The 144179-nt window shown below is 39.2% G+C and overlaps 2 protein-coding genes and 1 long non-coding RNA gene across 4 annotated transcripts; all 3 read right to left on the bottom strand.

The window, feature by feature from the left end:
- Window positions 1–74966: 74966 nt before the first annotated feature.
- On the bottom strand, window positions 74967–75528 carry LOC128502471 (uncharacterized). Its single transcript, XR_008355119.1, has 3 exons — window positions 75489–75528; window positions 75217–75279; window positions 74967–75090 (listed from the first exon to the last, which is right to left on the bottom strand). It is a non-coding gene; the product is annotated as an uncharacterized LOC128502471 (long non-coding RNA).
- A 4474-nt stretch (window positions 75529–80002) lies between these two features.
- LOC128502470 (nodal modulator 1-like) lies at window positions 80003–100320 on the bottom strand. Its single transcript, XM_053472315.1, has 31 exons — window positions 100102–100320; window positions 99075–99164; window positions 98807–98852; window positions 98064–98164; window positions 97625–97731; window positions 97334–97406; window positions 96462–96614; window positions 95538–95675; window positions 94503–94592; window positions 93846–93951; window positions 93459–93609; window positions 93137–93314; window positions 92504–92645; window positions 90287–90418; window positions 90057–90193; window positions 89200–89287; window positions 89006–89069; window positions 88087–88182; window positions 87500–87709; window positions 87079–87161; window positions 86209–86368; window positions 85369–85495; window positions 85167–85280; window positions 84566–84693; window positions 83937–84078; window positions 83446–83529; window positions 82796–82906; window positions 82536–82637; window positions 81936–82055; window positions 81001–81093; window positions 80003–80711 (listed from the first exon to the last, which is right to left on the bottom strand). The coding sequence occupies exons 1-31, from the start codon at window positions 100231–100233 to the stop codon at window positions 80580–80582; spliced, it is 3630 nt and encodes a 1209-aa protein (XP_053328290.1). The 5' UTR covers window positions 100234–100320; the 3' UTR covers window positions 80003–80579.
- A 14622-nt stretch (window positions 100321–114942) lies between these two features.
- LOC128502469 (multidrug resistance-associated protein 1-like) lies at window positions 114943–143221 on the bottom strand. Of its 2 annotated transcripts, none has more exons than XM_053472314.1 (32): window positions 143187–143221; window positions 141906–142185; window positions 138835–139011; window positions 137596–137721; window positions 136632–136769; window positions 136283–136408; window positions 135752–135813; window positions 135126–135257; window positions 134264–134485; window positions 133552–133729; window positions 132690–132851; window positions 129465–129557; window positions 128720–128923; window positions 128157–128303; window positions 127278–127365; window positions 126462–126528; window positions 126246–126372; window positions 125369–125545; window positions 124914–125081; window positions 124165–124351; window positions 123857–123929; window positions 123684–123777; window positions 122598–122805; window positions 121780–122090; window positions 121309–121508; window positions 120853–120979; window positions 120195–120296; window positions 119921–120067; window positions 119239–119397; window positions 118870–119036; window positions 118218–118412; window positions 114943–115107 (listed from the first exon to the last, which is right to left on the bottom strand). In XM_053472314.1, the coding sequence occupies exons 2-32, from the start codon at window positions 141945–141947 to the stop codon at window positions 114999–115001; spliced, it is 4515 nt and encodes a 1504-aa protein (XP_053328289.1). In that variant the 5' UTR covers window positions 141948–142185; window positions 143187–143221; the 3' UTR covers window positions 114943–114998. The 2 variants fall into 2 exon arrangements, with proteins under 2 accessions (XP_053328289.1, XP_053328288.1); XM_053472313.1 differs by lacking the exon at window positions 114943–115107 and adding an exon at window positions 117579–118029.
- Window positions 143222–144179: the final 958 nt, after the last annotated feature.

The raw sequence follows: 144179 nt of genomic DNA, 5'->3' as shown, positions 1-144179 counted from the left end.
CAGTTTGGAGACAGCCCAGAGCTGAAAAAAATGATATAAAAATATCATAATTGTAACATTGTAAAGGGCAAAGAAAAGTATCGATGCCCATTGATTGCCTTGCCAATTTCTTTATAATGATATATAATGTGATAACAATGTTAGCTTGGATACACAACTACAGCTAAGGTAGCAGATGACAAAACCTCTGATTATAATTTGTAATCACCATAGTGCCGTAGAATAATAAAATTGTAAAACAAAATTAAAAAAATATATATTTAATTCACCTGACCAATAATTGAGAATAAGAAAAGCAGTCATATGAAGAGATAATCAAATGGTTAATATGCAAAAAAGGCAAAATGTGGCTAAAATGTATATAATAATAATAATAATAATAATAATAATAATATATATATATATATATATATATACATACAAAAATTTATAAAACACAGCCTTTATTTTACTTTTTTGTTAACCATTTCTTTACTCTACAACACTGGCAATTTCAAATCCACTGCAAACCTAATCAGCAGATTTCTCATCTGTAAGCTCACTGCTGTTGTGTAAGTAAGATAACATTGTTATCACATTTAGCCTCCTCAATCCAAACCTGATTTAATGCAAACATAAAACAGAGCCAAGGTCTACCTTGAAATGTATTTATTTTTTTCTTCTTAAACTGTAAAACCTCAATTTGTTATGCTGCAGGACCTGCACTTCTCTAAACTGCGGCGCAATAAAGGAGAGGCATAATGTACAGGTGATGAAATTTGGAGAAAAAAAATCCGTAAACTATCACACAGGGCTCGGGGATGACAATGATAGCGCATTTCATCTTATTAGGTGAACTGAGTAAGCACTGGAGGTTTAAATGTAATTTCATTCCTGCAATAGCAGCAGCAGATGTATTATATATTTACTGTAATTTAAGATCAATACTGAAAATATCACCAAATATCCTCCTGCAACTGCAGCCTTGTATATAATATGTTTACAAAGCAATCTGTTATACCTTGGGGAGATGCTTTCTTGAGATAGAGATAAAGATGGTTTGTACAAGCTGGCCGGTATACATTACAAGACAACTGGAAACACTGGAAAAATTGGTAAGAACCCCAATGTGGAAATGAGTATAACTGCTAATGGGTGCGCAGTCAATATAGAATGGCTTCTATACAATGTTGCAGGTAAGAGGGCAAAGAGACTGGGGTGACCTCCTCATCACCAGAAGACCTTCAAGGTGCCACTATTGGGGCAGATTAATTTATTTAATCGTGTGCGTCCGTGGGCTGGATACATGTGGACGTACGCAAGTGTAAGAGCAAAGTGTATGGCTTCAAAGTGTATCCAGCTTTGGGCATATGTTATTTAGTGGCCACTAGCCTTAAAGTACCAAGACCAATTAGTTCCCCCATGGTGGTGAAGGTCACCTGTCTGCCTTCTTCTTTTCTCTAGTGTATTATTATGATATATTTGCAGGATAGTAGTTATCAGGAAAGACTAAATATCTCCATGCACATAGCTGGGAGGAGAGAAGAGAAAAGGGAGATGTGGTAGAAATATTTAAATACTTAAAGTGACTTAACTAAGAAGGGAAGTTTATTTCAAAGGGAAGGAGCAATCTTGGAGCAAGAGATTATAATATGAAACTACAGGGAGGCTTAGATGCAATACAAAGAAGTTTTCCTTTACTGATAGAGTTGCAGAGGTTAGCCCGGTAAGGGAATTTAAACATGCATGGGAAAGGCATACACAGTATCTATTCTTGAACTAAGACGAGCTGAAGGATTGATGAAGGTCTTAGACTCACAAGAAGGAAAATCGGACTCTTATTTGCAGTCAAATTCTATTTTTCGGTGTTGGTTTAAAATGGGTTTGTTTTGTAACAACAGGTTCTGACCCTGCACACGGAATTTATGTTTCTTATTATAAATGTATAAATAAGATTCTATAACTTACTGTAAAATAAAGTGTGTGATCTTATTTACCATTATTGTCAAAGCGCCTCTGCAAAGAATAAATGACGTTTGCTCATGCAAGCTGCTTGCTTGTACTGGGACATTTTTATCAGAGTGATAGAAGCAAATGAACAGAACACAATGGCATGGGTGAGATAATTGGAGATTAATCAATAGGATATTACCATAAGAAAAATGTCTACATTATACCCACTCTTCATAAATTTCATACATTGATTTCAGCTTATGCCCCATTCTTGTAGTCACATTCGATTCTACATATTGTTTGTCTAGATTTTGCCTGTTATGTGACAATGGTGCCTACTATCCACATGGGTTCAATCAATAATAAAATTACACTTTTGTTTGCAAATTCTAGAAACAAAAATGAAAAACCTAATCATGTCTTTAATGATGATGATAGTTGTGGTAAATGGAAAGTCATAACTAAAGGCTTTCATGGGGACCCAAAGATCCCAAATCCAATGTACCCTCCATATCCTATAAACTAGAGGTTTAATATATATTCTGCCTTGGTTAATGCTATAAAGAGGTAGTAGGGGAAGAAAGATGACCTTGTGCGTATTATTACATTACATTATATATATATATATATATATATATATATTAGAACATGTTGGTTATGTTGTCCCAGATGGACACTGAGCTGTAACATTATTGTATATGTAAGTGATGAGACCCTATATGAGATGCTGCATCATCAAACCGCTAGCCATCAGAAGAGTAACACGTTGGTTTAGAGGATCACCACGGTTCTGTTCCCCTGACCATGGGCCTACTAAGCAGAACACATGTCTAAGGTAACGACTATTATCCTAAAATTACTCCATGGAGGACAACAGTTTAAAATAAAGAAGTGCACATCGGCAAACATCAGTTCTTCAAGGGGAAGTTTATAGACCGCGCATTTGCTGCGTTTCCAGTGCGTCTTCTAGCTGGAATGAATACATAAGGAACCTACAGGATCTATAAGGACGATAAGTGATTCACGGCGGAAATGAAAACATAGTGTGTACAGAAAAACACAAACTGTCATATGTGTGCACAAGGCCTTAGAGCACCAATTCCGAGTTACCATGGCAACTGCTATATATCCTTTACTATGTCAAATCATTGGCATATACCAGAGCCAGTGCTTGCTATCCTTGCAGCAATAGCGTCTTTGCCGCAGCAGGAATTGTGTTCAATGAAGCACGGCGCCTTGCACTCCATTTCAGCTAATAACACAAAAAATATAAACGGTATGTTTTCTGCGCAGGTAGAACTGACATTTTCATATGTACACATTCACACATGCTATTTTTTAATAGACTGTTCATTAAGAGATTATTAAAGCCGGATACCTTTAGAGCATATTGTCAAATCAAACCAGTGTTTATATGTACAAAATGGGGTCTTAATGAACAAAGGCATGTTAGTGACAAAGAAATTATCCAATTATCCAAAGGAAAAAAAAAAACAATTTGTCTGGTGACATGCATCACCGAATTACACCGCTACAGTCGGAAAACAGTGGGAAAGCCCTTATTTTATTATCACACGCAAATAAATTAGGTATTGTGACTTGTATTGTAATTCCTTTCATTGAAATGCCGAGGCAATTAACAGCCGACTGAATTTAAAAAGAACGAGTAATAATAATGTCAGCCTGCTTAATAATAACCATCGCTCTGTGATGCAGATATGGATAAGGGGTGCTAAATCTAAGATCCCTGTTATGAGCCACCCATGACTAATATTGTGTCCATTTCTCAACCCCACTGCTTTTCCTGGATGTTTACTCCCCAACTTCCCTAAATACGTCATTTACTACTGTGGTATGTGCGGTAAACAAATTCATGTGGTACAATAATGTACATTTTTACTGTAGTTTCTTGTTGAAACCATTCAGTGGGGCTTCTTAATGTATCCCCTCTGCGCAGAAGGGGTATTTGCTTGAAGGTCTTCTAGTTTAATGGGGACGAGGGGTGGTTGTAAGAGGTCAGTCTGCTAACATAGATGAGGGCTTTGGAACAATGACCAGCATTGAGGAGGAAAATAAAATGGCGGATAGGTTCCTTTTACTTCTCTTTACAAAAATGATGTAGGACTATTCTGGTGATATTTTATGAGGCACCCTACGTGGAGCAGCACCGTTAAGGAAATGCAATAATTAAAATAAATTAATGAGTGCACACTCAACCTTCCATGGGTTTTTCTGGGTGGAAATTAAATGCTTAGACAGAGCTACTACAAATCCAGACCCATTTTTAAGACTTTTCTAAAATGGGTCTGGATTTGTAGTAGCAGGTAAGCCTTCGTATCTGCGAAAGTGATGCTCTAATCAATATCAAATGCAATATGCAGTAGACTGAAATGCATGCAGCACTGGATCAAAAAGCTGGGACTGCCACTGGAGATCCTGGGCAGTCGGAAGGTATGCTTGGAATATATCCAACTGCTTCTCATGTTTCCGGGGTTTAAAATCCTTGTATCTCTGCTTATTTCGCTGTGTTCCACTTTGATTAAGAAGTACAAGGAATGCAATGAAACCATAAGTAAGCACTGTACTTAATTGAAGAGTTCTTCAACTGAAAACTCATGATCTGGACAGCTCATTAGTCCCCCCAATTTTTTGGCTTATAAATAATCTTTATAGTAGAGAGGAAAGACATGTCTGCTGTCACTATATATTAAGAAATTACCGGTGAGCGCATTGACATTTGAGACGTATTGATTCGATATTACAAAAATGCCAGGTTTGGAAAAAATAGCTTAATTGATTTTATTACTTGAAGGGAAGAAGAAATAAACAAATGTACTTTTGTTTGGAGGATAAAAACAAATTATCGGTTGCATACAGCTTGGAGCTGAATTAAGCACTTGAAGTTTAGGCTCCCCAGAGCGCTGACAGAGCAGGCAGAGATCAATACTGAAGTAATTTACACTCTAGATTGTAGTCTCTGCTTATTAACCACTAATTAACCTCCGTTCTTCTTTACAGCCGTGACTAGTAACTTTTTTTGCAAACTTCACTTTTATGTGTAATGGCAGCCAACTTTTAAAAATATAATAAGCATATCTGATATACTTATATTCTATCATATAGAATACATATTGGAGACGGGGGCCTAGTTGCAGGAGAAAACGTTTCTGTTTTGGACAAAAGCCACCCCAAGTGGGTTGAGAACGAGGAGGTTGACACAGTGTTGTGGAAGTGAAAGTAAATGAGCAAGCCAAATGTTTAGCCCCATGTTGAGATATGGGCACAGTCCGTTACCATAGCTAAAGCCTCAAGGGTACGAGTTCCCCTTCTGTGCTGTAATATCAACTAACGTACACCTATTGGTGGTAGATCATGTCAATATGACCCTTTTTTGACCCTTTCATAGTTTTTACTGCAAGATCATCTTTATTTTACCAGTCAGTATCTATTATAGGGGGAAATGATAAACTATTCCAAAGAGTCATATAAAATCTAAATAAAGAATAAAAAGAGATGTGCAGATTTAACCCCAAGGGCTACAAACCAACAAGATAACCAACATATAGCACAGATCGGGATTGTTAAATCTCACAATAAAACCTGTTGTGTCTGTGTGTTTCTGCGAGATAATTAACACTGTCAGAGTAAATGTTTTCTGACTCCATTGTGTACCACAGCAGAATTTAGCTTTTTGTTAAATTTCTTTTTTTAATATATTTGCTGATCCCTGGCAGACTGCGGTCTTAGCTCGAACACCCGAAGTGGACAAGCTAGATAGATAATTTAACAAAAGCTGGTGGCCAGCAGACTAACCATAGAGAGCACCTCAGCTATGAAATGGTTAACAAGCATTAATGTTTTGGAATGCTGGTGACAGCTCAGAATATCTTTACCTATTCACAATTTATGGCAGTCATAAGAATCAGTATTAGGAACATATGGCTGCCACCACCAGCAGGCCAGTGCAATAAGACCTTTGAGATGGACTATTAAAGGATTAAGAATGGGAGAGCATCATGGCCAGCTGATTTATGAAGTTCCCAGGCAGTTTGCTGTAGTATGCCATTTACATTGTTTTCTAGTCCCATGCAAAATGCTCTGAAAGACCAAAAAAAAAGGGAAAAAAAATAAATGATGTCTCAACCAATGTGATGATTTATCATTTGTTGTCTTGAACACCTTGCAGTTTGAGTAGGAACATTTCTCTGTCTGCTAGATAGCTTTGTCACTCTCCCTAATAGATATCATTGCCCTTCCATAATTGTCTGGGTGAAAATATGGAGACTTCTTTCCAAAGTGCTGAAGTCAGCACTTTTTCCATTTGTTATGGGCAGTTTTGTGCCAAAGATTGAGCGTGCAGCACTTCTTAAACGCACTAGCGACTTATAAATGTGTCTTCTAAATAACTATAGCAAAACTGTTGTATTTCAGCAAACTAATATGTCTAGTTATTTTTTTCTGAAAACAGTGACGGAGTGTCATTATTTTAATGAGTATAATGCCATTTAACTGTGTCGCGGAGAAAGATACTTTTCTAGCTCTTTAGCCCCTTTGTTTCTGTTTATATTTCTCTCTTTTCTTCTATGAACTTGCTATCAGGAGTACAGGGACTGGCGCTGACCGTATGAGTTAGAGTACCGCTGATGCTTTGTCCTGTAGTAGTAGGGTTCATTGGTCAGCCTCTGCTAGACAGGACAATGTCCCGGTAAACTTAAAAGAGTGGGTCAGTGGGCTCTTTTCCATTGAAGGGGAACTCCGACAGGGTTTTCTTGTTGGTCACGGTTGAGCTGTGTAGTCAGTAGGATACCTAGTGCGCTTAGCTAGTTAGGTAGGTGAGATGTGTGTTGGAAATCTTATCTAAAGTATTCTACAGGTGTCCTTCGTTCCTGGTTTTAGTCTCGGTGCCCAAACTGCCATCTTGTCAGGTTTTCAGCATTCTACTAGCTTTTACTGCTTGAAGTTTATTGTGTGAATGTACCCTTAAGACAAGGACAAGAGTGCTTAATACTTTAGTAGCAAAAATGTAGGTAGGACGGTGAGAAGAGAAAGAATACATTGTGGGGGGTTTTTGTGTCATTTTCAAGCATTTGTTTAGACTCTCCAAGAATAAATATCTCACGACAAAAAGCATACATCAATACACCAACATTGCAAATACTCAAGTCAACAGAATATTGACACATATGTACATCTTTTCCCGGATGATTAATTTCAAAGAAAACACATAATAATATTATGAACCTTGATTTAAAAAGCCTTAATTTGTTGAAATTAGCGTTTGTTGAAATTAGCACCGCCAGAAATTCCTGAGATTCCAAGAGAAATGACAGATGCTTCAAATTTCAGCACATTAGGTACAAGTAATATAGTTTTGGCAACAAAAATAAAATAAGCCCCTAAGCCCAATATGCAATTTCCACACGCCATATGGCCGTTCAAATGTTTCATCCACTGGGATGATTTCAGGTGTTCCAATAAACAATTTTGATGCTATAACACATAAAAAATTCTAATATTTCACAAAAACTATTCTTTTTTTTTGGCTGATTTTAATGCTTTTCATAATACCCAATTGAACCAAAATGTTTTGGGTTTTTTTTTGTTAAATAGCATTGTACTTTTATAGGATAATGCCACAAATTGATGTTTATTTGTATTATGTCTCAATATGCAAAATTATAAGTACAGGCTTAGAATTGTCTAAAAATCTGTATCTACCAGTAAAACAAGGGTATTGGAGGATCTGTAGTTCTATATTGTAGGGGCTATGTGTAAAACTAATTCTGGTGTAACGTTAGAAAAATAGTAAAATATGTTATTACCATAGCAACTAATGAAAATGCTTAACTGACTTCAGATATATATATATATATATATATATATATATATATATACAGTATATTTATTTATTTATATATATATATATATATATATATATATATATATATATATATATATATATATATATGTATATATTTATACAAAGAAATACCGTTTGGAGAACTTTTGTGGATAGGAAAATATTTACAATATTTGAAGTCAAAGACATTCATTTACGAAAACAAACAGATAAATGTCTTCATTAAAAATTGCAATGATTCACTAGCTCAAGGTAATTAACACAATTTTTGCAAATTACCAATGACTAAATTCAAACAATTAGAGTTCACACTTGCTTGTTTGCCGCAGTATCTTGTTCACGCTTGCTGCAGCAGATTTCGTCTCTTTGTTACAGGGTTATTATAAACTTACTTAAATCGTATTAACCGACTGTAGGTAGATGGGAGTTTGGGGAAATGAGTTACCAATGGGAGATCTCCTGATGCTGATATATTGTGCGGTTATAGTGGAAGTATAGGTTCCATCATTTAACATAATATTGTTAAACAAATAGCGTTCCACTGCTCCCTTTTAGTGAAAATTAGGTGAAATTAGTAACCCCTCCTTGGACGTTCCAATGTAGGGACATTATACATTATATTATGCAAGGATTTTCAACACAGTGAAAACCACTTATCCAACAACATAATAAACATATTTGATCATCTAATATTACCTAATAAAAGAGTCATGGTTATTTTTATACATAGACTGTGACATTTTGAAAACCATCAGAAAGGTTACTTAAACACAAATTGATTGGAATATATAATCCCCGCATAATTATCTCAATGAGAAGCAACCTTAATCCTGAATAAACACAACAAAATACATTGAGACACAGCAATGACCATCCGTGCTAAAAATATGGCTGTGAAGTGGCATATTTGTTCATAATGCACTTTGTAGTAATTCCTACATTATAAGGTTCTGCTGCTTCCTCGACAAGGCTGTCGGGAACTGCAATATTCCCGAGAACAAATTATGCAACATTCTTACCCAAATGAGCTTGCTGTCATACTGCTAAATGTCACATTTCATTATATGCCATGATCAATCACTTTGATGGTTTACAAGGGTAATTTGTGTCATTCTAACAGTTAATTATGCATAGGAATAAAGGCAAACCACCCTTTCCATTCCAACTGCACGTTTGACGTTCCAGGTGTCTAGTTTTTTTTTTATTCAATTCAGTTATGTTTTTCCAATGCTAATATGTCAGGGTTAAAAAGGACAAATCACGTATAAGTAATACATAATAGAATGCTACAAACTCAAATATCATGCTATCCTACTTCTACGACCAGGACCAGACTGACAGTGAAGGGGTGGCCCCAACAATTTACGGCCAGCTGCCGTCCGATGACGTAAGTGTGGCGTACGGCTGCTTATTTGTGACCACATGTTATGTTTTCATACTCCCATAGAGCACAGGAGGGCATATCCTGCCTGCGGCTGCACACTGGATGGGGTGCTGTCGGCCAGCAGCCGGCTGTCGGCCGTTTGCCCAGTGTGCCACATGGCCATTCTGGGCCTTTCTCCCATCATTCTACAGTCCTTAGCTTCCTATTGAAAAATGAAATCATGTTTTGCAATTATAATAGCAAGTTTGTTGTAAAGTTCTGTTTTTTTGGATTGGGGGCTACAATTGTGGCACTTTCTTGTGGTTCCACATAGTAAATAGTGATAGACAAATTCAAAGATGCAACTTAAAAGTAAAAATAAAATAAAGTCTGACATCTATCTGTTGCTGTTTTTTCAGTAGATAGACTTTATATGATATATATATGTTATATGATAGAGATATGTCCCACTGAAAATTGTCTTGTAACCCAGCCGTTTTCTTATTGTTGGGTTCTATGGACACGTGTATAAGGACTGTCCTACAGAAAACAGGACACTTGTTATATGCTAAACTTCACAGAGGGTTTCTGTGTGTTTCTTTACTAGGGTATATGCAGTTATAACACACCCAATTAAGAATAAACTGGAAATAAACTGAAGCTGACACTGAAAACTTGTTTTAGCTCATATATTTTGATAGATAAGGCTAGGCTGAGAATATTGTGAGAATTCATTCTGCGCAGCAGCGAGAGTGAATGAGCGGCCATCTAGCACTTTATTTTCTTCATATTATACAGTTTTTACTTAGAAGATTTTGAAGCACGCACACACCTCTATAAACCTGGGATAATTACCAATACAGAAGACAGAGGGTCGATCCATAAATCAATTTTAAACAAGTCAATCGTAAGATTCTTACACTTACTCTTTGAATGGAAGAAGCTGTGTAGAAAATGTTATTGACTCTTTTAATTGATAAGTTTGTTGTGATTGAATTGCCGCCCACCCGTTTCTTCAATTAAGAAATGTCAAATGACTTCCTTAAACTTTTGCCGAAACAAAGATAAATCTTGTCAATCAATATTCTGAACGGAGTAGGAGCGAGCAGAATTTAAACAAAGGCAGTGTATTGTTTGCTGAGTAATTATGAATAATTTAGATTTCTGCATATTATGCAGCGGTTGATTTTTCATAATTATAACTCGGCTCAATTTCACTGTTTTGTTCTCACTTTATAGGAAAAATGTGAAAATAAATCATGCAGCATTACTGACGTGCCAATCAGATTTACCGCCGAAGGATGAAAAATGTATAAGGCAAATTGTGGCATATAATGTTTTAGTTGATTCAGACTATTGTTTCTACAAAAGCTAATGAAAAAAAATATATAAACCCCCAAATAAAATGTAAAAAAAAATTGTAGCTACTTCATCTCATACTCTGTGTCAGTTTGGTTGCCCAGACATAGCAAAATGCTCCATTTTTGGCTAGCTAGATGATATGGAAGACCAAGTTGAAAAAGTTACAAGAAGAAGGATTTTAGGGAGTACAATAAGCTCCCAACTGTGTGGCGCTGAACATTTGCCTATTCATATTAAAAAAAAAGGCTCGGGGTCATTAGTATAAACAGTTTATGCCTATTGAATAAAAGCAAATTCTGAAAAAATGAACTATTTTGTGAGTATGGCCAACAACTCAGTTGTTTCCTGGGGTTTCTTACCTGCTTGAGTCTGCTGATGTATTTTTTCTACTGCAAATCCATCGTTATGGCTGACATGAATATATCCAAGGGATTGATGGAACCTACGCCTCGTCGCCTCAGACACCTGGAGGGCGGACTTTGTCCCTGTAGCCTGAACAGATAGATTATTCCCAAAGTTCTCTGAAGCAGAGACATAGAACAGGACTTCATAACGCATCCAATTTACAACAGGACCTGTAGCAACGCAGATTTCATTATTACATTCTGTGGGTTATATCACATTCTAAGAGCTAGGTTAACAATTTCACTGAGGACACTTGCCAAGGCCCAAGATGGGACTCAGGTGTCCCTAAAAACTTTTAGAAAACACTATGAGATGTCCTCTGGGGTTTAAGCTCAAGCCAACTTGCCCCGTAATGTGAAAAATGCTAATTCTCCCAGCATGAATTTTGGTGAAAATGACTGACGTTACTTCTGCAATAAATTTGTTTTACCTATCCTTGGATAACGTAGACCTGACCGATTCCTGTCATATAGATATATAACAGTAAAGCCGTACCCAGCTCACATCCTGCTGTTTCTCAATTTCTACGACCAATTGAAGATTTAGATAAATGAGACTAAGGCTCTTCTATCATTTATTCATTAGGGTAGCTCTTGCCGTGCGATAACTCATCTGATCATTGTATAATTTCCTTTTTTTTCTGGAAAGGTATTTGTACAACTTGTCTTCATACCAAATTTGAGGCTGTATGTTACAAACCACATTACCCGCTGGAAGGAACTAATCCAGAGTGACATTTCAACCAGGAATGTGCCAATAACTTTTAAGGATAAGGTCATCAACTTATGACAACTCCAGAAACAATGCTAGAGCTACAAGAATTATTTGAAAATATATTAAATGATCAAATAGTGTATTACTTTTGAGGTTGTTTGCAATTTAAATGTGATGCGTATTTGGCAGCTTTAATTTTGTGCATAAATTCCCCAAAAAATGGTCAAGCTCCCAAGGAGTCAATCAACTTCTTTTACATTGCTAGGTTCACTTTACGTAAGACCGTTAAACAAACAGGTGGATGATATCTATAATAAGTTCTGGAATACATATGAATATTGGTGGTAAAAGAGAGTATTTTGCTTATGAAATTTGTGTAGTTTTGTTGGAAAACAATTAGAAAGAAAGGCTCCTTCAGGAAAAAAGGTATTTCTCAATTTGAAGAGATTTTGACCCAGCTAATGTTCCATCTGCTTCAGAAGCGATGATTTATTGGCCTTAGTGTATGAAATCAGGCCACAATGTTTTTATATGGTTTTTTTTTCCTTGAACATTTCCAAAAGATCTATTGCTACAGATCGCAATAAAAAACTAGAGCAGAAAAAATCATTTTCCTCCTCTTGTCATTTTTCTCCTTCCAAAAGCCGGATTTTCATAATATGGTTTCATGCCAGCAAAATGTTTCATGAAACTCAATCTGATCTATTTCCTAATCCACCTTTGTAGCTGCATGGCACCCAACTTGTTGAAACGAGTGCTTTCAAGCAAAATCTTTGTATTGATTCCCAAAAATGATGCGGATGGCTTACCACGCCGAGAAAATCTTCCAAACTTTTGACTGACGCGGTGCTGTTGGGTCTTCTTAATTTGGTTTTCAGTGTACTTTGCATCAGGAAATGTCTAGGCCGGATCTGCACACAACCTGAATAGAACGGAATATCTTAACATTTAAATGATTAGAAGCTAATATGTCTTTATTAACACAGAGGGATTTAAAAGTCACTGCTAAAAAATGCAAAAAAAAAAATCTTCAATCCTGGATGTTAATTGTTGTGTCATTGCAAGGACCTGATATTTTTTTTTACAGTTGTCAGCTACTCATGAACTAGTGAGAAACATCATTGCTTTGTGACTTAAAAAAAATAAAATTAAATACCTGTCTTGGATCATTGTTCGTAAGTCAGATGTGTGGAGCATCAGCTATAATTAGACGGCAAACTCGGCCCAATTAACAGCTAACTTATCAGCTATGAAACCAGAGTTCATCACTAAAGTATGTGTTCACACATCTGTACTCTCAGAAAAGTTTCTGGTAAACTTGCTTCTATGTTTGTAAAAAGGGACAGTTTAATGTCCCCGGGGAGCTATTCCAAAGAACGATGCTGATTAATGTACGTTAAGAATACTTTAATAATATTTTATTTAAAAAGGTAATAAATGCATAACCGTAGGGAGGAGCTGCAGTTCCACCAGGGCCCGGTAATTCTCGTTAGTCCCCATGCTTGTGCTGTTCACTAAACCAGTGCGTGTCAGGAGATTTGTGCGTTGGAATTGGGACACCGTGAAAGCGTCCCTTTAACCTACCATAAAACTTAATCTAGAGGTTTCATTCCCCAGGGTTTGCATACATGTAACTTCTCAGCGGCATTCATAGTGAATCACATTGCTTTATCGCATGCTGTTTACAGAACTCTTAAACAACATTACCATGACCCTCGAGGACTGTTTGTTATATGCTACGCATAACATAAAGAAGACTCGAACATCATGGAGTCATTTCTATTGAGCTTTTCACTTTTCTATATAGGAGCGTTGTATTGGTCATTTAACCTAATATATTTGGTTTCTTTCCTCATACTTGTAAAAGTGAAAATGCATGGCAAGACCATGTAAATGACCATTTTTAAATATCCCTTTTAACTGTGAAAGGTACCACAACCACTTTATTCAACAAAATCAACTCATCTGGAAGAGTTCACGCTATTAGCAAGAAAGACAAGCCCTGGATACTAAGAGGAAGGGCTGCACGACTGGGCCTATATTAACTATGAGCTTGCTGGCCAGTCTGGGGTCATCTAGGGGACATCCTATGGGGTCCCACATTCTTATGGGTGGGGTTTTGTGTGGCTATTTAGGGACCGTTTTCCCGCCACTTCTCAGGAAAACCTGAGATTTTCCCGCCCTCCCTCCCTAAAAATTTTTTTTTGCCTGTTTATCTGTCTGTTATATGTATGGCAGAATTTCTGAGATAGGTATGCTGAATTTTACAAAATGGTTGTTATACCAACATTCATGTTTCATTTAATTTCTCCACGGGTTCAGTCCCTGGGGGAATTTGAGGGGTAGGGTGTTCCGACCCAACGGTCTCCGTTTGGAATTTTGCGGGACATCCCTACAAAATGTTATTGGTTATTTACATGTTATTGATGCATAACCTATCTCTTGTTTTGAATGTATTTTCTTGAACTTGTCACAGCAATAAAGCGCTGTGGCCTTCATTTTCCAACGACCTCATGTCTCCTGTGTTTTTATTTATTTATGTTTTGCGGTATGTTAATATATAGTGCGCTAGTCATGCCACTAATGCCACAATTTGACCACTAAACAGACTTACATGATGGTCATGAGTTAGTGGTCAATTATAGCCCAACTAATACACTCAACAGCAACCCTCCTAATGCAAGTCAGTCACTATTATAAAAAAAATATAAACGAACAAAGATACCCAGACAGCAACGCCCCAAAGGAGAAGACTAATGAAGTTATACTTGAAAATATTGTTTTGTATTTGATGTCAGTAACAGAAAATCCCTTTGCCTGTCCACACGGTTACAAGTTATTCTAGCTTTAGAACATTTTGACATCATTTTAATGGCTTCTGTATCAAGTCCGACACAAGCTTAAATGCAGTATGAAATATTCAAAGGCTGTTACGGGACTTAGATATTTGATTATAAAACAAGAAGACCAATAGAGCTGCCGTTTGCCCCGTGCTGTATATTTTATGATTACAAAATGATGTCTTCAAATAAATGTATTTATTTATTTAGCAATCAACCTGACAGCTAATTACCATGGTGCCGGGAACAGAAACCCAACCAAGTGTTTTTCTTTTCATCTGTAGCTTTATTTGCACATTTTTTTCATTTGTTTCCCTTTGGGAACACAAAACACTCCCTCAAAACCTCACAGCAGACAATCAAAACAGATTTTAATAATACAAACACGAGAGTACAGGCTGAACTGTCAGATGAAAAATGATAGCTAGCACATTGAAGCAAATCCTTCGAGAGTAACTGTCTCTGAGGACTGGTAGGCAATGCAAACTCAACCACAGGCGCTCTTTAAATCCAGAAAATCTCTGGAAAAATATCACACTGAATAAAATTGTTCTGTGCATCTTACACCTTAACCCTTTGACCTATCAGAAGACAGCGTAGTTAATAATTGTTACGCTTCTCGTCTTTCTTCGTGTAGTAATCCATGGGGTGAGTGGTTCCGGAATGCCTTCAGCATTAATGAGTTAAAGGCAGAGCTCATAATGGCTTCTTTCCTATTGATTCACTCTTAACAAAAAAAATTCAGCAGTTAATGAAACTAACTACAACATATATATATATATATATATATATATATATATATATATATATATATATACGGAAACCACAGGGCCCTTGTGTAAAAATTACCCCGGGTCCCCCAACCTCATAGAGCAACATAAGCCAAAAATGCCACAGTGCCACCTTTGCCTTAAACAGCTTGAGTGCCCTTTCCCCCAAGCAGTTTATCAGTGCCATCCTAACGCCCAAACAGCCTGTCTGTGCCATCTCTGTCCCCAGCTTGTCAGTGGACCCAAACAGCTTATCTGTGCCATCATCGCCCTCATAAAGGTTTATATGTGCCATCATTGCCCCCAAACAACTTGTATGGAAGGCAGAAGGGCCCTTCCTAAACAATCTTGAACCGGTACGAGGAGACATGAACAAAGGGCCGCAGGGGTCGCCCTAGGCCCTCTAGAGGGATGGGTCTTATCACAACTGCCACCGTTGTAACCCCTGTAGTTACGCCACTATATATATATATATATATATATATATATATTATTGTTGTTTGTTTATATAAAACTCTACAGTATTTAATACTAGATAATAAAGCCTGCGGTACTGCGGACGGTATGATCATTCTAAAAAATCTCTTTGGGGTATAAACCGATTTACTTGAGGGTACCAAGTAACCCTGAGTAAGACTGAGTAAGAATTTTCCCTTTGACTGCCTTTTCAGCTGTAGCTCTAGAAAAAAACTGTAATACAACTGCCCTGGACTAAATAAGAGTCTGGACAAATATAATCCAACTTTACTTAAAGTCTTGAATTTGGAAGCAAGCCAGCTATTTGAATGTAATATTTAATTAAAATCAACTTGATATGTTGATGTCTGGGTATCTGCATTAAGGGGACTACAATTCATACTTGGATTCTGGGATTGTGGTGGTGTTATAAGTAGTATGGCTTTAAAACTGGTGTGCAGCAAAGAATATACGTCAAGTGTGCCTGTAAATAAACAGGCACGCAGAAATTTCCCTTGGTGTCCTCTCTGCATGCATGAAACATTTTGTAATTTTGCTATGTATCTCATGCCTGATGGAAGGGCTCCACTTGCCCAATCTTATTTATACTTAAAAACACTGACTCTCCATCACTCATACAACTCTCAGTCACATACATACATACATTAAATCAGGTTTAGTGCTGGACATTTATCATAGCCATGAGATTCCTGGACAACAGTCACTCTTACATGCATGTATTCCTCCTAAAAAAATTGATTACATTTTTTCTAAAGAAAAAAAAAAAGCGTCAACACATTTATCTTGCTGTTCTATTTTCCCTGTAAAATCATACAAACCCCCCATCCCAGTGGCAGAACTAATCTTAATGCAACACAATTGACTTTAAAGCGGGATTCATCAGATAGCAGCCTAGGACCATCTAGATGCTGGAATGTGGTGGCAAGAAGATCAATAAATTAATCTCTAATATGCCTCTCGTGTGCCATAGGCCACTAGATTGAAATTTAAATTACAGTTGCTTTCTAGTATGCCATATGGATAACAACACCTCAAAGTATGTTAACATATATCAAAAAGCGTGATCTGGGAGCTGTAAAACTTTATTCTTTACAGTCTTCAGAGTATGATTCAACTGTAATCAGATGAGATTGAAGCTGTGACTCTTGAAGCATTCCCCCTTCTCCTTGGCAGGTGAATCTGTGATTTGTATTCTATGATTTTAAATGAGATTCACAAGATTCCTACGTGGGTTTGATTGATATCACACACGAGGCCACTCAGTAAAATGATACAGTATAGATCAAAGCATGGGAGATCATTTTCACAGAAATGCATGTAGCGAAGGTGAGTTATGATTCTTTGTTTCACAGTTTATGGAACACAATTTCGTTTAGAGCTTAAATCTGTCATTTCAGCATTGTTTATCAAAGTGCATCCAATACCCTCTTGCCTGAGGAACATTGTCAAGTCAGAGGTAGAAAACCAAGCAGGGACAGAAAGACTGCGGGAAATATCCATCTACAAAATAAGCCAACATACGATGGCTCTATACTTACAGTACATACATTTTTGGGCTTCATCGGTCCACTGCGTAGAAGGAACTCAGCCGAAAACTGTATATAAAGGATGTCACAAGATTCTTTAAATATGTAGTGAAGTGAGAAGACAGCTGAATGCACTGAACTACAGTTATCCAATGAACAGTGAAAGGAATTACGTGAAATACACACAGCGAGGGCAGCTTGATGGTTGAAGTTTGACGATGAGCAATAGACGTGCGGAATCGATGCCAACGCCAACCCTTAAAGGTCTTAGACAAACGATGCTTTATGGAAATCCCCACACAATGTAATTAATACGCGGTTTCATTTTTAGAACTGTGATGATTAAATTGTGGTCCCTGTGATCCCAAAGACCCTTTATAGAGAGTGTAAAGTAGTTGGTTTATGTAAAGAAAATCCATGGACATAGGAAAGGATGGAGCTGAAGGGTGCAGATTTATTTTTACAACTAGAATTAAAATTAACAACAACTATAGATAGATATATGTATATTTTGATTGCTGCCTTTAAGTAAAGTTTGTCCAGCAGTGGCATGTGTCTATTATCTGTACTTGTCAAAAATTACTCATACTCTCAATAGGCAAAGGTTATCAAGGGTTTTGAGGGTCTTTCAGGAAAGAAATTAAAATGTGTAAGTAATACAAAAAAACAAAACATTTTAGCGAAGGACACCAAAATTACCTGGCGTGATGCGTATTATTACTGGTAACAACCAGGTCTGTATTTAGGTAAAAGAGGCAGCTGCGCCTTGGTCCAGGCTTAACCTGAGAGACCCATAGCAGCTGTCCCTTGGGCCGCCTCAGCTGCCACCATAGTTAGGAGTAGATGAGTTTGGGATGGCGCAATAACACAGACCTCTTCACTAGCACATGGTGAACATATCATATCCCAGCCCCGGCAGGCGGGAGGAAGTGGAAAGGAGTGTTCAAGAAGTTGCGCAAACCTCCAGTGACTTAATGACACTCAGTGATATCGTTATTCAACGACCTTGAGTGTTTATTGCCAAGCTGTACGCAAAGATAAAATACGCTCTGTATGGAAAGAAAAGGTAATAATTCTTTTGTTACACTTTTCAGCATTCATCTTGCTGCTCCACTTAATAAACCCAATCCCTTAACAAGTATTAGCTCCTGTGTGAATTTCAAAAGGAAAGATATTTGATCTATTAAATCTCCCCTTGTCAATTAAAATATTAATCCCAGAATTGTTCTTGTCTTCGGTTTTTCTATATTCGTGTAAAAACCCTCAGGCATCTTTAAGTCCCCTATAAGGGAACTTATGCTCAGAGCAATTAAAGGAAATTGGCTGTGTTCTTCAGAATTTAAGTATACCTTGTCTTAGATTCTAACACCCATAATTTAGTGAAATATGACCAACCACCATTCAAAATAGCAACCATCTGAAATATTAAGTGGTTAATTATTTCTTCGCCGTTTTTTGGTTAATGTGGCAGTATTCAAAAGTTTGGTTTCAAACTAGGAAGACATCTATCATCTATCACTAGATTATTTCCACTGCATACACAATATTAAAAAGAGCAACAAGAGTTTCATATCTGGAGCTGAAAACATATAGTGATGGGATTTAGGCGTCCATGTCTACGCTGCATTAGATCAGTTTTTGTTTGGTTTTATTTAATAAGCTTGATGGAGGTTTACATGCTTTTCCCAACATATAATGCTGCTTTTGGATATGGCAGGTGTGAGGGCCATTTAACTGACCGGTCTTCAGTTCTTTGAAAGCACAAAATGTCAACAAGCAGGGAAGGGGGGTGCAGTTATAAAGTGGAGAATAAAGAGTGACAGACGGGGTGGAAAAGAAGTGAGAACATTTTTAGGGAGAGAGGAAAAGAGAGAAGATGTAGTAAGTAGGAAGGATGAAAGAGAAGCCGTCTAGAAAATGAGAAAGGCTGAATGGATGGAAAAGAAGAAAATGAAATGTCAAACAAAAGTTTAGTACACAGGGAAAAAACATTTGTGGGGTATGGGAGAACATTGTCAACAAGCTCCAGAAATATTAATGCACCAAAGCTCCCACCATCTTGTTTTGGCACAATATACTTCCAGTACTGAGTCACAAGCCTAGACCCTTTCTGTAATTTGTCAACTGAGACTATATTGGTAATCATCTGGTTACAACATTTATGTAATTCTGTCACCAGTGTTGTTGTGGGTTATTTTAGAATAGTTTGTCAGTTTTTTTTCCTGATGATTTTTTGTGTGTTTCCACATACAGCTCTAGACTTTTCTAGAGTAACAGAATCATTTGGCAGTATTACTCAATGGCTAGGTTTACTCTGCGCTCCTTTTATACTCCATGCAACCTCATGCAGTTATTGTATGATGCATGGGGTTGGATGTTTAAAGGTACACGTGTTTCATTCATAAAAAATGTGTTCCATTGTATTAATGGATCATTTCGCCCCGCCACTCCCAACAATGATTATTCTTTTTCTTGGATATACCACATCTGCACATTCATAATGCTTTTTAAAAATTAACTAACTTTCGGCATCATTTCCGCATTGTATGGTATTGTTCTTGTCAATGTTTTTATATTTTCAGTCATCAAAAGTCAACAAAAGTATCAGACAGCCGTGTTCCTTCGTCATCTTCCATATAAACATGTCTTAAACAATGATGTCTAGATAACTAACACCCTCCTGGTATATGCACAATACAGAGTATTTCTAAATGTCTCATGTACAAAATAAAGCAGGAACACAAATGATTAAATGTTTAATAGGGTAATGGGGTCAGTAATTTGATGCATACTTCCTAGAAAACATGCACCTACAACCAACAGAAAGATAATACTTATAATATTTTACCGCTTGCATTTCTGACAACTAATTAAAATGGGAATAGCTGCTCTAATTGAAAACCTGCTTATAATCCCTAGATGACTTTACCTTTTTATATCTTCTTGCAGAGCTGACCTCACCAAAGTGCAAATGTTCTGATTAAGCAAAAAATAGGGTTTTGGCAAGGCGAAACACAGCTACATTTTCAAATAAAAGTCTGCACGCAATGATGCTCCGCAAGATTTACAAAAATGCCAATGTTCCAAGAAGATAAATGATAGCTTTCAAAATTTAGGGCATAACACATAAAACGTACACAAGCCAATATCATCTTATAAATATTTTGCTCATTTCATGGGGTTCTATTAAGCAATGACCTTTTGGTCTTCAACAATGTGTAATGGGTGTCATGTTTTAAAACATTCTAATCTCAAAATGTATATCTATATACAGTATCTGCAAAAAAATAAAAATTAAATGAGGATCAAGGAATCTTCTATAGTTTAAATAAGTATCTAATGGTTGCAGCTCATATTAAGTGCACCACCCTGATAAGGCACCGTAAAATATAAAAAAAAATAACTCAAGAAAGGAGCACAATTCAATTAAAATGATATATGTATTTGAATTTTTATGTTATGTTATTGGTGGTCTTTCTTGAATTTTCACTCGTAAATAATGCATATGTGAAAAAAATGGAGAATCACACAAAACAATAATTCTTTCTGTACTATTAATGTGGTCACACAGAAATGGGTGATAAGAATTCCACTTACGGACAGAAAAGCAATCCCTGCTCTAGGGGTCTTCAGTTTATTCAAATGCAATAAGTGATATATCTGTATTTTACCTTTATCTATTTATTATTTCCACCAGGTTCGTCCCCAGTAATGCCAGTTTATGGCATATTGGGAGAATAACATTGTATTTTCGGATCCATGACTGGGTGGAGAACCTGGTGGCCTATTGCAGGTACATTGATGACATACTTATATGGCAGGGTTTGGAGCAGACTCTAAACAGCTTTTTCAATCTCGCTATTTTCTCACTTTGGAATATATATATATATAAGAATTAAATCCTAAAACATATTTCTTTATAAAGTAGACATGAATAGTTATGTGAGGTTTGATAGTGGCCATTATGAACTATGGCTTAAAATTATACCTAAAAGCCAATAGAGCAATTAGAAACTGCAATGATAAAGAGGTTAGTCTACTTCAGATGAAAATGATAAAAAAAAGATTTCTTGGAAGAAATGAGATATTACATAATACATCACAAATAAATAGAAAAGATTTACTTAAATATAAAACCAAGGGAGAAGCACACGGAAAATTGGCAGTCATTACGGATTTTGATATAGATAATAAAGTCATCATTAGTGGACATTGGCCATTGTTACTGCAGAATGCTGATTTACCAAAAACACTTACCCCATATCCTTTCGTGACATTTAGAGAGGGGTGACATTTAAAATTTAAACTGAGAAGCACTTGCGTAAGAGAAGTTAAACAATCATATTCGTTTGGTGATTTCGAGATGTACCGGTAATAGATAATAGATAACGCCTGTAAAACTAAACAGAATAATAATGATAAAAGGCCGTAAGCTTTAAATCTAATGTAACAAATATATTTATTAACCTGTCCTGTAAAGTATATGGGAAACTATTTAAACACATCACTGCCCAAGTTAGGAACATAGGCAATATACCACAACCCCACAGTGTATCAGCGCATTTTGTTGAGGGCCACAAAGAAGATGCTAGTTTGTAGCAATTTACTCGCATCATGGTAGTGAAACATTATTGGAAAGGAGGTGACTTTTTTTTTAAAAAAAGTAGGACAGGTAGAAAGATTCTGACCTTTTTTTAAAAAAGTTAGCCAATTTTTTATAATTTTTTTATAATGCATATATTTATATTTTTAGGTTATGTCTTTAAGCATGAAGAATTATTTCTAAATTTTATATAGAGGAAAATACGGCATTTTTATATAAATTTTTTATCATTTATTTTGTATAGTAAAATGTAAAATATATGTATTTACAATATAGGAAGTATGCATTGGTTAATGTTCGAGATCTATAACTGCGTGCCAGCCGGCCTCATTTGTGGATACACAGTTTCTGGATGGGAGGGTTAAATAGAAGACTTCAGTAGGCTCATTGCCTGATAAGATGGATCTATATCCGTTGAGAAGAAATTAGGATATTCACTTGAGGAATCCCAATAGGAAAGTGAAACATCATGTACTCTGTCTATAGTTTCGCCATATGCAGACATACATCCTATTGTCATCTTTCAGATGGATTTTGCTGATACTTAAACCAACTTCTGATATTATGGCCAGGACTTCGGGTTTCATGCGTTCTTTGTGAGAACGTTGTCGTCTCACATCAAGTAAATGCATGGAGTGTTTTTATTTGTTGTGATATGTATTCTTTTATAAAATAAGATTTTTTTCTTCTCTTTCACTGTTTATATATGAGCCTATTGAGATCAGGGGAAAATCCAGATATATCGCTTATTACGTTGGAATATACTGAAGACCCCTAGAGCAAGGATTGCTCTTTAATGTGTGAGTGGAATTCTTATCACCCATTCCTGTCTGTGACCACATTCATATCACAGAAAGCACTATAGTTTTGCGTGATTCTCTCTTTTTTCATGTACCTATTACGTATGAGTCAAAATTCCAGGACAACAACATAATAATTTAAGTATATATTTTATTTTTTTAGCACTGTGGTTTTCGTTATTTCTCTATATATACGCACTGCCTTTTTGGATGAGTTTCTTATATACAGTATTTGTAAGGTCTTAACTTTTGTCAAATATTTATTCCCAAACTAATGATGACTATTTAGGTAATTGGGTAAGTGTTTTAGAATACTGAAGTATTTTGCATAATAATGATAATAATAATAATAATACATTAATAAAAACAAATTAAACGCATAGCCCCTGAAGAAGAAAAGCCACCCTTTGGGTACCCAATCAGTTATTGCCCCAGTCATTGCTTTTAAAAACCAGTATACTCCTATATCCAAAACAACTTGTATTTGGCAAGTAATCCAGTTCATACTGGAGGGCAAAAAAATCTTACATCACTGACACAAATTATTGTTTATTATTATTGATTATTATTATTGAGCTCCGCTTGGAATTATTTTACAGAGCTCATTAGGGTTATATATAAAAAGTGAATCTGGTGGAATGTTTGAGAATGGTCTGATCACCACAGTAACCACCGAAATGTTCCAATTACCAGAAAGATTTTTATTGATTGCTATATTTTCAATTGCTCACTTTTTATACCTAACCCCAACTGGGCCTATGCTTTATAGAGTAAAATGGGTAAAAAAACCCAAACTTTTTCAATCCCCATTCAAGTTATTCAGTTTGTAAAAAGCCTGAAATATTGCTTAATTTAAAATATATTTCTTGCATTATTATTAATATGCAACAGTGTTCTCCGCAACAACAAAACGAAGCATCTTTGTTTTCACACTAATTACACCAAAGAGAACATCTCTAAAATAGACCCTATTTAATGAGTGTCCACATATAAATCCACTCTCTTCTCTATAGCGTGTCGGCTATTTGTTTTTTAATTAAGCCTCCAGGTACAATGCATCCTTTCATTTACAGGTGTGAAGCTCTTTGATTAAGTCTGCACACATGTCTAGCATGGAAATGGGGTCCCTGCGGAGCTTTATTTATTTATGGTGTAAGTACATTTTTTTGCATTTATATTTAATAACTTCCCTGCAGAGACAGTAAAATATCATTGATCCTTTTCTTGGCAGGGCAATTGATTGCAGCAAGCTCGAGGATTTAGAGGAGATCAAAGCTCAGACTGTTGACTACGCTCTCCCAGTAGTGAACTGTATTTCATCTTAAGACTTTTGAAGTGTTGTACATTCCTCAACATTTTGTAAAGAGGATGCGCTCGGAATGCATTAAAACTGTAACTTGCTGTCTGTTTCCATGTTTTATTGTGTCCTGGGTCGTCTACGTGTTAATTAGATATTTAACTGCCATCACCTTCTTTACCCATCCCCCCAAAAACTCTACTGATGAGAGAAACTAAACTAATAATTCTGCAGCAATAAAACAAATGTTACCAGCTCTGCAATTTGAATTTTCATTAAAATGTGTTTATTAACAACTTAATATAGTGTGACGGAATCCCCAATATTCATGCATCAGATAGGGGTTTTTAGTATTCACTGTGTATGCGCTGAATTCTCACTTTGTTTTGTGTACGTATTGGTCATTATGCTAGCAGCAACCCGGGAATCTGAATGTGTATAGTGTCCATGTTTTGAAACTCTCCAGGTTTCGCCCCAGAGACTCTGCTTCTGGATTCCTTGGGTCACTAAGGGGAAACTCTGGGTCGCAGGAGCAGCATTGCCGCATGCCCCACTCCCTGGCCATTTTGTAACAGGCAAATCCTTTGGCAAATCCTTTGGATAATAGGCATGCTTTTGGTTTCTTCCAACGCAAAAAGTATTTTACATCTCTGCAGAACACAACTTTGTTCTTCAGTATTCGTCCGCATTGTAATTGCATTTATATCACCAATATTTCACACTGCAAACCATCTCATAAATGAATTGATTATTCCTCCGGTTTAGTCCGTAATGATTATTTTACTTGCCTGATAATTCAAAAGCTGGAAAACTGACACATTGTTTCATTTTCCCCTCCATATATTTAATAACATTCTTTTCGCAGATGCGAGTCTATGTTTATTTGATAGCTTGGTAGACGCATTACCCACAATCCATCAGAACCCCCTAGATGCTCTTAATCTAAGCGAAAGCTTGTAACAATTAGAATGCAATCTGCTTTTTCAAAACTAGCAGCTAACTGTGAAATCCACATAATCAATAGCAAATGGATCATCTTCCTTGGGTTAAAGTCCATATGCCACTAATTTGAATTGAGGATAATTATAAATGTCAACAGTATAGGACACTAAAGTTCAAAGACATTTGATGAGCCACAAAGGCATTAACCCCGTTTAATATTTAATGAAAGAGTAAATGAAGCGTTTTAAGAGAAATGAGAATAATAAAGATTACCCTTTCGATGTGGAATACAGGTTGAAATTGGGATCATACTGAACATTAAGCAAATCTATCCATCCAACGTTGTCATTGACTGATACAATGAAATAAAAATATGTTATCAATTATGTAATATTTATTAGACCTCTTGTTATCACTTTTAGAGTGTCACAAAGTTGGAAAAAAAGGTTGTATTTAGAGAAAAAAAGTAGCCCCTAAACCCTCTTCCAAAGCGATCTCAATCTAAAAGTGAGGGTCATTGAACATGAATGAGATGTGTGGCAAAAAAAAGTTTTCCCCCCATGTTCTTTCTGCACGTTTAACACAGGGGATCCTAATATGTGCCACATTATCTGGTACGCAATTTGTCTCCAAGCATCTTAAAAAAATCCTCCATACTTTTGCCTGTTCTTTTATTTTTATCCCAATTTCTCAACTGACACGTCCCCTACTAAAAAGATTTTTGGTCTAAAAACAAGGGATTTGGAGTTCCATGCCAAAAGGTGATAAAGTTAGTATAATAAATCTACAGAATATTAAACTCTAGATGTCAAAGTGATGAAGGCTTTAAATGGCTCTAACATGTTTTGCCAGCCTTTCTCATCACATTTACCTCCAAACATTACATATTCTGTAGGTTAGAAGTCTTATTTCTGACTTCTGCATTACTATATTTTTTTGAAACCCAACCAAATAAATAAAAGAGAAATGCAAATCTAAACAAATTGGATATCTGGAAAGTAGTTTTTAAGAGTTAATCCACACAATCCATAGCTGGAGATCGTTCTCCAAAACATTTCTTTGAGATTATTAGAATTTCAAAAAATAATCATATATAATTTAGAAAAAAACACATATTGCATGATATATTTTTAGTAATAAAAATATGTCCTACTGTATATATATATATATATATATATATATATATATATATATATATTGCAAAAAAATCTGCTTTTATGTATTAATAGCTGTAACAGACGCTTATCTTAATTAAACATTGCAACTCAAATATGGGTTTTGTCCTTATCTCATTCTAATTGCAGAAGAAAGACTTAAATAATTACAACATAAAATATTCTGGATGGATATGAAGCTTGGGTTATTACTCAGGAGCATTACAGATCTGCCTTCCTTAATCTAGAAGACCAAAAGTTCTGCTCCAAAAGCTTTTTTGGGAGGATTAACCCCTTGCATGACAAAGAAGAATATAATGTATCAATCATTGTTCTTCCCTTCAGAGGTGCATAGGGTTAAAAGTAAATTGTTAAATGAATTGAATTTTGATGGCCCCATATAATGAAACATTCTTTAGATCAAACCATGGAATTTTAACCCCTTAAGGACAATGGGCGCTCCCTAAACCCATTGAAAACAATGCATTTTGAGCCCGTACATGTACGGGCTTTGTCATTAAGGGGTTAATTGCTAATACAACCATCTTTATTAAATCATTGTGAGTTTTTTTGTTTCTCTACAGACAGTCTTATCTCATAGCCAAGCAGAAACCTGGTTTATTACCTAGGATAACATCACATTTATCTTGAGACTGCAGGGTCCAGACCAGAAATCTGCAAACTGTGGTCCCTAAAGCCTTTCAAAATTAATGTCAGGAAGCTCTTTTTTTTACCTGAGAGGATACTATTACAGGTCTAATGTAAAGAGAGGTCTTAAAGTGAAACGCCTACCATAGTTATTATTTTTATTATTATTATTACTAGATGTTTTGTAAGGGAGTATTTCCTTTCGGAGAGGGGGATAGATAAGAGGAACAGCCTCTCCACAGAAGTACAGTAAGGGAATTTAAACATGCATGGGACAGGCATATCCTCAATCTAGACAAAATTGAGGACTAATTATGTTTTAAATCTTTACAGGTGAACAATTAGGCAGACTAGATGTGTCAAATTGTTAAATAAAACATAGAAATATAGTATCTGATGGCAAATTACAACCAACAGCTTTTTCGACATAATTTTCTGTTCCCCTTAACGCAATACTTTGGACATCTGTATCTTGGCTACATGTTCTAGGTCTGCTATTGTAGCCCAACATAGACAAATACACTGATAATTTGTGGTAAACAACCAAATGTCTCAGTCTGAATCGCCAAGCTGGGCCTTTTTAAAAAAAAAACAAAAAAAAAAAAACAAAGCAAAACCATAGATTGTGTATGAAGTGATGGGTGATGAAGGCAGCACAAATAATCAGTTAGGGCCTCAGCACATTCTTACTGAGGCTGCCAGAATTTCCTCCAAAGGTGAAGAATACTTTTACAAAAGGTGAAGAATAACTTCATGGTGATTCAGCTGTAAGATGGGGTCTGCCTGGCGCTTCCAGTAAGAAAACAATATTTATTTTCTGCTATACTGTGACTATTTGTTGTTGTCAAATTTGTATAATAAATCTGTATAATAAACTTTGACAACTGGCTAAACTGTCCATAACTTCTACTTCCAATATGACATCATCAGTAGACCATCCTACAGTATACAATACTATGTTATAGCCGTTCAGAACTTCACTTTAGAGTGATATTACTGTACTGATTTGTACGCGAATTTAACTTGACGCGATTTAACTTTACCAACTCCTCATCCCTTAATGGCATCCCCCTTTTTTCTCCTCAACACCTTAAAACCCCTTAAGGACAATTGGCGGTCCCTAAATCCATTGAAAACAATGCATTTTGAGCCCGTACATGTACGGGCTTTATCATTAAGGGGTTAAGGTCTGTTCCTCCCCTCTCCCCTACCTGTTCCTTGCAGCTCCAGCTACCTACTCACTCTTGACATTCGTTGCCCCCCTCTCATCCCTGTCACATCACTTTAGAGCCATTGCTTGTGGCAGTAGTACAGATAAGTAGATGCTCCCTATCTGTAAGCAAAAACCTTGCACATCTTCTTCCAAGACCAATATAATGAAGGTGACATATCAGCCACAAAATCCAGTCAAGGTGTTGGCTGGCGTCACCAAATACACACATATTTGTTCTTAATTAATGACACCAGATCTCTGGTTGTTACCTAGAATGTCAGACAATTGACTAAAATCATTTGTTTCTCATAAAAGGTGAAATTACGGAAAGCCAGAGCAGAATAGTTATTTAGACAGACAAACTTTGCACAAATTTTTATGTTTCATGAGCATATTACTTCTTTGTTGTACAATCACCAAGATTTAGCATTGTAAAATATGCATCAGCGGCTGTGAATTGTGTGCACTTTATTCCAGTTATAGACTAGACACCTTGAAATGCCATCGGAATGATTCATTCCGCTCATCAGGTCTTGCTGTGTTTTGGAAAGGTGCCAGCATCATTTACAAGAAATAAGAAAGAATGCTCGGCACATAGTAAGTGTTTTTTATTGGCAAATTAGGTCTATATCTTAAGGACGATACTTACACTTGCACATTCAACACTATATATAATATTAATAAATAGTAGTGTTTAACCTTAATAAGCTTTACATAGATTTGGTTTTATTTACAGGAAAAACTTGAAATTAACAAGCAGAAGATGGTCCAAACTATGAAATGTATCCACCAGAAGCGCCATAGTCCTTGATATATGCACCTTGTACAGGTGTCATGCACAATTGTGTCCATTTTGACAATATTAATATTTGTTAGTATTAGTCCTTCAACTATTCAGGTAAACCACACACAAGCGGGCAAAGAATTACCATAAAACAAATTTATATTCTTTAGTGCATACATGTTATAAATGTGGGCTATCTACTGTCATTCTCAGCCTAATTGATGACTTGTCAGCAATCAATGCCAAAAAACAATTAAAAATCCGCAATTGCTATGTATGCTTAATTTAAACGGGCATATGAAAATACACAGACCCACTTGGTTTCACTAACTAGTGCTCCTAGCCCATCTTTTGAATGAAACATGGTAACCGCATTCTGCTCCACCAGCTGGTCCTTTGAATTAATAGGAATCTGTCATATAAATGCTGTTGATCTGACATTGTACTGCAGTGTCATTTCTTGGCACGCAAATTAGTGGAAAACTTCACCAATTTCAGCAATGAACTATTTATATATATGTACTATAACAATGTTATGATTTGGAGCCTTCCTATGTTATAGTATATATATATATATATATATATATTGTAAGCATAGAATATTCATGGCTCCTTATACAGTGACTGTGACTTGTGCCATAATATACAGTCATATTTATTGCTTTAGTTGCTTCTATAGGCTCTCTGTAACAAGTAATAATATGCAATACATAGAAATGAGCAATGTACACAGTGCCTGGCGTATGTACTACTATTTGTAGTACACTATTTTGCAGAGCCATCAGGTTGGGCTTACTCCAAGTGCTGAAAGTATCTATACTATGCCTGATATTCTTGACATTCTTGATATACTGCCTTTGTTATTTTGTTGTTTTGTTGTGTGTCTTCTTTTTGTGTGTTTTTGTTGTGTTTTTCTTTTTCTCAGGTTCAGGGCTAGACTGAGGATTAAAATCAGCACTGGCGCTTTAAGACCAGCAGCTGACAGACTTAACGTACATGCTGCCGGCTGGATACCTGCGTCCGCATGCTACACTCTTACACTTCAGTAGCATGTGGCTGCTAATTGGATCACATGTTGCGACAGTGGCAATAAAGGTACATAGGAAGTGAACCGTTTAGTTACAGTTATTATTTTTTTATTGTATGTTGTTCAATATTGATAAGTAGCAAGCATTGTGTCAGGAAAATAAGATGACGTATGAATTTAGGAATCATTTGGCAAATAAATGTAAAGAGATATGCCATTCCTAAAACAGAAGGTATAAATACATAGTGGTTATACAGAGAAATGTGTTTTGAATATATATTTCATGTTAATGTATGATTTAAGTAAAGTGAACTGAATTTTAAACAGTCTATAGAATACAGCGTTGTGCAAATTTCCATCAAGAGCGATTTTTCTGAATTTTGTAATTCATTCATTTCTGACATTCTGACATTCATTTTCATTCATTTCTGACAAACAGTAAGAGTAGATTTTATATTTAGATATATCATTTTTTCATACATTGTTTTTTTAAATTAATTCATTTTTATTTTACAGTTACCTCAGAGTTATTTTACTCGTTACATTTATTTGTCTTCTATGTTTCTTAATTCTAAAATAATTTTGGGGACATTGGAGTTATTTTCTAGGGAGTATTTTATCAATGCAGTGTCCCATGTCGTGTTTCCTAGTAATTACTTGCCTCTTCTGAGCGTACCTCTGTTATTTTTGCTTCTTGTGATGCTAAGATATAACATTTTCCACTAATATGCTTTTTTTTCTAGGTTTTCTGAGCTTGCAGAAGTGAAATACTAGGCACTCACTAATGAAAGTGATTCCACCGAGACCCGATAGCGAGGTCACTGAGAATCATCGAAACAGATATTCCGTGAAGAAGCACATTAATGACGATGAGGCTTAACATTCTTGCATATAACAAGTTACATTTCCTAGAAACAAAGGTTCTTGGTCATCGAAATCTACACAAGTGGATTACAAAAAAAAGGAAAATGTAAGTACATTTTTCATCCAGCTGACATTATTTTGTGGAATATTTATGATACTTTCCCCACTTTCTAGAGACATATGGTTTTTAAATATATTTTATGAGGCCATTATTTGTACAGGAGTGAACAGCTTGCCATATCTCATTACTGATGCCCCCACTAGGATGCTGGATACCCATCCATGTTATGCGTGCTCTTAGGAATACTTTTTTTATTGATTTAGGATTGGGTACCTTAGAATCTAGCCTTAGCTCTATGGCTAAAATAGAGTACTATTTAAAATAGTAGTTATTTAAAATATTAGTTAGATTTAGACATGCTTATTTTTGCTATTTTAAAAAAAATATTTATTATAATTTTTACATGGTTCTACAGAATCCCCCCTATGCATTTGCCCCGTTGCCCACCCTCCAGCTATTTTCTGTGCAGAGGATGTGTTCGGCCTAACACATCTCCTTGTACATGACATAATTACCCCCAGTCACCTCCAACTCTGGGGGCAAATACATATTAATACATATACATATTATTACATACGAATACATATTAATACATATTATTACATACGAATACATATTAATACATATACATATTATTACATACAAATACATATATATATATTAATATATATGTATACATATGAAAGTACTCATAAAATGCTTTTATACAAGGATTACAATATTGTTACATAGAAGTCTTCCAAGTTTTGGCTCCAAAAGTGAGCTCACCTCAGCCTTTCCTCAGCTAACCAGTTTCTCTTTTGTTTTCCAGAGGGTGGCCAGAAGAAAAATGAACAACAACCTAAAGCATCAAATCTTCCTATTCAAACATAACATGACAGATTTAGTAATGCCCAGGCTGATCCATTCATTATTTAATGTTAGTAATAAATATTTGCATGACCTGACTGTGGAAGGAATGCTTCATAATAATTCACTGCACACTGTTTAGTGGCCTACGACTGAGGAAAATTCACTCCGAATAACAAGTTCAGCAGTAGACGGCCTATGTTTTTTATTTTAATGATTCTAGAATGCTTCATTAACTTCGCTTTCATAATTAATACGGGTCACATACAGGAAAAAGTGCAGAGCTTTATTAACCATCTCGCTTTCCAACAACCAGAAGGTATTATGAATTTTCAGTGGGAAAGACAATAAATCTATGCAATCACGTTGATTTGGCTTTATTATTTACAGTGTCTAAGAAAATATAGGAAACATTTTTTCCTGTGTAAAATAATCATGGGAAGTAGTTTCAATAAACAATTTAAGAAGCAATAAAGCGGAGATCCCACAATTTTATTTCATTACATCCCCCTTTGTCTATAACAAGGCTGCCTTTATAAAAACATGGAAAATACAAAGACGCAGTCTTTGTGACAGCTGTCTTCTTAATTTCGTAACATAATTCTTATCACTTTTAGTTAGATAGAACTTACATGCCTTATCACGGTGCTTCACGCCAATATAAGTATAGTGAATGTTTCCAGAGGCAGATAAGGGGTAAAAATTCTTTATTTTTTAGAAACATGCCCGTGTTTATGACATATGTTTTCTTCCTCCTACCCATCATCTTCTTTCTGTGTTCCTTCCCCTTTAATTCTCACCATAAAACCTTTTATAGTTATTATAGTTTTAATATATTTGAATCCTGTGGTCATATGCCCTGTGTAAAAATTGTCGTCACCAATATATGACATCATAGCCCAATATTTACAATCAGTAAGCAAAGCAGATAACTACAAGAGAGCCTCCTGAAGAGGTTTGTATTGGCTAATGTGGCAGGGATGTTTTGCATTGTGGTTTCTAAAACATATAACATAAAACATATAATAATCACTTAAAAAGCATTGTAATCCTCTTATTTCTATGGATTCAATAGAAAGCCCTACTTGTCCGAAACAAAAAAGGATATCTAATTTGCGTAGGCACATCAAACATGAAAAAAGGGGAATCGTGATTAAACCAACAAATGTTAAAAATGGCAAAATATTTGCAGTATTAAAAACCCTCAGTACTGAAGGGGTTAAATATCCTGTCCCAGTATGCTATATGACTAAGAGCCATCTTGGTTGATTTCTTTTTGGACCCTGCAGACAATCTTTGTCTAAGGGGGAAAGTTTCTCCAGTTGCCAAGACAATATCGAGAATGCCCCTGATGGTTATTAAGATAAACCTTCTGCCATTATCCCAGCTTTCCACACATACACATACCTTTAGCCACGATTTCCGGGTTTGATTATTGAAATATTATAGTAATACTCAATAATTCCAATTGTCTTATATTTCAACATGTACTTAGTTACAAAAAAGTAGACTTTGTAAGAGTATCATAAAATATTGATATTGTCCGCCTACATTCAGATTAGCCAGTCTCCAGGTGCAGCTGATTCTCTACTAGAATTATGGCACTTATAGTTCAACAGTGGTTAAAAAGCATTTATATTGGTTACCCAAATATATTGTATCCAGAAACTATTGCTTTCTTTTAGTAATACATTTTTTTTCCTTTTCATGGCTCCTTTTGTGCCGTTTGTAAATCATATTTCCCAGGAGTCAATCACACGAAATAAAGCTCCAAGTTTATTCATTTTTGTACTTTGCAATACATTAAAATGACTACTTTATTATTTGTGAATTATTTTAGCAAAGAACAGTGATATGTTAGCAAAGAACGTGAGAGGCAACAAGACAGAACGGCCCAACATGTCCTAACAGCGTCATTATTTTAGGTAGACACTTCTTGTTCTAGTGCCGGCGGTATCAGTCCAAATATATTTTGATACAGGCGTTTGTAAGGTGATTTCTGCCAAATATTCAACACTTTTAAATTTAAGTAACACGTCTAAAGTGAGTTCATTTCTTGTTGGACTGCAATATTTTAAAATTTTCCGTTGCAAAGAATATTGTTGGGAATTTAACTGATGGGTCTGATCACTAGTACTTGGGTTTTAGCTCTAGATGGAATCTCAGAGAAACTTTGAAACTTTTCATATGATAGTTCTCCTTTTTTTAACATTAATTTAAGTTTTTCTTTTTCCATTATCACGGAAAATATACAAATGTAACACACATGTAATAAATATCTTTATAAAAAAAACATAACTTGTCTTTGATGTTTGGTGACGAGGCACCTTGATAGTTTTCAAATGCATGGGTGGCTGTGGGACATGTTCTGATTGACAATACACTGTTGGCTTCTCCCAGTTAGAACTAGTATAGACTAATCTAAAGATTTCCTAATCTGCATTATAGATGGTCTATATGGGAAGTGTTAACATTATTTGCAAATAAAAACTTTCTTAATAAGGACTTTAATGTCTGAGCTGTGTTAAATTAACCAGAAAATAACAATTATGTTTATTTTTACAACCCAGTACATTTTTTTCATTAAATGTAATAATTCACAAATTAAACTGAAATATGTGTTTTTTGTCTTTTTTTTTTTTTTTTTTTTTACAAATAAATATCCATGTTTACAACTAAAGTGAGACAAATATAATTATTTTGGTTCAGAATTATACATTGTTACAAAAATGATGATGATGATGACGATGATGGTGATGATGATGATTAAAAAATTTGACTAAGGTTTTAGATTGTAACGTGACATTCTATATGGGGTTATCTGCACAAAAACATCAATCTTACTATAATGTACCTGCAGTAGGTCTGTCGTCTTTATAGTAGGTGTCTGCTAATGAATACTATCAACTCACATCTGAACTGTCATTTTGAAGGACACATTTACCATTTATTGAGAAACAAACGTGATCCTCACCATGTATTGATCATGTAGGCCTAAGCGGGCAAAATACAATTAAAGTCTAAAGGTTATCATGATGACTCTCCTTTATCTGAAAATGAATGTTCCATGTATAAAGACTGGATACCTTTGGACTTAGTGAAAATATAAAACCTCTGGAGCCTACAAACTGTTCCCCTTAATGCAATCTTCCATATAACAATACCTTTTATGACAAGTCAGAAGTTATTACAACCTTCCTGCAGGCATGATAAGACATGAACTGGCTTTGTATTAAGAATATCAAAAACACTACCTTCAGCAGCATCCCATGTAGTTTTTGTTCAGTACTGCCTCAGATTATTATTATTATTATTATTATTATTATTATTATTATTATTATTATTATTATTATTATATATATTAACATTTTCAGCCATACAATCACTATCATCGTTTCTGGAAAGTACAAAGAGGAATAGTGGCATATTGATTGCACAATATTAATAGCAGAATGTCAATTGATTTATGTCATTTAACCTAGATCAAATACTTTTGTTAAAAAAAAAAAGTAACAATATATAGTAAAAATGAAGAACAATCTTGTGAGACTGAGCACTATTGGATCACATGTTATTGTATTATTATTATTAAATTATGTGTTATCATTTAGAAGGTTTATCTTGTGTAGCGGAGCATTTTCTAACATTTAGAACTGCTGTTTGCCTTAGGTTTTCCAGCAAGGATGAACAAACAATGGTTCTCTCATTTATATCAGGCTTACATCACAGTAAAGTTAGTTCATGTAGGTACTGTATATACACTGGCTGATGTAACAGTAACCTTGCAAATTCACTATTTAGTCAACTTCCTTATGGGAGAATCAAACACATCATTATGATGATCGAGCTTTGGTGAGGACCAAAGCCTCCAGCAATTTGTCTACACAACTTACAGTTGCTCCTATATCTGCTAAGTATTTTCCTAGGAACTATCTGATCTACTGTTTAGTATAAGCTTAATGATTTAAGGTGCTGATACATTTCCTCTGTGGTGTCTAGAATTACACAGACAGAATGAGTCTTTTCAGTTTGGTCATAGATGTTATTTAAGCAATTATTCAACCATCACACCTACATCCTGAATGGAAAGTTTCCCGTCATCCTACTTCAGATACCAACTTTACCAACAACAATGGAACTCTTCTACAACTATGAGGGATCTGTGTTACTAAAGTACCGGTTATAAGAAGCTATAGGGGCTTACTCTCAACAGCTACAACCTCCATCTTTGCTACAATGTGGAGAAATAATTTAGTCCTAAGGGCTTAGTTCATTGCTAACATGACCATCTTAACACTATCTTGTAGTATCTGAAAAGCCAGGGGCATACCTAGAGTATTTGGCACCCGGGGTGGATCCTGTAAGTGGCACCCCCCCCCCAAATGTAAAGACATCTACAAAATTATGTTGGCAAGAATATTTATTGCACCAATTTGTAATCTGTATGTCAACTGTAAACAACAAGAAATCTGAAAAAATAAATTAATAACTTATAAGTAAAATAAACACGTTTAAATAACATTTACTGAACATATAATAGTGCTTTCTTTAATAACCCTCCAAAAAAAACGGCGTCCACATTGCCCACATAGAACCTGACCAGCACCCACATTACACACACATAGGACGTGCCATATTTGCCCCCAAACAGCCCAGCATGAGTCAGCATTGTTCCCAAACAGCCGAGTGTTCGCCATCTTTGTCCCATAAACACGCTACCTGTGCCATCTTTGTCCCATAAACACCCTACCTGTGCCATTTTTGTCCCATAAACACCCTGCTTATACCATCTTTGCCTTTTTGACAAATCAACTATACACCTATGATTAACACAAACTTTTACAGTCACTCACTAATTCACTTTCATTCACACAATAATTTATTCTTTCACACAAATTATTTACACATATTCAATGATGCATTCTCACAAATTCATTAATTCTCTCACTCATTCACACAATTCATCCACACATTAATCCATTCATTTTCACTCTCTCATTCTGGCTCTTTATTTCAATATTCTTGCTACCCTCCTTTCTCCCTATCTACCCATTCTCACCCCCTTCTGCCCTATCTAGCCCTTCTTACTCCCTTCTCCCTATCTACCCCCTATCCCCCCCGTCTCACTCCCTTCTCCCTATCTACCCCCCCCCTAACTATCTACCCTCTCCCCCCTTTGAAGTTCACTTACCTTTCAGGAGTCCTGGGGTGGGGGTGCAAGGCCTCTGTCTCCCAGCTCTGCCACTGTATGGAACAGCATGGTAAGTGTGGATTGGTAAGTGTGGATTGGTAAATGTGTGAGAGTGATGGGAGTTATGATGTACTTTAGAGCATAATTATATAATGAAAAAGACATTGGAAATGGTACAGCATAACACCCATCACTCTCACACATTTACCAATCCACACTTACCAATCCACACTTACCATTCCAGATGCCACACATACCAATCCACAGATTCCACACATACCAATCCACACATACCAATCCACACATACCAATCCACACATACCAATCCACATTTACCAATCCACACATACCAATCCACACATACCAATCCACACATACCAATCCACACATACCAATCCACAGATTCCACACATACCAATCCACACATACCAATCCACAGATTCCACACATACCAATCCACACTTACCAATCCACAGATTCCACACATACCAATCCACAGATTCCACACATACCAATCCACTCTCACTGTCACTCTAACTGAATGATTTCCTACCTTTCCTCTTTTCTTCTTACAGCAGTCAGCTCCTTTTCTTTCTCTTCGCTCCTCTTCTTCTGTCTTCTTCCTGGTTCAGAGGGCACGGACGGCGGTGGGCGCGGCTTCAGTGTTGTGCGCCGGGGTTTGTTGTACCGCTCCCTTGCGAGCCTTCTCCTCCAACGGCGGACATTGCTGTCCGTTTCTGGAGGGGTGCCGGCAAGTTGGCACCCCCCTGATGAGCGGCACCCGGTGCGGACCGCCCCCCCCGCCCCCCGCTAGGTACGCTACTGTGAAAAGGTGTTGTTTGACACTTTAATATACTAAGCAAGTAAAGCTCATCAATCTATTATTTCCATTGAATGTTTAATCAAATAAAAGCTCAATTAACTTGTGTGATTTCCTGCATTGTATGGCAACAGCCTATCAATGTCATTTCACAAGTGTTTCTAGCAAGAAATACTGCATAAATGAGGAAACGTTTTACATGATTATTAAGTGTTGTTTCTATAATAAACTTGGGCATTTCACAACACCATAAATTATGTTCCTAATCCTGCAATTAGTTATAAAAGTGTTAAATTCAGTAGGCTAGGTCGAACAGCGCCTTACTAAAAGACTCATAAAGCATGCAAAAGGGTTACAATGTGTACAGCATTGTAACCATTATTACAAACTCAACAATTAAACAACTTTAAAGTTCTTTAAAGCAACTTTAAACAGATAAACAACTGAGGAGCAATTATAATACTATTTGGTCTGAACTACATCCCAAAGGAAAAAAGAAAAAAAAACCTCTCTCATTCCAGGTTCTTCCTTATCGATCTCTGTGTAAACTGGTTTATTTATATTCTGATCACAAACCCAGTCAATATGCGTGCAAATGCTTGCAAAGAAAGTTTCAACAATTCCTACAGCCCCAACAATAAAAATGTATTGAAGCTTCTTAGTCATGCTAAATAAATACAAAAAATAATAAGGGGAAGAATAAATCAGGGGCTAACATAAAGACAAAAGGGAGTAGTAAATAAGTAGTTTAGTTAGAAAAATGAGGGAAAGTAAGTTCGGGGGAGTAAAAAAGATGAGGGAGAAGTAAAGAAGAAGGTTAATAAAAAAGATATGGGGAGACATCAAGGAGAGGGTTAATAAATACATATGGCCAAAAGAGTATTGGGAACAAAGTAAAAGAAAATTGTAGGAGAATTTCAGAACCGAGTCCAAAATAGTTCGGCTATATTGGCCTCAAATTTGTACGTCTCTCGTAATTCTTACCAATTCTTTGCATAATGAATAGACCCTAGAACACTTTATGTTTAAAAGTTTATGATTTATTTATTTAAATAAATTAACATTTATTTGGTAATCTAATTTACTATTGTGTTTATTGCAAATAAAATGATGGGGACCCTACAAGCTATTTTGCACCAGGGCCCTTAGCTCACTAGTTCTGCCACTGAGCAGTCAGCAGCACTGGCTTTGAGAGCATCAGCATGCATGGATCTCTATGAGTGTACAAGTTACTTAATCTTTTTTTATAGGTTACTGTACAGTGTGTACACTATCGTTTATATCATTTGGTCAAAAAGTTTTGAATGACAAGTCCACATAGAATTTTAGTGAAGCTGAGATACAGAACTGGCCTTCTACTTATAATTAATTTGATTAATTGACATTCTGCCAATTTCCAACCCAAGTCCGGAAATTCTAAGTACTCCCGTTTCTCAAAGAGACATTTAAAAGTTATTCTTGACTATTCCCGAGTTGCATTTTTTAGCTAATTGACAGAATTGATGTGCCCCCGTAATTATAAAAATACATTTAAGCTACGCACCTTGACATTTGCTCATGCTACAAAGGAAATATTTTATTTAAAAGGAATGAAGGTGATCAAATGTAACTGCAGTGTAAAATTGAAAGACACAGCCTATGAAATGTAGGCACACAGGACCAGCCTTGGTACCAGGTAGCTGTCTGAGGTGCCTGGACCTGGGGCAGTAAACCCATAAACTGATATTTAGAAGTCGTTGACGGCATGCGCAAGAGATCCATTCCTTTATTGACACTCTTACTCTATATAGAAGACATGTTGTGTGGGGTAATATTTTGGTCTTGGAATGGCACTATAGGTACAGGTCGTCTGCTCTTAGTGATGGACATCGGGGATAGAAGTTGATGAGTTGTAGGTCAACCAGGTCACCTTGAGATAACAATGATCATAACTGAGACAGACAGAGAGAGAGAAACTGAGAGAAAATTAGAAAATTAGTTTATGGTAGGCAATGGGTCAACCTTGTTCATTCCTCAAGCTGTTGACCTTCACAAAAACTCATTTTGAGTTTCCAACAAAGAGTTAGTGGTTAAATCAGTACAATTCGCAGTGATTGATCTCTTTTAATCATGCATTTTGCAGGGTCACATGGAGGTTGGTCCTTAACATTGCATAGCTGAGTCAATAAGGTGACATGCTTTTACTCACGGGTGAAGCCATGGTCCAATAAATAAACATCCAAGAAGGAGTAAAAAAAAAAAAATCGAACTTGTTTCATCTTCCGTGGTGCAATAAAATTCCTGTTTGGTATAATAAATATAACAGGTTTGTATGCAAGTAGAGCTGCGGGTCATTTTTTTTATGAGAGTTTATTTATGTCAGTCGTACAAAAGAAAAGATGAAACAGACAGGTTGATTTATTGGACCACTAGGCAGATAAAAATTACAAGTTTGCAATATATGAAAGGTGATTTGTGTCTTGAAAGAGCCTAGTTAGGCCCTAAACATAATTATTTTTTAAATCTGGGTGTTTATATGTAGTAATTTTTATTCATCTCTATTCTATTCCTATAAAAAATGGCATATATGCAATATAACCCATACGTCTACCATCATATCACGTAATTAGTCATGGTTGTCATTCATTTTCATGATGCACGTGCTGTTTGTGGAAGTACACAACAGTATATTAGTTAGATAGATAGATAGATAGATAGATAGATAGATAGATAGATAGATAGATAGATAGATAGATAGATAGATAGATAGATAGATAGATATAGATAGATAGATAGATAGATAGATAGATAGATAGATAGATAGATAGATAGATAGATAGATAGATTTTGGATTATTAACTGGGTTTATTTAAGAAGGTGGCTGTCATAGGTCTGGCCCAGGCCAGCTGCATCAAACAGATCCTCCCTCAAGCCAGGAGCCCTTTAGCCTGGCACTGGGACCTGATGTCATGTCCCGCCATTATCCGCTGTAGGACAGGACAAGAGTGGTGTGGATCTTCGATCTCCCCAAGGTCTTCTTAAATAAGTAGAGCAGGTTGCCCAACACAGCATTTGTTCCCATTAATCCTGCCATGGGGCTTCCTCCAACCCCTCAGATCTTGCGCCAAAGGCCAAGTTGGGCTGGCCCGGAACGCATCTCTAATTATTATTACACATCCAAAACAATATGTGTAAAACACTGCAGTAAAGAATTTCAGATGTAAGGCAAATTGACAGAACTAACGTGAAATCTGTTTATGCCGTTACATACACTTCATATTCCCACACATCATCTCCGATGAAATATTTCATAAAAGTCAGATTAGATATGTAAATGCCAAAAGGGCAAATCAAGTTGCAAGGTCATTTTTGAAATCAATCCACGAAATTATTTCCATAAACACTGCAAAATAAGGAGAAGGTTGATAGAGGTCATTATTACCATTACAATTAAAACATTAAATAACAAATTTGCAAGTCTATTGTGGGATGCATGTATAATTAATAGATAAGGTTATAGTGAAGGTCACCTTTACCAAAGGTTAAAGAAGCACAACTATACTCACATGTAGACAAAAGTAATTCAGTTATGAATTCGGATAGAAGCACTTCATGTGTGCTTACCTAGTCCAGGTAAACAGGCCCTAACTTCCTACACGCATGGTGCACCTTTATTCTGCCGTAGTCTTGGTTTGTCTTTTGTGGCTGATTATCCATTAGGGACACCAGGCATTTATTTAGTGGCCCGTGGTGCATTAATGGTTAGTCTGCTGGCGCACCACAACCGGGGGAACAGGAGTAGCTGTTCTATGATAGAGAGGAGCAGCGTCTTACAAACGTAGATCTTTCAATTAGGTAGTAGCTCCAGGGGCGGAACAATAGTGGGTACAGCCAGCGCACCCCCCCAAGGGTACCAGTGAGGGAGATCATAGGATCTTCCCTCACTGGCCCTACTCGTGCATGTTGCAGCGGCCACCAACGCCACCGCCACAACCCCCCATACATATCGCTAGACCGGCAGCTGCTGACTCACTGAGTCTGAGTGCTGGGATAATTACAGGTTTTCAAATTATAAAAATGTGCTTTGTGTCCTGAAAGAAATAAGTGAAGCCCTAAGCATAGTTATTATAATTTTTTATCTAAGTGTTTGTATTTCGTGTTTTTTATTAATCTATACTCTAGTCATATAAAATATAGCATGTGATATAACCCATCCATCTACCATCACATCACCTGATTCGTCAAACTTTGATGGTTCACAATAAATTAATTTAATCACGTAGACATGTGGAGCAGTCCCCATGGAAACCAACAGGATACTCCTATTAATTGCCCCACATAAAAGCCCTACAAAGATGCATTATTTGTATAAATATTACACATGCATTATTGTTACTATTTTATCTGCCGGTGCTATGGAACATAGTAAAAATGCATAAAAAGCTTTATTGAATTTGTATGGTTCTTACACCACTAATTCATTTTACATTCCGGCTATAGCTATTTACATTATTAAATCAATGTCCCTGTAGTACTCCAAAATAAGCATATTCTTTCTTTTTTTCATTACAACATTATAGTCAATTTTTGGAGTAAAGAAAACGTCACTAATTTTTATCTGTTTTTGGTTGTTTTTTTTTTTTACATTTTTTTGTAGATACTTTATTCAACTACTTTATACTCATTGGCCGAGCTATGGAAAAAAAATCCCAATATTTTTTTTTTGCATGTCTAAGTTAATCATTTGTGATATTCATAGCAGTAATAAACACACTTGGAAATATAAGAAAGCTATAAAAATACTAAAATGTACATTATGTTAGGGTAATAAAATATCAATAGAAAACTTCATATAGTATTAATTATTTCCCATGTTATGTGTGATGTTCTAAAATGTAATAGATTTCTGAAAAGTAGATGTTCTTAGTTTGTAGGTAAATGAAGAAGGCTTTATCTGCTCTTGTCACTGCTTTAACCCTTGGAATAATATAAAAAGATATTCCCAAGGCCAGTATTAGGAAGTGGACCCTTCATACAACCTGAGATGAGACAACACTTAGACGAGTTAAGTAAACTATTTTAAGTCTATTTTTTACCTTCAATCAGATGCTAAATAGTTTAAATCAAACTCAATTACAAATACTCTGAGGGCAACAAACAGACTAATTACTATGGGGTCTACTCACTAAACAGAATTAGTGATACAAAAGAAGCTCATTACAGCTTGCACTTTATAATTCATAGTGATATCAGGAATTGGAAATGTACATATCTCCTGCAAACTCTCTCTTTAGTAAACAGACCCCAATTTCTTTGAGTTTCACTCTCAGTTTAGTAATTATACGTTGATGTGACCCAAGGTAACCCTCTGAAGTTATATTTGCCAACTTTGAGCTCCTCCATGTAAGTTCCTCATTTGTGATGTCATTAAGCAGACCTGCCCAAATCATGAATGATGTTTTCACATTAACATCACCCTCCATAATACTATATCATATCGCATTCTGCCCGTGCAACGTTTTCTACCTATTTGTACATGCCCAGTACCAGTTATTATTTATTCATACTGGCCGATACTCCTGGAAACATAAGTCCTGCTTTCAGAATGTCCCCAACCAAATCAGGAATATTGCAGAATTGGCATATTCATTGAAACGATTGTAAGATGCATGAAACGTCGAGCATTTATCGTAAATTATATGAACTCTGCAGGCATGAAATTAACAAATCAGAGATTCATTAATACTTCCTGACAAGCTAAAAAAACCTTTCCTATCTTGACTTTACAAATAAAATCGCACCTCCAGTTATTGGTGCCAGATCACCCCGGCTGCCTGTACCATGGCCAATTACTTCTACGACACAATACACTGGTAACTATGATATAGCGTGTTTTTTTTTTACTTATGATTTATATGAAACTCATACTACCTCCTTGGATTTCTAAAGAAATCACATGGAGTATAAGCCAGCAATAGAGACTAGAGCACTGTATTCATTTAAATAATACTTTTAGCTTGAGTAATATGAGGCAGGTTTTATTTCCCATTGGCAAGGGCTTGTCAGTCATCACAACTGGCTAATGATTTTGAATTTCCAGGTCAAGTTTCCATTCATGCTGCTTACTAAGTAAAATCACAAAAGGACAGATCGAGGATGTGGAACATATTAGACCTCTTTAAATTTGTTTTGTAATATTACAAGACTGCATGATAAAGAACAATTACCTCTTGCAACACAAAGGGGATCAAACAGGGGTAATTATGTGCACATTCTGATTAGGCAACAATTCTCCGCCTGCTGCCCCTGTGGCATTTTCTGTTGACATAGATGTTTTGAGTCATATGCTAAACCAGGGACCAGAGGAAGACAACCTTACCAAGATTTTCTAAGTGACTATGTGACCTGCTAACAAGTATTTATGTCATAACTTTCAACTGTCCCATTTTTCACAGGACAGTACTGATTGCTGGACACTATCCCACTGCCCATCATTTGGAGAAAGTGTGGATCATCAGTCAGTTGAGGGAGATCCTTTGATCTTCCCTGACCTTCTCAGCAAGGCGTGACATTAATTTAGGTCTGTGGTTTTGCAGCACAGCTTCCATGTGGCCATCTTGCAGGCCATAGGACATGGTGATATACTCGTACACAGCAAACATCCTGAAAAGAGTTATACTGAGAGAAGAACAAAGGACACAGGATCTCCTCAATGGACAAAGGGACATTTAGAAGATATTTAACAGCAAAACCTAACAGCACCGGCATTATAGGTGAATCCTTGATTTCACTTAAAAAATTGCAGAACACAGTATTCAAAATGTAGCACTGAATAGAATAAAGCTGTCATTTGCAAATGGTTTCTTTACTGGTTAAAAAGAAACCCTGGAGTCATAGGCGTAAGGGGAACATGACCCTGCCAGCACTACAGGACGGTGCACATGGTATTAGGGCAGGAAAGGGTTAACTCAGCAAGGGTTAGCACGAGGTGAGAATGCACAGGGAACGAGGGGGAAGTCACAAGGAACGTGACTGTAGGGGGAAGGGGACAGGGCTATAAAGCCCCTCTAAGCACACGTGCAAGGGGCAATTACTGAACACCACAGGAGCAGTTTCCCGCCCGCCCTCCCTCTTTTTGTCTTTTGCTTTGTGTTTCTGTGTTGGCTTTGTGTGTTTTTTCTTTCCCCCTTTCCCTCTTTCTTTTTGCAGGATCCGTTTTCTTTGCTGTGGCGGAGGAGTTCCCTGGAGAAGTTTGAATGATAATGGGAGTGGCAAGTTGATGGTTTTGGTTAGAGGTTAGAGTTAATGCCCTCCCTGTACAGGATTAACCAAAGCGTTAAGGTGGAGCTCCCCTATCCGACCCGCGGTCGCTTGGGCGATTGTGGTATCCGGCGGAAGGGGTAGTGTGAAGCCATTGTTTTGTGTTTAGGTTGGGAACCCTCAGTTGTTTGTACACAGGTGTACAGAAGACTGTATAGTATTTATACAGAAGTTATTATTAAAGTGTTTTTACAATAATTTATAAGATGTTAAATAAAGTTATGTCGAGACATTTGTTAAATAAATGTCTCGGCCTTTTCTAAATCCAATCCTGCTGGTGTCTGTCTCTTATTTCGGGTTTGAGAAATGGGGAACCGCCTGGGTATGGGCAGTGCAAGGGTCATGTGTTACTAAATATATAATTGTTAAGTACAGCCTTATAGTGTATTTCGGTATAATTGGTCATTTGCGCATTCTAGTGACCTAGAATACAGACGGACAAATATTTCCTGCCTTATGATTCTGCATTCATTTTATAATTTTGGTTCAAACATTATCATACACACACATAACTCAAAAAATCTAAGACATTTTATTTAAATTTGTGTCTTCATTTTGCAGTTTTTGTAAGCCAATACAGACATGAAAATACATATTAGAAATTAAAAATATTACTAGGAATGGCGTGCTATAAAATGCAATCAACACCCGGTATATTGAGACCCTGTGCTGTTGGAATGCTTCGAAAATAAAATCCAAATTCATGATTTGATTAAATTTGAGAATGTTTTTGTGAAGGAATTGGACAAGAATATAGAACAGCTTAAATTATATTTTATGACGCCGTAGTATTTGAGTGGGTGCGTGTGCATATAGACTTATATTATGTATATTTTACAATACATTCTTTGTATTTGTCAGCAGTGCCATCTAGTGATACAGCAGAAACACAAAAGTCTAGCTCAAACAGTTTGGAAATATGTTATAGATCAGATATTTTGAAATTATATATGGAGAAATCATTTTTATTTCTATAGAATTCATTAATGTACAAATATTGACTAACGTATGAGAGAAGCTCAACCGAGAACAGATCGCATTTAAATAACCTGTCCTATAGTAAATCCCTGCTCGGAAGAGTATCACATTTAAGCTCGCTGTTGCTATTATAGAGGAAAAATCTCCATCCGCCTATAAAACTCATCAAAGTCTTGATGCCCCCCCCTCTCAAAGCCAAACATGTAATGCCACAGTGGGACTGCATGCCCTTGTTGGGGGTATGAGGTCTTTTCTAAAGGAAAAGCTGAATCTTCTTGATCCTCATTCAGAAGACAGAAGCCACTGGTGTTTTCAAATAAAGGTGGACGGGCCTTTTGGTTCCCTACCAGAAACCTAGTCTTTAGGGACCCACATCTACAATGGTATTTCCAGCGAGTGTGATTGTGGTTTAACTCCTTGCAGTTAGTGCTCCCTCACAAATTTGCCAATGTCCAACTAGGACCAGGGCACAGTCCAATTGTAAGGGATCGAGGTATTCCACTTTTCCCACTTAAGTTGTCTCCACAGGGGCAGTAGGAAGAAGTGAAACATGGAGTTCATGGCAGAGCCTTTCAATACATCTCTGAAAGTCCTGTGCACACAGCTGCATACAAAAAGAACAGCCCCGGAGGGAAAAGAAATTGGACGGAGGGGCCACATGAATTTAGTGCGGACAAGGTACCCAGGGTCAGGCCTGTTGAAGGGGTTAAGGCATGACTAAGGGAAATTTTGGCACTGAAGGTGTTAAGCTAGTGGCACGTGCAGGGCCAGAAGGGAGGGGGTAATTACCCTCCCTTGGGGGGTATATAAGGAAGGGTCGTGGCCTATAGGGGCAACCATTTTAAAGAAAATTTTACCTTTTGTCTTTCAGGTTTTCCAGGATGGACTCCCTGTTCCAGGAACTTCAGGAGGCTTCCGGGGGTGATGTTGAGTGGCTCCGAGAGCGGCTGTCCGGGATCCTGTCCTCTTCACCTGCTCCAGGACCTTCATCTGCTCCTGGTTCTTCGAGGTCCGGTCGTTCCAGGGTCTCCCGTCCTCCCGTCAGACTGAGCCCGGAGGTGTCTGGCCGGAGAGTGGCTGCCGCGTCTCCGGCCCGTCCTGCGGCCCGGTCGGGGCCTACTAAACGCCGAAGTTCCCGCCCGGCGAGATCCAGGAGGGCCGGCAGGCCTCGCCCGGAGGTGCAGCCGCACCGTTCATCCCCGCTGCAGTCTCCCTCCAGCTCCGGGGAGGAGCTGGGCGGCGCGGCTGAGGGCTCCGTTGCCGGGGCGTCCGGAGCTGCTGGGGCCGCTGGCGCGGTTCCCTCACGGTCCGGCGATGCAGGCCGCGACCGCGGCTTAGATTCTCGGCGCCCCGGTGCTCGCGCCCGGGTGCGATCTTCGCGGGGAGACGTTTCCCCGCCGATGGCTTCAACCTCCACGCAGGCCGGATCGCGGCCTCGCTTGCGGGCCGGTGCCGGGGCCCCCGGAGTGCTGGGTGGCCGTGGAGGGTCTGGAGAGGCTGCTGCTGGCCGTCGCTCGGTTGCTCCACGCACCGGGACTGAGGATGAGCTGTTGGAGACTCCTGCTGCTTTCCGGCCAGTTGATTCTGCTGCACATTCCCCGGAGGCTGTGCCTTCTACATCCACCGCTGGGGGCGCTGCATCTCAGGGTGAGCATATGTTTCCATTTATTTCTCCTACTTCTATGCACTCTGCACCTGTTTGTGGGTTGGCTGGGAGTGGTGGGAGTTCCTCTGTTTTGCTGGGGAGCTCGCCTGCGGTTTCTGGGGATAGCTCGGCGGTAGCGCTCCAATTGTTGTCTGTTTTCCGTGATCTGGTGGCGACATGTGGTTTGGGGGGTCAGGGTGCGTCGCCGGCGCAGGTATGGGGGGCATGTGGGGCGCCTGGGGCTGGAGGTCTCAGTGCTTTGCGGGGTGGTGGTGGTGTACCGGCTGTGACTGACGTGCCTTCTGGGGCTGTGGGGCTGGTTGCGCCGGCTCCTGTGGCTGCGCCTGTTACTGCTCCTGTCGCTGCGCCCGTCACTGCTCCTGTCGCTGCGCCTGTCACTGCGCCTGTTACTGCGACTGTTACTGCGCCTGTTGCTGCGCCTGGTGCTGCGCCTGTTAATGCGCCTGGTACTGCGCCAGTGGGCGCTGGCAGCGTGTCTGCCGACCCGGCCGCTGGTGGTTCGCGCGCTGACATTGATTCTGTTCGGCTGGCTGACGCTGCCCGGGGAGAGGTCTACGTTTGTTTTGAGGCTCCTTTGGGTACGCATTTAAAGCAGGAAGTGAGGGACAAGATTTGGAAGGGGGAATATGTAGAGATCTTTTCGCTCCTTCCTCTGGAGAAGTTCAATTTGGATAGGCCGTCTAAGAATGAGGCCACTAAAAAAGAGGATGAGGAGAAGCGGCGGTACCGTTTGATTCCTCGCACCTTTTCTAATTGGCTGCAGGCTTTTGCCATTTTGGCCAGTGTAATTGGTCAGAAGGCGCCTGAGCATTGTTCTGGGCTGTTTTGCTACCTTGACTCGATTGGGGAAGCGTATCGGGTTTATGGTGGGCAGGCGTGGTTGCGGTATGATGAGCAGTTCCGTCAGCGCATGGCGGTACGTCCTGGGGTCCGTTGGGACCATAAAGATATAGCACTGTGGCTGCGTGTGATGACGCCGGGTCGCCCTGGGTCTCAGCCTTTTCAGGCGGGTGCCGGCACTTCCGGATCTGGGGTGTCGGCTGGGCAACAGAAGGGGTACTGCTGGAAGTTTAACGAGGGCCAGTGCAAGTGGGGCACGTTGTGTCGATTTAAGCACGAATGCTCCGGCTGTAGTGGCGCACACCCGCTTACTAAGTGCCTCAAGCGGCAAAAAGGCGGCAAGGCCGGTGCTGGAAAAAGGGGTGACTCCGGTGCGGCTGGAGATGATGCTGCCGTGGCTGATTAAATACCCCGATCGGGATGCTGCCCGGTTGCTGGAGGAGGGTTTCCGGGACGGTTTTCGCATTCCATCTAGGGTTGGGGGTTTATCTGCTCGGTCGCGAAACCTTAAGTCGGCATTGGCTAACCCGGCTGTTGTTTCTGAGAAGTTGCTCAAGGAGGTTCGGTTGGGCAGGATGGCGGGTCCGTTTCCTTCCCCCCCTATCCCTGACTTACGGGTGTCCCCGTTGGGCCTGGTGCCCAAGAAGGAGCCAAATAAGTTTCGGTTGATTCATCATCTGTCATATCCCAAAGGGCAGTCGGTGAACGATGGTATTGACCCGGCTCTGTGTACGGTCTCTTACGCGTCGTTTGACAGGGCGGCGCATTGGGTGAGGGTGTCTGGTAGGGGGGCGTTGTTGGCGAAAGTTGATATTGAGGCTGCTTTCCGTCTCCTGCCTGTGCATCCGGACAGTTTTCATTTGTTGGGGTGTTTTTGGGGTGATGGGTTTTTTGTGGACAGGTGTCTCCCTATGGGTTGCTCCATTTCTTGCTCGTACTTTGAAAGGTTTAGCACATTCCTGGAGTGGGTGGTTAGGGAAGTTGCGGGTCTCCCTTCCATTATTCATTATTTAGATGATTTTTTGTGTGTGGGTCCGGCGGGTTCGTCTCAGTGTGCGGTTTTGCTGGCCGCGATGCAACAAGTGGCGCGGCTTTTCGGTGTCCCGCTTGCTCCTGATAAGACTGAGGGTCCGTGTAGTTCCTTGTGTTTCTTGGGTATTGAAATAGATTCGGGGGACATGTCTTATCGGCTCCCTGAGGCGAAAGTGGTTGAGCTTCGTTTTTTGGTTGCGAGTTTTCGGCGGCTGCACAAGGTCACTTTGCGGCAATTGCAGTCATTGTTGGGAAAGTTGAATTTTGCGTCTCGGGTTATGCCGATGGGCAGGGTTTTTTCGAGGCGTTTGTCTTTAGCGACTGCTGGTGTATCGGCCCCACATCATTTTGTGCGGCTTACGGGTTCCCTGAAGGAGGATCTTGAGGTGTGGGATTTGTTTCTGCGGGATTATAATGGTCGGACGTTGTGGATGGAGGAGCCGGTCACTAATGTGGACCTGGAGTTGTGGACTGATTCCGCGGGAGCGGTGGGGTTCGGTGCTTATTTTAAGGGTAGTTGGTGTGTGGGGAGCTGGCCGGCTGGCTGGGCTCGGGCAGGTTTGACTAGGAATTTAACTTTCTTGGAGTTGTTTCCCATTTTGGTGGCGGTGGAGGTGTGGGGTGATCGGCTCGCTAATCGCCAGGTCCGGTTTTGGTGTGACAACCTTGCGGTGGTTCAGGCAATTTCTAACCTTACCTCTTCCTCTGTTCCCGTGTTGCGCTTGTTGCGGCGCTTGGTGTTGCGTTGTCTTCAGCTCAATATGTGCCTCCGGGCTTCTCATGTTCCTGGTGTTGACAATTGTATAGCTGACTCCCTTTCTCGTTTGCAGTGGGACCGATTCTTCGCTTTGGCGCCCGGGGCAGACAAGGTGGGCACGGATTTTCCGGCTTGGATGTGGAGTCTGGGCGAGCTGGAGTAGAGGTCCTTCTGCAACGTTCCCTGGTCCCTGCCACGCGTGGCTTTTATGATCAGGTTTGGGGTGAATGGAGTGCGTTTTGGGCTGAGGCTTCTAGCCTGGAACAGGGTCTCAGTAGGGCGGAGGGCCTGTTGTGGCTGGTGGGTTTTTGGTTTAGTAGTGGGGTGTCTGTTTCGGGTTTGGGTCGCCGGATGGCGGCGCTAGCTTTCCATTTTAAGGCTGGGGGTGAGCCTGATTTCACGAAGCACTTCATGGTGCGTCAGGCTATGCGGGGGTACAGGCGGGGTGCTGTTAGCCGGGATACTAGGAGGCCGGTTTCATTCCCCCTGCTGTTGGATTTGGTTGCTTTTCTGGACGGGGCTTGTGTGTCGCGGGAAGAGTTCTTGTTGTTTCGGCTGGCGTTTGTTCTTGCCTTTTTTGGTGCCTTCCGTATTGGTGAGCTGGTGAGCCCCAGCAAGACTGTCCCTGGGGGCCTGCTGTTTGAGGATGTTTTGCTCTCAGGTGGGGGGGTTCGGCTGGGTCTTCGGAGGTCCAAGACAGACCAGGAGGGCAGGGGGCGTTTTATTGTTTTGCAGGCTCTTCCCGGCTCTGCGGTCTGTCCGTATGGCTGTCTGGAGGCTTATCTTGCGGTTCGTCCTCGGGTTGGGGGGCCTTTGCTGTTACATATGGATGGTTCCTTTTTGTCTCGGTTCCAGTTTATTGCCCTGTTTCGGCGGGCTCTTGTTAGCCTCGGTTTGTCGGTTGCTGAGTTTGGGTCTCATTCCTTCCGGATTGGGGCGGCTACGGAGGCTGCGCGATGGGGGTTACGTCAGGAGGTGATTATGCGGTTGGGTAGGTGGGAGTCTAGCCGTTTTCAGTCTTATGTTCGTCCTCATTTGTTGTGATTGTTTTTGACGGTTGTTTTTTCTTTGTTGTTTTAGGAGCAGTTTGGATCCTGGGGCACTCCTATGTCTTCTGGGCGGCGCGTCGGGCTGCTGTGCGGCCGAATGGGAGGCAGCTGGGTCTTGATCCCGCGCTATTGACGGTCCGCTGGCTCGGTTTCCGAGGTATGCGTTGGGATCGTGTGTCCCGGGAGGTGTCTCGTCACGTTCAGATCCATGGGGTGCCTCGGATCCTGCTCCTTCATGTCGGTGGGAACGATTTATGTTCGGTCCCTATCCGGGTGCTGATAGCCGATATTAAGGCGGACTTGCTACAGCTTTGGGCCGCTTATCCGGAGACTGTGTTTGTTTGGTCGGAGATAGTTCGCCGTTTGCGTTGGCGTGGTGCCAACTCATTGGCTGGTATTGAGAGGGCACGCAAGCAGGTTAATAGGTCAGTTTCGCGTTTTGTGGCTTTTAGGGGGGGTGTTGTGGTTAGGCATAGGGACTTGGAGGGTGACGTTACGGGGTTGTTCCGTGACGACGGTGTTCATTTGTCCGACATTGGTATGGACATTTGGCTGCTGGATGTTCGGTCCGGTTTGGAGAGAGCCGCGGCTGTGGTGGGGAGCCGGTGAAGCGCAAGGGGGTCGCGTTCTCCGGCCTTGGCCGGGTACTCTGGTTTTAAGCTGGTACGGTGCAGGAGTTAACCATCTAGGTATGGTTACTTGTGGTGCACAGAGGTGTAAGTGCAGGACACTCCAGGGGCATGCGCCTCTGTGAATCGTAAGGTCATGTGACTGCCGCGCTGGGGGACGCCGGCAGTTTCAGCAGGGATACAGGTGGACACGCCCATACCAGCAGGTTACTTATGTGGTTATTAATTTGGTTATTAAGTGGTTATTAAAATGTTTACAATTGGTTATGTTATTTATATATATTGTGTCAAATTGGTTGTGGTAATATTTGACACTTTGTAACATGTTAATAAAGGTTGAGTGTCGCGGTGCTGTAGTTATTTCAAGTCCGCACCGCGGACAAATAATTCCATATCTGACATTAATAAAGCTTTTAAAATAAAGAAGTGTCTCTTGTTTTATTTGTAAAGAGGTACCGAAACTGGACGCTACTACATTCAAGAACAGCCCCGGAGGGAAAAGAAATTGGACGGAGGGGCCACATGAATTTAGTGCGGACAAGGTACCCAGGGTCAGGCCTGTTGAAGGGGTTAAGGCATGACTAAGGGAAATTTTGGCACTGAAGGTGTTAAGCTAGTGGCACGTGCAGGGCCAGAAGGGAGGGGGTAATTACCCTCCCTTGGGGGGTATATAAGGAAGGGTCGTGGCCTATAGGGGCAACCATTTTAAAGAAAATTTTCCCGCCCATCCCTCCCCTGTTTTGGCATTCTGCCGGGTACTCTGGTTTTAAGCTGGTACGGTGCAGGAGTTAACCATCTAGGTATGGTTACTTGTGGTGCACAGAGGTGTAAGTGCAGGACACTCCAGGGGCATGCGCCTCTGTGAATCGTAAGGTCATGTGACTGCCGCGCTGGGGGACGCCGGCAGTTTCAGCAGGGATACAGGTGGACACGCCCATACCAGCAGGTTACTTATGTGGTTATTAATTTGGTTATTAAGTGGTTATTAAAATGTTTACAATTGGTTATGTTATTTATATATATTGTGTCAAATTGGTTGTGGTAATATTTGACACTTTGTAACATGTTAATAAAGGTTGAGTGTCGCGGTGCTGTAGTTATTTCAAGTCCGCACCGCGGACAAATAATTCCATATCTGACATTAATAAAGCTTTTAAAATAAAGAAGTGTCTCTTGTTTTATTTGTAAAGAGGTACCGAAACTGGACGCTACTACATTCAAGCTCTCGGTATGGTAGGGATGTCAAAGAACATTGTCTTCTTTGCAGAATCCTTTTACATCAATGCAAGCTTGCACTGTATGGTTTGAAGCCACAGGTGAAGTGGAAGATTGACTTGGAGATGGCCCAGCAAACGATGACCAGGCCTGAGCCATGTATTCCCGAACAGGGAACTTTCCCTTTCATGGTGAGATTTCTGAGGCTCCACAATCCAGGTTTTTGCTTTACTTTTGCAAGTCTATCTTACTTAGGACCACACCATTTCTGTTGAACCAGCCCCCAGGATGTTTAGGAAGTGCGCCTTGATAGGAAACAGCAGCGGATCAGAAGTCAGGTCCCATTGGCCAAACAGCCGATAAGGCCTAGCTGAATCATGTATATATGGTTGGTTGCTCTTTCATGAAAAAGTAATTTGGCAAAATGATGGATCTAGCTTGCCACTGTGAGTGAGATTAATCTCATATAATGACAAAAAAATGTTCTGCAATGATAATAGTCAGCAAAAATCAGGCTACTTAAGCATTCAATGGACTTGGTAGAGCTAGTCGAGTACTCGTTAGTTTGTATTCATTGGTATATAATCTTGTACCCATTGAGGGCAAGAACATTATGGTTTATATTTTAATGGTGGGCTAAGTTTCTAAACTCTCCTCTATGCTTTTGGCTTGGTATGAGTGTCTGTGTCTGGGTATGTTCGTGAAAGTATGTTTCTGGATATTTTGTTGAAACTGTGTGTCTGTGTATGTTAGCATGTGAACATGTCTCTTTGTCTGTGTACGTTAGTATGTGTGTATCTTAATGTGTATCTTCATCTTGGTGTGTTAGTGTGTGTGTCTGGTTGTGTTAGTGTAAGTGGCCTTCCCAGGTTCAGGCTCTGAATCCACCCCTGCAAACTGATACATAACCATATAAGCTTACAATCTAGCCAAGTACTAACATTTGCAAAACCAACATCAGTATTGTGAATTATATTTACCGCCACAATAGCATGGACATGAGTGTTCAACACTAACTCTACTACTGCCAACAACAACCATTAATACGTGGAGACAGAGGGCAGCTCCCAACCCAGCATAACAGAAAAGATCCACAAAGCGCTGGATTCAGTATTCCATATTCATCTACGAGTATACAAGTAAACAAAAACACCCTAATGCATTTTATGCTATAGACACTATAGTCATAGGCATAAAACTGTGTACAAAATAAAAACAATGTATATTCTAACCCATTAAAAGCCAGTGGCTTAGAAATGCTGCTCCTTTTACCCGGCAAGATTGTTAAATCATGATTTTATCTGCCTGGGTCCCTACATAATCAGCAGATTCCGTCCTCCAAAGAGGGGTTTGAGGTTTATGGGTGTGCATAACAGTGTAAACCCTAAAACCCATCAATGGTATATTTATATTCTGTGGCTTTGATACATCCGGCAGTTATCTAGATGCCAGATGTGCACTAAAATGATTCCACTTATATTTTAGGGAATACATTTCCAAGTAATAGTATTATTTAGATAATAAACTGTCAACTTGTGTGGCGTTGGGCTGCTCTGGCCTGCATTCCACTTAATTTTCCTGAGTTTACACATAATTTAGTCTCCTCTGTGTGCTAACATCAAGAAATGCATTCTTTTTTTCTCTCATTTCCATTAGATTTTCTAATTATGAGAAAAGTCATTCCTTTGTTACAATGCCCCATAATGTCCTGGTGATCCGGTTATCATGACTACTTTTCATTGCATTTAAGGGAAATTATAAATATTTCTCAGCCCATATCATCGTGGTTTTTAATGAACAGCCGTGTTATTTTGCATACTAATTCTTCTATAATGACTTGCCTAAAGCACTTCATTGCTCAAGGTGATTGCACTGAGCTCTCGAACATTATGTTGCTGGCAAATTCAGCAACGGAGAGTTTAACAGTGTATCCTAAATCAAAGGTGATTTTTTTATCTAATTTAATCTAAAATTCTTAAATATTTTAATTTAATAAGATTAACGGTCCCGTGGGTTGTAAATCATTACAAGCTCAAACCTGCTGCTAAGGTGGAGTGTAAGTCTAATTTTGGCATTACTTTTGCTTTCAATTAGCATTTGGATTAAAACAAACTGTGAATGTTTATGGGAAAAAAGTAATTATGTTGTATTAGTCCTATTTACCTTTAAACTCAAGGAGGGGTTAAAAAATAGCTTAAGCAATTGGCTATGGATGATGCCTTGCTTTGTGTGGGATGGATGGAAGCTGGACCTGAACCCCCATCTTGACCTTCAGACAGGGCCGGCCCTACCATGGAGCAGAGTGGGGCAATTGCTCCAGGCGGCACTTTTGAAGGGGCGGCACTTTGCCGCCCCAAGCGCTTTTTTTTTTTTTTAAAGGGGAAGAGAGAGAGAGAGGGTGCCGAGTGGTTTTCGCTTACCAAGATGACGTCATTTCCGGCGCTCAGCATTACAAGCTGGCACCGAGACCAAGCAGGGAGACTCGCCGCAGGACTGCTGAAAGGTAAGAACAAGGGGGGGGGATAGGGTAGATAATAGGGAGGGAGAGTAAGGGTAGATAATAAGTAGGGAGAGGAAGGGTAGATAATGGGGGGGGCGGCATTTTAAACTTCGCCCCAGGCGGCATTATGTCTTGGGCCGGCCCTGCCTTCAGACAACCAGCTAATCTTAAGCAAAAGCTGGTTAGTAGGAAACTACATACTGAAACAACACACACAGATAATGGAATCAAACCATGCAACAAAGCTCAATGCAAACTCTGCCAACACATCTGTACCAGCAACACAGCCACCCACAACAACAAGACACACAACATTAAAGGATCATACTCATGCACTTCACAGAATGTTGTATACATGAGTCAATGCACCAAATGTACTATAGGGTGTTACATCGGTGAAACCTGCCAGCAACTCAATAAAAGGATGAATCTGCACAGATACTCCATCAACCATCATGATGAAGAAAACCTTTGCACTCCAGTTGGGCACCACTTTAACCAAACAGGTCACGTTTGAAGCCAAAATGATACATTTTTATGATTGTACTTTATGTGGATTTGAGCTTCTTAGCACATTATCAAAACTTCCTATAACTGTGCCTTGTTTCCCCCTACATGCTTCCCTTTGCTGCCCCCTCCCCCCGCCCCCAGCCTTATCTGTGCAGTATATGCCACTATTTTCTATTTACAACCCTCTTTAAGTTTTTGTCTGCAAATTCTCTACCTTGTTGTTTTAACCCTGTATCAGAACGTTTACTGGTTAGTTTTAAACTGTGTTTTTAACTTGCTTGGTCAGAAATGTTTTTGACTTGATAAAGGGAGGACTCTGGAAAGCTTGTCTATTATTTTAAATACTGTTAGTCCAATAAAAAAGGTATTACAAGATTCCGTAACATTCAGTTTTTTTGCATTCTTACACACTGGACTAATACGGCTACCCCAAACTACTGATTACCATTACAAATAAGTCTAATATTTGCCCTATAATTGCCACAAAAATATAGTGAATTCTACTATTCATGAATATTACTATAAAAAATAAAAACATATAAAACATTTCTAAACTCCAAGCACTTATATTAACGTATTGGGGTATCTTGGTCAAGTCGGCTACTTCAGTGACAACTATCATTGCAAAATCATACAAAAATGTGGCACTTTATGCATTTTTTATATATTATGCATACTAAATATTATACAACACATCTAAAAGTAATATCAAAATAAAGCCTTATAGTCCTTGAAAAAATGTGTATAATTTGTATAGGTGCAAAAAATGAAAAAGGTGATTCGTAGCTAAACAAACAGCACAAAAAAAGGGTTATTTTTTTTAAAAAAAATGTAGATTTATTTACTTTTGTTGTTATGTTGGGGCTTCATAATATTCAAAATATACCATAGTGGAGGTTATTGCATGCATTTATATTTTCTAGGAACTCATTACCTCTGGCTCCCATAAACCCCCCATTATTCTTTTTTTGTAGACCTCACCATTTATTAATACATCCATAATCTCTTGAGATTGAATGCATAGCCCTGCATTACTATGCAAAGATAATTTTCCATTTATGTAAAATGGAGTGTCTTTGGTTCTCCTTATTAAAGATTGTGATGATCTAATGAATAATTTAATCTATATGAGCATATCAAAACAAAGAGATATGAAAATGCTTCTGGAATCTTGTCGAAATGAGCCCACAAACTCTGTTTACATATAGAATGAATATGATCTATTTTAGCTCATCTCCATATAAAATATGTATATGTCCACAAATTCCCACGTAGTGTTAATACTCAGTATAGGTTTTAAAGTAAGATCAAAATTAACCCGAAAACTATTATTTGCATTACTCTAAAATTCACTTATTTCATCAATCAATAGATAGTTGGGTAAATATCTTCACACATTATACTGGTAATAAGAAAGGTGTTTTCAGACAGACAGATGCATCGAATATCGATAGGTAGACAGACAAACAGACCGACATTATACTCAGTAAGAAATAAAAAAGCAACTTGGATCAGGCCTGGACTGGCTATTTGGCCACTTACCCTTACTGCTGCTGCAGCTTTAGGTCCGGTACCCATTGTACAGCGCTACGGAATTTGATGGCGCCATATAAAACAATAAATAATAATAACAATAATGTGGGCACACGGGCTGGATACATGCAGCTACAAGCAGCGTACGTGTAAAAGGCTAGCATGCAGACATGCGTATCCAGCCGGTGGACCATTTCTGTTCCTTTCTATTAAAAAAAGTGAGATTTTACCTTTTATGTATTTTAACCTGTTTTTTCTTCTTCTTTTTTTTTTTTTTGCTTGTCCTAAAAGACTTTCAAATTTCCCATCAATAAATAAGGTACTTTACTGTCCTTAGTTCCTCTGTCTCGTGTTTTCATAAGGATTTTGGAAACATTCCCAAACATTAATAGCAGAAGATTAGATCATAATAAAGAATCACTTATATTTTTGGCATGCTTCCCAAGGCTGTCATAAAACGGGATCATAATCCCGTCGATATAATATAAGAGTGAGCCATAGCTTTTCTGATGACATTATATTCTGGTTCAGCACAACCATAACTCATGGACAGTAGATAGGAAAACTGAATGTTTGGCATATACTTGGCATAGAGTTCACATGTTTGACTACAAAGCAGGCCACATGCTTTAAAGAGAATATAAAGACGCATTATGGATCGACATGTTCGAGCTGTCCTGATTGACACTGTAGACTTTACTTCACCATGTACCGCATTGGTACATCAGACATGTTATTAATTTTTAAAAGGCAACTATTAATAGAAATATAGTGAGCCGCAGACAACTGCCCACTTTGACCAAATAATAATGTAGTCCACCAGACATAATGGACAACGAATACAAATCTGTAATTAAAAACAGAGCTCCGACTCACAGCTGGAGACTTGCATAGCATTTCAATTGTGTAGTTTTCACATTCTGCAAAATGACGGTCTTGGTAGCATGCTAATATATCAGATATGAGTTTCTCTTTTGTTGAGTCATCCATAAATCCAATTCCTTTCCCTTTCAGTCTGCAGTCAAGGCCAATGCGTAATTAGTGTAAAAGAACAGTAATTTTACTGACGTCGAGAAACAGAGTGCCTGATTCCTACAGTCTCCTACATATAGCAGCAGCGTCCCGTTAAATGGAATCACTTATTCACTATTTGTCTTTGGGATACTATGCTCAGCTGTTCCTGACTTTTCCCTACATGTAATTAATTAGTAATTACCCTTTTGCCTTACCTAACGACCATAGATAACTAACTTACAGCCTTTCTCATTATTGTCTGCCATGTGGTCACAAGTAGCAGGTATCACATTTTAGAGTCCGCACTCTTCTTTTTGATAATTATATTAGGTAATGTTTTTACTTCAGTTATTATGAGTACCTACAATGCCACAAGGGAAACTCCCGTATTACAAAATACATTTTCAAAAATATTGTGCAGTTTTAGCCTTTTGTATGTGTTCGACCTCTAGCTATCATAGCTCCTTCTACTGGACAAACACTTTGCCTCCGTATCATACTGCCTGGGGTAAACAATACAATGGCTCAGTCTTAATCACCCATCAGGACTAAGTAAAGTCTATGGAGGAGTTGACTTAATTACCATTACCATAAAGTATTAGATCTGAAGACTGACAACAATGGCGACCTCCAGGTCTGCAGAGAAAGGAAGTTCATTGAAACAAAATGAGATAAAACCAGGATTACTTCAATGGTAGCCCACATTACATATCTTCTTAAATTCCCACCTCACAAGTTGTTTTAAAATGGTGTAACGTCCATATCAAGTGTACTTCAATGTGCTAAAAATTAATCATATTTTGGAGCTACAATGTTTGTTTTTTCCCTGATGCAGCTGGTGTTTTTTGCTTGTAATCAGAAGTTAGCTGCTAGTCATTCTGATATCCATGCCATTAGGAGACATCTTACGAATGATCCAAATAGTTTTGTCAGCCTTTCACAATTCCATGAAGGCCTTTAAAGTAATCTCTGTCATACATCTCAGCCAAGCAAGCACAGATATTGCCACACAAAGGCCCACCCAGAAAACACAGCATTGTGCTCAGCAACCTGACATCAAGAGGCGTTGCACCCATGTCTGACACTTTGTAGTGTCTTTGCACATGTAGGCCCAGCAGTCAGGACACAAGCCCTGGGTCGCCAGGACTTTTCTGGAAAATAAGTGATTGCTGGCAGCTGTGATTTTCTTCTTAAACATGCAAGCACATCTACATAATATATGTATTAGCATAAAAGGTAACACAAACTCCACAAAGCTCCAAAACACACAGTAACACAAACAAAGGCGTCATGGGGGGGTAGAATCCTTTGAGAGAATAGAACTTCAATCAGAGACTCATTAACAGAGGCCTTTACTTAAGATTTGAATTACCGGTATTTTATTTGTATTACATCATTTGCATAGATTAATCTAATACAGGGCCAGAGCTCTGATACAGTGTTGGAATACCAAAATGTCAAAATTATTTCATAAGATTCAAGCCAATATGAAAAATAATAACAAAACAAATCTCATAAGATTGGCTAAGAGCAAAGAGGGGAAACGTAGCCTACCAAGGTCACGGGTGTTATATTTGGATTAATAACGGAGATATTTCTTTAAAAAGCAATATTCGTATCACTAAGCAAAGCCCATTCCCACTTGACAAAACTACAGAGCTAATGTCACTGTCAAAAAGCATGTTCACTTAACATTGAAATATGGTAACAGATGTGCTTTAAACTGCATAGAGAATATTCAGTGGAATTTTACCACTTCCCTCTCTATTTCGATATACTGCTGTTGTAAATAATGTTCTATTTTCATTTACTAAAACAGCCGAGCAGATGGAAGGTTTTGTAAAACCTGATATGTCCATTAAAAAGACATATGTTATTCTCCAATTTTTTGATCGCTCAGTAGGCAAGGTTTTTTTTGTGTAATTAATTTTTGTAAATGTGTTTAAATGGTCTATACGCTATATTATGGCCTCTAATGATCCCTCTATCCATGCCACTTAAAACTAGTGTCCCCCTTTTACTACCTAAAGTACTAGAGGGTATGGTAATGAAAGTATTGGGCCAAATTTTTCCCTATTCCCTGAAGACCGATGAAAAAAGGATCTAGATGACCAGCTATAGCCTATCATCATATCTAGGAACTTTTCGGACACGGTTTTCGTACAATAGCCGATGATTAGGCATTCTTGAAAGCTTTTTGATGTCTGGGAGGGAGGTGCAGTGCATATTTCCACCAGTGCTCACTAAGTTCTGGCCATCTTTAGTCATTCAGACAAGCTCTTCTTCTTCCTGGCCCTCATACCCACCCAAAATATCAGGTGTTCAAATTGAGTCACCTGTATTGAGGGATGTAGCTTGAAATGGAGGCATGGCCAGCTCCAGGAGTGTGAAGAGCCACTCAAAGATATACCCTAAAAACCAACTCACAGCACTCAACTGCACAGCTTTTAACGGTGGTTACTTGGTACCAGCAATGGAGGTCTGTGCTGTAATTTCACAGCGCTCTGGGCAGTTCAGGGGAGACCAGAGGATCTCTCCAACCGACCTATCATCCCTACCATCCACAAAAGCAGGACAATGGGGCAGCTACATGAGACAGTTCCTAAGTCGAGACAATTGTGAAATGTATATATGGCTTTTAGCAATGGCATCAGATCCAGTGCCTGCCTAGCACTTAATTGGGCACTGCGCATGCAGACTCAGCATAATCAATATACCTTTCTTTTATTCAGAAACAATGGCAACTGTTTATGTTGAGAGCAGCCGTCCACGTCAGCTAGAATGCCAAAGGCTGCTTGTTCTTACTCTAATTCCTTCTTTTAAAAGATGAAACTCTTCTGCATAAAGCAGATTACCAGGTGTGTGTGCGTATGTGTGTGTGTGTGCGTATGTGTGTGTGTGTGGTTAGGCATCAGCCTAGCGATGTAAGATAATGGTTTATGAGAAGCAATCATACAAGATGTTGCCTGGCAACAATGTCTTGCTCTAGAAAAGGTGTTGTAGGTGATTTCCTGGAAGATTGTTATATTTGTTTTACTGAGAGTAACCTATTTACATGGAGTCTACCACCTGGGGATATCGTTTTAAGGCATGAGCACTGATTTAGCATAAAATGTTTAATTAACCAGGTTGGAGGGCAGACCCGATTTTAAAGACTTGTATTAAACGTGTTCTTTTCAAGTACATATTGTGTTTTCGTTCTGTAACTAAACAGCTGGCTGTATGTGCGCATGTTCTTGGGGGTCCTCATATTTCTCTTCCCCTGCACAACCGCACGACCTATTCATACTTATTGTAAGCTTGTTTGAGCAGGGCCCTCCTCACCTGTGGTTTCTATGAGTCAAATTGGTATGTTATATACTGTACTACTTGTAATGTCCTCTCTAGCCATTGTACAGCACTACAGAATATGATGGCACTATATATATAGCAAAAATAATAATTATGCACTCGCTTTTAAGAGGGACAGTCCTTCTTTATGACCCAAATCCCTCTATTCCTTTTTCGGCTGGCCCGAGGTCCATACAGCAATTGCCCCAGCTGGGTCAGAATTCCATAAAGAGGAACAGTCAAGTTTCAACCGGCCTGCCTGCTAATCAGGGTGATGTAAGGTGATGCTACAGGGCCACGGAGTGTGAGTGACAGAGAGTGTGTGTGTCTTTTAAAATCATATGGCATTAGGGGAGGTAAGAGAAAGTTGGGACGTGCAAGAAGAGGGGCAGTAAGCTACTTGCCCCTTTGCCACCAGTACCAAAGTGCCCAGCCCTCCCCAACCCTCTTTGGATCATGTAAAAACTCTTTATCTGAATGTCTTAATTACATAAACAGCTATCAACAGATCAATGAGTCACAAAGTCACCATACTTCTAATCACTGCTTTAACAGTGTCCATCTTTGGTCATCTTAAAGAGGAATAACGATGACACGAAACTGTACCTGGTTGAGATATGTACATGCTCCATGCAAAGAAGTGCATGCAAAAAGTTACGCCTGATATTAGTGCCATGGTTTATATGAAGTAGTTACCATGGTAACTATCATGCCTCCATATACTTTCTATGCCTCACTGGTGGATCAGTAGCCAAGGAAGACAGGGAAGGACTCTATGCCGGCACTGTTTTCTGTCCCTTTGCTTCTCAAACCTGACCTGACAGGAACTCACTCTGCCCTCTACTGGATTTCATATAAAAAGCAGAGGGAGAGTTCCTTAAGAAGAAGTTACCAGATTACCTCATAGTCATGAGAAGACAGGTTTGACGTGGAGTATCCTGGTGGAGCTCTGCTTCTCTTGGTCTCTGGGTCGATTTCTTCTTTGTTTAGACAGGGTAACAGCGTTTGGCCACAGTCACTTCCTAAATACTAAAGGCTATCAAGGGCTAGCCTATACATACATACATACAAACAACCCTACCCTTATGTGAAGCCACTGCCCAGAAGAGGGGAAGCTCTGGGTAGCCTACCCTCGGTGGTCCCCATTGATGCTTATATGTGGTTTTCTGACTAACATTGACTCAGTTTGTATAAGTTTATATATAAGTATATGTATCATAAAGGAACAGGTTTTTTTTAAAAAATAATCCTTTTCCCAAGAAGCTTACAGCTGCGGAAAGCAAAGAAGTCAATATTTCTCCATGCTTGTCAAATCAATGGCTGCCTAGAACTGATAAGCGCCGACTGTATACACAGGAGGAAAGACCTGACGGGAGTTAGTGTAGAGTGTTCAGATGAAACAAAATTCCCTTTTTGGTAAGCATGACTTCCTAATTGAGGAAATCAGAGTAATATGAATTTGGAAAGCACTGCTAATTGCAATTTGACATCACAGCTGCTTCTTCTCAAGTCTAAAAACTTTCCATCCCACAGAGACCTACTGCCAAGGCCTAAAGAGCCACGTACACTGAAACACCAATTAAGGCAAAGGATCTAGTACTAAAACACACTCTCCTTTATTTCAAGTTATTTCATAGTTACTTAGCCATGCAAATTTTAATAAACCATTCCTAAATTCTATTTAAAATAGGTAGATGGAGTTTTTTTATTAACATAAAAATGGGGATTTCTAAATCGGTCCAAGGGAAAATAGATTCTTGAGAAGTCGATAATTTCTAGTGGGTCAACATTTACAATGGAAGATCATGAGTTGTATAAGGTTTCAAAATTATGTTTCAAGACCTCTACTGTCCCAGTGAGTTCCTTTAAATTGAGGCCTTAAAGTCTTATGTGATCCTACCTCCTGAACTCTGGCCCATTAAAACATATCAACGACTTCTTGAGACTTGACAGCTGCGCTTCAGCTTTAGGTCACAAACTGATGGCTGGATATTCTTCTTCAGGATTTACTGGTAGACCGCAAAATTCATGGTTGCCTCAGTTGTTGCAAGTCGTCCCGGTCCTGATGCTGCAACACTACCACCGCCGGTTTGACTGTTGGTAGATGTTATTATTGTGGAATGCTTTACACCAGATGTAACAGGACTCCTGTCTTCCAAAACATTTCGCATTTAACTCTTTGGGGTCATTAAGATGTTTTTTGTGTTGTTTTTGGCCAAATTAGTTTGATGATTTGAAGAAATCTGGAAGGGGCAGATCAGGTGCTGAAGCATGCGACTGGTGGGTGGATACACTTGGCCACTATGCGAGCATCAAAACCTAGCATGCAGCTGCACATGTCCATTTGTCAGCCTCACTTACGCCATCAGGTGGCTGTCAGCCTTAAAGTGCTAGCGACACCTCATCATCGCCTGTCTGGTCCTAAAAGAAAAAAAAAAAAAAGAAGTCAACTCAACAGTGAAAAGGGTGAAGTTCTATACATTAACATTAGAGCAAAGATAGGATAATAGGATAATAATACGAGGAATAATCATGAGAAAAAATATCTGCTACACATATAAGATGGGCTATTTATCACAAAAAATCACTTTTATTCTACCAAAACACAATTTCTCTTTAAAGTGTTGGAAAAACAAAAGGCAGAAATGTAGGTGTTAGAATTAATTAATAGCTTTATTAAAAGTTTATTATATACCAAGATGCTTTTTTGGCAAAAGCGAGCCTTCCAGGAGTTTCAGCAGAAAGTATTAGAGCCAAATGCCTTGTCTAAGGAAATGACAAATATATAATCGTGCACAAAAGAATGGGTCAGATTACGTTCAGCTTCCAGTGCGAACGTCCTATACTGCTGATACGGGAGTAAGGTTTATAGAGGTTAGACAACAGTAGAACAAAGCAATTAAGCTTGAGCTCTAGGAGCTTTGCACGGTAGCAGTGAGTGTTAAGGAAGGGTAGGCTATGAGTTTAATTGAAATGAGACCACAAGAGCAGAAAGTTCATGGTAATATTATATTTGCTGTGACTAATAGCTTTAAACCACAGTATATAAGAATCTGCATATGCCAACATTAACTGTGGAATATGATGGTGCTATATAAAACAATAAATCATAAACAATGATAATAACCATTTGATAGTATTTTCTTCTAATGTAGCATAGCTCAGTTTTTGTAGGACAGTCCTGATTTTGGGGCACTGTCACACTATCCTGGGTAGCTGCCCCATTGGCATGCTTTTGCAGGCAGTGGAGATCATGGGCCAGTGTGGGAGATCCTCTGGTGTCTCCTGACCGGTCCTGAGTACTGTAAACATCCCTAAAGTTGCCTCAGTAGGTCAGGTCACAATGTATAGTTTAAAAGTTTTAGATGAGCTGACCCACAAAACACTTTTTGATGAATCTACCTCATTGTAGCCCACGGGGTGACTGAGCATCATGAGAGCGACGTTTCACAGCTGTGGGGCTGCCTACCCCTGTTCACCTGTATAGGTGAACCTGTATAGGTGAACAGGGATAGGCAGCCCCACAGCTGTGAAACGTCGCTCTCATGATGCTAGGTCACCTCGTGGGCTATAATTAAGCTCATACCCCAGTAATTAGCAGGTGAAATGGCTTACAATGAGGTAGGTTAATCAAAAAGTGTTTTGTGGGTCAGCTCATCTGAAACTTTTAAACTATACATTGTGACCTGACCTAGCGACCATTTCTCCTGATTTTCACGCAACTGTCCCGGGTACAGCTGCACACTGTCTCAATTTCTCCACGAAAAGCAAGGCATAGCTACTCGAAGGATCATACAGCATTTGATCTTGATGTTAAAGGTAGCTTTTATTCTAAGATTCAAAAAGTAGAACACAAACATGCCAGTATATCCACAGTATCGTCCAACTCTTGGGCTTAACCCAATACTAGCTGTTTGGGAACAGCAGGCGCCTCTTGTCTTTCCTGTTTCTGGACCATAGCCTGACGTTTACCACACCATGCAACATAGGGACCTGAAATAGTGTCCAAAATGATGTCCGATAGCCTAAACAATAAAAGCCCTAGATAAGCAATAAAAAATCCAGATTTGCTTCATTATCATGTAAAAATTCCATAGCGCCATCTAACCTAAAAGTATTCAGTTACGTCCACCCTGTGGCGGCAGTGATGGCACATAAAAAACCTGAACTGGAATTCTGAATCGAAAATGATGCCCTCAGTGAGGCAAGGAACCATCCGTGCTTTCTGCCTGCCTGGATGGATGACACTGGCTTCCGTACAAGCATGATGTCATCAACTGGGCGAGGCTGGCAGGTTCAAAAAAAGACAGTTGACAGTTTGTTTTTCTTTGTATCGGTTAGCAGACAGAATAATAACAGCTTAAACAATTTATTGAAATCGCCATTACATCATTACGTTGTTTAGGACCTAACAAAAATGATGTCCTCAATGGGGCAAAGAACCATCCCTCTTTGGGACCAAAACCCTCTGTCGTCCTTTCATGTCCCTCATTTCTCTGCACTGAGGAAGCGTGCTGGGTATGAGTGAATCAATGTTCTACAAAAAATGTGTATATAGGTAAAAAGTTATACAAAAAGTCTCATTAAAGTCTTTTCCTCCAGCTATACTACCCAAAGCAAAATTAACTACAGCGGCTGCATGAGAAAAAAACATTCTGCTAGAATGGGATAAACAGAATGACTTGCGTAAATTATCTGACAGCCGCAGCTCTCCTAAATATAGGAGAAATATGTCATCATTAGAGGCCTTTACTGCCTCTTTAAATACAGAACAAGCTGATTCAGCATACACTCCACAGTTAAAAATATGCAGAGCACGTTGTTGTGATGAGTTGCTAAAAGCATTTCAATGCACCAACTCCAACTTAAATCTTCCTTGATGCAATATTCATTATATTTAATAATACACTTGGCTGACCATGCCAATTCTCTGCCGAACAGGGTTATCAAAACACATTCTCGGGAAACAAACACATTCATGCGTTCGTTCCGTAGCAAGAGATTACTTTCTCCTATAAAGGATAATGAACCAAGATACCACCTGTCTAGGTTTTACTTGACCAACATTTAGTCACTTAGAAAAGTCTGCTTATAAGAGCATTTTAAATAACAATAGAAGTGATTTTTGTGAAACAAGTATATACTGAGTTGGTGAAAAACATTTTGTAAACCACAATAATATTTTTTAATTTTAAATTTTCTCCAGATGACTGCTCAGCATTTAATACTGGGATATCTCATTGTTTAACATGATGGGATTCATGTAGACTACATGATGGACATCAACCTGAAATAGAATAACTATAGAATTTAAATATTTAATACCCTTCATAATTCAAACCATCGTTTTTTTTTTTTGCTGAACATAAAAAATGAAATGTTTTGTTTTGTGTTGAATGCAAAATTCTTCACTAGGAACACATAATAGACGTGTGGCCTAATGAGTTTCCCTCGAAAAAAAAAATGAACTCAAAAAGGTAAGACTGGGTCAGCCGAGAACAAAGAGCATTTAAATAGCTTGCCCTCGATAACAAAGACTCAAGTTTTAGCTTACATGAGTTATTATAGAGGAAAAACTCACCATAAGAATCCAGAACTTTAAATGCAAGTTAAAGTTCCTCCTCATAAGCAATGCTGGAAGTACAAAGGAATAGATCTAGCTCCAACTAATAAGCGCTAGTATAAGCGTGAAACGCACTCGAATGGATCTATGCCCTCCTGTTCCCGGATTTACTCTATTAAATATCAAATACAAGTGAGTGCGGATTTTTGTTTTATTTATCAACTCATTATGGGGACACCTAGAAGGGCAAAGGTAGTCCTGGGCCCTATAGACTCAGAAGTTATGGAGAAGGTGGTTGTGGGGATATCTAAACACCTTCCTCTTCCCAGTAAAGGGGAAAAGGACACAGAGAAGCAGCATTTCACCCAGACACTTCTGGTCAAATCTGAAGAACTCCCAGGTATCTCTATGAGTGAATTTATAAGGCCAGACATTTTCTTCCTATGAAGGCTGGGGTGACCCATGCTCCCACCCATCCAAAAGGTGCTCCACTGTGAAAATCAGGTCCCCAATTTTCTTTTTCTGGAGTGTGATATGTAGCACCTTCCCATAGTGCGATATGTAGCACCTTCCATCCCTCCCTGACCATACTCAAGGGAGGGCAGGGTCTTCTAGGTTCACCACTTAAGAGGAGACGCACCGATTCTTCAAGGAGGGATGGTGGCTAAAAGTCTCAAAGCCTCCCGCCCACCAAAAAGCCGAGTCTTCGGGGACCCAAGTCAGCTGTGGCATTTTGCCTTTTAGGTTAATATAACCTCCAGTTTTATCTCATCATTAGGATGGTTATTATGTATTATCATTTATTAAAGATAATGTAAAAATACAAATAAACAGTTCTAATTCACATTATACTGTTTTTTGAGTCAGATCTCAAGACAGTCCCAACCTGTAGGACTGTTGGCAACTATGCATTATGTTATATGAACTTAAGTTCACTTTTAAGTTCTGCATGGTCCACTATTAAAGATTAAAACGTTGATAACGTCCAAGCAATAATGACATATATATAGAGAGAGAGAAAAGAGACAGGGTTATGTTCACTTGCAATGAGTTACTTTCCTCTCTGGCTGGCACTCAAACTACAGAAAAATAATTTATAAATATTAGTTGACAGTTTATATTTTTAAAAGAATTGGCTGAATGGATACAATTTTTCTACAGCATATACATGTCCCTTGCTTATTTGATGCAGAACATACATTTCAACATTTAATCTAATTATAAGTGAAATTATTAAAACTAATAGCATTAGTGTGACAACACAATTACTGTTCTACCTAATGAGCTTTGTCGTGCAAGCAAACTATTTCAGATGCAGAATTAGATGCTATTATAAGCAACAGCAGGGATTAGGAGATAAATGTGTTCTGTGGTATAATGGGATAAGGGATTTGCTGTAAGGAAAAAAATAAAAATATTGAGTAAGCTCCAGGATAGTCAATCTTTTACAACTGTTTGTTTAAACCTAGAAGGTCTGTTGGCTTGCTAAGAACCCCATTTAAACGGGGTGTTTCCCGTGATGTCCTGGCCACGTCCCGCAAGGAAGTAAACATGAAGTAAAACTCACTTTTCCTCAGCATTAAATGACGTTAATATAGATAGTACTGTATCACATTAAAATCTAAGGTTGCTAAGTAGTGCTTTTGCTACTAATATGTTATGGTTGGTATCCCCATGTGAGTACATGTTACCCAAATCTGTGTTTCTATGAGAACAGGAACTAGAGTCATTTGGTTTGAGGAGTTGCTGCATAGAAGCTACACAATGGGCCATTAAAGGGTTAACACTTAAAGAATCTCAAGGTCAGCTCATTAAGAAAGCTCCCGGGTATGGTTATATTTCTAAAGTAACATGGTAATATCCTTTAAATGGTTACCATAAATATATGTGCTATAGTCAAACACATAAACAACTCATTAGGGCCTTGACATCGCAGGGGACTGCAGGGGATCGCAGGGGATGTGCGCACCCGACGCCTACCAGAGACCAGATCAGGTGATGACCTTCAACCGAGGAGAAATAGAGAAAAAAGAAGAGTGCCGAATATTACTTCTAATTACTGCGAGAGCCAGAGGGTGACGGGCCTGGCAGTAGCTCTATCCTCTTTTCCCAAAAATATATATTATTGCGGTTTACGTTCCACTCTTTGTTCTGCCTGTTTTTTACCGCTAAGGTAACAGGCCGGCTGTTTATATAACTTTAATACTTCAGTAAACCATGCTTAAAAACAGTTCGGAGAAAGTAACGGGCAGATCTTCACTATCACTATAAAATAAGAAGTCCCTTAAACCTCTACTTTCACGTTAATCCGTTATTAGATTTAATCGTACATTTTACGAATCTAAGTGTGTTATATCTGTCAGGTTCGCTTCTACTTAAAACACCATATCGAGGTTATGAATGTGTATACTCCTGGCAAAGGTCTATTTATATTCTTCCCTGTCTGGCTAAATTTATCCATGCCCGTAAAAATGTGCTACTGGGAAGGCGCTAGAAGCTGAAATGTTCAATATTAAATTCCTCTGTGAATATATTACATTGAGTTTTGTATTTAACCCTTGATAGTGGCGCAGCAGGGAGGGGATGGAACTGGCCAGGGAACGCAATGCAGGTCGCCGGGTCTTGCGGGGATTTATAATCTAGCATCAAATAAATTATTCTTAACTATGTGACAGCTAGAGAGGAATAGCGGTCTTTGGGTTGGCATTTTATTCAATTACGCATTTCAGAATACTTACATAAAGCTTCTTACAATGTGTCCGACTCGCACAGTTAGGGCACTTAGCTTTGCACAGTTATGTTATCACATGATGGTGTCAGCTCTCCGTTGTTAGAAAGGATACATTTGGATGCAGGACTGTAGTAGGAGTTACAGGCAAACTCATATTGTTAGTATAGGGCAAAGTAATGTGTGTTTTACCAAGTCCAGAGCGAGTCCTGGTGTGTGTGTGTTTGGCATACCTGGGAACTCTCCGGGTTTGACCCGGAGATTGCCCGGTGAGCGCTGCTCCTCCAGTTCACCGGGTCAAGACCCGAATCCTCCGGGTCGCGGGAGCAGGGCCTTGACACACCCCGCCCCTGCCCATTTTTTCCTTTAAATGGGGGCGCAGTCCTGGCCGCGTCCCGCAAGGATGATTAAAATGAAAACATTATGGTAACACTGCCACTTAGCAGAAAAAAAAGTGTAATGCAATTATTTTTTCATTTTTCTCTTTTAGGTCCAACAACAAAAAGGTACTCAGACCACAGAATCTAAAACATAAATTTGAACCCTCTCAGGAAAAAAAATGTTTATAAATTATAAATATGACCAATAACTGAGCTTTGAGATTTTAGGATTTTTGCAATGTGTTTGCGACCTCTAGTGGTTGAAAGGTATTATTACACACATGGAATGCGTACTAACTGCATTGTGATTATTCTCCATAATAGCCTTAAATTAGTAAAACTGTTTTAGTTTTTTTCTCAACATTTTTTTCAATGTGGAAACAGTACAGAAAGGTTAATTTTAAGCACACTCATCCTGAAGCATCTCATACAGGGTTAGTATGAGAAACAAACATGAAAGTATTTTTACTATTCAAAAGCAAATGCATTCAATTAAAACCCAGTTTCCTTTTTTTAAATATTCTTCAAAAACATACAAATGTCCCATGTTGAGAAAATGAACCTATGTCAGAACTATTCTTCTTCCAAATGACGAGCTTGATGACACTTCACACCTTCTCTTTTCTTCATGTATTGAACATACATACTGCGGGTCTGTATTAAAATCCGGGCACCGTTTCTAAACGCGGCTCTGGGGAAAGAAGCCGTTGGTTTCTCTATTGTGAATTACAAGCATACTGATGGTTTAGTCACACTGTATGGCCATGTATTGCTTAGCCCGCCACTACGCCAAAGTACCTCAATTCGGCGGGTCCTAACCTAGTGTTATTGCTTACCATGGGGCAATTTTTAACTGGACACATAAATGTTACACGATGCTGGGCAACAAGTAAAATGTACCGTCTGTGGGATTCAGTGACGGCTCTACAGTAATTGATATAATTTGTGGAAGAACATACAGATGCTATACCCTACTGGGCAGCACTTTACATACGATGGCCAGCACCATGTGACATTTACACGTCAGGTTAAAAATGGCTGAACTGTATCTATCCTACATTCATATCAGACTAACTACAGATCTAAAAATACTTATCTATGATGAAAACATTGAGGATTCCGTCGCAATAAATGGCCATTCTTATTCTACGCATGCAATAATATTACTATCTATATACTGATATATAAACTTATTTATAATGATATTTACTACTATATGTCATTTATATTATATATAAGCAAGTAAGCTACAGTTTATCTACTTATGATATCAATATATTTTACAGGGATCACATATATATATATATATATAAACTAATTTGTTTGTATTTTTTTGTATTTAATTTCTATTATAAATAAAATATAAATATCCTATAAATATGTTGTTATATTTAACACTATTTGATACTTATATATAATCAAGTAGTCTAGAGGTCACATTAATCTAAAACATAGTACAAAAGATTTATGTATAAAACATGTATATATTTTTTAAAAAAATGTATAAATAGTATATAAATACATAAATAGTATATAAAACATATGGAAGATCTAACATAACTAACATAACTAAATTGCCTTTTATAAAACAAACAGGTATGAGGTATATAGACTTACTTAACGCATACCGCTAATCTTATCAGTGCCCTATAACACCCTGGATTTAGTCACACTATATCCATATATATTTTAGCCCGTCACTATGCCAAAGTACCCCGTCACCCACAGAGGTACTTAATAATGGTATACAAAGAGGGGTATAAATTACAGGAGAGATTAAAGGGGCCGTCATGCCCACAATGTTTCTTTAAGGGATTAGTGAAGCAAATGTTTTTCTTCACTAATCACTACCTTTCTGTTTATGCATGCGCAGGTATTGGGAGCACATGTTCCCATTACCTCTATGGCTGAACATGCATTTGTTATTTCAATAGAGAAAAATGGTCACATGGTAAGCAATACAGCTAGGTTAGGACTCTCCATACTAGAGTACTTGGCTATAGTGAGGGCTGCAGCTATATAGTTTGACTAAATCCCAATTTTTGCTCTACATACCTGGGAAAACGTTATCCCCCGGAGATCTCTCCATTCGTCTCCATTCTTTATTTCCTGCCCCGTGGGAAAAGTCCATCACTCCCAGGTTCTTGGTACGGAGTGTCCCTCGCCGACATGTTCTTCAACAGGCCTATTCCCTATTAACGAGCGCTTGCGAGTTGGGAAATAATGACAAAAATTAATTAAAGCCAACTCATATTAGCACTCGGGGGGAAAAAACAATTTGCATGTAGGAGGTGTGAGCGTGTGTGAGTGAAAACATTTTAAAAAGCAGGCAACTCACAAATTCACTAATTTTCTAGTTGCCTGAAACTTTAAATTATGTTTCTACTCACAAACCTAACTCAGAGGGTTGCCTTGCGATTCCCTCCCACCTCCATCCGCTACATTAAAAACAAAATAGAAGTCCCGGCGATGATCCATGAAGTCCTCGCTCAGCCCATGGTGAGTGTCGGCAGCGCTCTTGTTGATGAGTTGGCGAGTACAGCTGCTTGTCTCAAAAGGATTCTACAGGCGCTGAGCTTACATCGGAGAAATGGATAAGGAGGCATTATTAGGAGGTTGACAGGATGATCTTCTTGATGGAGAGAGACGGTGACTCCTGTTAGAGAGGTGAAGAGAGTTGATCTCCATGAAGTTGGGAGAGAGCAGTTTTCTTCCTATAGTGATGGGGAGAGCAGATGGTGGTGCTCTGGAGGGAGAGCTGGACAGAGCGGCATTTCCTGATGATGTTGATGGCAGCTGAATATTTAGAGAGGTGGACAGTGCCGGTGTTGATCGATGTTTCTAGAGCTGTTGTTGTTGCTCCGGTTGAAGGTACACTTGGAGTGTATACTGGGCTACATCTTGTTGAAGAGCGGACTGGTGTGATCAGATGTCCCACGCCGGGCTAGTAAAGGAAAAGCCATTAAACGGCATTTGTTCCTTGCTGAAAGGCGTCTTCTTGGCCTCTGTTGATGAGATGGCTTTTCCGTCTATTACCGGTAGAAAGCCGTCCAGTGATGGCTATGAAGAAAACATGAAAAACTCACTTTAGTAAAATCCACAAAAAGACATAAAGCAAAATATATTGTAATGATTTCAATCCATCATTTTAAAATGGCACAATGTGGGCTGCATAGGCTGGCATAGATGGGCTCAGTATGTAGTGCCGTCCAGTGTCCAACACACACAACAAAGTTTAAAAGAAAACTTTAAAAATGTATCCCGTTTGCGCTCTACCTGGTTGTGGACTGGCAAGAAAAGTACACAAAAAGAGACAAATAACATTGAGGTCAAAGCAGATAAGATAAAGACATAATTAGCCCCTGCCAGCCCTCTCCTGACTGTAAAGGACATTGCAATCACTTTTACAATGTACTTATAAATGCAGCCAGAGAGAAAAAGAATAAACACATTTCTTAACCTACAGAGCCGTCTCATTACTTGCTCAAGCTTGTTTATCTACGCAGCAGATATCACCATTCTTAACCGATCTCCATAACCCGCAGGTCCTACTGCATTCCCCTCTTCACAATCTGTTTATTAGGCTATAAAGCTAACTAATCGTATGATACATACACTCGCCATTTACTAGTATACATTTCTGTCGCTGTACTTACTGTGATTGGTGAGACGGGTGGATCTAATGTCCCGGCCTCCAGCTTCTCCCAGTCAATGGACTGGAAAAAAGGATCTTCTCGGATGTGGCCAGTTACCCCCAACCGCCTGGACGGTTGTAAAGAGAGCTGTAAAGAGAAAAGGAGCTGTAAAGAGAAACAAGGAGCGATTATTAACCACTTAATGACAATGGCCGGTCCCTGAACCCATGGAAAACAATGCATTTTGAGCCCGTACATGTACGGGCTTTGTCATTAAGGGGTTAATAGATGATATGGATACAGCTGTGTTACCCGAGAGACAACAATATCTTCAGTTGAAGGATGTAACTATGTAACAAAGTATGTAACTTTCCATCTCTTGCTGTTGGCCAAATAAAAGACTGCATAAAACTATTACATATAACACGTTATTATCACATAACGTTATTCCATGGCGCCTGATTATACCGACCTTTACTAGCAGGTGTCTGGTGTCAGCGCTCAGGTACTCGGGATAGTCCGGTGTGTCCTGAAGTGTTGATCTGACCACCATGTCACTGCTGTGGCCGCTATAAAACGGTTCTTCATCTGTGGCCATCTGATATAAGATCACTCCAAACGACCACCAGTCCACCGCAGCGTCGTATCTTTTTCCTTTCAGCATCTGCGGAAAACAAAAAATAAAAGTTTCATTAGCCATTCACTTAAAAAGCTTCGTAGTGATGAACGCTTCGGTATTAATGACGTTTTGATAATAGTTATACATGCCGGTCCTGTTTAGTATTAATTACCTCCGGTGCGATGTAGCCTAATGTTCCAGCATATCCTCTTGCTTTTGTTTTGCCGAAAATGCCCTCCAACGCCAGTCCAAAATCGGCGATCTTCAGGTGTCCTGTGCTGTCCAGAAGGATGTTTTCGGGTTTCAGGTCTCTGGAAAGAGAATAAATATAAACAGATATATAATAATAAAATATTAAAGCTTAAATAACTAAGTTAATGGTGTGATGGGGAAAGAACAGAGAGTTCAAACTATAAAGTGTTATCGCTATTACTCACCGATGAATAATTCCTCTCGAGTGCAGATATTGCAGTCCGCATACCATCTCCGCAGCAAAGAATCTGCAAAGATCAGAACATTTATCAAATAGAATGCCTTAAACATGAATACATTCCTAGCAGGATAACGCTGTCTGGGTTAACCCCTGTAATTTTCATTTATTTCCTTTACATGTTAACCCTGCCGCTGACACATTCTAAAATATTCCATTCTCTCATTCTCTTCATTCACAGAAAAACTGTTTTCCCTACAAAACCCCAACAAGCCTTACGTTAGAGTGCGGAGATCCAGCTTCCCGTTCTGTTCCAGGTAGGAAAACAGGTCCCCTCCGTTCACGTATTCCATCATAAAGAAGAGGTGGTCCTGTTTAAGAAGTTAATTATAATTATTTAAAAACCAATTAACGGTCAGCTCTCATTTTTATTTTTGTTAATCTAACCTACTTTAGGCAAACTCTAGCGACTGCTTGGCAAGGGGTGTATAAAATCACTTTAAATCCGAGTGAGAAAGCATTTTAATAAATTATGGGCCAGTATCTGAATGTTCCAGTAACATAAAGGTCCATTTACGTGATTCCCATACCTTGGATTGGAAGGTGCCGTACGCCTGGGTCAAGAAGGAACTTCCACTTGCGATTTCAAGGACCCTCGGTTCCACAAAGATGCTCTCTCTCAGGGATCCCAGCATGGCTCTCTTCTTGACAACTTTGATGGCCAATTTTTTGTTGTTCCTCACGTCTGAAGCCAACCAGACCTGGAAGAGACAAGGAAGAGATAGCTACCTGCACGTCACAAATCAATCATGGGGAAGAGCAAAGAAACCTACTGAACAAACGCCCAGCATCAGGTGTGATTGTAGAAATAGTAGAAGATGTAGACAAATCCAAACTCTGTGCCCCATTCTATCTGCCCCATTGTACCTCCTACATGCCCAATCTTCGTCCACGTGTGTCCTCGCCCAACGGGGACCTCTTTGGACGTCGGCATCTTCGTCTGCGGCCCACGCGGTCACACACCACGCGGCTGCGGACCGCATCCACGGAGCATAGGCCGCATCCCCGGACTCTCCTACGGCGCACGCCGTGTAGGGCGGAAGCCAGAGGGAGATTGACAGCGGGGGGGCGTGTCCTGCGGTCCAGTGACGCAGGAGGGCAGGCAGGGAGGCGGGACAAAGAGGTGACGGACAGTCACCAGTAATATGGTATATAGGGGAAGGAGGGTTTATGGGAGTAGTCGGTCTTTGGTGGGCTATTTAAACCTGCAGCCCTGTACAGTCATTACTTGATTGTTCTGGTTACCTGCTATATCCCTCTCCCTTATTGCTGGACACTTGTACTTTTTGGATTCTACAGACTTTGACCTTGGCTTGATTATACGGACTTTGCTGATTCTCTCTACCCCTGACTACGGATTGCTTAACGGTACTGCTTTTTGCCTATTCCTTTTTGCTTCAGTAAATAAACCATTGATGTTGCATTATTTACTGGTTTCGTGTCTGCTGCTTCACCTGGTGTCTTTCTGCGCCGTGCTCCAACCCCGCAAACCCTACAATAGTCTTGAAAGCTTGCAATCCATTATACTTCAGTTGGCCAATATAGGTATCATTTTTATTTGTACGGCTCACGCGGTGAAGCTCTATAGTCTATACCGCTGCTCCATACGACGAGTCCGTCACAATCCTCACACCTGTTGGGCTTGCAGGTTAATCAGATATGGAGGGAATTTGTTACCTCATGAGGTCCCCTACAGTAAGGAGTAATACAGCGAGGGGATTTAAATATACAGAGGACGGGCAATAGGCAAACGGCTTCCCCAATCCGAAAGAGAGACAGGAGATGTGATAGAAACATTTAAATACATGAACGGGAGGAGAAACGTTAGGACATGAGATCATTATCTGAAACTAGAGGTACAGAGGCATAGATATTATATAAGGAAGTTTACTTTACTGAGAGAGTAATAGATCAGTGGAACAGCAGGAATAAAACAACTCACAAACTCACAGACATCAAATACCAACATTAAAATAAATACACACAATATAAACATGCAGAGGTAAATCTAATATTAGCATTCAAAATATTAACACCCAGAAGTGTAAAAGAATCTTTATTTCGTGTTATTACTGTTGGAAGTAACACCGGGTGAAGCCATCACATAACATGATAAATACTTTTCACATTTAGCTAAATGGATGGAAATAATCGCTCTTCCCAATTCCATTTGTAGCGAAGAAATGTAAAACTCATATGAAGGAGGAAAGCGGGCAGTAAGTATCGCAGTCAGGAAGAACAGGGAGCTTTCTTCTAATATGGAAATTAAAAGCAAAATCTGGGGTTCTGTCTAAACCCGACGGCGGGATAAAGTGTGAATATTGGTGCAATCACCGCAGTCACTTATTACAGGACTCTGTATACAATATAAGTAGAGTTTCTGCTGTCTCTTTATGAACGTTCATCAGCAGAAGGTCACGGGGACACGGAGCAGACTCAGTAGTGTCAGTTGGAGAGCAACCAACAGTAAATAACGTAATACTTTTAACGAATCTCAATGTATTTCATATATAAAATGTAACTAAAAAATCCTCCAATCATCCTCAGGGGACGATGTCTGTAATTCCCTGACTTCCTGCACAGGGTAAGCAGACAGTGTGAGCCTCATCACCCTGACATTAACAGCAGCAGCACAGACATCACGCGGATAAAACAAATACAGATATTTCATTTTATTATAATCTTTTATCTATATATCGCCAACAATCTACGCAGAACTTCTTACATACATTCAGGGGGAACGGAGAAACTAGAATAGACCAACAAACCGATACATTAGGTAAAGAGGGCTCTGCTTCTTACAATAATTATATTCAGGGGGAACGGAGAAACTAGAATAGACAGACAAACCCATACATTAGGTAAAGAGGGCCCTGCTCACCAGCTTAAGAAGTGAGTAATCTTTACATACCTTCCCGTAGGAGCCCTCTCCAAGCACACAATGGAACGAAAACCTCTCCAGTGGAAAAGATGTCCTCGTTCTCTTTCCAATGACATCCTCCAAATTTCCCGTTCTTCGCCTTTTAGCGTCGCTCCTCGTCTCTCCACCTGTTGTTGATTGGGTCTTCTTTCTCTTCTTGATCTCTGCCGTCTTCATTTGACCTGCTGACGTCCCTCCAAAGATGGCCGGGTCTTCCAGGGTCTTCTCCAACGACGGATCCTTCTTGCTTCTTTCCATTTTGTGTTGGATGATGTAGCCACACCACCAACAACAAAAAAAGGGAAAAAAAATCTTCCGCTGTGAAGAGTCACTTCTTTAACACAGGGACGTATTGAAGAAAGTGGCTGCACTGCCTCAGCATCAGTTGAAAGTCAGGCATGCGCCAGATAAAGGGGAAGCGAAAATAAAGAAAATGGACAAGCAAGGAAATAAAAGAAGTGAAACCGTCACTGGCTGTACTCTGTTGGTCCAGTTTCGCCAGTCTAAACACCCACTAAACCTGGAAACCTCTCCAGCGCTGAGCAGTGAAACCTTGAACACCACGACAGAACAGCGAGACAGAGGCCTCATGCTCCCACCACAGGACTTCATCAAGGCAAGCAAATTACAAAAGTAGGAGGGTGGTGTAGATTGTGAGAAAGGGGGAAGAGGTAGTAAGAATATTGAAATAAAGAGAAACATACAGGGGAGAGAGAATGACGAGGAGAAAGAAAGGGGGCAGTCTCCATGCGTGCAACCTGGGTGCTGGTGTAAGTCCTATGATTGCGATCGGGGTGCTGAGCAAATCTCGGGGATGGAAACTAGGTCAGGGGCAAGATGGGAAATTTGTCCCTCTCGCTAAGCGGCTACTAGGCTCAGCCCTGTTAATAGGAATCCCAAACTGGATCCTGCAGACATCTAGTCTCTTGCAATAGCTGGAAAGGATTTTTCAGTGGAAGGGGGAATTTAGCATTGGCCCGACTTGCTCCCCAATTGCTCCACCCCAGGGACCCATATACATAAATTGTATAGCACATGTGCACAAATGCCAAACAAATCACATTACAATACAAAACATAGGCAAGTTTTTTTCCAAAGCCAAGTTACAGTGACAGTGGAAAGGGATCCAGATCCTTTGCAAAAAGAACATTTAAAAGGCACCACACAGGAATCATATGGATTAAAGTATAGTTGATGGCCGGAGTGTCCCTTTATTTGACACAATTTAATGTGTTGCAACTTTGGACTGATCCTGTTGCGTGGTGGACCCACATTTTGTCTGCTCCCTCACCGAGATCGTGCGCTGCCTCATTCAAAAAGCGTCCGGTGTTCCCCGTAGTCTACTCTATACAGTGCCATTTTGTATATTAAAAAAAAAAACAAGGAAATTACAATACCCAATGTCACACATAATGATTCTTTTATTTTTTTATTGGTTCATAGTGTTCAGTCAAAGTCACACTCCATCAAACACTGATTTGTACAGAAGCTGCAGCTATGAAGTAATTCATTCCTAATTTATATAGGATATGTTGCACAATCGGAGACAAATTACAGCGCGAGAAAAGAAAAAAAAAGAAAATAAACTTTCCATGGAAGACGGCATTAGTGGTCTGCTTTGGAAAGGTATAAACAAATTAGTTCTATTAAGAGAGACAGATTGCGCTTCCTTCCTGGAAGCCAGAGTTGTGACTGTCAGATATGAAACATGGGTTCTTCCATTAAGACTGTGGAGTTAATGACTGCAGAGAAAGTTAAGGAAAACCTTACACCAACATAGAGGTTTTCCCCCAAGTATTAAAAACATTCTGGAAATGCTCTTATTATTTATTGAAGAACACGGGTTTACGAGACAATACCACAGTGACAGAGGAATCCTGTACAGAAGAGCAAAACGCGGCAAACATGGTTGTTGAGATTTTAACAGTCCTGTGTAATCCTAAGGTTATTACCCAAAGTCTTTTAGGCTCCATGTGTTTTCTTCCTTGTGCCTGGTGCCCGACCCAGAAGACTGAACACAGATAACAGGTAACGAAAAACAACATATAACCGCAAGATAATCATGCCACGCTTTATTAGATCTTCCGTGGGAATCGCTTTACAAAGGTAAATTCATTCATGGCAGTTAGGAAGTCATCAGGCGTTTCTGCGATAGGGAAAAAAATGACTTGCACTGGAGAACTTGAATATCAAAAGTGGTGAAATCAGCCCATTTAATTTTAAATTAAAACCCAACTTTATCTTAATATATACATCAAAAATGTACAAACGTGTCGTGCTGAGAAAAGGAGTCTGTATCAAAACTGTACTTTCTTCCAAACGATGAGTTTCCAAAACGTGTCTCAAGTGACAAGGTTGACATCGATGATCCTTCATATCTTCTCTGTTCTTCACGTCCGCCGTGTCTTTTGTCTCTTAGGAAGCCTTTTTGCATCCTCTGGGCTGCCGTTGTCAGTTCCTGTCTGTCCAAGAGAACGAACTCCTTGCAATCGGCTTGTCAACTGCAGCAGCAGGGGAATCAACTATTGCAGGGGCGGAAGAGAGAAATCTGAAAGTGATTATTCCATTCATACTAATATATATTTACAGACACACAGATATATATATATATATATATATATATATATATATATGACAAACTGTATAGCAATATATAAAATTATATAGGATGTCCGATTTCTTTATGTGCAGGGGATAGGTCTGTAAACTAATATTTCAACGTTCCTCCTCCATTAACGGGCATCCTTTAAACTATGTTTCCCCGAACATGTATAAGGTATTATTATCGCTAAGTAAAGGGGACTTGCTTACCTTATCATGATTATATCCCGCTAGCAGCAACAATAGTGTCAAAGGGAGAGCGAGGTAGGACCCCTGGACAATATCCTGTTCAGGCAGCTTTCGCTAAATAAAAAGAACAAAAAATGTCAACCATCAGATAGACAGAAAGAGTAAGTTTTCTCACAGTAAAGCAACATCCATTATTTATTCTTGGGTGCAAGGTGGGTATGCAATAAATAAAATAAAAAAAGATTTTAAATCTTATAAGAGCATTTAAATCTAATCTAAATCCTCATAAAAATTAAACAAGAAAACTGTTATAATTTGTATTCTTTATCAGTAGAACGGGGGAATAAGTAAGGCATCATTAGAAAAAAGCTGCCGCTCTCCATCGCACTCTACAGTCTGGCTCTTGGCTCCACTTTTTGCCGCTTGAGGCAGCCAATCAGTAGCAGGAAAGAGCTACCTTTTGAAATAAATAGGAGCGCTTCCTGCGCATGTACAGGGGGGTCTGATTAGATGCTCTGGGACTTGCGTGAGCCAGTGCTGGAGCGCCCAAAAAAATCTCCTGCAAGCTGAGGAGCAGTGGGGGGTGAGGAGAGAGGCAAATGCCACGGGGGGGGATCCTTATAATCCCCTGTATGCATTAAAGAGCACATGATGGCTAGAGGGTTCCTTTAACGGATTGTTCTTGATGAAATACATATACTAGTAGGTAAAGTGCTAGAACCCACAATGCATTGTTTAAAAACACCTTATGTGTGAGCTCAATTACCAGCACATGAAGAATAAAATGATTTTTACAACATACTGTGCTCGGATATACCAAGGTTACCACGTGCGCATTTTACAGACAGGTACAGATATTGGTTGAAATATACCAATTCCTCCCTGTCGATCTCTGTACAGCAGGACCTCGGTCTGTGACATCAGACATGCTCTCCAGTAATTGCTGGCAAACTCACCGAAGGATTGAACTGCAGCGTGATGTGCTTGCTGTACCCAGCAGTGCTGAAGGATACGTGAGGCAGTGTGTAGTCGTGCTGAGATTTCGGTAAAGTGGAATCCAACTGCACAACGTAATTCTATAAGCAGGAAAAGAAAATCAATTAAAAAAAGAGTTATCTGGCAAATTATATTTCCGTTATTAAAATATTTTGCTCTTTCTTGGCCAGTTCTCACACAAGCTGGTCTGTTTATCAGCCGAATATTAGACAGAATATTCTGCAACGTTAACTTGTTTTCTGGGGAAGAGAAAGCACTTTTCTCGCATTGTTTCTTGTAACTCAATCCTATACACGATATCGGTCACTAATAAAAATAGGCACCTCACAGAAATGAGAAAACACGGGGTAACCATCAGTCAGATCAAAACTCTAATTGTATTACAGATTACAATATGAAACAACCTAATGTGTACACACCAAGGGAATATCAAGAAAATAAAACTTTAGTGAATCATGAAATAGATGGACTATAACCCTTAAACCAAAACAAAAATATTATAGTTACATTTCTGGCAGCATTTCTCTGAAAGCTGGTATACATAAAATAAAAATGCTTACCTCTCCATCTCTAAGCAGAGGAGGGAAATGGAAAAATAGCGATTGCCCCAAAGATACGGACTGTATTGGGTTGTCCAGGTTGTCACTTTTGTAAAGCTTCACCTACACAAGGAAACAACCAAAATACACCATCATCTACTCCAACAATGAACTGTGACAATATCATAAAAATCTGGACTAGACGTTTAACAAACGCATAAAATATAGAATGACAGCAAATGTTCAACAGTAACAAATAAATAAACGAGTCTGTGACTTACCAATAGAGTCGACAGATATTCATCCTTTGCGATAACATTTCCAGTTAAATCAAACTGGTTAATCTGACGGAAAGCGATAATGTTTATTTCGTCGATATCGTTGCTGCCAACCTAACACACAAAAATAAATACAAATCCATAAAAATAAATAACTTTTTTTTATATATGAGGTCATATAAATGAACTGCTTATTTCTTAAGTGTAATACATTTTAAATATTTACTTCCTTCAAGCATTACAAATCATGATAATAAGAAGATAATTAAGGACACCGCAAAACAAACGGTGGACAAAATCTGGCTACATGTTATATGTATTCCCTAAAAGCACGTCTAGGTCATGTTTACCCCTAGAGCTTTGTTTCCATGAGCCAACAGAGGAGCCAAACTTCAGGCCTTGATGGCTGCAAATATACCATGAGTTTTGGACAGCGCTGTATAAGCAGAGATAATGAAAATGCTTTGAACTGATTGAGTTAAGGTGACCCCATGCTCAACCAGAGACCCAGAAATCCAAAGATCAGCTGCTGGCGTCTCTAAAAATCTTCATGCGGCTCAAAAGCCTTAAGCTGCCCAGACATTGCAAGGAAAAAGAACAGTGCAGCTGTAAATAGACAATGACCTTCTGATATATGAAGGTTAAATACTCACCTCTATTGCCCGATAAGTTGGCAAAGCACGCTCAATGTGGTCATTTCCTTCAGCTTTTAGCTGTACGTGGTAAACACATCCCGGCTGCAAATAGAACACAACACGCATTTGTGAGCCAAAATGTACATGCACTGTAGAAGCCATGGCTAATGTATTTGAGTTACATCGGGCCATTAGATGGAAAACTATTAAGTAGCGGTATATTTAATAGAATTATATTCTTAATATGCTGACTAATTACTATTCAAACTCTTTAAGGCAATTGTTACAGCCTTATCCACAGTAAAAAGGTAAAGCAAGGATGTTGAGGGGTTTGATACCTCCTTCAATAGAAGGAAAATCCCTCAACAACAACAACAAAAAAAAAAGAGGATGTATGTATAAAGAGAATTTCTGGCACAAAGTTATACAAACTGTTCAACAGTCAACAAAATAAGGTTTAAATGTTGAGGAGCTAATGAAGTGGAATTGCTCTTTGCAGTCACACTCACCCGTAACCCACGTAATCGGAATCTCCCCTCCTCATCCGTGACCGTGTCTTCTCCATAAAGAGAACAGTCGCCCTGTCCCATGGCTTCCACTGCTATGCCTTGCTCTGGTTCTCCATTAAGGGAAGACACTGTCCCGTAACAGCTGCAAGAAAGTAATGAATACAAGCATTTCAATTCATCACCACCACTTCAAGCACTAACCCATCAAGAGCAAACCTTTTTCATTCAGAGCGTAATGCTGCTACAGATTACATATTTTAGGCATCCTAAGGAGGAGTCCATGTAGAATCAGGGTGTAAAAAACATACATGTGTGTATACAGCAAATTCAGCTTTTTTAAGTCAAACTCCCTGCTTTTTTTCTCCACTCAATCATACCCACACACTCCTCACTTTTCTTGATTCCATTTCATCTTCTGGTTTTGGTCCTCTCCCCTTCCTACACCCTCCTTTTTTCAGTTTCATCGTATTGTGCCTCAAGTGTATTATCTGCTTGATCCCTTCTTGTTCCTTTAACATTCGCTTATTATCATCACCCCAATTCAAGCTATGAAATCCACTCTTCTCCTTTAGCCTTCACGCCTAGGTTGGCATTTTGGCTGTGCTGTTACAAATACGCTTAAAACCTACCTGTAAGCGGTTCTATAGCCGGTAATTGTAATCTTCAGGTTCTGCCCCTCTTGCGCCTCGATCATTTGGGAGGAAGGCTCAAACCGAAATTCCTTCATCATAGGCTTAAAGTAGTACTGGCCAGGGCTCTGTAAAAACAAAAAAAATGATTTTAATATGTAATTTTTTTTTCTACTTGTTAGCAGTAGGAAAGGTATCCTATTTTTAAATCGGAGAATAGCAGAGAAATCGGCTCTAATATGCATGTAGAAAAATTGGATTAGAAGCAGAAGATGAGAAGACGCTGGGTTTGGGAATAGCATGTTACTTAATAACCAACAGTTACAGAATTATTTACTCTCTGGGTTAAAAATGGAAAAGTCTCCTAAACAGAAGTGACCAAAAAAACCTTAAATGGTCCTGTAAGGGGATTTAAATCCTAAACGATCTGTGGCAGCAGTGGTGTTAGAATGAGAAATGTCTTTCGTACACTACTATTTGGTTTCTGGTAGAACAGAACCATATCGTGCTTGCTTGTTACAGGCACAAAAAAAAACGAGTTTGGCATAAAAGGGAAAGAGAATAATCTTAAAAAATACGGTACAAAGTAAGTTTACATTACCAGGTTAGAAAACGTTAACATCCCGTTTTCCTGGGTAAGGAGGTTTGAGCGAAACATTCCCCCGCTGAGCGATAAAAGAACGCCTGCCAGGGGCTGGTCATCTTCAGATCGGATCTATTTGGGAGAATCATTAAAACCATTATTTATATCTTTCTGCCAGAGAGGACAAAAACAAGGGTTACAATAAGATTACGAAGCATACCTCAAATGTCACTCCAGCAAGGGCGAAAGCATTAAAATCTCCTACTGTTCCCTCAACAGCAGTCATCACAAACCCTTCCTTTTGTGCGGCGATTGTGTACTCCAAGTCACTATGTAATGGTCCAACACTACAAACGAAGAGCAAAAAGTGGAAATTTGGCTACAAGAAAAGCCTCATGCACCGATAAGGACAAAAATGAAAATAATATAAACCCCCCTCAAGATATAACATATTTCACTATAAATCCTGGAGATTTTCTGGCATTTTTACACAATTCTCCCTTTTTATGTTCAGTAAACAAATTCTATATGTTTCTCAGGGCCATCTAGGACTATCTTTCCATAAAATTTTTATACTCCTAGGGAAATATTTAGCATGAACATATATTTAAAAAAAAAAACGAACTAAAAAACACATTTTTCAACAGGTCTCCTCTTTCTGTTGTTTTTTTTTTTACTTCATAACACAATTGTTCCACACAATTTATTGCAATATTTTACAGCGATCTTTTGTTTCCTCTCTCTCTTTCTTATAACCGATGTAAGGAAGAGTGAGGCAGAGTCTCTTCTAAGGCAAATATCTGTTTGCATTGGCTTTGCCAAATGATTTCTGCCCAGAGGCCACACGACTGATGCACATCCAGACAGCTCCCTGCATGGGGAACGCGCAATACTGCTTTACCCGTGGTGTTCCATCCCATCACAGGAGGCTTTAAAAGGCCCCTATTTCTACGATGGCACGGTATGTTACAATGGCATGAATGGGTTAATGGGCAACAGCACAGACTGGATAATTCCTTCTATTTGTTTAACTATGGAAATACAGGTAAAGTGTACCAACCTATATGAACCTTTGTCATCTGTAAACACAGTTATAAGAGGTGAAGCCGCTCCCTTTTCACTTATCACAATCTCAACACCTTCCAGTTCAGGGTTAATTTGTCCTTCAAGGAACAAACCGGCTTTTCCATAAATTTCTATCATCTTTCCTGGGCAGCTTTCTAAAATAAAAATAATAAAAAAAAATGTAGTGACATGCGTTAAAGTCAGTAGTGCACTTATAATCCACGGCTAAAAATAAACTGATGATAAACGTTAAAGGGGCGGTTTACCATCGCTTTAAAAGAATACATTTATTAAAAAAAAAATCTATCGCTTACCAGAAGAAGCTATAGCTGTCCTCCTCCATGGTCTGTAATTCTTATCACTGACTGGCTGTTTCAAGCAGCCAATCAGTGGCAAGAAGGTCATCCCACTTAAATCAATGGGAGTGTGCAATGGGATTCACACAGACTCCCACCAGCAGCATTCACCAAGCCAGCATTAAAGTATATTACTTGCATAATATATTATGCAAGTAATATATTTGAAGTATTAATTAATACTGGCATCAAGGTATATTACTTGCATCGAGATGTGTTCGACCTAAAAAAAAAAAAATCTCTCCAGAGCTGGGAAGAGGACTAAATGCACACGGGGGGCTCTGCAGAATCCCCCCAAGCAATTGTAAGAGGGAAGCCACAAAATATCTAGTAGGCTCACACAGCGCTCACATGCATTAAGGTGTATGTGATGGCTAGAGAACCAAATGAAGACACTTCTAATTAGTAACCAGGCTGCTTTTATTTTAATGTGCTAAAAATGCAGAAGAATGCAGGCGGATACCTCTGCATCGCTGGTATATTTAATGCAAAACAAATACAAGTTTTACCTCCACTAACAAATGTTTCCACAGATGGCGGATAGAAGAGGAGTTCTTTGGATGAAGGCGTTACTGTAATCTTTTCCCCAGACCTAAAGAGAAAAGTGAAAAAAATAAAGAGAATTTAATGGCAGGTAAGAGCTCTTTACCCATCACCCATAAATATGCACCTAACATGAAAATTATTAATATCTTTATTGAAAGCAGGAGCCTCTTTTCCTAGTTAAATGAGCTTCTTAAAATGGACATATTAATGCCCCTGACACCCCTACTGTAGAAGAACACTCATGTACATTGTGAGCACTTTTAATATGCATTCTTCCAAAAAGCTTTGACAATTCAAGTAACGACTCTCCAATTATCGGACTGCATCAGGAAAAGCTTTAGTCTAAACACTAACACTGTATTAACTCTTTGTAGAAGACCTCACCTGGCCCAGTAAGAGAATTCGTATGAGAAGGGCCCCTGCAGTTCTTCCACAAACTCCTGAACGGGCGGCTGGACCTCGGCTCCTTCTGTACCAGCCTTCTCTCTCTCCAGTCTACGAGCTTCAATTTCTAGCAGCTGTTGCTCTCTTCTTGTCTCTTCGATGGACTTTAATGGCCCTAAAACAAGTGCTGGTTCACTGTCTATAGATGATCTGGGGGGAAAAAGCCAGAAGTCATATTTACCACAAATAAAGACTAGAGAAACTAACTTAGTAGAATGTGTATACGGAGGTAAAGGCAGTGGAAGCAAGCAGTTACATGCACACTGATCTCCAGGTTAAGTTCCACGTCAACGCATGCAATCGGAAACACGTGCCTGTAACCGGCAGGTACCAAGGTGGAGATGGACCATGTCACCCATTACGAGTTACTCAGGGACATGGTGCTGGATGCCCACCAGGTAAATTATCTTCTTAGAATAGTAGATACCGACCTATCAATATAGATCTATTGGTAACAGGAATCCTGTAATCACAACAACTCCAATCACATATTAATTGATCTAGTCTCAAACTACAAGTGCTCTTACTTAATCGTGACGGTCACATCCATCAGCTTATCTGCAGTTATCACCCCGAGGACATGATGCCGAACTGCTGTCAGAGTCAGTATGGTGGGAGAAGACCTGGAAATGAATTCCGAAAAGGGAAAAAAAAAATAAAAAAAAAAAATAAAAAATAAAAAAATCACATGTTGGGGAAGAATAAAAAGTTTAATACGATTTCCCAAATTCATCAGTACGTTGCACCGCATTTCTAGATGTCCAGAGTGAGCCAAAGGTGAGGGATGCATAGGTGTAGTATTTCTTTGGCACTATGCCCTCACCCCTTTATCAGACACACGTACCAACACACAAATTAACTCTCACAACACACACTCACTATAACATCATACACATGCACGCCTCCTTCCAGGTACCGCTAACCACAAGCTAACCCGATACACTAACACAATCCACTAACATACACAACGTCGTCTGCTGACACATGCACTCACAGTAGCACCATACACTACCACACACACACTAACACACAACAGTAACATGCACACTCCCTCTAACACCATACACTCTTCTCTCATCTTACCTCATTCAGAGTCCTACTACTACAGGGTCGTGTAACACGCGTTGTGTGACCCCACTGACTGCCTCAATTACTGGAACATCTGGGACCATGCAAACACGCCGCACCAACCTTAGCTCGCCCCGTTTCTACGCTTAACCGTGAATGTTGTCAATTTAACTGTATTCTGTTGGAACGTAGCGGCTAATACATAAGTGTACCTAGAGTGCATTTTACAATTAAAATGACTTTTACCATGAAAAAAAGTATTTTCTGTCTGAGAACATAAGGTTACAAGACTTTTTACAAGGAAAAAAAAAAACCAAAACACATACTGAAAAAAGAAAAGTAACAAGAAAAGAAACGTAAGAATAAAATGTAACTCACGTGTCGTAAGTGTAATACGGATGCTCAAAGCGATGGCAGGATTTTGGAGTGACTTTGTAAACTCCTGAAACGTAGATTTAAAGTAGTCCGACTTTACAAGAAGATTTGAATAACACCACCTCATTTTGTTACACACTCCTACAGATCATCCCCTCAATCCAATCAACATTCAAGGAGACATGCAGCTAAATTACCTGGCTTGGAAAGGCAGAATCGATTGATCCCTTTTGTTAAGTTGTAAACCCCAACTTGCTCCGGTCCACTTCCATCCTGGTAAAACTCCTATATAAAATAATCAGACGCGATAAATGATTAAAATAGAGCTAAAATGCCGGTAGCGGGCATTAACAACCGAAGAGGCTTTAGTTTATGGTTATATTGACGTTAATCTGTGAATTTAACACAGAAGTAAGAATTCATGAAGCGAGCCAAGAGAAGCATAAATAACTTTAAATTGCTATTTTGCCATATTAGCAAACCTATAGGTTAAGCTTAATCCTACCTTAAAGCTCCCATCATCCTTTACCTCAATGCCAGAACAGCCAGTGAGCACAGAGTAAAAGGATATAAATATAGGTGCCAGGAGGACCTGTCAGGGCATATGCCTATAAAGCTCTTAGGTATATGCAAATAAGCATATGAATGCTTCATATCAATGAATACAAGGCCCAGGAAATGAGTTACAACTTCTTACATGGGGAATTAAGGCTGTGCCTTTGGTGGATGTCAGAAATCCACACAACTTTAAACAAATAACAGGCGACAGATGGTCTTCAATAACGCTTCCGATCATGGTTTTATCCAACGACGTGGCCATTTCTCATTAAGCTACTTAAGTCTGTCATTCACAGCTACAGGTAGAGCATTCAATCACATTCGCAGCATTCTATGGCACGTAGCGGACGGGATTGAGACAATTACTGCAATCATTCAGCTAAAACATGCGGATGAAATGTATTCACCGCAAAGAAAAGAAAACTTTATTTTAATGATATGCAGAAAAAAAAAATATAATAAAAGGCTGGAAATCCAATGTGTCATCTTCACTCACCAGAGTAATTGCATGAGATAGAGAGCATCTCAACATGTAGCCGGTCTGTCTCAGCTCTAACCCTACGATGTCTTCTTCTGCAACTTCAAATTCCAAGGACTTGTTTTTCCAGCACCAGTCTTCTTGGATAATGCTCACTGTGAATGAAACAAATAAATTAAAATAGAAGCCCAACAGAAGACATGTGATGGTTTTGCCTATGTTCTGTTACGATTCTAAATGGTTCTTACGTTTATATTTTCCAGGTAAAACATCTTCAAACGTAAAGGTCGCTGCTCCAGTTTTCCCAGAGATCTGCAAACTGCGCTTCTCTCTTTGGCGGCTCGTTGACTGTAACGTTACGGTCAGATCACCACAAGCATCTGAGTCAAAAACAGCATTTTACGAGTTAATCAGTTATAAGACTTTCAGAAGTATAGACTGTAACTTAATGAAAAATTAATCTGGGTAAACTAAGATCTCCTGCCTCAAAAAGTCTCATATCTTAAGGTGTGCGTGAAAAGTAGTGCGTTAGTAAAACTAAAATACACGCTGGTAATGTACTTAAACAGCCATTGTACTTTTTCTGGGTGGAGGAGCACTGCACACAGATGAATACATGAACAGAAAGAAATTTGGAAACCACGAGTCAACCGTTATGGAAAAATAATAAAATTGAAACAGTAAATACTTCCCTTTTTTTTCGATCGATCAGGCACTACAGCAGCCACCTTGTAAACATCCTCCACAGAATGTTGGAACAATAGAACAAATCAGACTTCTGTCTAGGGGCGCTCGTAATACACGATCTGATATAACTCCAAAAAATAAGACAAAAAGAAAGAAAAAAATATATGGTGTAGTATGCTCAAATTTTTGTGGTATCCCCGGGTATACTCCAAAGGTTACACTCACAATAAAAAAGACCTTTAGGGCTTCCAGAATCAACTTCTTGATGTGTGTGTGTCAGTCCATTTGTATCGTGAAACATGCAAAACAGAAATGTACCATAGAATGATATCTTTCTATAATACTATACACGCAAAGATGGAATGCACTCACATTTGGGTAGATAATTCCCGCTTGTTCATAGTATGTTCTGGAGTTGTGCTGGTCGCTCCCAAGCTGGTTTTTCTTAAGTAACAAGATCTTTTGGTACTGGTGAGGTGAGTCCCCGGGGTTCCACTGGCTGTATTCGCAAAAAGTGCAAGTGCCAAATAATATTCCAAGTGTAGTGATGTTATATGTATAAGTTAATAAAATATAGAGCAAATGTGTCAAAATGAAAAAATATGCCAAGATGAAAAATAATTTATTATGGGACTAAGCCCTTGAATGCTAAAAATATGTATGGTGGTAATTAATACATGAAAAGATTAATAAATATACCAAGAGAAAGGGTGGATATTTAAAAATCTATAAAACGGATAGGTGAATAAAAATGATTAAAAGTTAATAAAAAGTATTGAAAAAGGTTCAATGTCCTGTAAAAAAGTCCTCTACGCGTTTCGCCAATATCTCGTGGCTTCCTCACAAACCTCCTGAGGAAGCCACGAGATATTGGCGAAACGCGTAGAGGACTTTTTTACAGGACATTGAACCTTTTTCAATACTTTTTATTAACTTTTAATCATTTTTATTCACCTATCCGTTTTATAGATTTTTAAATATCCACCCTTTCTCTTGGTATATTTATTAATCTTTTCATGTATTAATTACCACCATACATATTTTTAGCATTCAAGGGCTTAGTCCCATAATAAATTATTTTTCATCTTGGCATATTTTTTCATTTTGACACATTTGCTCTATATTTTATTAACTTATACATATAACATCACTACACTTGGAATATTATTTGGCACTTGCACTTTTTGCGAATACAGCCAGTGGAACCCCGGGGACTCACCTCACCAGTACCAAAAGATCTTGTTACTTAAGAAAAACCAGCTTGGGAGCGACCAGCACAACTCCAGAACATACTATGAACAAGCGGGAATTATCTACCCAAATGTGAGTGCATTCCATCTTTGCGTGTATAGTATTATAGAAAGATATCATTCTATGGTACATTTCTGTTTTGCATGTTTCACGATACAAATGGACTGACACACACACATCAAGAAGTTGATTCTGGAAGCCCTAAAGGTCTTTTTTATTGTGAGTGTAACCTTTGGAGTATACCCGGGGATACCACAAAAATTTGAGCATACTACACCATATATTTTTTTCTTTCTTTTTGTCTTATTTTTTGGAGTTATATCAGATCGTGTATTACGAGCGCCCCTAGACAGAAGTCTGATTTGTTCCACAGATGAATACATACAGATTGTAGGTTAAACACACGTTCAATGCTTTTAAAGCCCTGATACAAATTTAATATAAAAACTACAAAAGGGAAAGCGGGAGAGCAGATGCATGCCAGGATATATCATATCAATAAGAATGCAAAACATTAAATATTATACCTAAGCACGACACCTTTCCAGAAACCGACGCCATGAATTGTGAAAATAACACATCCAAAATTGGCTTGTTTGTTACTGTCACGGGGACTACTGCTGGTTTTAAGGCAAGCCCGGCTTTAACTTCAGCTTCGGGAATGGTTACCTGAGGAAAAAAGTGGATATTCAATATTTATATTAATAGAGAACTTTAAAATGTCAGCTTTAGTACTAGACAATAACCACCAAAGTTGGCATAATGGGCCTACAATGAGTGAATATGATGACTGCAACACTGGCACTTACAATAGTTTTCCTGTAAAAATATGGGACTCTACTGCGAACATGACTTAAAGCTACATGCAACCTCCCTCTGCCCTAAAACATGTCTATGCGACAAGCCCCATCATACCAGTCCATTGGCAAAAATGGTGCACTGTTGGATTTATTGAGCAAAGGGATCAGAAACACTCTGCAGTTTGGGTGAAAAGCTGTTCTCATTTCACAGCAACAGGATCAGCAGATGAAACACTGCATTGACACATAACAAGTCCTGCATTGTGCAAGTTAACAGGTTTAACAATGTCATCCAAACAATTGTTACGAAGAACACTGTGGCACACGGACACCCATTTACAGAACGGAACACAAAGCTACCTGAATGTTGTAGGATCCCCTCCGAGCTTGGAAACAGAACCCTCCGCGAGAGTCAGACTCTGTTGTAAGGACTGAGGTCCTCTCCTTGTCTTGTGGTGTCAGAGTAACTTTATATTTACTGAATGGTTTCATATTTTCGGGGAAATTTATTATAGAAATTGTCCCACAAATGCTAAATCTAGAAAGAAAAACATATTTCATGGTGTATTAATAAAATCAGCACTAATAACATTCATACCGTGTTAAATATCAAACAAAGGCGCATCCAGCTAAAAGCTAATCCAGCTTCTGTATGTGGATTGAGCCGGTGATGAAAGAGTACCTCGCTGCTACGATGTCAGCCAGCTGTGGAGTGCTCGGTGCAATTTTCACTGTTAACGTATCAAAGTACGTGTGCTCCTTCTGTGCATCGATACTGTAAGTGCCGGCAGTCATGTTTTCCAAACGGAAAGATCCGTCTGCATTCGTTGTAACTGGAAAACAAGCATTATTTCATGTCGATTAAACATTGCATTCAGGTATGATGAAATACATACAATAAGTTAAACAGGGCGATATTGGGGGAAATCACCAATTAAAAAAAGATTTGGGGGTCCTCACTCCATTCAACATTAACTCGCAGGTGCTAGGATATTGGGTTATTAAACTGCATGCTTCAATGTACATTTTACTGCGATTATTAGCTTAGGTAGTAGAGAAAACTACTTACCCTTCATCTGATTATTGAGCGTAACAATGGCATCTGCAACTCCTTCACCTTCAGGTCCATTCAAAACCCTTCCAGTCACAGAGAAGCCCATCACATGGAACACGGGCTGGCACAAAAGCAGATAGCACAATAAGCTACAGGTACAACGTATATTAATCACCAGTACTAACACGGCCTCCTTTTTGGGATCCAATCTAAGATTTTGGAGATCCACATATAAATGTTTGTATTAGGGAATATGCATTCTCATTGCTTTGACTGTGGCTCCAAAACAAGTAATTTCCTCCTTTGTAACCAAAAAAAAAATCCCCCGGAAAATAATTTTCATCCAAACGACCCGTGCGGCCAAAGGAGGTAGAAAGTTTCCACTTTTATTCCTGAGGTTTTGCCCTTTTATGTTATCAGAGGCAAGAAAAAAAAAAAAACAGAAAAACAAGATATGTCAAATGAAAGAGTTGCAGGCCTTTTTTTGTTTGTTTGTTTTTACATGGTGCAATTCAGATGTTCTAATGGGAGAAAAAAAAGTCCATTTCCACTTTCGTTGTTTTTGGTAGGACGCTTTGCCCGTCCTAATGAAATTAGATAAGAGTGCTTCTTGATATACCATATTACATATTGGAATATATAAGGTGTTTCCTAAGAACACCTTCTTTTTACCTCTAATGTGAGGCTGTCATGTTCCACACTGAAGTCCAGCCGGGAAGGAGCAACATCAAACGTGATCCTTTCACCCCTGTAAAAGGGTATCTGTAAAAAGCAATAAATCGAAGTATAATGATAAGGGAGCATCTATTCTAGTGTGTTATAATATAAAAATAAATAATAAATCAGATAGATACCAGAACTGTTGTGACAGCAAAAAACCATATAAATACAAATAAATTTTGCATTTGATTTTTAACACATAATGACTGGAGATCAGAGGATTAACTCCCTTACTAGTAAGCTGAGACAGGACCAAAATAATGAATGAAACTCCCTCATATTAATATTTATTACAAAACACCAACCCATGTGTAAAAGGTACATGCAGAACAAACTCCACATATGTTTTATGCAGGGACAACTCAGCTGTTGGATTGAGTTCTTTGGAAAACATCGGTAAACTAAAAAAAAGATTTTATCACACCAAAATTTACCTGCAAGCACCTCATTAACTGAATGAATCCCTAATAGGGATCTGATTACTGTGCCCTATGTATCTTCATAATATCCAACAAAAACTAGAAGTAAAGGTTTAACACAGTTGTTGGCCAAATAAAGCAACTTACAAATTGTTTGCATGGCTGGCTTCATGAAAGCTCACACCAACAGTATATTTATTGCAAATTTTCCCCACACAGATGCACTCACACAAACCTGATGTGATTATAATTCCTATGATTACAGTGTTGGGTTCCAGCTTCAATTCTACTACAAAGTTATTAAAAGAGTTTAGGAAACTTGGTTGATCTCCAAAGGGGTTTCCCTTTAATGACTGATTCCAGAGCAGCAGAGTTTTCCAGTAACAATAGCCCATTAAGAAATCTGCATGAGGATCTTTTTAATGAAAAAAAAACACTGGTTGCTTTCAATAAGGAAGCTTACTTTGGATTTCTCAAGCCAAGACGAGATTAACACACAAGTCTGAGCTGAAAAGCAGATGGTTCATTAGAAGACCAGCGCTTACAAAACTAGAAGTCTTCTTCTTACCACGCTGTAGTCCCCGCTTGGCAAGGACTGGAATGTAAACATGCCATTTTCCTGGGATGTGATGTGACAAAGGTATGATAAGGACTCATCTTTACCCTGGAAGCCTTCGACAGGAGCTAAATCACAGCCCAAAATATCCTATGGTAATCAAAGTGAAAAACATGAGATTTTGAACACATTATTTCTCTGTACACAAACTACTTGGCATATACTTTGTTGTTGGGCTTGAAAAAGACGCATGGCTCAGCCTCTCTCTCTACAGGAGGAGATTACTAGTTGAAACAGGGAGGACGCTTGCTTGGCAGTCATTATGTCCAACCTCATACCTGTCCACTGACGAGACACCCGCCTCAAAGGTGCAAAGCATTTTAATTCATAATTATTTATGCTGTAGTCTTTCATTTAAAGGGAGGGCTTCAAAGACCATCAGTAAAGAATAATGCATATTAGAGAACACTAACATAGAAGTTTCAGCCCTGTTGCTGCAGCTGCCTTTTCCCCCTCTGCTTCTGACCGTTCTTGCTACTGATTGGCTGCTTCAAGCAGCCAATCAGTGGCAGGAAAGTGCTGCCATTAAAATCAATGAGTGTTTGCTGGACATGTGGGTCTGAAGATGTCCCTCCTGTCCACTGTGTTTGATAAGAAGCTTATTAGATGGGGGCCATGTTTCGTGCAGTCAAACGCACCTCCTGCATGGAAAACAGCTTGGGGGAGAGGAGAATTACAGACATTACACAGCTATCATGTACATTAAAGTGCATATGATGGCTGAGGTGTCCATTTAATCAAGAAATTGAAATAACTCAGCCCTGGCAGGCAGTGCACCATGGTCTTTGTTACATTTTATTCTAGTGATATATGTCTGGAATATGTTTGGTAACAACAAAAACCTTGTAAGTGTAGGTTTAAATCATGGATCTGTACCTCTCTACTGACTGATGACGAAAAGAGCAGGAACATGACTCCCTTCATTGGCTCTCCATCACTGCGAACAGAGCCCGCCACATCGTAACCAGCAACAATAAGAGGATTTAAGGCCTGGGCATTCGAATTGGTCACTTGAACAGTGGTTGCTGCCTAAACCAGAAGAAGAAAGTACATGAGTGGAACATGTGAGCTATCACGTATTCTTTAACTGATCAGCTTTGGTGATGCAGGTATACAGGTGCTGATACACACGGCAATGACCTTATCCCCAACTATTAAACAACTGTACAGCGACAAAAAGGCCAGAGGTCCTTTCATAAAATGTTATAATTAATTATTGCTATAGCTTTATAGTGGACCAGGATCAACTACTGTGTATGCATTAACAGTTTGTCCATTAAAGCATTATCTAGCATGTGAGTACAATTCCAGTTTTTACTAAGCCTTTGGGGCAGTCTACTTATTTAGTGTTAACAAGGCCATGAAAAGCTGCTAATGATCAACAAGCAGCATAGCACCTGAAAACAGTGTTTTGTAGGGTCCACAATATTGTACTGGCAATAAAATGAAACGGTGGTTGTCTACTATCTAAAGGCTAATATCGTTGGCATCCATTTTTGGCCCCTACATTTAGAACTATACTGAAGGTAGTGGTGTCATGCGGTTAAGAAAAGCAATGCAATTTGACAATGCAAAAAAAAAAGTATATTTTAAGTACAGTATCTTCCATTTAAAAGACGTTTATATACTTTAGGGTGGCCCAACAAGAGTTATTAGCGTTAATGAGATACTCCATTTTGCAATTGGAATACTTTTAAGTAATAAATAATAGTTTCCTAGCAATATGCAAAAACATTTGTAATAAATACCTCTTTTAAAAGCCAAGTGGGGTGAGATGCAACTATTTCATATTCTCCTGGAAGCACTTTGTAAAATGCAAACCTGCAAAATGTCAAGAACAGAAGTCATTGGTGCATTTGCACAAAGAAACTGAATAATGGCATTCTCAAATCATCAATAACGCATCAAAGTGATGCTATATATATATATATATATATATATATATATATATATATATATATATATATATATATATATATATATATATATATATATATATATAAGCTCAAAACAATGTAATACAACAACGTAGAACTTACTTTCCTCCTGTCTGAGTAACGGTGGTCTGTAAGTTAATTCCGCTCCCAGCTCTTTGCATGGCGACCTGCACACCAACAGGACCCGCATCCTGATTCCTGCTGAGGACCTGTAACGGTTATTAGGTAGGCATTAGCATGAGTCAACGATCAACCCCACTAATCGCATTACACTTTTAAATGAAATACACATCCAATCATTTGTGAAGGTTATTGTCTGTACTGTCATTATATGTAAAACAAAATAATTAATATAACTAATAAAGTATCTTAATATGCCCGCTACAGCATAAGCAACCCCTCTACTGGTCAGGTTACTGCCATCGATTACTATTAAACATGCCATGACAGGCCTCTAATAAAAAAGAAGTGTCGTTAAATGGTGACAACCAAGAGTTCAATGCAAGTGAAGAATAATCACAAAGTAGTTTATCTACGTTACCTTTCCACTAACTGAGAAGCCAGTGAAAAAAAAATTTATATCTTCCCCTTTTGTACAGATGTCGTTTACTCCGTCCACGTGAAGGGGAACACTCGTTGGATCTACAGATAAAAATGAAATATCTTTGAATCAGACAACATTTCGTAACCCAATAGCAGCATTTAACATCGCCCTAATTCATGCCAGGCTACCCCATTTCACATATATATATGTGATCGCAGTATATGATATGTGATCTTCCTTTAGCGCACTACAGTTCTCACCCTCGTCTTGAATATACTCTGTGATCATCTGGCAGATATATAATAAGCTGCACACGGGCTCCATAAACTGGGAAGTATATGTTCAATAGGTGACGGACAGAGTCCCTCCTGTTTTACTTCGCCTCGTGCAATGTGCTAGATTCACACGAAACACAACGGGAATCGTAACTCTTAGCCTGACTTAGAAGCAGGGAATTTTCTGTAAAACCCTACTATGTCCTCTGTGACGATATGCATTCGCCTCACCTCTTAAAATTATTATGAATAACTGCAAAAAATAAACAAATGGAACAAAATGAGACGTTCCCGGATATCTCATACCGCGAGCAGCTGGAAGATTACAATGTGCTGCGTAGCTGCAGTCCCCTGATATCTCCTCATTATACCCGACTAACGCAAACAGCAGAGGTCCGGGAACATAAAATATATACACACAATCCCTAAAGGAGCTCAAAACAGTTATTACTGCCAAGTACTCACCAAAACTCCACCCTGCAGGAGGCTCGATCTTAAGTATAAAATCCCCCTGGAAAAATAAACACAGCGTCTCAATAAAATAAAAGCACCTCTGGTCTTTTTTAACCCCTTAATGACAAAGCCCGTACATGTACGGGCTCAAAATGCATTGTTTTCAATGGGTTTAGGGACCGCCCGTTGTCCTTAAGGGGTTAACGCAACATTGAAAGCTCGGCTAATTTAACGGGTGCCGTGTTTTATATTATGGCAAAAAGGAATAAAGCCGCCTTACCTTATCATATAGAGGAATCATGAAGTAACCATTGTTAGGAGCGCAGTCTGTCTGATACTTCAGAGAGCCTTGTTTGGTGTATAACTTCATCTGTGACCGGAAAAAATAAATGGAAAATGGATTATTTAATAATGCTTATATTACACACATTATATATAATTTAGATTATTTAGATAATAAAATGCGACAAGGCTCCTGCTTCAATAAGCTTCCAAATACACATAAATGTAGGTGATGGTAAAATAGTTTACGAACAGAAAGACAGACCGGGTCGTACGCTCCAAGAAATTTATATATTCTTATTAAAGAACAATAATGGTTCCCATTTAAGGAGCGAAAATTCATAAAAGGCCAGCTGTCTCCTCAGTTCTCACCGTGAAGACCGCAGCAGCCAAATGTAATGATTACTTTAGCACAGGTGGTTTTGTTGAATGGACAGTCGGTCATCTGTCATTCCGTGAGGATGAAGAGCTGACGCTCCATACTGTTCAGAGGGCTCAGGGCCGATTTCATGGCAGTCGGTAACTTGTAATATTTTTTTTATTGTACATTTTCTACGTTCCATTTTCTGTCAGCTTTGTAACTTGTACCCGGCCTCATTACGCTCGGTATCGGAACATATACTTTCCCCAAAATATTCTGCGTATTCAGAGAAATGAGTATTTATTCTTTTTACATCAGACTATATATGATAAAGCAACAGAGACACAATATGTTTGTGTCACAGATTTTCTCCTTTTCCTATAATATATAATACGTTAGCGTTACCCGGGTTATATTAAAGGACTATTAAGTCCGGGTCTACCGGTCGGAATGTTAAATAAAAGCACCACCGGAACCAGGGGTCAAAATGCAATCATTCTGAAGGTGAAGGGAGCGAATGAATGGAAGGCTGCGGCCTGTTCCTGTCTCGGCAAGGAAAGGGTGCGGATAGCAGCAGGTCCCCGGAACATGGAGTGACATCCGCTGAGTAATAGCAGATCGGGATATCGCTATACGGAGAACGGTAGTAAAGCAGGGAACCCACCTCGATCAGAGAATAATTAATGTCCACGTCGGATTTCACAAACCCCCCGCAGCCAACCACGATATCATCCGACCCCCGCACACAGTGCCAGCGCAGGGTGCAAAGCGCCACCCATAACAGCCAGCCGTTCATCTTCCTGTCCCTCGCTGTAAACGACGAGCTGCCCCGGTATCCCGTCTCCACCTTCTGCTGCAGACAAGAACCGTCCTCGTTTTGCTGACACAGACCAAAGGCAGCGGCTAGTTCCTACCCTGTACAAGGACTCTGGTGATGTCAGCAGACCATGTGACTGTTCGGTCACATGGTACAAAGAACTACAGGAAGAAGAAGAAGCAGCAGCAGCAGCAGCGGTGGACGTGCAAATTGGCTGTGCTGGGCTGCTGTTTCTTTTTCAATAACGTGGGATGTGAGGATGAAGCTTTAATAGAACTCCTGAAAATACAGAATATCATGGAGGCAGAAGGAAACTTGAATCTGTGAGATAATTCACAGCGAGTCTCTCTCTCTCTCTCACACTCTCTCTCTCCCAGTGATTCTGTCTCTTGCTCTGTGCCAGTGATTCTCTCTCTCTCTCTCTCTCTCAGTGAGTGTGTATGTGTGTCTCTCTCTCTCCCTCTCTCTGTGCCAGTGAGTGTGTGAGAGCGCTCGCGTCTGGAGAGAGAGAGAGAGAGCGCTCGCGTCTGGAGAGAGAGAGAGAGAGAGAGAGAGAGCGCTTGCGTCTGGAGAGACAGAGAGAGCGCTCGCGTCTGGAGAGAGAGAGAGAGAGAGCGCTCGCGTCTGGAGAGAGAGAGAGAGCGCTCGCGTCTGGAGAGAGAGAGAGAGCGCTCGCGTCTGGAGAGAGAGCGCTCGCGTCTGGAGAGAGAGCGCTCGCGTCTGGAGAGAGAGCGCTCGCGTCTGGAGAGAGAGAGCGAGAGCGCTCGCGTCTGGAGAGAGAGCGAGAGCGCTCGCGTCTGGAGAGAGCGAGAGCGCTCGCGTCTGGAGAGAGAGAGCGAGAGCGCTCGCGTCTGGAGAGAGAGCGCTCGCGTCTGGAGAGAGAGAGAGGGCTCGCGTCTGGAGAGAGAGAGCGAGAGCGGTCGCGTCTGGAGAGAGAGAGAGGGCTCGCGTCTGGAGAGAGAGAGAGGACTCGCGTCTGGAGAGAGAGAGCGCTCGCGTCGAGAGAGAGAGAGAGAGAGAACGCTCGCGTCGAGAGAGAGAGAGAGAACGCTCGCGTTGAGAGAGAGAGAGCGCTCGCGTCTCTAGAAAGAGAGAGAGAACGCTCGCGTCGAGAGAGAGCGCTCGCGTCTGGAGAGAGAGAGAGAGAGCGCTCGCGTCTGGAGAGAGAGAGAGAGAGCGCTCGCGTCTGGAGAGAGAGAGAGAGAACGCTCGCGTCGAGAGAGAGAGAGAGCGCTCGAGAGAGAGAGACTTGATGCCATGTCTGTAATTGAGACCTTCACGATGTATATGAGAATGTGATAAAATAAAGCAACAGCTGTATATGTTTCATAATTATAATAATAATAATATGTTTGAGAATAATTAATTGGACATAACGCATGTAATATATTTGGAATTGCAATTAAAAATCATTTTTTTCTTTTAACTAGATGTTTATGCTGTTTTCTTCTTCTACCGCTCACAAAACAGTACATTTTTAGTGACGTGGGTAGATTAATAGATTACGTCCTCATGGTGGCGGCTTGTTGGAATAGGAGCCGGGCATAAACTGTTGCCCACAGAGTATTGTGCAGCGGACAAGCGCAAAGGCAGTGGGAACAGAGCAGGCACAATGAAGGAAATACATCGAGCCTAAAAGACTTTGGGTAATAACCTTAGGATTACACAGGACTGTTAAAATCTCACCAACCGTGTTTGCCGCGTTTTGCTGTTCTGTACCGGATTCCTCTGTCACTGCGCATGTTCTTCAATAAATGTTTTATACACTTTCTACAATATAACAAGGAGCTGTAAGAGCATTTCCAGAATGTTTTTAATCTTTGGGGGAAAACCTCTATGTTGGAGTAAGGTTTTCCTTAACTTTCACTGCAGTCATTAACTCCATAGTGTTAATGGAAGAACGCATGTTTCATATCTGACAGTCACAACTCTGGCTTCCAGGAAGGGAGCGCAATCTGTCTCTCTTAATAAAACTAATTTGTTTATACCTTTCCAAAGCAGACCACTAATGCCGTCTTCCATGGAAAGTTTGATTTTTTTTTTTTTTCTCACGCTGTAATTTGTCTCCGATTGTGCAGCATATCCTTTATAAAACTTCATAGCTGCAGCTTCTGTACAAATCAGAGTTTGATGGAATGTGACTAAACACTATGAACCAATAAAAAATAAAAAGAATCATTATGTGTGACATTGGGTATTGTAATTACTTGTTTTTTTAAATATACAAAATGGCACTGTATAGAGTAGACTACGGGGAACACCGGACGCTTTTTGAATGAGGCAGCGCACGATCTCGGTGAGGGAGCAGACAAAATGCGGGATCAGTCCAAAGTTGCAACACATTAAATTGTGTCAAATAAAGGGACACTGCGGCCATCAAATATACTTTAATGCATATGATACCTGTGTGGTCCCTTTAAATTTTCATGTTCTTTTTGCAAATTCATGGGGGATTCTGGACCCCTTTCCACTGTCACTGTCACTTGGCTTTGGAAAAAAAAAACTTGGCTATGTTTTGTATTCTTTTTAAATAACTGCGAGTGAAAGCATTAGGACCTCTCAGCAGCTTCGAGTATAATTTCCTTTACAGCTCTTCTAAAGAAAATGCATATTAGAGTACTCTGTGGCTACTTTCAGATGCATTCTTCCAAAAGAAGCGTGAGGCCTCTGTCTCGCTGTTCTGTCGCGGTGTTCACGGTTATCACTGCTGAGCGCCGGGATATAAGGCCGTGCGCTCCCACCACCGCAGTCAGGCCGGCGCGGAGGAGAACGAGGGGAAGCCGAGCAGTTGCTGAAAATGTTTACATGAACGAGCCGCTCGACGACACTTTCTCTCCTCCGCTCCCTGCTGCATTAGCGTTGTACCCCCCATGCACCCGCCTCGGCCAGGCCCTGCCTACGAAGCCTGCATCAGGTACAGGTGGTGGGTATTAAAACTTCCTGGAGTCTGGCCATCAGGGAGACTATGGAGGAGATAGGTTGATAAGTTCCACTGTGTTCCCAGGGCGAGGAGATGCCCAGAAGACAACCCCTGAGTCAAATGTGGCATTAAACTGCTTAAACTCGTGAGCACTGCCTGGGGGAGGTTTTCAGGTTTAGTGGGTGTTTAGACTGGCGAATCTGGACCAACAGAGTACAGCCCTATTTCCTCTTCTCCCTTCTTCATTCTCTCGCTTCTCTTTTGTTTCTAGTAAACCTTTGTCTCTGTAGCTGTCACACGTGAAACCACATCCCCAGGTACAATACCCAAACAGTGTCCAGGCGATGGAACTCAACTCTTGGTTTAGCCCAAGTTGTGAAGACTGGAGACATACAATCAATGGCTGTTACAGCGCAGACTCAGTAGATTCTTACATCTTTACAGCTGTAATGTTACAGCCGAGTCTGGTTTACCAAGCGAATCATGGTGTTGATGGTAGAGGCAATCGTCTCCCTTACAAACCATGCTCTTGACACACAATGATATCCGCTGATAACCCAACTGGTCAGGCTCACCTTCATAATAGAATATTGGACTATATATACAAAGGAAGACAAATTTACATCTGCTGTTGAAACAAAAATGAAAAATATCACGTGGATACACTAAAAACGAGGAAAGACTAATGCTTGAACGTAGTAATAATGCAAAAGATGTAGACATTCGGGTACAATATTGCTTTAGCATTACAGAAGTACTTTAACTACAATATGAATGCATGATAGTCATTTACAATGTTAATTACAATTAATTAAAATGTGACTCATATCATTTGTTCTGTCTTATTGGTGCATTGCTATGTAAAATCCATACGTTTGCCTCATTATAGAGGTTATAATGCTCGGCAATGGTTCAAGGATTTTCTAAATAATAAGAAATCTTACCTTTGCTAAACAAGCATGGCGCTCATCAGCTTGGACATATTTAAGGTTATTTAATTAAACAAATTCAGAGATACAAAAATAAATGTGAACCATGAAGTGAAACAATCACAATAAATTCATAAACCCCAAAAATATTTTATAAACTCGCTCAATGGATCTCGCAGGACTATATCAGTGACGTCACGATGTGTATCCCAATGATGAGGAGCCTGCAGGAGGTTCCTTCATGGACGTCCCTCGGTCAATACTCCAAACAATGTGGGCAGACGGACTTGTCTCTGTGAATTCTACGGATGTAGAAGCTGCTGATTTAGGGGTTTCGTTTAATTGACCCCATTACACGGCTTAATTCATAATTCAGCTTTGGCTCTCTTCAGACGGCAGGTCTGTAGGTAACCAGACTGGATACTTTGTTGAAATCCCTCTGAAGACTTTCTCTCTTTCTCCATCACAGTAAATATAGGTTTGGGATTCTATGTTACTGGCCATGGTGCTGAATATAGAGACCAGAGACCACAATTTTCTTAATCTTGATAAAACCACGCGGGATGAAATCGTAACGTTGAGAATCATCAGGCAGCGTGCGCACCACGGGGTCCTGAGACACTATCTCTGACGGAATTCCTTTTGTAGGCCTGGAACATTGGACAAGTACTTTAAATGCCACAGGTCGGGTCAAGAAGTGTGTCCCATATTCAGAAAAATATAGATTTCTTCTTATCCAGCCTTGTAAAAACAGCAAAGTGTATTTTTTAAATCATTTTGCTAAATATTTCTGTTTTATTGTAAAACAATAAATAAAATGAAGTATAACTTGTTCAGCCACTCATAATATTCATATTATTCTATACATGCCGTCTCCTCGCATGTATTTTCTCAAATACTTTAAATGTCTAATGTCCCTAATGTGTATATTGTGTCTCTACCTTATTAAAGATGGCAAAATTGTTAAAATATACAGAAAAGTTGTTAAAAATACATATTGACCCACTAATATAGCTGTTTGAATCCATACAAACAGCAGGAGATACATTGCACTGCAGCATGAGCCTTACCAACTGTCACGGAATTCTGGCACATGCCTGACTTTCAACTGATGCTGAGGCAGTGCAGCCACTTTCTTCAATACGTCCCTGTGTTAAAGAAGTGACTCTTCACAGCGGAAGATTTTTTTCACTTTTTTTGTTGTTGGTGGTGTGGCTACATCATCCAACACAAAATGGAAAGAAGCAAGAAGGATCCGTCGTTGGAGAAGACCCTGGAAGACCCGGCCATCTATGGAGAGACTTCAGCAGGTCAAATGAAGACGGCAGAGATCAAGAAGAGAAAGAAGACCCAATCAACAACAGGTGGAGAGACGAGGAACGGCGCTAAAAGGCGAAGAACGGGAAATTTGGAGGATGCCATTGGAAAGAGAACGAGGACATCTTTTCCACTGGAGAGGTTTTCCTTCCATCACCTGCTTGGAGAGGGCTCCTACGGGAAGGTATGTAAAGATTACTCACTTCTTAAGCTGGTGAGCAGGACTCTCTTTACCTAATGTATCGGTTTGTCTGTCTATTCTAGTTTCTCCGTCCACCTGAATATAAGTATTGTAAGAAGCAGGGCCCTCTTTACCTAATGTATCGGTTTGTTGGTCTATTCTAGTTTCTCCGTCCCCCTGAATATACGTATTGTAAGATGCGGGGCCCTCTTTACCTAATGTATGGGTTTGTTGGTCTATTCTAGTTTCTCCGTTCCCCCTGAATGTATGTAAGAAGTTCTGCGTAGATTGTTGGCGATATATAAATAAAAGATTATAATAAAATGAAATATCTGTATTTGTTTTATCCGCGTGATGTCTGTGCTGCTGCTGTTAATGTCAGGGTGATGAGGCTCACACTGTCTGCTTACCCTGTGCAGGAAGTCAGGGAATTACAGACATCGTCCCCTGAGGATGGTTGGAGGATTTTTTAGTTACATTTTATATATGAAATACATTGAGATTCGTTAAAAGTATTACGTTAATTACTGTTGATTGCTCTCCAACTGACACTACTGAGTCTGCTCCGTGTCCTCGTGACCTTCTGCTGATGAACGTTCATAAAGATACAGCAGAAACTCTACTTATATTGTATACAGAGTCCTGTAATAAGTGACTGCGGTGATTGCACCAATATTCACACTTTATCCCGCCGTCGGGTTTAGACAGAACCCCAGATTTTGCTTTTAATTTCCATATTAGAAGAAAGCTCCCCGTTCCTCCTGACTGCGATACTTACTGCCCGCTTTCCTCCTTCATATGAGTTTTACATTTCTTCGCTACAAATGGAATTGGGAAGAGCGATTATTTCCATCCATTTAGCTAAATGTGAAAAGTATTTATCATGTTATGTGATGGCTTCACCCGGTGTTACTTCCAACAGTAATAACACGAAATAAAGATTCTTTTACACTTCTGGGTGCTTTTATTTTTAATGCTAATATTAGATTTACCTCCGCATGTTTATATTGTTTGTATTTATTTTAATGTTGGTATTTGATGTCTGTGAGTTTGTGAGTTGTTTTATTCCTGCTGTAAAGACTGGATCCTTAATCAGTTCTTTGTCTCGTCTTAGATTCAGGATATCTTTGCGCTCCTCCCATGTATGTTTAAATTCTGGCACTATTTTAGTGGTCTTCTTCTGGAAGGCTGTTCCCCTTATCTATTACTCTCTCAGTAAAGTAAACTTCCTTATATAATATCTATGCCTCTGTACCTCTAGTTTCAGATAATGATCTCATGTCCTAACGTTTCTCCTCCTGTTCATGTATTTAAATGTTTCTATCACATCTCCTGTCTCTCTTTCGGATTGGGGAAGCCGTTTGCCTATTGCCCGTCCTCTGTATATTTAAATCCCCTCGCTGTATTACTCCTTACTGTAGGGGACCTCATGAGGTAACAAATTCCCTCCATATCAGATTAACCTGCAAGCCCAACTGGTGTGAGGATTGTGACGGACTCGTCGTATGGAGCAGCGGTATAGACTATAGAGCTTCACCGCGTGAGCCGCACAAATAAAAATGATACCTATATTGGCCAACTGAAGTATAATGGATTGCAAGCTTTCAAGACTGTCTAGGTCTCCTCTTCAGGCATATTGTACATAGGAATAATAAGCTGAATAAAAGACATAGAGAGTCTAAAAAGCTTGCAATCCGTTATACCGCAGTCTGCCAATAAAGGGATCGTCTTTAACAAATTTGCTCTTTCATATGGAACAATCTCAGCTTCTAAACCATTTAAAAGGGTAGCAGGTATTCCGTCAGCTGTGATATCTGGTATTGCGTCCGTTCATGTATAGTATAGATATATACTGTAAATATATCTATAATGCCACTCTGGCGTTTATTCATTAAGTTGAGGTTCGATGAAGCAATAAGTCACTGATTTCATTATGTCATGGAGGGCCGACCCTGACCAGTTACTCCTACAGGATGGTCGCGTTGGTCCAGCATAATGCGACGTGTCTCAGACGCCGGCTCACGCGATGCCATAGAGCGGAAGGAATCTGCACATAATGTGAAAGAAATTAGTGGGATTTTTATTGAATAAAATTCATCCCTTCAGTGAAAAAAGCAGAATGTTTCTATAAGACCCATTGTACAGCGCTGCAGAATAGGATGGCGCTATACGTTAAATACTGATAATAATTCACTTGATGACATGCTTTGGCGATCCCCATCTCATAGCACATACTCTGTCAGAGTCGCTGATACCCCCTCGGTCTGTTACAAATGCCCCTGGAAGGGGTTTCTGTAAAAGGATTTGAATTTGTTGATTACAGTAGAATAAGCAGTCAGAGGGGTTTATTAACTAAAGCGAGAGCTGACAGGAGAGTTTGCAGGATGTTTGCAGTTTTAACTCCTTGACGTCACCATACGTTATGAAGGTCCGACCCAGGTGATCTTCTGCCCTTCATTTTAACCCCTTCCCTGCCAAGAGTTTTAGTATTGTTTTTGCCATTTTTACCATATGTTTGTTTAATTAAAATTACTCCATTCTGTGTTTGATTTACCCGGACCGAAAAGCTTAAATCAGACAGATTTCTTTCAGACAGATTTCTTTCAGAAGTCTCCTCACCCGCTGAATTATGCATTATACAGGGCCAGCTCAGCCCTTCTACTTGCCAGTGTTGAGCCTACATAATGAATATTGTCTCCCGACAACTCTCATCTTAGTGAATAAACCCCAAAGATTCTCTGTATCGCAGAAACCCGAACAACTCCCAGATCTTTATGTGTGAGGAAATATTTGTATAAAATGACAATTACATCGCTTCTGTTTTATGTCCTTAAACGGCACAACTTAATATCCGTTTCCTTTTCGTTTTAACTAAATTTTTACTACTTCAATTCCATTTCCCAACCTTTTCATTGTTACAATTGTTTCCACTTCATGATAATCCGTTTTATTACTAGACTAAAGTAAGCAGAATGTCCAGCTTTTGCTAAACTGCAAACCCTATCATTCTCAGCAAAGCCAAAATCCATACACAAAACAAAGAGAGTTATGACTTCACAGCCATAGATGTAACTTTTTATTTTTTACACGGAATTACAACAATAACACAAATAAAATCATTTGAAATGTTTTATGACTATTGACGTGTAAAATAATGTTCTATAGGCCAGTAATATATATCATAGAGGTATAAATAACATAGATTTTACTCTTCAGGGACATCGCTGGATCATTGTCTTAGGGCTCACATCTTATGGTGTTTGAATTCTGCCCTGGGTTGGGGTGTTGGGGTCAGATTGGGCATGTAGGAGGTACAATGGGGCAGAGAGAATGGGGCACAGAGTTTGGATTTGTCTACATCTTCTACTATTTCTACAATCACACCTGATGCCTGGCGTTTGTTCAGTAGGTGTCTTTGGTCTTCCCCATGATTGATTTGTGACGTGCAGGTAGCTATCTCTTCCTTCTCTCTTCCAGGTCTGGTTGGCTTCAGATGTGAGGAACAACAAAAAATTGGCCATCAAGGTTGTGAAGAAGAGAGCCATGCTGGGATCCCTGAGAGAGAGCATCTTTGTGGAACGGAGGGTCCTTGAAATCGCAAGTGGAAGTTCCTTCCTGACCCAGGCATACGGCACCTTCCAATCCAAGGTATGGGAATCACGTAAATGGACCTTTATGTTACTGGAACATTCAGATACTGGCCCATAATTTATTAAAATGCTTTCTCACTCGGATTTAAAGTGATTTTATACACCCCTTGCCAAGCAGTCGCTAGAGTTTTCCTAAAGTGGGGTGGGTAAACTAAATAAAAATGTATAGTGTATCCAGGATGAGAGCTGAACGTTAATTGGTTTTTAATTAATTATAATTAACTTCCTAAACAGGACCACCTCTTCTTTGTGATGGAATACGTGAACGGAGGGGACCTGTTTTCCTACCTGGAACAGAACGGGAAGCTGGATCTCCGCACTCTAACGTAAGGCTTGTTGGGTTTTTGTAGGGAAAACAGTTTTTCTGTGAATGAAGAGAATGAGAGAATGGAATATTTTAGAATGTGTCAGCGGCAGGGTTAACATGTAAAGGAAATAAATGAAAATTACAGGGGTTAACCCAGACAGCGTTATCCTGCTAGGAATGTATTCATGTTTAAGGCTTTCTATTTGATAAATGTTCTGATCTTTGCAGATTCTTTGCTGCGGAGATAGTATGCGGACTGCAATATCTGCACTCGAGAGGAGTCATTCATCGGTGAGTAATAGCGATAACACTTATAGTTTGAACTCTCTGTTCTTTCCCCATCACACCATTAACTTAGTTATTTAAGCTTTAATATTTTATTATTATATATCTGTTTATATTTATTCTCTTTCCAGAGACCTGAAACCCGAAAACATCCTTCTGGACAGCACAGGACACCTGAAGATCGCCGATTTCGGACTGGCGTTGGAGGGCATTTTCGGCGAAACAAAAGCAAGAGGATATGCTGGAACATTAGGCTACATCGCACCGGAGGTAATTAATACTAAACAGGACCGGCATGTATAACTATTATCAAAACGTCATTAATACCGAAGCGTTCATCACTACGAAGCTTTTTAAGTGAATGGCTAATGAAACTTTTGTTTTTTGTTTTCCGCAGATGCTGAAAGGAAAAAGATACGACGCTGCGGTGGACTGGTGGTCGTTTGGAGTGATCTTATATCAGATGGCCTCAGATGAAGAACCGTTTTATAGCGGCCACAGCAGTGACATGGTGGTCAGATCAACACTTCAGGACACACCGGACTATCCCGAGTACCTGAGCGCTGACACCAGACACCTGCTAGTAAAGGTAGGTATAATCAGACGCCATGGAATAACGTTATGTGATAATAACGTGTTTTATGTAATAGTTTTATGCAGTCTTTTATTTGGCCAACAGCAAGAGATGGAAAGTTACATACTTTGTTACATAGTTACATCCTTCAACTGAAGATATTGTTGTCTCTCGGGTAACACCGCTGTATCCATATCATCTATTAATAATCGCTCCTTGTTTCTCTTTACAGCTCCTCTGCAAGAAACCGTCCAGGCGGTTGGGGGCAACTGGCCACATCCGAGAAGATCCTTTTTTCCAGTCCATTGACTGGGAGAAGCTGGAGGCCGGGACATTAGATCCACCCGTCTCACCAATCACAGTAAGTACATCGACAGAAATGTATACTAGTAAATGGCGAGTGTATGTATCATACGATTAGTTAGCTTTATAGCCTAATAAACAGATTGTAAAGAGGGGAATGCAGTAGGACCTGCGGGTTATGGAGATCGGTTAAGAATGGTGATATCTGCTGCGTAGATAAACAAGCTTGAGCAAGTAATGAGACGGCTCTGTAGGTTAAGAAATGTGTTTATTCTTTTTCTCTCTGGCTGCATTTATAAGTACATTGTAAAAGTGATTGCAGTGTCCTTTACAGTCAGGAGAGGGCTGGCAGGGGCTAATTACGTCTTTATCTTATCTGCTTTGACCTCAATGTTATGTGTCTCTTTTTGTGTACTTTTCTTGCCAGTCCACAACCTGGTAGAGCACAAACGGGATGCATTTTTAAAGTTTTCTTTTAAACTTTGTTGTGTGTGTTGGACACTAGACGGCACTACATACTGAGCCCATCTATGCCAGCCTATGCAGCCCACATTGTGCCATTTTAAAATGATGGATTGAAATCATTACAATATATTTTGCTTTATGTTTTTGTTGTGGATTTTACTAAAGTGAGTTTTTCATGTTTTCTGCATAGCCATCACTGGACGACTTTCTACCGGTAATAGACGGAAAAGCCATCTCATCGACAGAGGCCAAGAAGACGCCTTTCAGCAAGGAACAAACGCTGTTTAATGGCTTTTCCTTTACTAGCCCGGCGTGGGACATCTGATCACACCAGTCCGCTCTTCAACAAGATGTAGCCCAGCATACAGTCCAATCAGGGCCGGCCCGACAATGGAGCCGAGTGGGGCAACCGCTCTGAGTGCCGGCGCTCATTTCCGGCGCTCAGCATTACAAGCCGGCACCGAGACCGAACAGGGAGACTCGCCGCAGGACTGGTGAAAGGTAAGTATAAGGCGGCATTTTGCCTTGGGCCGGCCCTGACTCCAAGTGTACCTTCAACAAGAGCTACAACAACAGCTCTAGAAACATCGATCAACACCGGCACTGTCCACCTCTCTAAATATTCAGCTGCCATCAACATCATCAGGAAATGCCACTCTGTCCAGCTCTCCCTCCAGAGCACCACCATCTGCTCTCCCCATCACTATAGGAAGAAAACTGCTCTCTCCCAACTTTATGGAGATCAACTCTCTTCACCTCTCTAACAGGAGTCACCGTCTCTCTCCATCAAGAAGATCATCCTGTCAACCTCCTAATAATGCCTCCTTATCCATTTCTCCGATGTAAGCTCAGCGCCTGTAGAATCCTTTTGAGACAAGCAGCTGTACTCGCCAACTCATCAACAAGAGCGCTGCCGACACTCACCATGGGCTGAGCGAGGACTTCATGGATCATCGCCAGGACTTTTATTTTGTTTTTAATGCAGCGGATGGAGGTGGGAGTTAGGTTTGTGAGTAGAAACATAATTTAAAGTTTCAGGCAACTAGGAAATTAGTGAATTTGTGAGTTGCCTGCTTTTTAAAATGTTTTCACTCACACACGCTCACACCTCCTACATGCAAATAGTTTTTTCCCCGAGTGCTAATATGAGTTGGCTTTAATGAATTTTTGTCATTATTTCCCAACTCGCAAGCGCTCGTTAATAGGGAATAGGCCTGTTGAAGAACATGTCGGCGAGGGACACTCCGTACCAAGAGCCTGGGAGTGATGGACTTTTCCCACGGGGCAGGAAATAAAGAATGGAGAAGAATGGAGAGATCTCCGGGGGATTACGTTTTCCCAGGTATGTAGAGCAAGAATTGGGATTTAGTCAAACTATATAGCTGCAGCCCTCACTATAGCCAAGTACTCTAGTATGGAGAGTCCTAACCTAGCTGTATTGCTTACCATGTGACCATTTTTCTCTATTGAAATAACAAATGCATGTTCAGCCATAGAGGTAATGGGAACATGTGCTCCCGATACCTGCGCATGCATAAACAGAAAGGTAGGGATTAGTGAAGAAAAAGATTTGCTTCACTGATCCCTTAAAGAAATATTGCGGGCATGACTGCCCCTTTAATACCCCTGTGTCTCTCCTGTAATTTATACCCCTCTTTGTATACCATTATTAAGTACCTCTGTGGGGGACGGGGTACTTTGGCATAGTGACGGGCTAAAATATATATGGATATAGTGTGACTAAATCCAGGGTGTTTTAGGGCACTGATAAGATTAGCAGTATGCGTTAAGTAAGTTTATATATGCTTATATTGTTTGTCTTATAAAAGGCAATTTAGTAATGTTATGTTATACCTTCCATATGTTTTATATACGTGCCGTATAGCTTTAAATATAAAAATATATATATTTATATACTATTTTTTTTAAAAAATTAAAAAATATACATGTTTTATACATACTTTTTTGTACTTAGATTAATGTTTCTTGAATGAAATGTTGAAATGTGTTAGACTAGTATCTAATAGTGTTAAGTTTAACAACATATTTATAGAATATTTATATTTTATTTATAATAGAAATTAAATATAAAAAAATACAAAAAAATACAAAAAAACAAAAATACAAAAAAATTTGTTTATATATATGTATATATGTGATCCCTATAAAATATATTGATATCATAAGTAGATAAACTGTAGCTTACTTGTTTATATATAATATAAATGACATATAGTAGTAAGTATCATTATAAATAAGTTTATATATCAGTATATAGATAGTAATATTATTGCATGCGTAGAATAAGAATGGCCATTTATTGCGACGGAATCCTCAATGTTTTCATCATAGATAAGTATTTTTAGATCTGTAGTTAGTCTGATATGAATGTAGGATAGAGACAGTTCAGCCATTTTTAACCTGACGTGTAAATGTCACATGGTGCTGGCCATCGTATGTAAAGTGCTGCCCAGTAGGGTATAGCATCTGTATGTTCTTCCACAAATTATATCAATTACTGTAGGGCCGTCACTGAATCCCACAGACGGTACATTTTACTTGTTGCTCAGCATCATGTAACATTTATGTGTCCAGTTAAAAATTGCCCCATGGTAAGCAATAACACTAGGTTAGGACCCGCTGAATTGAGGTACTTTGGCGTAGTGGCGGGCTAAGCAATACATGGCCATACAGTGTGACTGAACCATCAGTATGCTTGTATTTCACAATAGAGAAACCAACGGCTTCTTTCCCCGGAGCCGCGTTTAGAAACGGTGCCCGGATTTTAATACAGACCCGCAGTATGTATGTTCAATACATGAAGAAAAGAGAAGGTATGAAGTGTCATCAAGCTCATCATTTGGAAGAAGAATAGTTCTGACACGAAGCCGGGGGGACCACCTGGCTTTACCTGTACCCCGGGCAAGAAGGTACCACCCCGTCCTCTGGAGAAGATATTGTTTCATTTTCTTTCAAAAATAAAAAACAAAATCTGTTTGAACATCTCCGGTTTCAAATTTCAGATGCAGGAGCACCCCACTCTCTTCTGTAAAACTGTAAGAACGGCGGAGCAATCGCAGGAATCCTAGACGAGGGAGCAAACGCAATGAGGGTCCACCGCCCAGCAGGTGTGGGTTCCATCTCTGAGACATATCATCAGCGACATCTTCCATTAAATGCGTTTCATTATTGTACTGTACTGTAACACTGAGTCAGCTCTTTGAATACGGAATATATTTTATTTTAATATATACTGATCATTTCTCTTATGATTTTTGGCTATTGCTGACCAATGGACTAAAAATAGGCATCTGTGCAATAAAACTTTAGCCATCTCATCAGCGTTCCAACCAACTGCAAATTGGTGGCTACTGACTGAGACGGCTGGGGGTTCAAGCAATGATCTCTCTTCTGCATCACGCCGTGTTCTTTGATGCACAGGGACACTCGGTGAACTCGTGGATATATCTCTTGTCTCCATTCACTAAAAGATTAAATGATCAGTATGTTAAGCAATATTTCCACTGACCAGACTCAACGAGATCCCCCGGAGGCAGAGGACACATGGGGGTATGTTTGAGTTTGGGAGGGGGGCACTGGTGGATTCCTGGGGAGACTTATTACTTGCCTTCCCACCCCATTCATGTCTAAGTAACCCTAGGTTTTAATACCTGAAAAGGTTGTACTAGTAAATATTAATTCACATGTAAACTATTTTTTTCATATTTAATAAAAAGATTGGGAAAAACGCATTTCTTGTTTTTACTTCCTTTTGTCTAGGCATAACCGTTAGTCAGTATGCCAACAGAATATTTAAATAACGTTAGCATCCTTTGCCATGGAATGAAACAGTCCTTTATTCTGCAGAAGTCTTGAAAGAGTGTGAAATTCAACAATTTCACCTTTGTCAAAAACCACAATTCTGCAAACAAAGAGCAAAATACATTTACTTTACAAGGTGAATTGAGCTCCACTGTAATTTTAATTGTAATATTACAACCTACAGTATTTATAAAAACAATATTTAAATGCCCACTGAAATCCTATAGCAGGTTACATCACACCAATTGGTCAACATCTACCCACAAAGCTTAGATAGACTTTAAAGTGTTAATAATACATTTTAGGAAGGTCCACTCAAAAATCCTTTGCTGATGAAGCAAAAAAAAGGTTCTTACTAATGTCAGCCTTCATTTCTTTAGAACTGCTGTAGATTTCTGGTTTTATATTTCTCATTAAATCATCCAAAGCGTTTTCTGAGGCTGTCTGGGGAGAAGAAAGTCAAAGCTCCTTTATCTCATTTGGAGGCCTTTTCTTCCTTTTCCCTGCCTTTGATACACTGATGTTTAGGGGGCATAATTGTGCGACGTGCAGATACGTCAAGTGGTTCAAGCAAAATGATAGAACCGTGTTCTTTTCTCATCCTCTTTTTTTTTCTTCTTGCCTCCTTCCACCCTCCTTCTTCTCTCCTCTCTCCCCTCCCCCACCTCTCCTGTCCTTTGGCTTTTAGCACTCTTATCCTCTTACCCCCCCCATTAAGATTGAAAGTTATAGTCAGAGCGTTTGCATATAGGTTTGTTCAGAACAATATAGATAGCAAAGAAGTGCCTTTATTTATTTCCCTCCTTATCTGCAGCACCCTGTCTTGTCCTATGCCACAAGAATTGCTGATAACAATAGTTGGAGAGCCTACGTAGCCAATGTATACGATAGATGGTATATTTTAGTGAAGATGCAGCCTCCATTCAGCACCACCGTCGTTTCTGTATATAAGTATATCTCACTGGTTCGGCGGCAGCGGGTAGAGCACCAAATCCCTCTTGCTGTCGGCTCTCCTATCTTCGGATATTCCTCGTTCCGCTTTGAATCTGCCGTGACAGAATTGCGGTCTAGAGCGTCTTCACCCAGGCTGAATCTCTATCCCTTCATGTCAACCATGAGGAGTCCCCTCACTTCCGCCTTCTGGAGCGTGCGATGTCACGTCATCTCGTCACACTAGAATCCCACCCCGGAATCAGATTTTTTAAAGCATATTAATGAAAGTTAAAGTTATTGTCTGATCTTGCACTTTTCTTTGTTTCATTCCATAAAGGTTACTGCCTGAAACACAAGTTGGCCTCTACATGAAATTTTGCAGAGGTGAAAAAATATCACCAAAATTACTAAATAAAGGCACAGTATTTATAGGAAAATTTAATGAGACCAAAATTTCAAAAATATAACACACCCACATAAAGGGAAATAATATACATTTTTGTTTTGGATAAACGCTCTTTTTAGTTTCAATAATAGCTACAATAGGACTTAATATGAATAACTAATTTGCATAGAAATCTACATTTTGTTACATTGATTTGGCTAGAGGAATAAAAAAGTTATTTTTTACATTTCACTCAGAGTATGACAGTGCTATAATGTTACAAAATATTTTATTAAATATTAATGTTTTTTACCACAATATAAAGTATTTGACAGTGATACAGCTGCTATAAAACATTTTAATATGAATGCCTTGTCGCATTGTGTTACCAGCATGAATACAAACATTGTGGTTTTTTGTTTTCGTTAAAACACATTCTCTACAAGGAATAAGTATTAGTAATAATTAGTAATAATTAAGGGTAGAGTCTGTAGATTGAGGTAGATGTGCTGAGGCCATTCTGAAACCGTGTAATAAATTAGATTTGCTTTCTATGTGATATTTCAGATTTTCCCCACTTCAAGCTGTATTTCTATAGAGTTAAAAACCATACAAGACAATGACTTCATTCAATATTAAAAAGTACATTTTCTTGCAGTGAACTTTACTATTGGGCAGAACACACGTTTATAAAAACCATCCATTTAGAAAACTTTCCATTTTTGATGAGTAGCTATTTCACTTAACCCTCTACCCTCATAATGGATTCTATAATCCTTGATACCAAACATGCTTCAGATAACATATTATCCTTCATGTGCAACATGCTTCATCTAACATACTATCCTTCATAACCAACATACTTCAGCAGAGTGCTCATCTTCCATCTTTCTGTAAAACACATCGGAATAGATATAATACATAGATATAATACCCGTTATTCTTCGCAGGATAATACGGAATATTTCCACTAAATGAAAGATCCCCAGAATTTCCCAAAATAGTAAATATAGAATCCTCCGTACCCTATGTCATTCCGATCGTGCTAATAGCGACAATACGTTTAACCCATCACAGCTCATGTGTCCATGATCAAAAACTAGAATTACTGCTACCCAGGGTAAATGGCAAAGTGGCAAGTTTTCATGGGGTTAAAAAATGTTAGGACATACAAATTAATAGGAGTAACATTCTTAATGCTATACTTGGTTATATAGAAGATGAAACAGTATCTTTAATATAGGCGATGTACGTTTTGTGCTGCACTTCTTCTAGATCTCTTCTTAAAACTCTATTCCTTACATTTGGTCCATCATACACCGGGGGCTCCCACCTAGTTTTCCATGCGTGAGAAGACACCTAGTTGAGCTAGATTGGACTAGGGACGCTTAGGGGCCTGGTTGGTGGGGAGTGGATGGAGCCAGGCAGGAAATAGGCAGAGCTGCGCACAACTCCATCCTTGCTGCAGATCAAAAGGCTGCACCAGAGACCCAGTAGTCTGGAGCTACAAAGTGTGGCCATTTGGAATTAAATGACATTTTTTATTTACCCGTTTTGTCTAGGCATAACCGTTAGTCAGTATGACAACAGAATATTTAAATAATGTTAGCATCCTTTGCCATGGAATAAAACAGTCCTTTATTCTGCAGAAGTCTTGAAGGAGTGTCAAATTCCACAATTTCCCCTTTGTCAAAAACCACAATTCTGCAAACAAAGAGCAAAGTGAATTAAGTTCCACAGTATAATTTATCAGCATAACAGAAACAAATAATTGTAATATTACAACCTACAGTCTTTATAAAAACAATTAATATTTCAATGCTCACTGAAATTATATGGCAGGTTACATCACTCCAATTTAGTTTGTTGATGAAGCATAAAAAGGTTCTTACCTTGTGTAATCTAGGATTGTGTTGAGTCGATGAGCAATGGTTATCACGGTGCAATCTTTAAACTCTTGTCTTATGGTTGACTGGATGAGGTCATCAGTCTCCAAGTCCACAGCGGCTGTGGCTTCATCTAGCACCAGGATTCTTGTTTTACGCAGCAATGCTCGCGCCAAGCACACCAGCTGCCGCTGGCCAACACTGAAAGAGAAAACACCAAGTAAGCATTTTTCCCTCCACCCTATCGGTTACCTTAATCTGTTATGGAACGAGGGTACAAATACAAGCCCATACACTTAGTGAATACACACTAGTCCTTATACAAAGTGAGGCTAACTCTTCTATCACTGAGCGCAGACGAAAGTGCAGGCAGCACGGAGGTTGTCTACGCGCATCGCGCATACCTTCCCCGGCTGCCAGAGAGGAGAATCCCTATAGGGTTGTCTTATATTCAGGGTTTTTTTCCCTAAATTAATATTCAGATTTTGGGTGGTCGTCTTATAATCAGGGTCTTATAATCGAGCAAATACGGTAGTTACTCATACAATTAACTCTACGAGTTACAATAAATGTCTTACCATACAACATGCTAGCAAATAGAAACTAGAACCAGGCTGCAAGACTAAACATTGATTTTCGTGATCTTATTGGGCAATACCTTAGATTCTCTCCTCCTTCAGTGCAGATATGTTCTAGTCCATCTGGTAAGGTTGCCACAAATGATTTTAAATGAGCCAACTCCAAAGCAACCCATATATCTTCATCTGAATAATTATCAAATGGGTCAAGATTCATTCGTAAAGATCCAGAAAATAAAACCGGGTCCTATAGAGACCACAAAAGAAAAATGTCTACAGATAACAGTCGAAAAGGCTGAATTCACAAAAACAAGCGACATATCTTTATTCCATATTATTATATGTTTTGTTTTTTTACAAGGCCAAAAGTCAAAAAAATGGGCATGACCCGTCCTTTAAAATCAATCTGAAATAGGGTAGGGTATGCACTAATGGGTGCATTTTCTTACCTGTGGAATTATTGTTAATTTCGATCTAAGTTCATGAAGTCCTAGATTTGAAACATCTGTTGCATCAATGCATATTTTTCCTGTTGCCGGCTCAAGAATTCGAAACAAACCTAGGGTGAGTGAGGACTTCCCAGCTCCTGTTCGTCCAACTATTCCAATCTGTAAACAGAAAAGCGAAAGATTTTAAATGTAAATTGTGAGAGTGAGGTGGTCATTTCTGTATCTCTCTCCCATCTTTTTGTTGTCTGTTGTTCTCTTCCTGTAGATAGACAACAAAGGAGGAAGTGCTCACTGAATTTTCACTCTGTTTGCAACAGTGTATTATTATTAACGTAGCACCACCATATTGCACAGAGCTGTACAATGGCAGCTGCTATGATGTCATTACACTGCACATACATGGGGTGCCCCTAGGACCAGAAGTCTCCTAGGAGCCATAGTTATAACTTCAGCACACGGATCACATCACCAGGGGATATCTGCCTTTCTCCGGATTTTGCAGAGGGTAGATTATAGCATCTGTGTGTATATAATGTTATTCTCTAATGATAAAGATCTGAGTTGTACCAGTCAGCTGTCATGCCCCATGGCTCTTATCCTTATCTCCTAAATAAATAAATATCTACCTAAATAAAAATACATTTGGACAACAAAGAGTAAAAAAAAAACAGCCCATTCAAACCTTTTCTCCTGGTTGGATAGATGCGGTGACATTCTTCAGAGCAAATTCTAGGTCCTTTCTGTATCTTAGACCATAATCCTGGAACTCAATTCTACCCGCACTAGGCCAGCCGTCTAGTTCAGATGCATGATCAGAAGTCCATGGAGCCTGGACGTATACAAATAAGGTTATTTACCTGTTTTCCAGTTGATTTACAAAAAAAAGTGAATTGTCTACATTTTAATTAGCATGGTGGCAGGAAAGCAGGAATAACTGATACTGAAAAAACATTTACCTCCGGTTCCGCATCACAATATTCCTTGACCCTCTCCACAGCGACAGAGTTGGTTTCCATATCGGTGGCGGCGTGAACGGCCTCTTTTAAAACCCCAGTTAGCTTGACGGATAAGATGACAACGAACCCATTAGGATCAAAACAGATATTTACATACGTTTAGTAATGTAAGAAGCTGATTGTAACATACTTACCGGCCCAATAAAAAGCTAATAAATTTCACTAATAAAGGGGACAGTGATATTTACTAAACTTCGCACAGGTCTTTGTTTTCCCCTCTAAGTATTGATTCCTTTCCCACGTGAAGAATATGATGTTATTGAAAAATGTAAATTAAGGCACATATTCTCATATATATTATATTTAATTTTTATTTATTTATATATTTATTTAACTCTGAAGCATTTTCCCCTTATACACGTATAGGTTTAAGTAGGTATATAATATACACACATTGCATATATCTTTCATTAACCTTTTAATGATCAATTAGCAAAAAAAGGAAAAGTATTTTAGCATTTGAATGAGAATGTGATCTATTGGTGACTACCTTTCTACTTTTCTAACATTTTGGTTTTGCACATGCCATACATAAGGTGGCACAATATTTACTTAGGAAGTAAGATTTATTAGTGACAACTAAATCAACAATAATTACCCGTAATGAGTTCACTACAGCTAGGCCAACCAGTCCGGGGGTGATGCTTTCTCTGAACAGGACACCAACGATAGCCACTATGAAAACTATGAAATTACTCAGGAGATCGCAGCGAATACTCAGCCACCTAAAGAATTAAAATGGAAAAGTCATGAGAGATTTTATAAAATAAAACATTCCAAAAGTGGTCATTTTCTTTAGGTTTACATCAACAAATTTTTAATTCTAATACACAGGACCCCCCACACACACTCCTGTACCGCACCTATATATCTTGCGTTAGACATACCTGGCTGGATCTAGAGAAAAACATGAATTAATACCTATTGGTATATTCACCATTACTGGAGTTTCTCATGCGTATTTAGTTACAAAAGCGTTTAAGCCGAGCAGGTAGAACAGACTCTTGAATGTATGCTGACCTCTGAAGCTGTAAGTTTATATAATACAACGTACCGATTGGCAACGAAGCTAGAGAAATAGAAGCGCTGGTTGGTGTTAAGGCGCAGATTGCTCTCCTGAACAAATCGCTCTTGCTCTCTGAAGGCTCGAATGACGTTCACTCCTTGCAAGGTTTCATTAAAATGAGTGTAGAGGGGAGATTTACTAACAGAATCCAAGCGTTTCAGCTGCCGAGATGTAGCTACATAAAATCTCTTTACAAGAAGAAGACAAGGAGAGAATCAGTCTGTATATATATATATATATATATATATTCTATTTTACTAGTAAATGTAATGATACACATTTCTACCCAAACCTTTGTATGTTAAAATCCAAGTGTAGTCAATACCATTCGATGTTTTTTCCCCGAAACACTACTGATTACTAATTACTGTGTTGAGAATAGGAGAGGCAATCGGATGTCATGCCCTCTGCCCACCCCACATTACATTCTTTTAAATACATTGTTAATAGAACACTTACTTGTAGAAAGAAATACAAGAGCCCCAGAGGAATAAAAGCCACTGCAGCAAGTGGCGTGGCTATCGCAATAACCAACAAAATCTCCACTATGGTCAGCGACATCAACAAGAACAGCATCAGTATTTGCGGCACCACATTGTCTATAGTGTCCATCTCCTTGGAGAATCGGTTTGTAAGGTTTCCGCTAGGCGTGCGTTCAAAAAAACTTAGAGGACACCGAAGTATACTGTAGAGGAGTCTGGAGTGAAGCTGACGGGAAACCGAGACTCCCCCTATTATTATAGAGGCAGACGCGGCAAAAATTCCCAGAGCTGCAGAGGAACAAAATATCAAACATAGTTAACCGGGGGATAGGTCTAAACAGACCTGAAAAAGCGCATTAACACTTACATAGAACTTCACAGACAACACTTTATTAAAACAGTTTTAGTTTACCTTCCCTTAAAGGTCCTTGTGTGTTATCACTGCCCCCCCATATGCATAATGATGAAGAGCACCTTTGGGCTAAAACTTTTTATTTCCTGCTTAGATGACTTGATTTGTATTCGGAGGATTTACTCACCCTAGGATTTCCATCAACAGCCAATAATGCCTGCTTTTGCCTACTGCTGAACACCACTCCATCAATTCATATGAATACCAAAATTGTAAACATACCTACTAATTCTGATTATGATCAGCCTGCCAGGATGGACACTAAGTGACACTTTTGTGACCATAAAACACATTTTCATATGTAAAAAGGGTGCGCCTATTTAAACAAAAGTATGCTTTGTTGTCTTAAACACAAAAGTTTAAAAGAACACACAGAAACTCACCTTGCAACATCCCTAAAAAGCCATACACCCCAAGACGTAAGCTTGTGTGTTGCTGCATTCCGTTTACTACAGGATCATCAGCCCACAATCCAATCCAGTAATTATGACCCAATGCAGCAGCTTGTTGGATAATAAAAAATACAGCACTGAGAATCAGGTACCACTTCCCCATGATTTTGAGATACTCCAAATACACCGACAGTTTTACCTAAAAAGATAATATTAAAAACGTACAATCTGAAAATCAATAAAACACCAATAAATACAATAATACATTTAGTGCACCCAGTGTTTTGAATTGTATTTTCATGTTCGAACATAATTGCATAAAGCACATGAGAGGTGATTATTTTGATACTTTAGGGCAATCTTGTCCATGGGAGATTTCAGCTTCTGAAAAGAAAATCGAGTTGACTGCAGACATTGAATTAGAAGACTGTGGTCAGTAACAGGGACTGGTATCAGCTTAAGTGTCATCTGTTCATATATATGCAATATGAAAATAAAACACATAAGCCATCGGCACAGGAAGAATGGACTCGCTGATATCGTCTGACACAGCAGGGTAACAGTGCTAGGAAACTACCATATATCCTGTAAAGATGGAAACCCGCCAGCTTTACATTTCCCTACATTGTGAATGCAAAGATCAAAAGGAATAGAAGGTTTGCGCATGCTAACAATGTAAGGAATATAACAACGTGGCGCAGCTGATCCGGAGAAGCATGAAGTCAGGTAAAGGTGAGAGCGCAGCATCACGTCCAAGAACTGCTACAACTCCACCGACGCTATCCAATATCAGGATGTGAATGGAGAGCGGCCTCCTCAATGTGAATTTATTGAATCATAAAGTCGACTATACTTTTCCTACTCTTTCTGGCTGATACACCAGGGACTAAAAGCTTATTGCATACGCGTTAACCACATGTAGGTGGCACTGGTGCATCACATACATAGAGCTTGGTATGTTTCTTTTACATTGCTCTTGGGACCACCCAAAAGTTAGCTTGTATTGTTCTCAGACTGGAAGCAAGACCATATGGATCGCGTTGCTGATGGAAATATACATGAAATAAAGTGCGTTACCCTGCCAGTGAGTGCAACATCTGCCTCTGTTAGTTTCCCAGCATCTGCGTAATCCTCATTCTCTCTGTTATCGGCATCCAGACAAATTTCTTCCCTGTGAGATGAATACGTGTTTATCTATTACAAAGTATTCTATTCCTGTGAATGAAATTTATGATTACAAAGAGTATTACCTTACAGAATTTTCACGGTGTACTTTCTTGCTTCCTTCCACCGATTCACAACATTCAGCGCCCTGAGCAGTTTCTACAGAGATTATTGACATAAGTAATTTAACATCAGTATACGGCAGACTGTTAGCTCGGCAAAGCAGTTTACAAGGTAAAGATTAATGAGAATAATCATCCAGATAATGATAATATTAAGAAAGGATATTTTAATGCATACATTACATGTTTTAATAAATCTATAGAACTGTAAATATAGGATTTGTGAAAAGTCACAGATCTGCTTGGAATAAAACTAGTCAAAAGGGCCTTACTTTCTAAAGGAGGTTCCTCCGCCTGCTCAGAGTTATTGGCATATGTCTGGAGGAATTCAGAGAAGGATCCATTTTTCTGTAGAAGTTCCGAATACGAGCCCGCCTCGGAGATTCTTCCATCGGACAGAACGATGATCTTGTCCACTTGCGGCAGGAAGCTAATTCCATGAGTTACAAGAACTCGCGTCTGCAAGTAATCGACAGGTATAAGCTCAAGAAGAGAATAGAGTTACATTGGCATGCATTCATCTGAAAGAAAGACACAACACTCACAGAACTAATCGGCAATGCTGATGTTCCGCCTGGTTAACGACCCACTACCTCTCCAGGACAAGTTGCCTATTACGATGACGGACCTTGGCATACATGCGCATCAGCGAGGACAGTGATCATGCTTTACAGCACAGAGGCCCATCCATAGCTGAGTAATGGCCGCACTAAGAACACGGATACCATTTTGCTCTGATTGCTAATCAGCTGGTATTACGTGAGGACATTTTGGTTAGACTAAAGAACGTGTCGATGTGTCATGCATTAGTAATAAAACTCATCAAACACAATGTTCTAAATTAAGTTAATCTATTTTTGATGTGAGCACAGACTTTCTCAATGATATGTAAGACCCACAAGACCCATTAACTGGTTTACCAAGAATAAGCCTTCTTTTAAGTCCCAACATGTCACTAAACGTAACGAAAGCTTATTTAAAACCCTTAATACAAAAGAAGCTGTCATACGAGCAAACTTACTTTATCTTTCAGCAAACCCTTAGGACCAATGACTTCTTCAAACAGCTGTTGTCCGACATGAGCGTCCACCGCAGAGAGAGGGTCGTCCAACAAGTACACATCACACTTTCTATACACGGCTCGAGCGATGCTGATTCTCTGCTTTTGTCCTCCTGACAAGTTCACTCCCTATATAAAGAAAGTCATATAAATATAACCTCAAAAGTATTAGGAAATTAAATAAATATTAGGACTCTCTTCTGGGACTAGCTCACCCACGCTTTCCTTGGCTTAAAGTACACATTTTGTATTATTATTTCAGTCACTACATAAAAGATACACAAGTCTTGCTAAAATATACATTTCACTATGATATTTGGGGTCGTTTAGGTTCCTACAGTACCAGTTAACGTAATAAGTCCAGACCATAACATTTCTATAACATTTTTATTGTTCTTTTTATGATGAATGCTTACCTTTTCTCCGATTTCTGTATTTTCACCTCCAGAAAGAATTTTTAAGTCTGGAAGCAATGCGCATGCACGAATAACATTGTCATACCAGTCTTTTTCAAACCGCCTTCCAAAAAGGACATTTTCCTTAAAGGTCGCATTAGGAATCCATGTTTGTTGGGGAACATAGGCAACAGAGCCCTAAATTAAATACAGAATGAAAACAATTACAGAAAAGTGAATGTCTCTTCAAAGACACCATGTCAGTTTCTTAGTTTAGAAGAAAAATTAACAGCTTAAATCTTCATGTACCCTTAACTGTGCAAACGTTCTGGTTTTCACCATATGAGCGCGAGTGGCTCCTTCGTTACTAGACTTAAAGTAGCACCCCAGCCCTTTTTTCTGATCTGAGCTCCGATTGAAATCAATGGGCATAGCAGGGCCAACTATATGTAAGCTGCCTGATGCTAGTACATACCCCCACTACATTTCAGGCATCCACCTATGTTGGGTGGCAGAGTTAGAGGTCTGGGATGCATTGAGGTAGGGTAATGGTGAGACCACCCACCAACCTCACACGTCAGGCAACCTCACAGCCCACAGCTTCAATGTTTTGCGAGGTGGCCACATGGGTGCTGTAATTAAAGTCTGTGCTGCAAAAGCATGTCAAAGCTTGCTGGGCAAGTCAATGGAGCTCCAATGACCTCCCCAACCAGCCCATAATCCCCACAGTCCCTTAATGGTGGAACAGAAGGACAGTGCCTGCGAATTAGGGCTTCCCTGCAAAAAGAATAACCGGACAGTATGCTACCATACATTCACTTTGGTTTATTGAATACCCAAGTTCATAACTCTACTCAACACTGTTGTTTTCGCAAAAAACTACTTGCAATCATGTTACCTTCATAGCAACTCGTCCTTCAACTTTCTCCATCTCCCCAAGTAACGCGGACAATAACGATGTTTTCCCACATCCAACTTGGCCAACAACAGCAACAAGCGAGCCCTTTGGAATGGTTATGTTGATGCTGCAGGTATAGAACATGATGTCAATGCCAACAAAATGCCAGACACGTACTTTGTATTGCTTATACCATAGAAAGACACCCGTACTAACCTCCTAAGTGATGGAGGCTCTGAAGAGGCCCACGTGAATGTGCCATCTTCTATGGTGATATCGCTTTCTTAACAGGGAATAAAAGAACATCATCACTAAATGTATTATAAAAACAGACCGATATTGAGTGAATAATCTGGCTACTGCCTTTCATCCAACAAGCACAATACTGAGTTTTATTTGCAGTGATAACTTAGTACATATCATCTTGCTCCAGCTCATCTCTAGTGCTAAGAAAGACCTTTTATCACACTGGTCCACACTGCTTTTTCACAAAGCAGACTCATCTCGTTCACTGTAGCACCTAAATTGTGTGTATTTTATCCACTTGTTATAGTTTCTAATTGGATAATATCCTACAATGTATTAAAATGCAAGATTAATATTTGTTCCTCTTAAGTTTCGGTGTCTTTAAAGAAGCAAAATAAAAGTTGCCACATATGACTTGTCACCCTCCCCCCGGGAACAAGTAACAAGTAACTATAGCATTCAAACTATAGCTCATTCTTCGCTTTTACAAAGTACCTGAGTATTACCGTATATTTATGATCCGATATAGATAACAATTCGCAAAAGTACCTACATCTACATCTAACCAGCAACCCATGTAAGAAGAAGAGCTTGACAGCTTGTTTCTTGTGGTCGCAGTCCTCCTTACAAGCTAAGTACACTAAATAACTTAACATAAAAACAAAAAATAACACTCATAATGTATGAGGGCTTCCTAGTTTCTTCCATTCTAGTATCACATTTGACAGTTAATAGGTTTATAGAAGAGAAACTTAGATAAACACAGAAAATATATAGACTACATACTGCTCAGAGAATCGATAATATCCACATTTCCTGGTTCCAGTTCTTCTTCTGAGAAATATTTGGCCAGTCGAGTCAAGGAAACTGAAGACTTTAATAAATATGACAAGAAAACACTGTTACGGGAATTAAATGCAGTCATATTTGGCATTTAGGAGAAACAGCCATGAAACAGCCATGAAGTGGTAAACCACTCACACTCACAGAGCGAAGCCTCCAGGAGCGTAACACATACAAATCGCCTCTCCCTCTAGCATCACTCGCTATAGACATCCAAACTGCCTCTGAAAGTAACATCAGCACAAGCACTGTGCGTTGGGACCGTCCAGAAATGGCTTTTCATGACTGCGCAGCTGCACACAAGCTATAGGAATGCATAGTGTCTACAACAAGGGGATAATGGACTAAGAATGTTCTTCAGAATGTGGGCACCTACAGCATACAAAGACATTCTAGAAAAGTGCATGCTTCCAACACTGTTTGGGGAAGGTTCTTTCCTGTTCCGCCATGATTGTGCCTCTGTTCACAAAGTAAGGTCCATAAAGACATGTCGCTTATCATAATACTATTAAACACCTTCAGGATAGCGCACCTTTGGAACGCCGATTGTGATCCGGGCCTTCTCGTTAGACATCAGTGCCTGACCTAAAAAATGTTCCTTTGGTTGAATGACCACAACTTCCCACAGACACACTGATCAAAAGCCTTCCCAGAAGAGTGGAGGCTGTTACAGCTGCAAATGGGTTTTATGCCCATAGTTTTGGAATGGGATGTCCAACCAGCTTGTATAAGTGTGGAGCGCAGTTACACACACACAGTATATACACACACACGCACACATTACATACATACATATATACACACAGAAATAAGTTTAATTACCTGTACTAATAAGGTGATGGCTTGTGGAAACATACGCAGGGGAATCCTTAATATGTTAAGTAACATAATGGAGACAAAGGCTTTCTGTGCATCAAGAACATTATGATCGTCAACTGACAGGAATACTCCAAACATGGTTAAGGAAACCTTTTTAGGCAAATATGGACAAAAGAAACCGTATTAAATACTGGCTTTTCATTTTTGTGTAGTTTGGGTCAAAGGATAGGGAGAGCTAGTTTCAATGTAAAACATTTAAAGATTTTGAGATTCTGTTTATTTTAAACCATTAGATCTATTACACAACAGATTTGAGACAAAAATCCTCCTTTAAGACCATGTAATTAAAAGTTCCAGTTCGGGTGTTACTTCCAAATAATAAATATATCGAGGATTGTGGCCTCACAAAATATCTTCTTTTCTAATACTTGAACTCAATAATATAAAATCAACATTTCTATATCCCTACATTTAAGATAAATTTTTCATTCTATAATCTATATATCTATAAAAGTAAAATCAGTTCTATATTGCGTCGTGTTACTACACATTCTACTCAAAATTACCCAGATAGGAGAGGCCACAAATAAAGCAAGTGCTCCAGAAAACATCAGAGCGCCAATCTTCACAGCCTTCATCTCCTTCAGCCGGAAATCATTCACTTTCCTCATGAATGCGTTCTCCCACGCGTACAGTTTAAGGACCTTAATGCCCTGTAGGATCTCTGAAATTAGCTTTATTCGACTGTCCTTTTGTTTCATTTGTTCCTCCTTTAGAATACAAAAAAACAGACTTTACTTTAATGAATAGCTCTCACTCCAGGGAGCGGCAGCGGTAGGCAAGATGGTCTGCGGGGTGAAATATCCAAGCCGTAGCGGGCACTAGTCTCATGCAGCCGCATGTGGCCCATGTCACACTCACCTGCAATTTAAGGAAACAATGACATTTTACCCAAAATAATGTGCTACAGTAGGAGTTTGAAGCTCTGGGTTGCATTCCTACATTCATGATAAGGATGGAAAATATTTCATGCAGCGTTGGGCCTTACTACTTTGATTAAGCCCACCTAGGGTGGTATTAGAGTGACCCGGGTCTTATGGGGGCTAGAGGTCCAAAAAATGGAAAGCATGACCTCCAGCTCTAAACAATGCAAAAAGTCAAAAGCACAGAATATGTTTTATCACCTGAACTCTAACAGAGAGTTTATTATTATGTTTTTATATATTTTTAATATATGAATGGAGATATTTGAAGATATACCAATTCTACTTGGATAGTGAAAACCTCGGATATATTGTTAAACTTGTTTACCTGCATTTTCTTTACCATCACACCAAACGCAGTCATGAATGGAAGGTTCAAAATAAACACTGCAACACCCGCAAACACTGCAACACCCAACGTCTGGAAAGAGAGAAACAAATAAACTAGGTTTTTTTTCTTTTTAATTTTACATTTTGGCAAAAATAAAAAATATACCTTTTCCCTAAAATGACAAGCAAATTAATTAAAGGTACTATGTCTGTAACCACACAGGTTTTTTCTCTCAATACATCTCTATCCGTCAAAGCGGAAGCCAAACTTCTAGATACTGTACTCACCTCTAATAGTTCAGCGGCTCGCAAACCAGTCGCCACGGACAACACACCCACAGTCCCTGATTTAGGCATTACCCATACATATTGTGATAGGCATTTCCATAAGCCCTACTTAATGACATCTCACATTTCATTAATCTGGGAAACAGTCTCATAACTGGTGGCCAACACTCATTAGAACATTTAGATAAGACCTAGTGCCCTAACTACTAATGCCGATAGCGGATTTCACAATATACTTTATGCTTTAAATTAGGTAGGTTGGTTATGGGATGTAAAGTGCTTTTATCAACGGGTTCAGTCTGGTATATTTAAGGACATTTTTCCTCCGCACGGCACAGGTTATCAGAAATTGAGATGCTCCCAAATGGGCAGCACCACTAGGACAAACTGAGAAGATTAGTATGCTTTTGGTCTAAGATCTTTTACATATATATATATATATATATATATATATATATATATATATATATATATATAGCAGTACCCATGGTCCTTGAGGACTGTATGACAGCACTCCCGGGTTTATGGATACCCACTTCACATTTTACAGCGGACATTGCATGAATCCCATTTCTGTTCCTCTGTTAGAGTAATGGTTATTCATCGAGCCCAATGCAGACTGGTGAGGGGAGCGATGGTCAAGGAACGCTAAAAACAAAAATGCCCTCAGTGCCACCCTGCACCTCTAACAACATTATTAAAAAAAAATACAAAAATAAAAATACACAGGGCTAGCCTTGGGGAGGAAAAGCGGCCTGGCACTTTAAGGCCAGCGGCTGCTAAATTGCAAATGAAGGACCAGCCAGATCTGCTGCTCGAGTGGCAGCAAAGGTATGTTTTGCATTCGGCCACTGGGCACGTGCCTGGTTTGCCAGATGGCCTGAAATATACCTAAATATACATTTTGACAAGCTTCAATGCTATTGTCTCTACCAGTCCTATAGACCTCCACACATCTACACCCGTTTAACCTGTTTGTTTAACCTGATTACCCGGAGGATCAACTGAAGGGGAGAGGAGGCTATCGTAGGCGCAAACCCTACATCTCGTAGAGACCGTCATCAGGGGTCTGACTGTAAAGATGAGTGGAGCTGCCATCCATTTTAATACATATGTAACAATGCCCATCTGCCTCCTACGGTGGCTAACTGGCACCTTAATATTTGTGTGTTGCTGTTAGGTTAATCTTACATTATAGGCTCAAAGGGTGAGGACAGTAATTAAATAATTTTTTTGTAAACTAACCCAAGCCCTTTTAATTATTCATTTTTATGCTGGGCTGGATCTCTATTTTAATTAGTTTTTTTAACAGTGCATTTATACTGGCATATTGCCCCCTGGCATCATATTCTGGCAAGGCATCAGATTTCGATCACCTGGATGTATATGAGAAATGAGTGGGGATTAAAATAAATTTGATCTTCCATACATAAAATATAGGAGTTTATGGGTTTTCTCCATTTCATACTATTTCAAACAGTTTTCTTTTAAATAATTAAAAAAAAAAAAAAACCTAGGAATGCTGTCTGACTTGTTTATCATGTTCCAAGATAACCGGTATCTGGGGATTTCAATGTTTACGGAATCTGTAAAGATTCAAAACACCTAGATTTCGACCTCAAGGTTGTCTGTTTTCAAAAAAGTCCTTCTGAGTTTTATCCAAAGCATTAAGGAGAAATTAAATAAAATAGTACATTAGCATGAATGGATCTGTACAGGTAGTCCCCACAAAAATGTGTTTTAAAACGGAAACGATGTGGATGAAGTCTGTTTTCATAAAGAAGCAGATTATATAAAAGTTATTGGCCAAAGATCTGATAGAGATTCCTTTTAAAACTGACCATACCATATATAAACTACTAAATTCAACGTATAAAACCCAATAAAGGATAATTCTACTGTTTTACATCACATTATTATCACTAATCTGTACATTTTATTGAGTACGTCCATAATAATCATGCCTGGGGACTCTCAGGGGTTTTGCTCCAATCTCGGGGTGAAGGGTCGGATTCTCAGGGTCTCACAGTCTAGAACCGATGCCTTCATATTCTACACCATTTATAAAAGACTCCCAATTGGTAATTTTAGTACCATTATCTTATGGTTTACACCCTGCTTGAATGCAGGTACCTAATTAAGTCCAAAGAATGGTATGTCGCGGTTTCTATGAGGACAAGAACTAGAGCCATTTGATGAACACATTTGGCAAATCACTACACAGAAATTTCACAATGGCTTATTAAAGGGTTTATATTTCTAGAGTCTCAGGATCAGCTCATTGGGAAAGGTTTTATTGTTATAACTTTTTAAACTAACCAAAAAACAGCGATATAATATAAGCCTAGTTCAGCAATGATGTGACTTGAGATCAGGTCTAACACGGGGACAACGTTAAATCAATGGTAAGCCAATGACCATTGGAACAGAAGATTTTTCAGATGCGTTAGGAACAAAAGAGCTTTGTTCTTTCACGAGTAACCACTTAAACATACCTTCAGAATCTGCCAAGCCTTTACATAACCTCATATTAAGTTAAAGAACATTATTCACACATTTGTCCTCAGCTCATTGCAATAAATCTCAATTAAACTATCTCCATTAAAGAGAAGGCATTAATTAGAGGGGAGGAAAATGCAAACACTATCAAAGGGAACAGTATTGGTTGAAACATTCTCGTACACAATAATTGTCAGTGTTCTAGTTGTTTGTAGTTGTAGGCACCACAGCATTTATTTTACGAGGTTAGTATATTTTCGGAGAAATATTTGTGATCGATATGGTCTTATTATATTTACTTGCGGGTCAGCGCTATATGGGGTACAACAGTTCAGTGTTTGTCAATTTTTCTGTACCTTAACTGATTTCATGGAGCCTTCGCAAGCAACACAACAAATTAATAAATATCTATATAAAAGATCTGTATTGTCATTACCTGCCACAGAAAGTACATTGCCACGATGACTGTGAGCGGAGCAGACCACAAATAATTTAAACAAGTGGCCAGGTCCATAAGCTTCTGTATGTCTGAAGAAATCAGGTTAACAATTTCACCAGCAGAACAGTTCTTCCTTCCCGCGCTGGAAATCACTAAAGCCTGCAAGGAGACATGTACTGTTAGAAAAATGCTTATGTTATCATAAATATTATTGCTGACAAAGACAGTAGAAATGTCTAGTCTATGATGTATCACGAGTTGCGCCAACATATCTACTAAGAGGCGTAACCTGCTTAAAAAGTAACCAATCAGAATGATGCATGCTATTAGAAGCAGATAAGAAGTATAAGAAGTTATATAAACCATGTAATCCAAATACGTAATTAGACAACGCTTCGACTTTTGTGTGTTGTGTGCCTTGTCTCGATTATGCGCATAATCTAAATAAAGGAAAAAACTTTTTCTGAGGAGAATTCAACCATTAATTCAACCAACATGTACCAAGTCATGAGTGATAACGGACATGCCCTAAAATATTTCCACCAGTGTGTGTACTTTAATCACATTGTATTCCCCAAAAGAAACCAAAACACAATTTTTCCCTGATTGTGCTCAAAAGACAGGCTCCACACTATGTAAGAGTGTTAGTGAGTGTGTGTGTGTGTGTGTGTGTTAGAATGTTAGTACAAGTAAGTATGTTTGTTGGCTTTACTGACCCCCCTAGCCTGAAGCTGCCAGCCCTCCCCTGATTTATATATATTAAGGATAGTAAAGGCCAGTGTAAATGCATACAATACGTTGTGTTTTAAAGAAGGGAATAGAAACCTGTGCAGTCCGTCCCAGAATGTTTATACTTTACCTTTTTATACACGCTGCCCACGATGGCCGACCGGAGTCTCATGCCAACGGTATAGCAAAAATAGTCATGTTGATGAAGAAAAAGGGATTGGCAACAAGGGCAAACCAGGAGAAAGACGGCAACCAAAAACCCTTGCCAAGCCGGGGCTGAGGGATTCTTCAATCGATCCAGCAGCAAGCTGTTAAAAGTAATAATAATTTGTTCTGTATCTTCCATATATTGTAAATGTATAATACACATCCACTATGAGTGTAATAAGGAAACACTGGAAATATTATACATGGTATTTATAACTATTAATATGAATGGAAATTTACGAATAACACTTTTTAAATAAAATCTGTAAAAAAATCCATGCTTTCTTTTTTCTAAATATATATTGCCATTGGGTATAAGTGAAATATGAGTGACGGGAATATGTGTTTTAACCACATTGCAGAAATACTAGAGGGTCTATCTGGAATTCTTGTATGATGTAGCAGAGTACGGATGCCGCTACTCTCTACCATCCACCCTCCACCCCTACCTACACTTTGATCCTCTGATCTCTCTACCATCGTTTGACATTTTTAAGAAACATCCTGAGGTAAACGTACATGCGGAATAATGTTATAGCTCAATCTACAATCCTGCTTATTTCTCATCCACGAGAGGATGTGGAAGCGGCCCCAGATTCAAAGCAATAGAAACAGGCTAAGAGCATTATTCATACCTCATGAGCTGAGGACTTATGAACATGAAGGCTATGAACAAAGCCATGAGCAGTGTGCTCAGCAGATAGCTCAGCCCAAAGGTTTTAAAGATTATCTTTAATAGCGAGCTTGGGGTCATCTGCATGCTTGGACTCTTTAGGAGAACCTCGTTTTCCGCTTGAGATATGCGATCATGATGGTCCAGAGGTAATGAAGAAGGGAATGACGTCATCACCTCCAACCTGCCAATATATTGAATAAAACATTTAATTTTGATACGGTCGTTAAAGTTGGATACCTGCCTCTAAAAAGCTCCCACCCTTTGGTTTATAAAATTAATTTCCATTTCCAGAACGGATGTACAATTAAAAGGAAAACCCATCCCATTCTCAATGACATTTCTAAAACGAGTATGTATCTAGTTAAACTAGTCTAAAACATAATTGTGTCCGATAACCAAATAAAACAGTAAATCCCAGCACCAGGCCAGAGAACCAACTCAAGCCTTGCATATCTTGCAACAGCTAGCCCAATGCTATCTCCAGAGGTTCTCAGGGCCTGGTTACTTGTTAGGCGGCTTCAGAGGCTGCTTACAGCTAGGGCTACATGGAGGGCAACAAGTAATCCCAGAAGGCATTAGGTCTACACCAGCACTGCCTACATATGAAGATGTATTCTGAGCTGTCAGGTCATGCGCAAAACCACTAGGGATGGTTTGTGCCAGAGGAGACCTTACGTTCCCTCCACAAGAGCACAAGAAACGAAGCCTCCTTTCCTAGAATATAAACCAGGAATGTGGGACCACGGAGAGCACTACATTGATAAAGAATAAAAATGGTAATATTTTGAATACAAAATAAAAAAAAAAAAAACTAAACTTACGGTTTTGCTTTGTGCCATTCGCTCTGTATAGCCTTTGAAAAAGTATCCAGAATTTCTTCAGCTGTGTCGCACTTCCTCAGAGACCAGATGTCTTCACCTTTTAGCGGCTGCTTGTAACCTCTAAACATTATTCTATAAAAAAAAAAAAAAATAAAAAAAAAAAATGAATAAGCATAATATCCTTAAAAAAAAACAAAACAAAAACTTTTTTGAAGAACAGTCAAGGTCATTTGTTTATGTTATGTAACTTTTTTATGTGCTGTCCCCATGTGAACCACTATGCAGAGATGCAAAGCCTCTGCTTTGAAGACAATGGGGCTGTGGCTAGTTTGGCCAGCATCCATGCTCATGGCAGAGACGGCATGCAGGTACACGAGGTTAAATAAAAACAATTACTCATTACCGAAACGTCATATAGTGCTGTATATTTTTAACAGTTTAGTCATGTGCTAAAATTACTTAAATGAGATCGTATTCAAGGACAAAAACCATCTGAAAAATCACTTTTTTCCACTTTTTATTTTTAAAGTTATTCTGATTGATGCTTACAGTTTTGAGATCCACAATGATATATCCAAAGCATTTATGTAATTGTTAAAAAATTGTATTAAACAAATATCACCTACTCTGTGAACCAGCTGAACGTAACTTGAGACAGGAAAGAGGCATTTAACACGGGGCACGGATTCTAGAAGAGAAAGAAAGGATATTCCTCTATTATTATATATCTGGACTGCCTGTGGTGACCTTTAGAACAAATTCAGGCAAATACAGACTATGAGATCACATGACCTATGGGTTGGTCTTTAAAATTGGTCTTGAAAACAGAAACAGGGTAGAGTTGGGAAAAAGCTGAGAGCTACTTAATTCAGGAAACATTTGTTGGATTAACTATATGTTTCTACCTCTAGGGTAAGCAGCTCAGTAGAGGCGTAAATTGCAGCAGATCAGATAAAATTAGATGAATTAGATGAATTAATTTAATCACATCCATACATTAAGTCTCCATACCGCCAAGACAAACTATAAAGAACATTCTCGGATATCGAGGTTTAGAGGCAGTTATGTCAGCTCCAATTGCTAACTACTAGGTAGGATATTTCCAGGTCTCGAGGGGCACAAAATGGCCAGGATTTAGTGTTACATTCGGAACATACCTGCTCTTTCTTAATATTGGAGAAAAATGGAGGCTTATCATTGAAAATGCAAAGTATGCATTGGACCAACACCAATATAAAATACAGCACAAAAAGGGTTAAGCGTACTCTGTCAATCCCCGCAGCCTACAAAAAAAATAAAATTAAAAAAGTTAGAATCATCATGGAGAAGAACAGCCATTTTCACCTAGCTCTAGCGGTACCCTTTAACATGATTTGTATGATATGCTTGAAGGGTGGTTAATACTTTTAATCTGCTAACTAGTGGAGTTTGCAGAAGCCAATTTCAATGGCTTGTGTACCGAGAAAAATAATCCTTGCGTTAGGAATATTGAACATTTCCACTTACCTCTGAAAGGGCCGTGGAGATTTTATTTCTTAACTGTATGACGGCACACAATAATGTCAATATCCAGAAAAACAGCAGGAGGGCAGACGAGCGGACACCTTTCATTCTTTCGTATTGGATCAGACAAGTGGTAACAAGCTGTGGGACATCACATAAAAGAAATATATATATGTGGAATCACAAAATAAATGATGATAATTTTTATTATTGACCATAAAATGTATCACAGTGTCCTCTCTATTTTGGGAAAGGGCTGGGTAATGTAAAAAGAAATACACTAATAACTACCCAGATAAGTTAGGCAATATGTATAGGCAGCTGAACTGGCAAGGGCAGAGCTAACCTCAATTAACTGACGCTTATCCGATTAAATGAATAATTATATATTATTATATCGCTCAATTATTCACTGGGTGGAAGGCAGGGCAATCCAGTGGCATATTCTAGGAACATGCCATAAAATGTCACGTATGCTCTTCGCACTTGGTCACTGTTTTGGAAAAGTTAAAGTGTGGTTGTATATAACACACATGCACAAAATATAATATGTTTCTAAATGGTTCCTACAAGTTTGGGTCCATATTACACCTTGGTTTTAAATGTGAGTGAAATCAGGACTCCTCTCCTCTGGTTACTGTTTATTTAGATTTGGAAAGTCTGTGTTAGTGGTGAGCGAGTCCGCAGCGACAACAGGGGCCGAAACAGGACCCAGGGGCTCCTCACTGAGTTGTATCTCAAAGTATGCAAGAACCCAAAGCAGGAGCGGTTTTAGGTGATTTGGTTCTGGCTCAGGTTCCACCCCACATCATCTTGGTATATATCGAATTATCTACGAGATCCGGGTCTCTTAATGTACAACTGGTACTAGAGAGACCTTTCAGTCTGGAGTGACACCTACAAGGTACATAAAGACAGCATGCATTAAAATGTTAACTAAACAATATGCAGAAACCTATAGGATTACCATAGCAGATCCAAGTATCAGTGGACTGATGAGGAGAACCGGGGGTTCCGGGATGTTGTGAGTCACATTCCAAATGGTGTAGAAAAGCTCCACGTAGCAAATTAACACCAGCAAAGCAGACAGACACTGCAATAACAAGCATGTGATATATTCAATCGACAAACCATACAAAGTAATGCAGGAGTCAGCAGCTCCCCCGGATCCCTGGTGTCTGGTAGATAGGGCAAGAGGGAGCTCCTGATGCACATAATATCTCCTTTTCTCCCTATGATAGGCGCGGATGTTGGACATCTGTCTGTCTTAGTGAAACGTCCCCTCTGCCAGGGTTTTCCCGTTAAGGAAACAGAGACAGGTAACTTTAAGCTCTACACATAAGCGTCTGACTTAAAGGGTAAGGGGTATGGAAAAATAAAAGGTACTTCTTTGCCCTGTCCAGCATCATGGTGAAGCGATCGTTTGACTCCTGATTTGCACACATGATATGGTATTTTCTAGATGCGTGTCAAAATATATGTGTTTCGTAAAAAAAAAAAAACGAAGAGGAAGAGGTGTGTAAAGCAGGGTCCATTTGGGAAAACACAAGCACAGGAAAAGCTTTTATAGAATATCCCAGTGAACAAAGGGAGAAAAAAAAATTAATTCCTGGAATTTGACTTTGCAGCTTCCGGTTAAGCATCTGCGTTTACAGAAATTAAAGGGTGTGTCGTATTTAAAAACACACGATCCCACATGTTAATTAAGGTTATCCATAGTGGATTCATATCGCTCACATCGCCCCAGCACCTAAAAAAGCACCTAACTTTTAGCGTGCGGCCTATAATCGGCTGCGGCCTATAATCGAGCCAATACGGTAATTAGGGTTTTTTCAGTTCTTGCATCAGGAAAAATGGGCAGACTAGATGAGTGGTTCTGAAATCAAAGTCTATGTTTTTTTTTTGTTGTTGTTTTTTTTTTTTTTTTTACAATAAAACATTTTTTTTTAAAAAAGTCATAATTTAGTATTTGCTAACATTTTGTTGGTTATCATGTCGCAACAGTTAGTTAATGTTTTGTCTAAAAGAAGTAGCTTAATGTCCCTCAGTTAACTTTTGCCCTTTTATGTTCGTTTTAAATTGTTTTTTTTTTTATTTTGATTATATTTTTGGGAGTAAGCAACTTTTAAACTATTAACCAACATCATGAAATACAGTTAAGATCAAAATCTCTAAAGAGTGAACTAGTATTCACCAGAACACTTACTGTTTTTGCTTTATTGAGCCGTGACATGCGAATGTAACCTTGTTCATGGTGGCGGAGGTAGAGAACATAGAACGGCAAACATGCAAAAAGATAAATACAAGGTATCCAGAAGAGCACAGAGTTGTGAAAACACCGAGAGAAATCCGGATTATCCGTGTGCCAAGTTTGATTCACATCCTGCCAAAAGAAAATACATACATTATAAAAGCAAACCTTATTTAAATATTTCTCTGACAAAAAAAAATTATCAGAAAATATAAAACACAAAAAGGTCAAAATATAAGCAGCGATAAATATTATTATAGGGACCAAAATCCCTCTGCATCCTTTTTCTCCCCAAATCTTCCCAGGGGAAGTTGCCATTTGAATATTCTGGACAGCTACCAGAACCTTTTATTGTGTATTTTTTATTTGCAGTTGAATATACAGTGTCTTCGTTAACAAGGATTTATGGAACATTTACACCATGACCTGATCCTTTCCATTTTCCCATTATGTGAACTCTATTCCGTGTAGCCCCCTTTTGATGGCTTTATGTTGTATCGGAAATATCTTCTCCTTCCCCGACAAATGATGGCCGCCCTTCTCTCGATGTCCCTCTTTTCAGGAGCCCAGAATGTTTGGCATGAGTATCACACGGTCCTGCAGCCATGAAAAGCCCCAACAGTGTATATTTAAACAGCAACAAACTGTGCTTATAAAATAAGGAGCATAGACATGGAGCGGGGATCCACAACAATTTAAAATGCTTTACTTTGCTGTTCAGCTTCACATTTTAATTATACTCTCTAGTAAGATGGGCAAACAAACCTTAGGAGATCTGTCTTTTTATTATTTCCTCTGAAGATTCAATCACATAATAATAACAGAAACATTAAAGCAGCATTTTTCAGCATCTGTGGCAACAGCCTATCAGTGTCTGCATTTGTGTCACATGCTAATTTAGCTGCTCCCAGCAAAAGTTAAGAATAAGCTTTTTTATTTATAAAATAATTATTATTTAGAAGGGTCTGGGCATTTGACAGTATTAAAGTCAGCACAATTGGTAGAACAGCACCTTTAAGTGGCGTCCTAAAATAATTAAGAGGATGGAGAACGGGAGATCTGGTCACCCTATTATACTAGTGCTACTTAATCATTTTAGGTTTAAGGAATGTAACGCATGGAGCAAACTGCAAAAGGCGAGAAATAATCGAATAGCATATATTTCCCAAAAGAGAACTCTGCTCGGATGAAAAGAATAGTTAGTTACAATGGCTGCGCTCTCAGGGGGGACGCAAATCACCACGCGGTTTCCTGAATTTACGGTAACAGCATTTACCAGAAACACTAGAAAAACATTTGTAATTAAACTTATTTCCTTAAAGGGAAACTGCACCCAAAAAGTATAACAATTTTAAGAACTTCATAACCTTTCCGGTCATAACCGACGATGTGTTATTTGTGTAACAAATGGGTTCAAGAGCATCTCGCACTTTTCTGGATATGTGCAAAATGCTATTTTGGTACAGAACGGTAAAAGTAGCACAATTAGAACATTAATTGCACGATCACAACCACTTTTTAATACATTTGCTCTCTTTATGCAGAATTGGCCTTGAGAACATCCTTTTGCTTTATGTTTTAATGTTTTTAAATACTGTAATAGACGTGAAGATAATTATAGTTAGGGGTTATGGAAAACCACATCGTGTAAGCATTTTTATACATTCTAGAATAATTATTTAGATGCCACCTGTGGTCTTCCTCCTGAAATAAATTATCTGACCCCATTCAAGTTGGACGCCATCAGTAGGATAAGCATTGGGTAAGGTGACCAGACCACCTAATAAGAGGCAAACGAAATTACAGATGTCATTCACACCATTAGTTAAAAAAACAAAACACTATACTTATTAATTACTTATTTCTCTTTACTTAATCCATCATTCTTGTGAATTAATGATTATATATACGAGAACAAACACTTCCAAGGACTGACTAGTCATCCCTTTAACATGAGATGCTTCACTCTTGCCCCATGGAACAGGTAATAAGGGCGCAGAATCACATTTATTTACATATGTCATTGTTTTTTTCTCTAATCCCTTCTTTGGAATCTTTGTGGCAGATCCGGTTTTGACCCATGCATAGAGTCGTAAAGAACAGCAGTGTAACAGGAGATTCTCTATTAACCTTTGTGCTCGCTATAATCCTGTTGTGCAGCTGGCATAAAGAATTTAAACAATCCATAAAATATTTTAATCCTATGTTGAACGCGCAGGTTACTGTTTGAGAAGAAAGTGAGAGAACAAAAAAAAAAATATATCACTATTTTCATCTCTTTGCAGTAGCCGTTTCATCTCTTTGCAGTAGCCGTTGAATATAGTAGTAAAGTCACTTTTCATTTAAAAGTATTTGTTTTTATCAATGGGCATTGGACCCAATGATGTCATCATCGTGCATCAGGGCTCATCACGCATTGTTCACAACAATGATTTCCATGGTATATTGTTCACTATTATATAATCTGTCAGCTCTTTAAATAATAAGTTCAGGAATTCGTTGTGACACCAAAAGAACAACTCGTTTGCTCTGTTATGGCCTTTGAAGAGCAGAAGTACCGTATATCTTAAATGTAAATACTTTCCATTTCCTAGCACTGAGCCTTTAAGTCCCAGATGTAGTAGAAATCTAGCACCTAGGCCAACTAGGCAGCAGATCCCAGGGGTCAAGGCAAAAGAATAGGCCCAGAGGTGGGGAAAAGGACTCCTTCAGAACAGACGAGGTGACACCTAAATAGTTTTTAGTTGAATTTACCCTTAAATGTATTTAAAGATACTGATGGCACCATAAACATATGTCCACATTTTAAAGCTAAAAGCAGTTTTCCCACCAATCATACAGCTCATTGGTTAGGCGGGTGCACTAACCTCTGTATACTAAACCCAGGATAAAGTCCCTGGGCTATGTAGCATTGTACATGGAAGATAAACTTACTGAATACAGTAAGAAATCAAAGATGTGAAAACGAAACACAATGACACCCAGAAGACAAATTAAGAACAAGAACAAGCAAATCAAGGACGTACCCAAAACTTCTCCGATTCCTCAAGCTTGCAAAGCCACTTCATGTTGGATGGATGCAGTCGTACAGACGCTGCATGAGCGTAACCTCTGTTAATGGCTCCGAGTAACGTTACGTACGATTCCCCGGGAAGCAGGAGATCTACGGATTAAGATGTTGTTCTCTTGAGAAACCGACCAGAGTTTTGAAGACTTTCTATTCAAGAGTTAAATGGCATCCCACGGTCTTCCTCTTATTGTTCAAAACCATTTGCAGAGTTTCCTTCTAAAAGCAGCAGCACTGCCCTACGAGACAACCACAAATTACATCAAAGACACGCTAGAAAGACACGCCTGTAAAGTATTTATGGAATTTTAAAGAGACATTTTCAGTGATATAAAAAAATTCCTGTCTTGTTTTATTGACATCTGATTGCGGTCATTTAACCAGAATCTTTGTAAACGTACCTAAAAGCCTTACCAGAACTGCCACGAAATGCTCATGTGCTCTCCGCACTTAACCCCAGTTTTGGCTACCTGAAGCAGCCAATCACGGCGAAGAAAGCACCCGCTGAGCGCTTAGAGGTCTCTTTAGCCACCCTGGGACTCTCGTGCGAGCCAGCTGGCGGTGAATATGTAGGAAAGGGATAAGATGCGTAAAGATGAGTTTTGGTGAGATTGTTAAGAAAAAAAATTGTTGAGGTGCATTAAAGTAGACGACTTAAGTGTCTCTTTAAAAAGTACAGCCAATTACATTTGATACCATACCTACCAAGTGTCCCAGTCTAAGGCATCCAAATATCTCGGTTCATTTTTTGCAATGTGATTTTTTTTCAGCTCCACCAACTTCGCTTTATATGGACTGGAGAAGCATATCGTGCGCACAAAATTTTGGCTCTGGGAAAAATTTTGCACAACAGAAATTTTCTGCGCGCACCACCCAAGAAAAATTAGAGGGAACATTGGTGCAGGGTAATTTTAAAAAAAGTTTAGAAAATTCTGCACTGTCCGCCAGGGTAATTAGTTAAAAAAATGAGGATGATGATGATGATGATGATAATGATATGTGGCCAGGCTCTGAGAGCGTAAGAGAACATATGTTATTTATCGGCCACTGGCTTTAAAGTGCCGATTCCAGTGTCCACACGTACGTCATTTTAATTGTCTGTCTAACCCTGTCTGTGAGCGCTATTAAACGGACGGTTTACTGTCCCAGACAGACCCACTGAGGAAGAATGTGTATTAAAGCAGTCTGTAAGTACTTTAGAATGCATTCTTCCAAAATAGAGTAAAGAAAAAGTACTTACACGAAGTAAGCAGCTGCCCTCCTCCTCTGTGGTCTGATACTTCTTGCTCCTGACACTCTGCTTGAAGCAGCCAACTAACGGCAGGAAAGCACTTCCTTGAAATCAATGGGAGCCCGTCCCATTCATGCACACAGACCCCCACCTGCAGTATTCATGTAGCCAGACTGGGGGTATGTATAGCGCATGCGTAGAGATGTGACCAGGTGAACACGTCTCCTGCACGAAAATACCTGGGAGGTAGGGGGACACCATGACAATGTAAAGGGGCCGTGCAGCTGTATATTACAGTGCATATGATAGCTGCTGTCTCAGTGTATCACATCTGAAAAAAGATCGCTCACAAAAAGTGAGCCCTTTATCACTCCCATCACTCCTGTGTTCCAATGGCCCTTTATCACTCCCATCACTCCTGTGTTCCAATGGCCCTTTATCACTCCCATCACTCCTGTGTTCCAATGGCCCTTTATCACTCCCATCACTCCTGTGTTCCAATAGGACTCTGTGTTCGCTGATCCAAGTTTAAGTTTAAAGACTTAATGATCATTAGAAAACCCTTTAGCAAATATGTTACAGCTAGAAATGTCCTTCTTTCCCATGAAAACAGTTAAGTGACCCCAAACTTATATATATATATATATATATATATATATATATATATATACATACATATACATACATACATACATACACACACAGCTATACATACATCCTACTGTTGAAAAGATATATATATTAATTTTATATTGCAATCAATTAAAAAAACACAGCCTTATCATTTTACATTAGTTATTCCCAAAAATAAAGGCTTCAATAGTTACAATAAGAAATACACTGAAAAAACCTAAACTTTAGCACCATGTATGAACAAAAAAACACAGCACAGCATTCAGAGACTTACACATACGAACCGTGACTGCGACAGGTCTGATAAAGGCACTTTAGGAGCAGATGAAGCCTCTGTGACTGCAAAGGGTGAAGAAGCGATAAGCGAAA

This window comes from Spea bombifrons, chromosome 7 (genome assembly GCF_027358695.1).
Source record: "Spea bombifrons isolate aSpeBom1 chromosome 7, aSpeBom1.2.pri, whole genome shotgun sequence".
NCBI classification, from domain to species: domain Eukaryota; kingdom Metazoa; phylum Chordata; class Amphibia; order Anura; family Pelobatidae; genus Spea; species Spea bombifrons.
Note: the sequence above shows the minus strand (reverse complement) of the source record. Positions and strands in the feature narration are given on the sequence as shown.

Bases quoted from the DNA above. Each gene is read 5' to 3' on its own strand.
- LOC128502469 (XM_053472314.1), bottom strand. From the start codon at position 141,947: ATGAAGTGGCTTTGCAAGCTTGAGGAATCGGAGAAGTTTTGG. The intron at 139,012-141,905 runs GTACGTCCTTGA...TTCTTTTGGCAG, and splicing joins AGGAATCGGAGAAGTTTTGG to GATGTGAATCAAACTTGGCA. The intron at 128,304-128,719 runs GTAATTTTGAGT...TTGCCTAAAAAG, and splicing joins TTGTGGCCTCTCCTATCTGG to GTTTCCTTAACCATGTTTGG.
- LOC128502470 (XM_053472315.1), bottom strand. From the start codon at position 100,233: ATGAACGGCTGGCTGTTATGGGTGGCGCTTTGCACCCTGCGCTGGCAC. The intron at 83,530-83,936 runs GTGAGTGTGACT...TTCTATTTGCAG, and splicing joins TCCGATTACGTGGGTTACGG to CCGGGATGTGTTTACCACGT. The intron at 81,094-81,935 runs GTGAGTTTGCCA...CTTTTTATTTAG, and splicing joins CGCTGCAGTTCAATCCTTCG to CGAAAGCTGCCTGAACAGGA.